General features: G+C 36.1%; 2 protein-coding genes and 2 long non-coding RNA genes across 7 annotated transcripts; 2 read left to right on the top strand and 2 right to left on the bottom strand.

Moving 5' to 3' along the window:
- Nucleotides 1–16617: 16617 nt before the first annotated feature.
- On the bottom strand, nt 16618–22159 carry ifrd1 (interferon-related developmental regulator 1). 2 transcript variants are annotated; one of them, XM_026209318.1, is made up of 12 exons: nt 21933–22159; nt 20483–20587; nt 20274–20352; nt 20028–20152; nt 19767–19924; nt 19629–19679; nt 18845–19023; nt 18594–18702; nt 17530–17664; nt 17313–17441; nt 17136–17231; nt 16618–17032 (listed from the first exon to the last, which is right to left on the bottom strand). In XM_026209318.1, exons 1-12 carry the CDS (start codon nt 21961–21963, stop codon nt 16946–16948), a joined length of 1284 nt encoding a protein of 427 aa, XP_026065103.1. In that variant the 5' UTR covers nt 21964–22159; the 3' UTR covers nt 16618–16945. The 2 variants fall into 2 exon arrangements, with proteins under 2 accessions (XP_026065103.1, XP_026065104.1); XM_026209319.1 differs by lacking the exon at nt 21933–22159 and adding an exon at nt 21725–21926.
- Nucleotides 20865–21825, bottom strand: LOC113047929 (uncharacterized). The gene is made up of 2 exons (XR_003276367.1): nt 21702–21825; nt 20865–21367 (listed from the first exon to the last, which is right to left on the bottom strand). It is a non-coding gene; the product is annotated as an uncharacterized LOC113047929 (long non-coding RNA).
- An 18419-nt stretch (nt 22160–40578) lies between the features above and the next one.
- LOC113047926 (dedicator of cytokinesis protein 4-like) lies at nt 40579–133134 on the top strand. 3 transcript variants are annotated; one of them, XM_026209315.1, is made up of 53 exons: nt 40579–40789; nt 68321–68404; nt 70347–70387; nt 70580–70635; nt 72460–72556; nt 73485–73633; nt 74702–74786; nt 77244–77395; nt 80377–80458; nt 80539–80599; nt 80692–80824; nt 82210–82298; nt 84827–84952; nt 87780–87904; nt 88164–88326; nt 89203–89309; nt 91459–91612; nt 91817–91914; nt 92004–92087; nt 92174–92274; nt 93782–93863; nt 94149–94319; nt 97218–97410; nt 97502–97629; nt 98953–99087; nt 100746–100844; nt 100930–101024; nt 101106–101181; nt 101253–101353; nt 102426–102484; nt 102576–102724; nt 102824–102909; nt 104509–104535; nt 104665–104760; nt 105454–105514; nt 105726–105819; nt 105901–106049; nt 107192–107278; nt 107480–107584; nt 107696–107837; nt 109253–109419; nt 110836–110922; nt 111869–112045; nt 114850–114933; nt 117168–117287; nt 117371–117495; nt 123548–123668; nt 124057–124138; nt 126175–126281; nt 128385–128457; nt 129112–129207; nt 130584–130645; nt 132585–133134. In XM_026209315.1, the coding sequence occupies exons 1-53, from the start codon at nt 40747–40749 to the stop codon at nt 133005–133007; spliced, it is 5889 nt and encodes a 1962-aa protein (XP_026065100.1). In that variant the 5' UTR covers nt 40579–40746; the 3' UTR covers nt 133008–133134. The 3 variants fall into 3 exon arrangements, with proteins under 3 accessions (XP_026065100.1, XP_026065102.1, XP_026065101.1); XM_026209317.1 differs by lacking the exon at nt 129112–129207; XM_026209316.1 differs by lacking the exon at nt 104509–104535 and having other exon boundaries at nt 132585–133007.
- Nucleotides 52584–54357, top strand: LOC113047927 (uncharacterized). The gene is made up of 4 exons (XR_003276366.1): nt 52584–52783; nt 53797–53858; nt 54022–54089; nt 54194–54357. It is a non-coding gene; the product is annotated as an uncharacterized LOC113047927 (long non-coding RNA).
- Nucleotides 133135–144179: the final 11045 nt, after the last annotated feature.

Raw genomic sequence — 144179 nt, 5'->3', positions numbered from 1 at the left:
CCTTTGGTGGGAAAATGAGCCATCCGACCGGGGTCCCAGGCTGAGAAAAGGCCCGAAGCCGTGGTCATCGTGCATGCTGGGGTGATATTATAGAATTGATTTATATGTTCAGAAATGTTGCACTCCTCCTAATAGAGGTTCACGACAGCATGACGGACGGCTCTCTGAATAGACTGCATTGGTGTATTTCTCCCCATTAAAAGCGCAAAATTTATAGTAGATCTGTCGTGATAAATTAAACACACGAAATCCACATCCAAAGCTTTTCACTCTAATCAACAGCATTGTAACACTGCCAGATATGTCACAGTGCCATCAAGACCTCTCTTCATTTATTGGAGGAATAATAAACACTTTCATGCTTTCCATCCCATGACATGATGGTGTATTTGTGTCTGTTAACAGATAAAGTACCTCATCGCATAGAGGAGATCCTTATTGCTCTTTGCAGTGAGAGCAATATGACATTTGAATATGAGTGAGAGGACCTAATATCTGTTATTTCGCCTGTTTCACATTTTTATTAAATTGCTTAGTCCAAACCCAAGTTCAATTCCAGCATTTTCAATCCTACAACACTGGTTGTGCTCTATGATTTTGATTAAGTAAAAAGAAGCAGTTCATAAAAGTCATATGTTTGTGAATTGTTCTACACTGGGTACACTGTATGGTTTGGACTGTATTTATATCAAACAAGGCTGGTTGCATTGTATGGTGTTGAGTCATTAAAACGAACCAGTTCATAAGATTAATTTGTTTGGGATTTGAACTAAACTGGTCATGCTGTATGTTATTGCATGTAGAAAGATGTGTTTTCTTGCCATTAGTTCACAGTAAATGCCAGTTTTATCTCATCTGTACTGTATTTCAATGGGTGGCAGTTGATACTTACTGTACACTAACCACTCTTTCTTCTTTATACGGATTTCGTTTTTTTCCCAAATGAGGATAGTCACATTCAGGAATTGAAGTATGGTATCCTCACAGTTGTAATCCATGATTCCAAGTGTGTAATCTAATCATCTGTAGCGATTTGCTGTTGCCCCATTCATGTGATTGGAGGAGCCCGTGAGTTCTCCGCAAAGTCGTCCAAAACTCACTCACCTGCTAAATGGCACAAATCTTCTCTAATCATGTAAAGTTATGGAGAGGTGTTTTTGGTGATTTGTCAAGTGGCAGGATTTGATTCAGCCATCAAAGACTGATGTGTCTTGAGCCCTGACTCTGCATAGCTGTAACATGCATGTCTAATGTTTCCATTGCGTGGTTGGTTTTTATCTAGTTTTCCTGTGTTCTGAACAGTTCATTCTATCCACCATTTTGTCTTGTTAGTTACCTTATTAGTTCCTTTGTTTGGTTACAAGTCCTCAGTTCTCCCTCAGTGTTTGTTGGTTCTTGTTTATGTTGACGTGTAATTCATTCCTGTCTCCAGTATCTTTGTTAAAGTCTATTTCCCTGTGTTTATCTTCGTCTTCATAGCTTTATTAGCACCAACCATAGCAGAAGAACCAGCCTACACAGTTTATATATTTAGCAGTGTTTTTCTTTCTTTTGTTGTATTTACTTTTTCCCCAATGGACCTACCTACTGTCCAACTCCTCTGCCTCAAGCAGGAAGATCGTCCCCTGGAGAATCACAACAGAGACTTTTTGGATTTGGATTTAGGATTTAGGAACAGTCCCCAGGAGAATTTTGCCGCTTCCATGGAGTAGGGGCTGGTGAACAACAACTCGGCTTTCGCCGTCAGCCTCGTGGAGGAGGATTTCACCAGCCCCACTCAAAATCCAGAGACCAGCCTGCCACCATCCACGAGCGACGCAACAGAGATGTTGCTTGAGCCCACCACAGACGGAGAGCCCAAGCCTGTTGTGATGCATGATCAAGTGCAAGAGAAAGCGACTGAGCTGACCAGTGCCCCTGCGTCATGATGAATCTGGCCGGCAACATCGTGGATTGTCGAGGGAGTATTGGTAGAGAATGATACCTTGGAGGAAAGCCCCACCCACACTCCTGCTGCTGTAAGGGAGTTGAGTCTGGCCTCTGGAGCTTATTATGAGGACCTTAAAGACATTTTTGATGTGGATTTAATAGACTGGTTTGGGGAGGTTATACCAAACCTGAAAGTCCTACGTCTCCTGAGTCTCTGCTGGTTTTGTCCAGCTTCCAGCTCTTCTGAATCTCCTACGTCTCCTGAGTCCCTGCTGGTTCCACCCAGATCTGCTTTGCTGCTGCAGAGAGCAAAGTACCAAGACTTGCTATTGCCAATACACCAACATGCTGCTGCACACATAACATATAACATATATATAATGTATATATATAATGTATGTTACATCCATATGTAACATACATGATATTACCCCACAGCAAATCTATACTTACGGAGCTGGGTAAGGTGGATGGTTTGTGAAGCGCACTGCTACAGCAAACACTAGCCAGGCAGGGGCGGCGCCAGGGGGGGTCTTGGGGGGTCTCAAGACCCTGCCAAAAAATGCCTTGACCCCCCATTTGACCCCCCAGCCTCTTCCTGATTAAAAAATATATATATTCGGGATAAAGATCCAAAAATCTTTCTCTTCAAACTACGCAGAACAATAATAAATAATAATTATTTCGACATTTATTCATACACTGAACCGAGAACCGTTTCTGTCGGACGCGTCCGATTCGAGAACCGATGAGCTGATGATAACTGCGCATGCGTGATTCAGCGTGAAGCAGACTGACACAGAGCGCATCTGAACCGAACTGATTCTTTTGGTGATTGATTCTGAACTGATTCTGTGCTAATGTTATAAGCGCGGGTAAACCAAAGGCTTGAATGAAGGGCAATCATCGCCAATGACGGCATTACATCGAGCGCAAAAGAACCGGTGAACCATTTTTTTTTTCAGCTGGTTTATTTGATCGAATTGTCCGAAAGAACCGGTTCACTTGAGCACCTGCTCCTTTGCCCCTTAAGTGCCCTTTTGTCAAAGCAAAATTTCCTCAATTTTTTTTTTGTAATAACATAAACTTTTGTGAATGCCTGCCCACGCCCAATCATAATATTAGTACAATTTATTAATAATAATTTAGCCGTAAATAAAATGACCAACATGATGACCGTTCACCTGACTACGACCTCATCCAACCGGGAAGATTCCTCACGCTGCACGCGCATTTTTTAATTGCTAGAGGATATTTTCAACATCGTGGCAGCTGGTAAGTGGTGTTTCATTCTCAGCGAAGTGATTTTGGTGTTTATTTACTTATTATTATTTTACAAGAACGATGTGATGTGAGAACATGCAGATACGTTGTTTATATTGCTGTGTGTAGCCTGTAGTAGTAACGCTAGCGTGCTGTTTGAGGGAGGAAAGTTTCACAGACATCGAGGGCTCTGGTCTTTTTTATGTTATTTGAATAAACTTTTACTATATTACAGTACTTATTTATTTTTAACACGTAAAAATAATTATCACAACACTGGTAAGGCTTATTCAGATTTTCTCATTCTCTGAATTATCATTATAAAAATAAAAACAATTCAGAAATGAATTAAAATATTATATTTTAAATGTGATGCAAATATTTTTTCTACAATAGCAACAGTGTTTACAACAGCAAGACCACTTTAGCCTGTAAACTCAATAATATCTATCTGGAAATAAATGTAAAAATATCAATGTCAATAAAAATGCATAATATACCTGACATGAAAGTGCAGTGTGAAGGATATTAATAACACATGTAGCCTGTCATTTGTTTACATTGCAAAGGTGTTTTTGTTGTTTAGTAGCAGAAATATGCAGTTATTAGCCATGTCCACTGTATTTTTTGTTGGTTTTCATGAGACCCCCCTTGAAAAGACCAGGACCCCCCATTGCCCCCCCAATCAAAATTGTCTGGAGCCGCCACTGTAGCCAGGTATCTGAATGTTGAGCAGCAATCTGTGTCATGGGAATAATGATATATCAGATTGATTTAGAATCTATCGGTCTATGCTATCTGGAGTTTCACGACAGAACTTTGTATATAATTTCAATTTAATATAAACAACCATTACAATAAATAAGCCATGTATCCTAATTTTTTATTTATTTAAATAAATATATATTTTTATAAATTGGGTAATATACATATTACAAATTCTGAATAAATGTGATTTTTAAAAAATTAAAATTAATTTAAAATAGTTTATAGAACTTAGAAAACATTTATAAAACATTTGTTTTAATAAGTTTTAAACCACAGAGTTTGTTTAATAGCAAAGCAACTACATTTCCTTCTGCATTATTTGAAGTAATTCTATACTTCTAGCCAAGTTTATATTTTAAATAAACGTTATAAATAAAATTTAAATACTTTATAATATAATTACTTTTACTTATAGATTACTCCAAATACATGTGAATTTTGCCAGAAATGTGACATTGTTGGAGAAGAATTGTGATTTTATTTGTCATAATTGTGGCTATTTCTCACAGCTTTTTCTCACAATTAATTTTTTTTAAGTAAAATGCAAAAAACAAACAAAAAACTATTCTTTTTTTAAAAAACATTTTTAAAATAAAAGATTTTTATTTTTGATTCTAAGACTTGCATAAACTCTTGGTGCTATGATAAGTCTGGATATCTTCTCTATGTAAATATACAGTACATTTATTCAAAACTATACTTATAGAAGAGGAGCAAAAGCAACTCATCAAAAAGCAAACAGTATTCGTAAAACACAATTGCAGGTTTATTAGAAAACTAGCTTAGCAAGCAAGCTAGTGAGATGTAGATGTTTTCTACATAGACATTTTACACATCTAAATGTAATCCACAATAATGAAATGTCTAATGCAGTCTATTTCCTGTTACACTGAGTTTTTTGTGTACTGAACACTCATTACGACCATGAAGAGTAGGACACGGGCATCTTTGGAGCGCCAGAGCTCTTGACCTTCACTGCTGTTTTACAGCAGCACCCAAATGGCTCCATTGGGTGTCATTTCTAATAACCACCCTCTCCCCTCACTTCAACACACTCTCATCCCGAAACCAGAGCTCAATGGACTCATTGAGTCAATTACACCGAGCTCAGCCGGAGTGCTCTGTGATACAGCTAAGTCAGTGTGGCTCTGTGGCCTGAAACATTTCCTGGTACAGCCAATCATATGTTCCCGCTGGAACCACTCAGCCACCCTATTATAACCACTCCGTACATAACAGTTTTGCACTGCGCAACAGTCCTTCGGGGCAGATGCTGGCCCAGTGATGTTTTGGCCGAGAGCCAGATCCCTGTGAGATACAGCAAAACTAGAAGATGACTCCATCAATTTGATAAGTGACCTTTAACCAAGATTGTTATATCGTGTTCTCCATGCCCGGGGATCGTCCATCGCGCTGAAATTATTCATTAGCTGATTAAGTGTGAGCTCCAAGGTTAAGTGTGCATGTGTCGACGGGCGCTGCATGCACATGGGGTCAACCGGGAAAACACAATCACTTCGCAAATGAAGTCCCCATGCCTCGTGGGGAACTGCAACAAAAGGCGATCGATAGGTTTTGCTCACTTCAATGGATAAGAATGAAACTCAATTTTAATATGCCGGCTGCTGTTTTTTATTAAATGAGATGGTACTGATGATGAAACATTGATGAAACTGACGTTTTTCATTTTGTATGCATAAAATATATTAAAATAATTCACATTTATTTATTTGATAAATTAACAGGGTCATATGATGATGCTAAAAAGAACATTATTTTGTGTATTTGGTGTAATGAAATGTGTTTATGTGGTTTAAAGTTAAGACATTTACTTTACTTTTTTTCACATAATGTACAATATTGTTTCTTCTCTATGCACTGCCTTTCTGAAACACATATTTTTTTAAAAAAAGCTCACTGCTCTGAAAAACTAGGTGTGCTCTGATTGGCCAGCTATCCAGTGCATTGTGATTGGCCACATGCCTCAAGTGTGTGACAGAAATGATACGCCCCTTAACATACTGTGATGCATGTCCTGGTCAGAACACTGGTGCGACAAGACAAAAACAATAAAACCCATTACAAACAAGGCATTTGTTGCACTCAGTGGGGACATAATTATGGATTATAATGATTTATACTGTCTTTTTACATCCAGGGTTGCATCACAAACAAACAACAAACACTACTCTACACTGCATGGCGCCAGCGACAACAGCTAGAATCAAAGTTACTCCTCCTTTCTTTGTGTGAACATTTGGGTGCCGTTATGCAAATCTTCCCACTTCGTGATGTAGACATGTGGGGGCGTGTTTAAACAAGGCGTTTTAGGAGGATGTGGATGAGTCTAAACTTTTATTAAGAATATCTCTTTGATTTTGAGATTCTTTGGGTCTTTTAAGGATTTTATCTATTCACAAACAGCTTGTAAAACTTGAAATCGCATCATATGACCCCTTTAATAAATTCATATCATTAAAACATCTTAATTCATTTATTTTTCTTTTCTTTAATTTTATTACAAATTTAACTTTTAATTTAATTTCAGTATTTTATATAACATTTTTATATTTCTTATTATATTTATATATACATATATATATATATATATATATATATATATATATAAAATAAACTCAATGAAATACAAAGTACATGTATATATATATATATATATATATATATATATATATATATATATATACTTTGTATTTCATTGAGTTTATTTTTTTGATGCAAAAATAAATAAATAAATATTAATACTTTAAATATATAAATATATTTAAATATGCATTGACTATGACATCAATGTAATTAACAGAATGTAGTTATTTGGAGGTCCAACCAAAATCATGATTTGGGGATGGGGCTACTTGTTTGTCCAAAACATTTTAGTCAGCGATTAAAAATTCTTATATTTGCCTGTAGCCTTCAGAGTATTTCATGTAAACAGTCCAGAAAGATTCATGAGAGGGCCTCAGACATGTGTCATGAACATGTTTTTAGGCCGTAAACAACAATGTGATACTCCATTAGGAACGTTGTCACATTGTCAGATGCGTGTTTTTGCGTGCGCCTCAGGAAGATGAATGATCAGCTCTGTGTTCAGTTTGCTAATTCAATCCACCCACCCACTTCTTCAAACCATTTGCATCTCTTATTTTCCCCCTACCCTGCGACAATCATTGTTCATTCATTCCAAGTATGAATCTCTTTGATTTCCAAGCCATGTGCGTGCATGTAAGGTTTCAGCAACCGTGTGGAGTGCTTAAAGAGCAGTGAGCTTTAAGAAATGCCATTTTTAAGTGCCGTTTCATAGAGGATCTGGAGCGTTACAGCATTAAACCCTCCTGCGGAGCCGGTGCACACAGGAAATGTCCTGGATTTAGTAATGCATTAACCCCTTAAAGCCCTCATAATGGTCCATCTACTCATATCATCCCCATTCTGTGAGTTATACATATATATTGTGAGCTATGACACATTATCCGGCTTTAAATGGCTTCTCAGGACTATCGATTTGCCTACTTGTCCGTTTTCCCCAATGTATTGTGTTTCAGATTATAGTATTTATTCGGGCTTTAGACATATAACCATTCCCAAGGTTGTTAGCAAACACGAATGCCCCTGTGTGATTTAAATCATCCCCTCCAACTGAAGCACACACGCTTGAGATCTTTGTCGTCCTGCAGGATGGGAGATGAGTTACACCCTTGAACCGTCCTGCTGTCCATGCTCATTTCATCTCTAAATTGCCTCCCAAAAGTCCTACCATGAAATAACGTTAAATCACTGAGTGAGAAAAAATGATTTTGCAGTTTTAAAAGGGCAAGACAGCTCGGCCAGTGAATTAGGGTGTGTGGGGTCCAACCAGACCTAAGAGGTCAAAGGTTAATAGATAAAGGAGCCATGTGCAATGAAAAGAGGTAAATGGAATATCAGGTATTGCTGTGAATAGCACTTTACATTGACAGACTACTGTAATAAAATCTCAGTTTGTTTAATGCATAAGGATCAAATACAATATAGTTGCACAGAAACGGTTTGCTTTACCTTATAGCAATTTAAAAAAAAAATGCTTGGGAGTATTTTTCATAAAGCATTATGTGAAAAGCGCTGATTTCAATATTTAGTTATGCTTATGTAGTGGTGCATTTATTTTCCTGGCTCAACCTTTTTCACCAAAGAAACATATAATAATATAAATATAAGCTATGTTCCAAAACCTAAGCTATTTAGAAAATAAGTGAGTTAACTAGGTTCTGAAAAACAGCCATGATGTGTTGTGATAAATGCTTGTCAACATGTAAAAAAACCCTTTTCAGGCCAGATTTGGTTAGCAGTGGTGTTAAAGATAAATTTGTAACACATCCATTCAATTTAGGAATATTCTAATGCTCATATATCAGTTGTGTAGATTCAACATCTGGATGCTGTTATGGTATTGTGGAATGCAGAAGATGTTTCTCTTCAGCCTGATTTCCATAATGAGATCATGCATTGTGATTTATGCCAGAGTCACAAAATATTGTCTATGGGGTATGATGTTCTGCTCAGGAGGGATGGCAGATAAATTAGATGCACAATGTCGCTGAATTATTCTCTGCCATCTGTAATCTGTTTGTCTGCGATAGGTGAAAAGTCAGGGTATATTTGAATATTGTGTTTTTTATGTTTTTAATGCAGAAAACCATATTGTAGATCTTATATTTTTGTGGTAGTTATTTATTTATTGCAATGTTGTTTTTTGTGCTACATTTTTGCAGAATACCATATTGTAGGCAATTATATTTTTGTGTTTATATATTATTTTATATTATATTACACTGGAAAAAGTTTTTTTTTTTTTTTATTGTGTTTTTGTTCTGCTATAATGATGACTACCATAACATAGGCTTTCATAGTTTTGTGCTTTTATGTACATATTTATTTTTCTTTATTTTTTCCATTGTGCTTTTTGCATCACATTAGTGCAGAATAACATATTGTAGAACTTTATTTTTGGGCATTACTATTTACCCAATATATTTCGAATTAGTCATTTGTCCAAAATGGGATCTACCTTGGACCAGTGGAAGATTTTTCTACAGTACCTGATCATGAAAGAGCTCAAATTAGACTCCCTGATGCTATTCTCAGAAGCTATTAGATGATAATGAGCTTCTCGTCACTCGCAAGAAAGGTCCTATAATGAAGTACTATCATCAAAATATGATGCCATCACACTCATAAATGCATGCAAACACATTGTCACGTGTATAAGGTGTAGTTTGTCATAAAAGTATTCATGCAACTTACATGCAAATCATGAAATGAAAGGGGAAAAAGGCAGAAAAAGGTAGATTAGCATTAGATTGGATGTTACATAGGTGGGGCTGATTTGATATGCATGGCCTGGCAAGATTTGACTGAAATGTGATTACCATTTTTATGTTTTCAGTGCCAGCCTTTTGCATTATCTATTAGATTTTCATTAGTTGCTTGTCCATCAAGTGTGAAGAAACACAAGTTTCCTGACACGGCCGTTGTCTTGAGCAGGTGTAACTGCTGGTCGTTGCACTGGTTTTTATTATAAATATCACAGCTCACAATTCACGTGGCATTTCCACGGATGGAATAATCAAGTTGAAAAGGTTGTTTGTGGAACGGTACATGGAAAGGAAGTGAGATGGGGAAAGATAAGGAGAGGGAAAGAGCAAGCCACAGACATGCTGAGAGAGGAAAACATGCAATAGCTGCAGTGAAGCGTACAGAGAGCTGCTAAGGACACGCTAAATGCCTGCAGCCCTTCAAACCAAGCCTCACGTTTCAACACAACATTTCCGCTGAGAGATAGTAATACAGCCAATGCTTGGATTCGATTCTTGGAGGTGTTTATTCAGGCATTTGATTATTTATTTTAATTTGATGTGTCTAAAGCTTTATGATTATGTTTAAAAAAAAAACAGAGTAAAAAATATTAATATGGGAAATTTTCATTTCTATTCGGCAATTACAGGTAAGACATTTTGAGTTTATTTACTCTAGGACGTGCATTAGCAGTCTGTTTTGTGTGTGATGAGTTCAAAATGTATGACAAATAAAAATGTTAAATTTAGTAATTTGTTTGAATATCTATCTATCTATCTATCTATCTATCTATCTATCTATCTATCTATCTATCTATCTATCTATCTATCTATCTATCTAGTGATCAGTGATACTCGCCTTTAGTCATAAAAAGATGCCGTTTAACAAATATTAAAAATATACTGTCTTTATGTTGTTTCTACATACATTTGAATATTGAATGTGAAATTATTGTAATAAAAAAGTATATTTAAAAACTTTATTAGGTGGGATGAATCACGATTCATTTCAGAAAAAGTTTTTTTTTATGATTTACAGCACTTACGATATATGATATATACACACTACAGTATATATAAATTGAAGTTAATTTAATTACATAATTAAAAATTAAAAATATATATTTTAATATTTATTTTAATCAATTTGAAATTGCATCATAACATTTTAAATATGTTAAAATAGAAAATAGGTTTTATAGGTTTTTATAGATTTAAAATTAAAATTAAGATTTATGCATTTATAAAATAATAATAATAATAATAATAATTTATAGTCTCCAAAGATGTAGATAGAAGTGTGTAATTTATAATTCATTCTATGAAGCATTTTATTGGTCAAAATAAAGAAAAATCAATCATTCTGATTGTTCAATTATTTTCATTGTTTTTAAAATAAAAAGTGAAAAGTTTCAGTCTAATTAAAATTGACAAAATGGACATAAGCCATAAAATAAGAAATAAATCACCTTCATATTTTGAATATCAGTAGCAGTTTTGTCTGCTTCACGAGCACACAAGCAACGTTCAGGCCTGATAGACAAACTCAGCCTGTCAATAAATAACACCAGCGTATTTACTACAGCTGTAAAAGGCTGACGACGGGATACTATTGAAGTGTTAGTGCATAATAAAACGGACGAAGGATGCATGAAATCATGACTGGCAGTAATTGCTGCCTTTGTTTGAGCAATCGTGTTTTTTCCGAGAGGTGTTGTAAAGAGGTTATCAGTGATATTAGAATATTTAAAGGGCGACAGAGTAGAAAATTATGCAGTGAAAATGTTAATCCAGAACGCCGGTATCTTTGACCTTCCATCATCCCTAAAGCCTTTGAAGTTCTCTCTCAATCTCAGCTCGTCCCGATCTTAAAATCATCCTCTGTCTCTGGGTTTTATACCTCTGCAAAACACAGCGTGCATTTTAAGTGGCTTCCGTCTAGTCGCCGAGACGAAGCGTCGTCTCCAAAATGATGCCACTTTGGCCTTGATGATCTCTTTGAAATGAAAGGCAACCTTCAAAAAATCAATTAACGTGGAGCATGGTTTCGATTTTTATGGATTTTTGTAAGAGTTGTAAACTAAGATGTGCTCTCAGGTCAGGATGCTTGCTGAGTTAATGTGACTAGTTTGGAAACCTCAGTCATTTGAGGGAACCAATCAGCTCGCGTTCTCCTTCAGAGCCCTGGCAACAACCCCCAGAGCACGAGCAAGTGTGCTTTAATCATCCTACTGAGCAGCCAATAGTGGGCACACACATCCATAACACACACACACACTTTTGTTTTTGTGAAAAGTGTGATCATCCCATAGGCGCACTAGTTTTTATACTGTACAAACTGTATATTCTATGGCCCTACACCAACCCTACACCTAACCCTAACCCTCACAGGAAACTTTGTGCATTTTTACTTTCTCAAAAAAACTCATTCTGTATGATTTATAAGCGTTTTGAACCTTATAAATGACCTCACAAGTCACCCTCTCCTTGTAATACCTGTGTCAGACTCATACCCATGTCATTATACAGAGTTGTGTCCTGATATGTACAAAAACAAGAGCACACACACACACACACAGGCAGTCATATAAGCATTCATGTAAACACACAGAGAGATCTCTCAGAAGCCAGCTGGGTGTCTGTGTTGAAGTTCCCGTCCTCTTCCCATAATTCCCTGTTCTATTTACTCTTGATTGCTCTTATTTAACTGACCGCGGATGAACTCAAATCTGCTCACACAGCCCCATAACCTACATTTAATTCAGCTAAATGGCTTTGTATCTGTTTGTAACAGGACTAACTAAATAAGTTCAGTCCTCTACATTTTGTTGCTTGTCTTCCCAGTTCCCACACAGATTTCCAGACTTTATGACATTGCGAAATGATGTACTGATCTGCTGACTGTATGTGGGACACTTTTTGGATAAGTCCTATGCTAATACTACAGTCGACATACTGTATACACTGCTGTTCAAAAGTATGGGAAATTTTTTATGTTTTTGAAGTCTTTTCTGCTCACTAGGGCTGCATTCATTTAATAAAAATACAGCAAAAACAGTACTATTGTGAAATATGTTAATGTAATTTAAAGTGTTATTTATTCTTGTGATACAAAGCTGAATTTTCATTATCATTAACTCAGTGTCACAATGATCCTCCAGAAATCATTTTAATATGCTGATTTGCTGCTCAAGAATTTTTACTTTTTATCACAATCAATGTTGAAAACAGTTGTCATGCTTAATATTTTTGAGGAAGCATTTAAAAAAGAAATACAGTAGCATTATTAATGTCTTTACTATGACTTTTTATCAACCAAATGCATCCTTAAAATAAAATAATTTAATAAAAAATCTTCATGTTTTTTTTATTTTTTTATCTCACATTATCATCATCACCATCAAAAATTAAGATGAATACAGGTTATTTACAAATAGTACCATGGTATGTTTCTGTACTTGTTTTTATACTTTTTGTAAGTGTGATACCATGTTGTTTTTTTTTGTTGTTTTTTGCAACATACAAGAATACAACGGTACTACCATGGTACAAAAAAACAGTAATACCAATTTCCATTACATTACATACAATTGTCTTAGTTGTATATAATTCATAGAAGCTTGTATTTATCTTTTTTAAGCATGAAATAATCCATCTCATGTCATGCAACATACAGTAAATTTGAAATATAAGCTACAGCACGCTCAGATCTATCTATAATATCTTCTAATATGCATTGCCACACTTGTAATATCCATCTTTTATGTTATCAGCGCTCTTGAATAACCTCATGTGGGTGGGTCTGTGTGAATGGAGCTCTAGCAGCGATCTAATATAGTGATCTGCGCTTGAATAGAGGAGCTAAAGTGGCAAACCCGCTGCGCACGCATTTCTGGTGCCAAGGTTCTGGCTCGTGCTGCTCGTGAACAGGTGCCTTGCAATGAACCCCAGCATTACCCAGCTTGGCACGGCCCGGTAAACAGTTGTCAGACCCTGTGAGCGTCCGAATGTGTCACTGGCCTCCATCACGAGATCGTGTGGCACCGGCTTCCACCGTGACAGTGGGTTTTTGGCCAAAATGAACCTAGCGCGTATGTGTTTTTGTTGGAGGCTGGCTGCCGACCATGGGAGTGTTTAAACGGGACTGTTCTGTGTTTATGTGTCACATGTTGGAGGAGTCACTTAACATCTGATTTTGGCTGGAAAAAAAAAACAGCATGTGATGGCACGACTGATATCCAGTTCCAAAATTACATTTAATACACAATTTATCATGATCGTGATATGAAGGCGGCACATTTAAACCTAATGTGGTGTATTTTCCAATTATGTGATTGAAAATTTAATGGTTTCTGATTTAAACCATCACAGAGGGAAAACTGCATGTGGATAAAGGTGTTGCAAACCACTTAATTAGACCACTAGAGTTCCTGATAAATATTAATAAACAGTTTTTTTTTTTTTTTTTTTTTTTGCAGTTTAGGGTTGTTTCAAACACTGGGGCCTCCTGTTTTAGTGAAATCAGTGAGGTAATGATTTAAAAAAAAAAATACTACATCATGTATTAAGTGATCTGTCTAAACGTAGAAATAATTGACACGTATTAATGGAAATAAGGTGCAGTGTGAATGTGTTTGTAGGATAATTAATGACGTAACCTCATTATAATGATGAGTTTAGGGACTTACATTCTCAACAGTGATCAGCTGCCATCTGCTGGAAGATTCAGCTCCTGCAGGTAACTGTTGAATAACAAATAGTGCGCATATTTGCTCTGTTTGCGTCTTTATAACGCACCACAAACCTTCGGTGTAAACAGTTAGTTAAATTATTATAAATGTTGACTGCTAACATAAACCGAAAACAAAGCAAAAAAATAAAACAATTCAGGATTCGGGTACATCTCACTGTAAATGTCAAAAAGGTAGATTGACCTGAATTTACCTTATACGTCATGTTAAACCTTTTAAATCTATCTATCTATCTATCTATCTATCTATCTATCTATCTATCTATCTATCTATCTATCTATCTATCTATCTATCTATCTAAGTAAACTAAGTATAAGTATTTGTTTGTATTTGTCACTGTATTTGTTTACAGTGTTATGCTAGGTTCTACTGTGCTAATGAACGTAACATTTTTGCAGATGCATAAATTGAACTAGAGGTTTCAAACATGCCTAAAAACACCTACTGCTATCTCACAATTTAATATATTTGATTAAAGCCATCTTTAGAAGCAGCGAGAGGACATTCGCCAGCTCTCACTTGAGTGTTGATGCTAAAAAAACGATGGAAGTTAAATAAATAATAATAATAATAATACATAAATAAATAAATAGCATTATGCATCCCCCAATTGTTAGTCGCTTTGGACAAAAGCATCTGCAAAATGACTAAATGTAAATGTTTTACACTACAGATTTATATTGCAAATATATCTACTTTTAGTATATCTATATAGAAATTAAGTAATACATTTATTTAATATTATTTTATAAAATTATACATTTTTAGATATTTACATATATTAATACATTATATAAACAAATGTTATTTTCATATATCTTCATATGTTATTTATATATTCAATAAATATTATACGATGTGGCATTTATTCTTATTAATATATTTTAATCTATTTATTAATCAATATATTCAGCTATAATATGTGGCCTGAGAAAGTTGTATTGGGAGTCAATTTGGAAATCTTGTATTTTGACTTATTCATGTGTATTTTGCAGGCTTAAAGTCAGACATCTAACGTTGACACATCATTGAAAAGATAATTCCGGGTTCAACAGATTCTGACACTGACCCAGAATCCAAACCTCCTGTTGGCTGCTACTCTCTGAGTTTAGTGGCCAAAGGAAGCTAATTATAACACAATGGATGACGCACATAAACAAGAGGCCACAGTTGTGCCATCAGGACATGAAATATGTGGGTCACAGTAGCTCGCCGAACCATATTTATTGTAAAATCTGGGGGGGGGAGACCAGGGAGAACCCAGAATTGACAGTTTTATGGTATTGTGGAGATCAAAGAAGGAAAGTCTGTGAAGATGCATTTTCATGTGCAGTGCAGCTCTGTGACAAAATAACTCTAATCTATACATAACATTTTTCATGTTGCTCTGTCTGAACCGTCAGGACTGTGGCAACAAGAAGCAGACTGGAGAGGAGGAGTTCTGTCAGGATACATCAGGTCTGATTTATGAAACGTCCCAGAGCTCTGCACCACCAGCTGCTTCAGAGATACTGCTGTGTGTTTACTGAACAAGATGCACTCAGACGCACAGCTTCATCTGCTGACTTAGGTAATGCTGACATGCATGACCCTGTTGAACTGAGGTGAAAATAAAAAAAACATTAACAAGCCATGATTAGAATCTTCAATCTTCTATTGAATAGTTTTGACATTGACATTGGTTAAACTACAAAATGTGTATTTAATTGTAATATTTGAATTTGAATATGAAATAATGTGTATTCACTCATTTGTGACTTCTTATGTTTATTGTGAAAAATAAACATATATATTCTGTAATATCTGAATTTTCAACCACATGACCAATTAAAAAATGTGCAGTAGCTTTCCAACGCAATGCATCTGCAAAATAAATACAGTATCCCATAATGCATTGTGCTCGCACTGACTTCCATTTTTAGACAAGCACACAAAATTGGATTTAAAATGCAAAGTAACTTAAAATTGATAACTGGATGCCACTCAGTGACACAGAAATGTCTCATTGCATAATTAATTTAATTTCAAATTAAACAAAAATGATAGTATATGGGCAGGCAGTAGACTATAAAGTGCACAGTATTCAGAAGTGTTATTTTAGCATCATTGAGAAACTATGAAGATAAAAATCTCTTGACGTGTTTTTCCCATAACGTCTTGGAAAGGATTTCATTTCGGATGCAGTGTATACTACTCTTACGGTTTAAACTCTTCTATATGCTAACGCTGTATGCTATTCCAGATTTAATTTAGATATGGTCTAATAAATCACAAAGTTATCATAACCATAGGAAAGAGTATCTGTGAGATACACAGGTGTCCTTATCTAATAATTATGCTGACATACAATTTTGTTACAAAACAGTAGATGGCTATTTCAGCTTCAGTGAATCTGTGTCCATGGCAACTGTGAAGCAAACAAGTGCACAGATTCCATGAAGTGCAGAGGAGGTTCAGGATGTCTGATGTAACCATTTCTTTGAGAGTTCATGGCCTCTCGTCTTATTAAAATGAGTCATCCATAATTATGAGAGATACTGAAGAAAACAAACCAGGACTTTTGAACAGGAGGCATCAACATTTTTTTTAATGTACAACCTAGTCACTACAGTACAGCCCATCGTGACATCACTCAAATACTGTGCAATTCATAACATTACAGGACCTACAACTACACAAACAACAGAAAACATTATCTGATGTTGACCAACCCAACACCATTTACATATAAACTCAAGTTAGAGTCAAAGAAAAATGAGTGAATTTATAGATAGCAAATATTAACATTTAACATAGATGTATATAAACAGAGACCATGTTAGGAATGCAAATAATCATAAGAGTTAAATGCAAGATGAAAAAACAAATAATGAGCTTTACAAAAATTTAAAACTCCCCAACATCCACTCTTTTGTCCCGAAACTTGCTCCTGGCCTTGGTACGAGCTTTAAACGCAGCTGCATTGTAGAGGTGCTGAACAACAGAACAATAGCATTCATTTACGCAACAATCAAAACTTTGAATTTTTTTAATATATCATAAATAAAAACGCATAGAAAATAAACTGCTTTCCTACCCTCTCCAGTCTGGAGCTCTTCATGGCTTTCAGAGCAGCAGAATCGATCAACATGGGTGGTCCCAGCTCAAACACGTCCCTTATAAACTCGTTTGACTGTGGCCAGAAAATTAAACTTCAATAAATCACTTCAAAGATCCCTTTTTTGGATCTATTCGCAACATCTGAGAGCTTTACCTGTAGATGGTAGTTCATCCCAGAGCCAACAAACTCTCTGAAGGCGTCATAAGTCCTCTTCTTCACCCAGCTGTCAATGACCATTCGCTCTGTTGCGAAGCGGATTGTCTCGCTCTGAAAATCCCCTTCCTGTTCCAGACACAGAAGAGAGGTCAGGGTCCGAACTGCAGCACTGATGAGTCTGTCAACTATGACAACTGTTTACATCCTCTCTCACCTCTACGGCCTTAAGGACATCTCTGAAGACGGATCTTTGCTTCCTCTTATCAGTCTTGGCTCTGTGTTTGTTGCAGTCAGTGGCTAAAGCATTCAGCTGCTCACACAACGGCTCCCAGCCATCATAATCAAACTCCTGTGAAGATACAAATCATATTATACTAGGAACTAAATTATTAAAATAAACATTCTAAATAAAAACTTATACAAATTACATTGTTATTTGCAAAGTAATTTACTAAGCTATTAAAACCATTTTATTGAAAGTTAAATACTTTCATGCATTTCATTACTTTATGAATTAATGCATATTATTATTGATATGGTAACACTTTAGAATAAGGTTCCATTAATGTTAGTTAACTACTTTAGTTAAAATGAACTAAGCAATAACAATCCTTCTAAAAGAATTTATTAATCCTAGTTATTGTTAATTTCAACATTTACTAATGCGTTATTCCAATTAAAGTTGTGCATGTTCACATTAGCTAATGCACTGTGAACTAAACTAACAATGAACTAACAATGAATAACTATTTAAATTTACTAACATTAACAAAGATGAATAAAGAGTAATAAATGTATTGTTCATTGTTTGTTCATGTTAATTAATACATTAATGGAACCTTATTCTACAGTTTTACCATATGCATTTAATAAATTGAATATTTAATACTTAATTAAATATTTCATAATTACATTCAACTTTAAAATATTTAGCAATTAAATCAATTTTATTAATATTATTTTGTACTATCCTATTTTTAATACATTTTAATAAAATCATTTTTTAAGTTGCATAATCACTTCATAAAATTAATTTGTATTAAATATCTAAACATTTTAATACTTTAAATAGAACACTTAAAATATTTTCAAATAAATTATTGATTAATAAAATATTAAATACATTAAAACTATTCTTTTATCAAATACACTATTTAAAAATGCATTTAAATTTAAATAATGAAATTCGTGAAATCATTGATTAAATATTTTAATAATATGATTGAATAAAACGCTAAATAAATGTGTAGAATTGTATTATAAATACTAACAACTTACAGGGTCAACATCTCTGATGAGCTCAAACAGAAGGGCGATGGTCTCCCCAGCAGCAATCCTCATGTTGACGTTGTCATTCTCCAGCAGACGTGGAAGTTTAGCGAGATGTCTGAAAACAATAGCACATCAATATTAGGATAAACCTAGGAGGAGGTTGTACCTTAGTTGTAGGTTCCAATGTCTCCTTCAAGATCAGTTCGTGAATACCATCAAGGATCTCTGGCCTAATAACAGTGTTTTCCTACACTTACTTTTGTGCAATGACTCTGATATGGCTGCCGGTGCAGATGGTAAGCAGCAGGGCCCAGGACAGGAGAGCGTTTGTGTGGAGCTGCGTGGTTTGAGGATTCACAGAAGGTCTGCTTCCATCTTCCCTGACATACGAACGAGTGAAGAGGCTCTCAAAACACTCCATAGTGGCATACACATCCTGGAGGTGACACAAACATCAGGTCTGAATCAATCCTGAAAGCCTCGGAGGCATCAACAGGTCTAAGTGCAAGGAAGAACTACTCAACGCATGCTTACGGTTAACCTGGGAACCACTTTGACTGGATCAAATTAATCAAAATCAATCAGATTTGAGAACCAGCTCAGCGGAAATTCAAAGATCTGTTTCAACTCTGATGATTTTCATGATGGTTGGTTGGTGTTTTAATGCCATGCCAGGTTCCTTGGCTATTTTCATTACAGGCAACAAGTTCAAATGCTATAAAACAGCAATACAAAAAGCTAATAAAGGGGTTTAAAAGTTTATTTTGGATAAAAACCCTTTTCCATGGATTCAAGGTGGACTCATTCAAAATGATTTGAGGAATAAACCAGCACGATTTGAATGAACGGCCATTGTGTTGACAAAATCTGCAGATATAGTCTGTTAAAAAAAAATTCCACAGAAAACAATTTTACAATATATGGGTTTGAAATTACATTGTCAATAATTTTCTCTCTTTCGTTTAGAAGTAAAACAACGGTTTAAGACTGACGTCCACTTGAAAGTTAAAAACAGTACAAAAGGTTTACAGCCAAACTTACCATGATATCATCTTCTGCTACAAGAGTGCAGAGGCCTAGACTTGTAGCACACTAGAAAAAGTCGAGATCAACAGATTGTTAAAGATTGTAAAATCATTTTAATTCTTCAAGGTGCAGTAGAGGAGCATGACCGCTTACAGCTTGTCTGGCTTGAATATTAGCTGCTCCATCGTTGAGGATGGTCTTAAATACGGGTTTAAGAGTCTTAAAAACCTCTTCGCTCTCAATCCCAGACCCCAGCTGGATGCACAGGAGACACGCTAGCGAGGCTGCAGCACACTGCTCCACTCCTTTACCTGGTTAAAAAGTGCAAACATCCAACTCAACTTTTCGCACTGATGTCATAACATCTTAAGAGAAGTTTAATTCCAACTATACAAAATCTCAAATGAAGCCAACCTTTCTTCAAGCAGCGTTCAATGCTGTCAGTGATGGTCATCCTTCTCTCGGAAATGAATTCGTAGAGGATTTTGGTTGCCATTGCAGTCTTTAGTCCATCAAGGGCACCTTGTCTGGTCTTGGCACTAGAAAGGGAGCATAATTACTTTAATATTACAGACTGCTGCAGGCTTGAGGTTTTAGCAGAAATGGATTATTCTGAACAATCAAGCACAGTTGAGGTCAGAAATCCAAATGAACACAAACCTCTTATCCACCGTGCTGTCGATGTACACCTTCAGTTTGTACTGGAAGTCCTCCTGAGCCATTTCTTCAGTTTCACCAGCTGTCAAATAGGAAGAGAGCTAATCATAAATGTTGCTTTCTTCTCAGATAAAGCTCTACACAAGAGCTCATTCATCCTTTGCATTACACTGTAGTGTAAAAAACAAAAACAAGAGCCTGTGAATACCCACCTTCCTCTGCTGCACTGGTTCTTTCACTGAGGCTGCTGCAGTGACTGAGGGTCTCAATAGATGCATCTTCATCACTGAACGGCTGGACATTCCCCGGTTGTCCCCCTGCAAAAACAGATGAACTATAAATCACTTCATAAAAACTTCACTGCAAAGCTGCATTATAGCATGAATCTGGATCGGTTAGAGTTTTCAGTGTCACTTTTTCCTTCAGAAATAATTTTCATATGCTGATTTGATGGTCGTTTCTGGAAAATAAATATATAAATAATTGTTTGCTTTGCTTAATATTTTTCTGATGAATTGTTAGTTGAAAAAAAAATAGCATTTAGTTTAAATGGTTTTTTTGGCCTTGACCATCAGTTTTGATCAATTCAGTGTATCCCTTAATTTTTTTTTTTTTTTTTAAAGTGTGTTTTCCAACTAATTTAAGGTGGTCATATGACATGGGAATGACCTTATACAACCATTGCATTCCTTAATGAGTGTACATAATGATTTAGCCTGGCGTCTGCAAAAGGTACTAAGTGTCAGAAGACAAACAAAACTGCCACTGTGTGGGATTTCTCAGACAAAAGCAAACATTTCTTGCTTTAAAATAGTACAGCAGAGTTACAATAAAACAACATGTGGGATAGTGTGAAGGACCACAGCAGGCTGCCAGTACACAAAGTCTCTTCTCCTTCTCGAAGGCCTGGGCAAATCCAGCGAGCAGATGGGATGAGAACATTTAATAACACACTACAGGCTGATTTATGCACGTCTACAGTTGAAAAAAAAAAATTGGACTTCGTGTTCCTGGTTCCTTCTTCCTATCCTCTATTTGGTCCCAAACAGGCCTGTGTTATGTAAGAAGGCTAATGTGACCACATGGCCAGAAATAACCTAAAACACACACATTGACAGCTGAAAGTTAACACAGAATATTACAGCAGCTTCCTCCTATTGACATTTCTCATAACAAATTCGATTTTATATAATATCTTAACATTTATTAATCTTAAGTCATAATATTTTAACATAAATGATCAAAGTTGATTGTTGTTTTGATATTAATCCTGTTATACTACATGATAACCATATTAGTTTATTCCATGTTAATCTTTGGTCGTTTGATAAATTTAATTAATCTGACAAACGTTTTATATTAGACCTTAGTATTTAAAACTAAACAACGGTCCATTAAAAACAAATACCACATTTAGAAACTCCAACGTACATTTTCTGCTTTCCATGACTCACATTGTGTATTATTCTTTTGTTTGGGTCAAAAGAAAGACACTCCTGGCTGTCAACCAATGCGGGTCACGTAGTGATGGGAGTTGTAGTTCTCTTCCTTCTATTTCATTACGCGGTCGATGTGTACTAAACTACAAACCCCAGAATCCCTTTTGCGGCTGAGGCCGCTAAAAAAACAACCGGTCATTTCCAGATATTCCATCCTACTTACCTCTGCCGCTCCTTTTCTTGGTCCGTGGCATTTTGCTTAAATTAGTAGTTCCGTGCCTAAAATCAACCAATACTCGACCAGTTTTTACTATAATGTCTTTTCAGTTGAGTATATTCCAGTGGCACAGTGAAAAGGAAAGAATTAAAAGCGATTCCGGTGTTAGACTTGGAGCGCGTGCGATACATTTTCCCTCTCAAACTAGGGCTGCGTCAGCGCGCTGCCGCCAAGCACTTTTATACGACCGATGGTGACGTACTTAAAAAGGCGTTACCTCACGCGGACCTGGAGACAGTAGGACCAATCACGTTTGAGGATGCGCCGACGTCATCACATATGACAGACTTCCGCCTGGTTTGTATTGCTTTTGTCACGTCCTCATGCGGGTTCTTATGTGTGCACGTTGCAAGTACAGCTCGTGTAATGCTGAGTTATTATCCTTTATATTACTATTATTATGTGTTACTTAATACTTTGCATGATTTTATCATGTGCAGTGATTTTTGTTTATTATATTTGATCTTATATATGAAGTTAACATTAAACTTTTTACCATGCATTAATCATTATAAAATACTTCAAATACTTCAAAATACTTCATTATGTTTCACAATATTTCAGAAATGCCCTTTACGCATAGTTTTTACCTTCCAGACATGAGTGGCATGCCTGTATATGGACTATTGGAGGTTTTTAATCATACAAATTTAGAAATAAACCATTGATTTTAACTGGGTTATTAACTTAAAATCCAACTGAAATCAAAAATTACCATATTTACTTTGATCGTATATTTAATTGATCGTTTTATGGTGAACATTTATCCATGCAAGTCAATAATCCACACAAAAAAATGTTTTGGCTCTTTAATCTTTAATCAAAATCTGAATCGGTTTCAAAATCGGTTTGGGTGTCTGCTTAGCATCCGTGATCAGGCCCCTCCAACTGACAGTAGACAGGCTGCCTGTGTGTTTGTGAGCACGGACAGCACGTGAAAGGAGAGATGGCGAGGAGGTGTATTTTTCGGTTGTGGCTCTCATGAAACACTTTTCCCATTCCCCTAAAATTCCCTTGTTACAGTCCCCATTCCCCTAAAATTCCCTTGTTACATTCCAGATGGCTCGAATTTGTACATTTCGAGGGAGGAGGGATAACAGAGAGGTCACAGATGTGCTCGAAGCACTTCACGCGTGAATGCTTAAAAAGTTGGACAGAACACGAAATGGGGTTTGTAAGATATCTGTCATTAACAGATTACGCGGTCCCGTCAGTGTACACCGTTGGTACCTCACAAAGTTTGGCGGTAAGTGGAACTAGCTACAACAAAACTCTTGAGACGTTGAACATCATTCAGGGCTGCCAACATAACTTTTCTAGATCCAATCAGGTGCTAGTTGGAAAATAAAGCCACGCCCAATATTTTTCATCATTTAGTATTCCGTTTCTCTTGGAAATATGTCACAACACTGGAGAAAAGTCGTTTGCAACTTCCGGTTCACGCGGACTTTAAGCTAAATTTTTACTGCGAAGTGGGCACAGAAGCTCTTCTGAAGTGGCATTTAGGTGTCTTATGCAGACTGTTTAATACTGTTCAAAGTGCATAAATGCATTGACACAGCAATTACAATTTACAAGTATTTGGTAGTAGTGGTTGGGGTGGGTCATAGGCAAAATTTAGCCTGGTTTTTATGCTGCATTGTGAGTTTACATTAAATTTTCAGCTGGTACAGAGCAGGCGTAACTCACCTTTAGAGTGTTTTTAAGAAGTTCACATGACCAAAAGGGTACATAAAAACACTTGCATATAACATTTCTTAAGTGCAAAGACTTGTTGCATAAATTCATGAAGAGAATGAATACTGGATGAAAGGCGTGCAACATCTTGCAAAGCTTGTTATAAGTGCGGCATGTGTGCTGTTTTGTTGCATATGGGTTATCAGAGCAACAGTTGACCAAAAGCATAGTCTGTGTCCAGCACGTCTATAAGCCATTTGTTGATGTAATTCAGAGGGGATTTGCACAAGTGGTGCCAAAAAAAAATAAAAAAATTAAAAATGACCTTTTATATACAGTGGGTACAGAGTATTCAGACCCCCTTAAATTCTTCACTCTTTGTTATATTGAAGCCATTTGCTAAGATAATTTAAGTTCATCCCCCCCCCCCCTCATTAATGTACACACAGCACCCCATATTGACAGACAAACACAGAATTATTTACATTTTTGCAGATTTATTAAATAAGAAAAACTGAAATATCACATGGTCCTAAATATTCAGACCCTTTGCTGTGACACTCATATATTTAACTCAGGTGCTGTCCATTTCTTCTGATCATCCTTGAGATGGTTCTACACCTTCATTCGAGTCCAGCTGTGGCTGAAAGCCACACACCTGTCTATATAAGACCTTACAGCTCACAGTTAGTGCATGTCAGAGCAAATGAGAATCATGAGGTCAAAGGAACTGCCTGAAGAGCTCAGAGACAGAGTTGTGGCAAGGCACAGATCTGGCCAAGGTTACAAAAAAATTTCTGCTGCACTTAAGGTTCCTAAGAGCACATTGGCCTCCATAATCCTAAAAGGAAGACGTTTGGTTCCTAGAGCTGGCCGTCTGGCCAGACTGAGCTATCAGGGGAGAAGAGCCTTGGTGAGAGAGGTAAAGAAGAACCCAAAGATCACTGTGGCTGAGCTTCAGAGATGCAGTCCGGAGATGGGAGAAAGTTGTAGAAAGTCAGCCATCAATGCAGCCCCCCACCAGTCGGGGCTTTATGGCAGAGTGGCCCAACGGAAGCCTCTCCTCAGTGCAAGACACATGAAAGCCCCCATGGAGTTTGCTGTATTTAGGTCAAAAGGGTGCTTCTACTTAATACTGAGCAAAGGGTCTGAATACTTAGGACCATGTGATATTTCAGTTTTTCTTTTCTAATAAATGTGCAAAAATGTCAACAATTCTGTGTTTTTCTGTCAATATGGGGTGCTGTGTGTACATTGAGGAAAAAAAATGACCTTAAATGATTTTAGCAAATGGCTGCAACAAAACCAAGAGTGTAACATTTAAAGTCCCCGTGAAACGGAAGTTGCAAACGGCTTTTCTCCAGTGTTGTGACGTATTTCCGAGAGAAACGGAATAATAAATGAGGAAAATAGTGGGCCTGGCTTATTTTCCAACTAGCACCTGATTGGATCTAGATAAGTAGGTGTGTTCAATTGCATGAGACATGGTTCATTTCAACTCACCGTCGTCAAACTTTGTGAGGTACCAACGGTGTACACTGACGGGACAGCGTTAACTGTTAATGACAGATATCTCAAAACACCATTACGTGTTCTGTCCTAATTTTGGAGTATTCGCGCGTGAAGTGCTTCGAGCACATCCGTGAACACTCTGTTATCCCTCCTTCCTCGAAATGTAATAAAATCGAGCTAGTATCTGGACCGTAACGAGGGAATTTTAGGGAAAGGGAAAAGTGTTCCTTGAGTTCCACAACCAAAAATGCACCTCCTCGCCATCTCTCCTTTCACGCGCTGTCAATGCTCGCAAACACACCAGTGTTGCCAACTTCTTTCAATAGAAAGTAGCTAAACCCTGCCTGAAAAGTCGCTAAATGACGTCATATGCTAATTAGCATATTCATGACGTAAGTGCGTCATATTATCTTGCCCTTTCTATGCTCATGTACTGCGTTTTAAAGTTTTTTGTTATTATATTTTAATCTTTCTGTTGTCCGACAACGGAATTAATATTATAATGACTGAAACGTGGTCCATTAAGAACACATAACCAGCTCTCAAAGATGTTAATCTCTGCACTAAAATCCAATTCACGACATTGTCTAATGAAATCACATACACATAAGATTAAGATAATGATTGTACTGTGATCTCGGCTATACTTTTATGTAAAATAGCGTTAGAAGCAACAGAATATATTTTTTAACTGAAAGTGCTGCTCCTCTCTGCTCGCTGAACAGATCAGATGCAGAGAGAGAGAGGCGTGTGCGCACACTGGGAGGGAGAGGGAGAGAGAGAGAGAGAGAGAGCTCGTGCGGCAGTACCGGAGAGTCTCGGAGACTAAATAAGGTCTGTCAAAAAAAGTCGCCAGATTTGTCGCTAGTCGCTTTTTTGGAAAAAAGTCGCTATGGGGGTCTGAAAAGTCGCTAAAATCTACCGACAAAGTCGCTAAGTTGGCAACACTGAAACACACAGGCAGCCTGTCTACTGTCAGTTGGAGGGGCGTGGTTACGGATTAAGCAGACGCCCAATTCCTCAAGCCTACGTCATCAGTGAAGGTCCTCCAATGCAGAGGGGAGGGGCATTTTCAGATTTTGATTAAAGATTATGAAGCCAAAAATTTTTTTTGTGTGGATTGACTCGCATGGATGAATTGTTCAGCACAAAACGGTCAATTTAGGCGAACAAAGTAAATATAGTAATTTTGATTTCATGTGTACTTTAAGCGGGGTCTGAATACTTTCCGTACCCATGGTGTATATATTATTTTGATATCAGTATAATTCTGCTATTATTAAAGCAAGTGTTTTTATGTTTATGTGCCTAAGCAAAAGCTCCCACTTTTGATGCAAGCAATACTAAAAAACCAAAATCTGCAAAACTAAATCTTATCAGGATAAAAAAAAATAAAAAATGGCACCACTTGAGGGAGCTCTTTCAAAATACTCGCTTGTCATAAACTCAAGCACCTGCCAAGTTCAGAGTATTCTGAGATTGTGGCATTATGCATAAAAAGATTATTTTGTTGATTCAAGATCAGTCTACATCTGTCACAAAAAGGTTAAAGCACTTTGTGGAATGTATACCACAGCGTTCCATCTGATCCCTCTAGTGTTTCCTAAATTAATGTCATGTTGGTAACAAAATACTTCATAATGGGTTTTCTGTGTTTCCGTCTGATCTGTTGATCATTTGAAAAAGCGCCCCCCAAAAAAGAAAATATTGCTCTTGCTTTGCTCGACCTTTAGAAATTCATGGGAATTCGATTTCATGCTATTCTCAACAGGTTGTTCAATGGGATGTGAATTTAACATCAAGAAAGCCTTTTCTGGGCTTCTGTTCACCTGATTGAGTCTTTGTGAGTTTATGTGGTTAAACTGGAAGAAGTGTTATGTATAATGTACAGAATTTGTCCAGAAGTGACGGTTTAAAGTTAAAATTCCTTTATAATGGATTTGTTTCTCACAAACACACTGCTATTTATTCTAAATGATGTTAATTGATGCACTGGAGTGGTGTGGATTATTGTGATGTTTTTATCAGCTGTTTGGAAACAAATTCCTCTACATACTGGATAGCCTGAGCATGAGTATATTCAGCAAATTTTCCTTTTTTATTCATTATGATCATCCCTATTGCTTTTCCACTCTTAATTCATCTGCTTTTAAATATGTATTCTCTCCCGCAAAACTCAAACCCAGCACAATGTGCTGACAACCTGATTGCACCTATTAAAAATACATCAAGCAAGTCATTACATGTTGGATACACTGGAGTAATGGACCCTGACTTTTGGCAAACTCTGAAAGTGTGTGGTATTTCTATTTTAAATCTGCTATTGTCATTCTAGAAATAAAATAGAGGCTAGTGAGATCTTTATCATCTTGTGCTTTATTTCATGAATAGGGGGCCATAACAAAATGATAAAGACTAGCCACTATTTATGGTGATGTCTGCATGTGAGGTGATATAGCATTAACATTGTCATCGTCTGTTTTTGTTTTGTTGATGAGAGTACAAAGTGTTGTCTTGGCAAAAGAGGAGTGTTGGCAGTGTTTTTACCACCATTTTCCAGGTTTCCATCGCACACGCTGTTTTTTTTCTGGGCAGTGATTCAGACACTTAAGATTTCAGGACGGACAACTGAATGAATTTTCATTTCCTTTACCACTTCCCTCCCCACATATTTCCCCTGCCACCTTCTTTTAGCCTTGAAGTACGTATGCTGGAAAATGTTTCCGAGTTTGTTCTCTAAATGAATTGCGACTCCTCCGGAAGAGTTTATTCAGCCTTAATGGCCATAAATGTCAAATTCTATATCAGCGAAGCAGGTTTAATGTATCAGATTTACTTGATAAGTGGGTTTTGGATGACATTATGAATTTTCCTAATAAAGTTTAAGTATGACAAAGCAAATATGTTGATCTCAGTGCCAACAGACTGACCAATGTGATGTGATCTGTTCTCTCTAAACTGCTGAAAGAATTTGTTGTGGGTAGTTGCCAGGTTGCGATGCAATTAGTTTTTATATTTTCTGTCGTCATTTAAATTTTATTGCAAGTTATAATAATATTGTTTTGTCTATGAATGTTTTATTACATTCAGTTTTAATTGTCATAGTACTTCAAAGTTAACTGACTGAAATAAAATATGTTTTAGTTTGTTTAATTTTTTTTCTAGTTAATATTTTATTCTATTTTATTTGAAGTAACAATATAAATTTCATTTTAGTTTTAGTTAGCAATAAGAAATCTGTTAACTTACGGGACCAAATGAAAAAGCCCACCTCCATGTCATATTCTGATCCCTATTAAAGAAATATTATTAGTATAATAATTATCCCAATATAAAAAAGATCCTAATATTATTTTATACTATTAATCCCAATGTTACATTATTATTTGTTTTTTAGATATTTAGTTATATATTTTTTATATTTATGTAATTGTTTTTATTTATTTTATTTCATTCACACAATATTTTATTTTTCTATTTTGTTTTTCACTTCATTTGTTGTGCCTACTGATTTTTATACAATATTTAATGTATAACAATCATGCCTTTTCATGTTAAATACTTTAAATAAGAATTGCTCTTTCATTTACCAAACGCCACTAAATAGATTGCTCATTGCTGAAACACTGAAGTTTGGTATAGATAAACTGATATACACCATTCTAGGAAATAGACATCTTGCCCTTCAATGCTTAAAATGATATGCGTGTACAACTTCATCATGCTATTATGAATTTGCTCATTCAGTCCGCTAAGTACAGCACAGTGGGCCTCTCTCTTTGCTGCGGGCCAAGGTTACTCTGACTTCTTTGGGTTGCGTGACTACCATTTTCTGATGCAGTTCATCATTTCGTGGACTTTTCTCTTTTTTTTTCTTTTTTTTTTTTTGTCGCTGCCCCTGAGATGTCTTTTTGCTGTCCCACAGAACCACGGTGCGTGAGAAAGAGAGAGAGAGACAGAAATGCAGGCTGATTGATCTTGCAGAATAACCACAAATCCCAACCCCCATTATGATCAGGTCCCCCCGAAATAAGAAAAAATAAGATCACAACAACACACGTGGCTGTAAAAACAGTGATCTTCAGTCAGAATGGACATTTTCAGTAGCGTGGAGTGCTCTGGAGATGTCAAATCTGTATGTTTCTTTCAATTTCATTGAATAAGGCATCATTTTATTACATATGACAAGACCGGCTGTTCATGTAGATTAGTGCCACCCTGAAGACCACACGATCTCTGTTCATTCAGAGCTGGTCTGTGTCATCTCCATTGACTTGATGCCCCAATACTGACAGCACAGGGCGGCCCACCACAACCTGCATCCATTTTTACATCGCTCTCCAAGACGTCCTTAAATAATATATTCTGACAGAGAAAAGCAGGCTACATTCTTTCATTCTGACTCTCTAAGTACAGCAACATGTCCGCAGAAATATGAAGGCAAATATAGTCTTAGGGAAACTGATCAAATAAAACACACCGTTAAGTTATTCTATTCATGACGATGTTTTTGTCACAGTGGTATCAATGTATCTGTCTACGAAGGGAGCTGCCTTTTAAGTCCATATTGATCATGGAACATCATTACTGACTAATTGGGACACTTAAATAATGTTAGTACATAAAACTGCAAAGAATTTCAACAGAGTTTAGCATAATTTTCAAAAGTTAAGAACATTTCTTTTTTACATAGAAAAACAAAACAAAAAATACATATCACACAGAACTATTTTTTTATTTTTTATTATTAGTTTAGGCCAAAGATGCCCAAACTAGGGCCAGAGTTGGCCTGTGATTAACTTTGATTTGGCCTGCCACAAGGAGGGAAAAAACTGGTTAAAAAAAACATGCCATTGAAAATGTATAATAAAAAAAAAATTGCTTTTGGCCCACAACACTCAGTCAAGTTAAATTTTTGGCCCTTCATACTAAAAAGTTTGGACACCACTGGATTACACTATTTTATTGCTATTCTTTTGTATAAAATTAATTATGCATGTTGGTATCATATTATATAATAATTATACTAGCTTTCTAATCTTTTTGTATTCAATCTGTTTTCTTTTCATTTATTATTAATTATTATTACAATTAACAAGGATGGGAAGGACCTCTGATGCTAGCTCTGTTCTTTCTGTTTTCTTTTATATTTATTGTATTGTTTAAGGGGCTCTTACTATGTGTTCTGCATGGAGCTGACTGGGACTTGTTGTAGCACTTGTATCTCACTGCTCTTTTGTTGGATTTGGTTGCTTCCATTGTCCTCATTTGTAAGTATTTTGGATAAAAGCATCTGCTAAATGACTACATGTAAATAAATGTAATAATCGCAGTTCTATCAACCTGTCCACCATCATGATTTTATTCACTGCGCTGCAATGCATTCTGGGATGATCTTATCTACCAACAATACATGCAGTCTCACACATCTCTGTTGCACATCTCACTTTTTAAATTTTTTATAGCATTGTGGTAAAGTAATTAATCTACTAGAAATGCCTCTGGAGATCCTTGCATCCAGTCCTGCTGTTTTCGAAAACAAGAACGAATGTGAATTAGCTCTTATAAGGCAGCACAAACACGCTGCCTCCCTCCTTTGAAAAGCCTGCTGAAGATGCCTATTAAGATGCTTATCTAGATAGGCAGCTCACTAGGTTTTGAAACAGAGCTTATGTCTTAAACACCCCAAAGAAAAATGTCTATAAAAAGATTTGTCTACTCCTCTCTGAGTCAGTATGAAAGAAATCAGTGCAAGCAGGCGGGAATCAGTGTTTACAGCATTTCCATTTGGGCTTGGAGATATGCATCTTGGAAACCAAAAAAATCATAAGAAGCTGTGAGTCGGACGGATCTGGTGCTTCTTGTTATAGTTTCTGTTCTGCTTCTCCCAGACTGTGATGTCTGGTGTCAATGGCAGCAGGGAAACAATAACTGCTAATTGATTCAGTTACTCTATAGGAATAATAGAGTATACAGCATCTTAATTCAGGAGTTCCAGTTCAATTATGTGTAATGTGAGTCACCCTTGGGAGAATATTGGTTTTCTCTGTGTTGCCTGGCAACCAGATTTTACATTTCATTTATGGGGAAAATTTACCAAGAATGACATCCATCCATTCAAATATGAGCTAATATTAGTGAGAAATGTTCGAAATCCTTCTAGATCCCATTAGCTCATATAAGTGACCTGAATACAGATTACACAGGAATAAGGAATGAACTAAGTAGCGCAGAATCATCTTGGCAATGAAATGTTATGTATATGAAGAAGTGCAAAGGACTGTAAAAACTGTAAAAAATAAATAAATAATTAAAAATACAATTCTGTTTGAATTGATACATTTGATGGTATCACTCTTCTGCTCTTGCATTAAATGTAATATCAGATAAAAAGAACACTAAAAAATTCTAATGTAGATAAATACAAAATATAAACAGCATTTAAAGTTTAGCTTTTTATTATTATTATTATTATTATTATTTCTATGGTGTTTAATTTATCATTATTTCCTTTTTAAGTTAAATAATTAAACTAATTAAACTGAAGCAGTTCTAATTGTTTATGCTTTTAGTTTTATTTTAGTTTATTTCAGCTTTATTTTAATTAAAAAACTATTTTTATAGTATTAATTTTAACAATAGCAACATTGGTTTATCCACCTAATTTTGCAATAAGTAATCTATTTTCTTGGAATGGGAAAGACATACAGTTCATTAGCTGCTACAGGTAAATAATTTATTATTGTGATAATATATCAAAATATGATAACAGAATAACAATTTGAAATACAAAAGCAGAATAACATGGTACAAATACAAGTAAACTTCCTAACAGCCACCAGAATGGGTTATTAAGGTGGATTTTTCAGCATTTTTTTATGATCGAGTCATTCATTGAGTCATTCATTCAACCAATTCATTCAAAGCCACTGATTCATTCATGAAGGAGTCATTAAACCATTCACTCAATTTTGAATTTTTAATATTACAATTAATTTGGAACAACAACATTCTTCCTCACATGAAATTGTGAATTATATGTTGTTCATGTAGCTGTATTGGTTTTATAGATGTTTTTTTTAAAAGATCCAGAGATTATTTTTTTGAAAAAGAATTCTTTGCAGATCCATCCCCGTGTGCATTCAGAAGCAGGGATCATGTGGCCCATATTTAAATGAGTTTGGCATTGAAACACACATCTCACTGTGAGTTGACATGTTTGTGTGTTCACTAGTGCTGCTCATGCATGAGGTACTATTTGTACAAAAAGATGAATTTAGAGAAAGCACAAAAGATTTTAACACAAAAGACAAGCTATACTTTTCTCATATTACTTTCAAACCGGATTCAGGTTTTTGCAGAGGAAGTCAAGTGATTCCCTTACAGAACATGAAAACAAATAAAGGAAATACTACTGGAATGGCAATTTCACTAAATATTCAGAATGTGCCCAAATGCAGAGTCATATTTTTGTGCATGCAGCCAATAATTGATCAAGTTACTCATTTGCTAAAAGCAATTTGAAAATCAACACTAAAAATACTAAAAGTCATCAATATTTATTAGGGATATCATGTACTGTGTGACATTTCTAAAAGTGGGTGGGACTATATATGGCACTTTTTTAGTGTAGGATGAACTTGAATTAGCTTGGATCTGCTCATGTGTGCATTTCCTACAGACATATTGTTTGTATTTCCCTTTTACTACCGTAATAAAACACTTGCATCCATGCACACAAAATCCTGTGTACCACATGTACAGGATTCCGGATGTCCCCTTGAAATACAGCTGTTTTTTATTTATGTGTATGAAAATCAAGCTGAAAATAGAACAAGAACCCCATTGAGCATGTGATCCGTCGCATCACCTGTGCCCGTCTCCTGGCTTCAGGACTTATAGATGTGGATCTGCTGTAGGCGTCCTGCGTCTGTGAGGCTTCCTTCTCAAAGCTCAAAGGGCCTATTTACTTTTCAAAAAGGCATAATGCTTATGGAGAGTCTTTCCTATTTGCAGGTGTGTGTGTGTGTGTGTGTGTGTGTGTGTGTGTGTGTGTGTGTGTGTGTGTGTGTGTGCAAAGGAACAAGCCAGTGATCTTTTGCCATTGATAAGCATATTTATGTGACAATAAAAGCACTTTCATAGATGTTATAAATAACATATCTGAAGTGCTCTAGTTTCAGATAAAGCCACAAAAACAAGTCAAACACCAATAAAGAAGGTGAAAAGTGAAAATAGTCTTTATAATAGTCTTGGTATTCATTTATTATCACATAAATACATTGACATTGAAATTACAAGTTACCAACCACTAGTGTGTGTGTGTGTGTGTGTGTGTGTGTAAATCACATTGATATATAATTAAGTCATTACCTGTAACTTTATGTATGTATGCATTTATATATGTATGTATTTATCACATTGATATATTGACAACAAATATTACTTAATTAAGTAATCACTTTGACATATAGACAGCCATTACTTTCTTTCTTTCTTTCTTTCTTTCTTTCTTTCTTTCTTTCTTTCTTTCTTTCTTTCTTTCTTTGATTTATTGATCTATTCATTTATTGAATGATTACTGGTGACTGTATTAATGTATTCATTTATTGTATAAGACAATATATCACTGTGTTAAACATGTTTTGGCCCCCATTGACTTACATGGACAAAACGGGTTGAAACATTCTTCAAAATATCTTCTTCTGCGTTCTAAGGCAGACAGATACTAATACAGGTTTGCAACAACACGATGGAGTATATAATGACAAGTTTTGTTTTTGTGTGAACTACTATTTGAGATTTTTTAAAAAAGGTTAAAAAAAATGACGCACTTCACCTCCAAGAAAATTTCAGTTTCAAATGCTGTTGTGACATGAAGCTACATACATCATTAACACACTCAACACACTCTACAGTCTATTAAAATCAATGGATATCCAGTAGTCAAGCTGGGTCGCTGGCAAAAATAGACACGTCAGGTGCTGGGAGCCGCGAGGATCCTGAAGGTTATGTCTCTGGAGCTGTGACGTCGGACGAGCTGCTGGTCTGTATGTGCCAGTCAGGATGTATGGTCTGCTGCCCGTCAACAGGTCCGGGCACAACACCATCAATGAGCCACAGAAATGAGAAAAATAAGTGTCATTTTTATTTATATCAGTAAGGGAAACAATTTTCCACTCCGAATAGCAAATAGAGCAACATTTTTATACACCATGAGGAAAACAAATTAAGCCAGTGGTGATTATTTATGGTCTCTTTGGCGGGGCATGTGAGCGCGGGGCCAGAAGCTGTACCTTTGTTAGAGCGAGTTTGTGAGGTCATGAGGCATGTCAGCATAAACCTCATGTACCGATGCCATTTTTGCCATCGTTGTTGTTTTTGACTCAAGAAACTTTCACCACACACCTCACCACCATATAAAAAAGTGTTTTTTTGGACATGACTGACAGTCAGACCTCTTCCTCCTGCTCAGCTTAGCCAAATCTACAGATTTTAGACATTTGTTACTTGTGCTCTTCCTACAGAATACCCATTATTTGCTTCTTTTTCACATGCATAACTTTCACAAATAACATCTATTCATTCATTCATTCATTCATCACACTGACATATTGACAATAAACACATTAATGTAGACTATGTTTTTTTTATTTATTTGAGTACACACTCATGTAATGACAATGAAATCCGTACTGGTGTTTAATTAATTAATTTGTTAGTTTATAAAATCCTGACACAATGATAATAAAGGAATTTGTGTCAACTTTAAGAATATTTATTAAATTAAATTTATGCATTTAGCAGACTCTTTTATCCAAAGTGACTTACAGTGCATTCAGGCTATCAATTTTTACATATCATGTGTTCCCGGGGAATCAAACCCCCAACCTTGTGCTTAATAACGCAGTGCTCTACCAATTGAGCTATAGGAACACTATTTACTTATTTATTTATTTCTTATCACACTAGCATATTGAAAATAAATTCATTAATGCAGACTTTATTTTATTTGTTTGTTTGTTTATAAAATCATTTTTTTTTTTGTGTGTTGACTTTAAGAATATTTATTTATTTATTTAGCTATCTATCACAATGGTATGTTTAAACTAAGGTAATTAATGTAGACATTATTTGTGTTTGTTTGTTTGTTTGTTTGTTTGTTTGTTTGTTTATAACACCCTGACATCATGTTGTCTTTAAGATTACTTATTTATTTATTACATTGGCATATTGATGATAAATTTGTCTATGGTTAATTTGTTTAAAATGTTAAAAAAGGTTGGTTCTGCATGTAGCCATCTTGGAATCAGCACATCCATCTGCAACTGGATTCTAGATTTTTTGACTAACAGACCTCATTCTGTTAAGTTAGATATGAAGAGTTCAGATGCAAAAACCTCTAAATGCCATCTGAAATTTTCATCTAAAATTAGGATTTTTATCAAGCGCCTATGCTTAGGTTGAGTCATTTTACTGTAATGGCAATGTGCAGGTCCTTTTCCAGGCTATTAAAGTGAAATAACTGAACATAAATATAGGAGCCTGAAAAAATTCCTAATTTCAGATGAAAATTTCAGATGGCATTTAGAGGCTTTTGCATCTGAATTCTTCATATCCACTCCTCCTCCATCATCACCCTGTGGTGTTCCACAGGGCTACGTACTGAGCTCTCTTCTCTACTCCTTATTCTCCCGTGTTTCTGTTTATGGCTCCCACACCATAATCAAGATGACACCACGGTGGTAGGTCTGATCAAAGATGATGATGAGTCATCCTACAGGGATGAGGTGCAGCACCTGGCTGTGTGGTGTGTCACCAACAATTTGGAACACCCTAAACACCCAGAAGACAAAGGAGATCATTGTGGACTTCAGGTAGGCTAGGATTCATGCACACACACCCATCTACATCAACGGAGCTGTAGTGGAGCATATGTTGAGTTTCAAGTTCCTTGGCATCCAAATCTTTGATGACCTCACTTGATCCCTAAACACCTCCACCCTGTTCGAAAAGGAGCAGCAGTGCCTTTTTTTTTTTCTTACGGTGCCTTAAGAAAGTTCACCTGAGTGCCAGGATCCTTGTGGAATTCTATCACTGTACTATTGAGAGCATACTCACAAACTGAATCTCAGTGTCGTACAGCAATTGCTCCGCATCTGACCGCAAAACACTAAAGCGGGTGGTGAAAACTGCTCAACGGATCACCGGCACTCAACGACCACTGAGAACATTTATCATAAGCGCTACCTGTGCAGGGGCAATGAATCAAGGATGCCTCTCACCCTAACCATGGACTTTTCACCCTCCTTCCATCCGGCAGGCGTCTCTAGGCTCAGGAAGAGCTTCTTCCCCCAAGCTGTGACACTTCTGAACTTCACACCACCAATCTAACCTGCACCTGTTTTCTTACTGCACTGGTCACAATACTTTACATACATGTATTTGCACTACACATATTTTGCACAGACTACACATTGTTCTAGCTATTACACTGTAAACTAACTAACGTTGTTACTGTACATAGCACAGTAAACTATTTCTATAAAAATATTATTGCACTACTGATTACTTTGCATAAAATACATTGTTTAAAAAATACTATTGCACACTCATCCAGCTGTATTTATTACCACTGTTCTTATGCTGCTGCTGTTCATAATGTACATATAATCCCTATATATATTCTGTATATACTTTGCTTAATACTGTATATAGCAACTCTACTCACTCTGTAAATCATAGCTTTACTTACTCTGCACTTATATGTATAAAATACTATATTCTTGCATTTATGGTGCATTTTATTAGCTCTGTACTTGTACTCTGCATAATGACAATAAAGTTGAATCTAATCAAATCTAAAAATGATTAGAGATGAGGGTGTTGGTGGGCTGTTTTTCTTTTCTGAGCATGTGCTGTGGTTTCACAGAAGCTGCAGGTGGGTGTTACACTCATTAGTGGAGTTCATAATCACCATTAAGTGAAATAGCAGCTGTTAATCATGATTCTTCTTTTGTCTTTACTCACAGATTTTGAAATGTAAAAATTTAGTCTTCTGGTTTGAGTTTTTCCAGTTTCCGATCTTTCACCAAGGTGCTCAAAATTAATAATAAAAAACACAGTAATGCTATGGTACTGTACATGCTTAAAGCCATTAAATTAAATAAAAGTGCATGCCCAAAAAACCTGGTATAACCATAGTACATGTCCAGAAACATGGAAGTTCTGTGCAACATAGTTTTATTTGAAAATAAAGCCTTTTAGATGTAAAATCAAAGTTTTTGATGATTGGAGGAAAAGTCTTTGTTCCCTCTATTGAAGGAAGAACAGATAAGACTTCACATGGTGAGCTTCAATCTGCAGCCGCTGCTCTGATGTGCTGAGGGTCGCTGGCATGTTCACCACATGTTCGTATGGACGCCTGAAAGACGGAAAGAACAAAGATAGCTGCTCCTCTCATCCTCTTTCCACGTCCTCATGCCCGCATGTGTTGTGTCTCTGAGAACCTGGAGATATGAGGATCAGATTCTTCCAGTTTACAGATCTTTCAGCTTAAAAGAAGGCTGCTAACAGCACATACCATTTTCCATCCAATTAAAATCTGCTTTATTTTCTTTATTTAATTATTTGCTTGTTCGTTTGCTTGTTTAACACTGACATTGACAAAGTATTTTATGTGACATTATTATAATTTTTTTAAGTGTTTCGTTTTTTTAATTTTTTATTTTTTAACTCACCAAATTAATTATAATTAAGTCTACAAAATTAATTAATTTGTTAGTCCTTACTTTTGTTTTAATATTTGTTTGTTTGATTAGTCATTTGTTTTTCTTTCTTTCTTTTGTTTTTTATTCTTTTATTTTTTTTATTTGCAAACTCAAATAATTACAATTAGGCTACATCATTTCTTCATTTAAAAAAATTATTATTAAATAAGGTAATTTTTTATTTAGTGTAGTTTATTCGTTTATTTAGTAATTAGTTTTATTTATTATATAAATAATTTAATTATTTGCTTGTTCGATTGCTTGTTTAACCCTGACATTGACAAAGTATTTTATGTGACATTATTATAATTTTTTTAAGTGTTTCGTTTTTTTAATTTTTAATTTTTTAACTCACCAAATTAATTATAATTAAGTCTACAAAATTAATTAATTTGTTAGTCCTTACTTTTGTTTTAATATTTGTTTGTTTGATTAGTCATTTGTTTTTCTTTCTTTCTTTTGTTTTTTATTCTTTTATTTTTTTATTTGCAAACTCAAATAATTACAATTAGGCTACATCATTTCTTCATTTAAAAAAAATATTATTAAATAAGGTAATTTTTTATTTAGTGTAGTTTATTCGTTTATTTAGTAATTAGTTTTATTTACACACAAACATTATGGCAATTAAGTAATTCTGGTGACTTTATTTGGTAAAAAATCTAATATTCATCAATTTATTTGTTTAGTGTTGAGTTATTTATTTAGAAATGTATTAACACTGCAGTATTGGCAGTTTAATCATTACAGGTGATTTCTCTGTTTATTTATTTATTCATTCATGTATTTATTCCTTTTTCTTAAGTAAGGTAATCATCCTGTCAAGCATTATTGAGCGATTCACAGAAACTGCCAGCTCCAGTGCAAGACACTTGAAATACTGCAGAGTGGAGAGAGAGAGAGAGAGAGAGAGAGAGAGAGAGAGTCATGCTGGGACAGGAGCAGACTTTAAAGCTCCAGCATGTGTTTAGTATGCATGGCTGGTTGAACCCTGCTTCTTGGATTCATCCTCTCGCACGGTGGTCTCTCCTGTGACACAGTCTCTGCTTTCAGACCAGTGGAAATTAACTTTATCATTATCCACGAATTCAATAAATGCACGCCAGGTTTCCTAGTCCAACTCTGACTGTGTATTTGAGGATTCAGAAACTAGGCTACACAACTATTATGTCACATTTGTTCTGTGGAGCACATTTATAATTTATTAAACACAGTTACTGTCCTTGAATTTGATTGGCTGAGCCAATAGCGTGTGTTTGTGTCAGTCTGTGCATTACTGATGGATTTTCATGTATTTTTTTTGCAGGTTACACTGTTATACCAGTAGATGGCAACAAGTGACCGCGTGATTCAACTGAATCATTCAAAAACAGCTTCTTTATAAATAAGTTATTGAATCATTCACTCAGTCAATTCATTCAAGACACGGATTCTTTCAGGAGCAAAACAAGTGAGCTTTTTAAAAAATGAGTTACTGAATCATTAATTCAACTGATTTGTTTAAAACACTGATTCATTCATTATGAGTGAACCGTTCACTCCACCATGGTCTTGTGGAAACATTTAGAGAAACAGTGTAAAAAAAATAAAATAATAAAAAATGGATTACTTAATAAACTAAAAATAAGATACTAAATATTTATTTTATTTTATTTGATGAACAGTACATTTAACAGTTTAGTAATATAGTTAATATAAAACCACATTAATGCAATGTAATAGAAATTAAATAATTTCACAGTAATATTAAAAAGTTATTATATAATTGTTTTATATAATTATAGAATTGTTTCTGAAATGATCAACTGGTTCATTTTCTAGATGATCTTTGTGCATAGATTTTTCAGACAGGAAATGCATGAGGAAAGGCAGGTTGCAAACTACATTGGATTAGTGCAGATTATTAGATCGGAAATTCAGATAAGATCTACACCATTATCATGTACCAGAACCCTTTGACCCTTGCTTTTTCTCTGTGATGCATTTAACATAGACAATACACTGTATGAGTGAAGGGTTATGATTGAACATGTGCATTTATTTATTTACTATGTATTGTCTAGCATTCATGAATCTGCATCATGTATGGTATGCTGGTAAATTCATCATTTATTTTTTCTTAGCCTGCAAAGGGATTTATGGATTATGCCAAAATAATGATTTCTTTAAATGTGTGTATGGTATGGTAGGATATGTTTGAAAACATGACTTGGGCAGATATTGCACATTTCAACTTTAAGTAGGCTAAATGAACTAATAAATTCAGGATAAAAACATTTAATTCAGTTAAAATAAAAAAGAACATAATGATGTAAAATTCAAAACAGTAAAAAATAAATAAAAATATAAAGTATTTCATAAAAACGGAATATCATTATTATAATTTTTTTATCTGAAAGCTCATCCTCTTGATATAACTATAGTTCCGATAAAATGTCATGGTTATAATAAAATAAATGAACAAATAAATACATATCTTGAAAAAAAGGTAATAAAAAAATCTCTATATTATTTAACCTTTCTGGGCTAATCACTATCGTTGTTGTTTTTGTTTTTTTTTTTTTTTTTTGCGCACGTCACAAAACTACATTTCCCATCATGCTGCTCAGTTGCACAGTGGCCGCGCACTGCTTCATCTAGCGCGCGCCGCCGCGTTCTCATCTCGTGCAGCGCAGTTGATCGCTCGAGCGGTCTGAACAATGAGTAACCGAGAGGATGATGTGAATCTGGACGAATGAGTGATTTAACATCAGCACTGCACATCGCACTGTTTTGTACGCTTTTCCCCCTCAGCAGACCCCATGAATATGTGGATTCCCACGGAACACGAGAAATACGGAGTCGGTAAGTTTGCAGTTTATTTCTTCAGGCGACTCTGAGCGTCTGTTACTATTGAATCAATGCTGTACCACACAACGTTACTGCTACTGCTTTCACATAGTGTTTTTTGTTTTTGTTTCTAACGCGAAACCTGCTTGCTTTGGTTATACATGTTTGGAAAAGAAACAAGTGTTTCGGGACTTTGTTTGAGTGGCTGAGTGTATGCTGTTTTACACACGGCTGTGTTATTGAGTGGAAATGAATATATTTAATCACATTCATGTCCTGTGTAGTGCATTTCCTTTACCAGGTTTCACCCTTTACTCTTGTTTTCGAGACCCCAGTTTTGTTTTACCAAGAGTGCAATACAACTGTGAGAATCAGTGCTACTTTAGTGAGTAATATAGTCGCTGCAAAACAAATGAAAAGCGGAGAACGTGTTTTGTGGGCAGAGTTGTCATTCATCCTGTGTATATGTGAAATGAATTACGTGTTATGTGTCGTATTCCAACATGCTCCGAGTTTCATGAAATATTGCTCTACTGAGATTATACCAGTATGCATGCTCATATTGGTGGCATTTGAGATTCGGTCAATTCGGAGATTTGCACCATTGTCAAATGAATATGTATGTCATATGGCTGATGATACAGGCTAGTTATGCAGTAAACAGTTAAAATGTTTAGTCTTCAATCAGATGGAAACCGGTTTTTGTGCTCTTGGACTAGAGATGATGCTTTAAAAAAATAAATAAAGATTAATAAAGGAAAATATTGAAAAATATGTTGTGTGTGTATGTGTATACACACACACATACATATATTTAATTCAGTTTGTTGTCTAAATTGATGCACATTTGTTTTCATTATTTCATTTTATTTTGTTTAGGGATATGTGTTAAATTGGTAAACTTAAATTGGTACACAGTGATAATCAAGTGTCTGCAAAAATAAATCACCTTTATTCATTTTGTGCTATTTAGATTTTCTTTTCTTTTTTTTTCTTCTGTTTTGAATTGATATGTTGGTTTGTTCCTTCAGGGAGGTTGGTTATCAAGTTTAGGTAGTCACTACTGTCTTTGTAAACTTCACATTTCCTATTGGTTCTTTGCCAGCTGGGCGAGGGAATTCATCAGTTTGATAAATGTGTTCAAAGCTCAGAGATTTTAACAATGAGACCCAAATCTCTGGGCAAAAGAATGCTTGTTAGAGTGAAACCAAATGTTTTCTCTTCAGGGATCTTGTCTTGAGTTATGGTGATTTCTCTGAGGATTTTGTCATCTTGCCACTTCTGTTACCTTAAAGTGGGACTCATAACCCAACAGGGATTTTGGGTTTCATATCCAGCGGCTCCATATTTTTGCTTTTGATCTTTTTCCAGAAACACAATCCATGTTTTAGTGTTTAATTGGAGGTCTGGCGAGCGCTGCTTGTATGTAAAGTAGTGCAGAATGTCTCTCAGCCACTGATGAAATATTAATGAACCCCCACAGTCACTGCAATAAGACACCAATTAGCCCTCAATTGGATTAATTACAGCTATTTAAATCAAGGCAATGTCTGAAAATCCAAGTTGTGTAAGAATCTCAGTGGCCCTCCTTTAAGGTTTTTGACCTGCTAACAGGAATTAAGAAGAGATGACAATTTTTGCCCTAATGTTGTTTTTGACAGCCGTGGCATTTGAGGAAACAGACTCAGACACCGAATGGGTGGAAATACCCACATTTTTGTCTGAACTTTTTTTTTGTGCATTTTTTTCCTTTACTGTGTTCATTTCGCAAGACAAATGTGATTGACTGTGAGCCTGAAATAGTCTGAGGGTGGAATATGACTAACTTTTGAAACTATTTATGCTCCTCTGGATATTTTCTATGAATCAGTCTGCCTTGTTCTTTTTAGAAATGCTAGAAAAACCCTCTGCCCCCTCATGGAGTAAAAAAAAAAACCTGTTGCTAAAGTTGATATTGTTTACTCTCAGGCATGACAGTAACAAAAGTCTAATTTAAACTTGGATTTATGTTTGAATTCTATCTATTTTAAGAATAGGAAGAACATGTGTCTCGATAACTTGTACGTCGATAACTTGTACATTTTCTGACAATAATGAAATTTGAGTAAATATTTATATACAATACATGCACATTTAAATGCAGAAATTCAGTGTGTGTATTATTTTCTGTAATGTTATTTTATATAAATATCTACATTAGCCCTCTTTAAACTTAATTGTTGCAGGGCAAAAACTAATAATGCAGTATTATTTAAATATAAATATATTGATTAATAAATTATATTATTCAGAGTATCTATACATTATGTATTTTTGTTGTGCAGAATGTAATTTATGCTGAAAAAAATAAATGTGCAGCATGAATTTTATTACTATACTTTTTTTTTCATTATAGTAAAAATAATTTTAATGGGAAAACGTCCCAAAAAATTGCTCAATTTTCTTTATCCAGTGTTTAATGTTACTTGACTTTGTCCAATAATTAAATAATAATATAAATAATAAATATGTACATTTCCCCTCTCCAAATTCTCATTACTGTAGTGTGGGAAAATTACTGTAAAGTATTAATCTAAATGTATATTATATTTTTTCAGTTTTATTAATTCTGAAAAAAAAAGTCAAGGCGTTATGATATTGATTTCTGTACTTTTTTCTTATTACAGTAATTACTGTTGGAAATTTCCTAAAAATAAGTTAATTAATATCTCAGGATTTTAGGTGAGAAATAACCCGCAAAAATTTGAGACGCACTCAACAAAAAGCAAACAGCACATCATGAATGAATTGGAACAGGGGTGCCGTCTAAAGTGCCCTTGAATGCTCAGTGAGCCCTGAAGAGTTTTGACTGGGATGTTCTAGTGTGTGTTTTCATGAATGTGTGTTTGTGTGTTCGGCCCGGGGGATAGCTGTCGTGCTGCCCTTGTTTCCTTTAGTATTCCCTCCCTCTGGGACAGTGGAGCGGGACGGGGGGGTTAACACTGTGTGGAGTGACCACCCTGTGCGAGGCCCTGTGGGAATAGCAGGTTGTTGTGGAAGTGCAGTGGGCCATTCCTTCATTATAGAAAATCTTCTGTAACGACTGGAGCTGAGGGATCTGAGGGGGCGGGGCTTCTCAACACCTCTTCATTCACAGGCCACGCCCCCAAAAGAGCTGACACAGTGATTTAGAAAGACTTGGGAGGAGATAATATCCAATTTCTATCATGACTCATCTCCAGATGGGGAAATAACATGCATATATACTACACATTATCACATGCATAACAGGCATATTAATGTGCACAGTATTATCGAGTGGAAAACCAACACTTTTACTCCAGTTTGTGTCCTTCCAATGTCCTGGCATTTTTCATGTAGGTTTTTCTGAATATATAGAGAGCAGAATATCATAGTGGTTTATTTTAATTTTCACTCTGGCCAGTAAGCAATGTCTTAACGAACACCCTAGCAATCACATAACAACACATTAGATTCAACCAATCAATGATTGAGTAAAAAAAAAAAAAAAAAAAAAAGTTTGAATATGCCATCGACCTTGCTGTATAATCCAGAAGCTTCATCAAAGCAATGTCATCAAAATACCTTACCTAAAGGTCTGTTCGCACCTATTATAACTGTAGATATGGACACACATACGTGAAACAATTAGACGGGCAAGTCTGAATAGAGAAACACAAGATCCTTTCTGAAAACCACAATCCCCCAACCCTTTGAAACCGAAGTCTGGTTCTTTGCACAAATCCCGCTATTGATCCTAAACTAGGCACACTCCCCCCGACCTCATAATCCTTCTGACCTTTGACCATCCGTTCAGGGTGCACACAAACAGGGAGATTATTAATACGCAATCGGCGGCTGGAACGTGGATTTAATTAAGTGTGCCGCTGAATGCCTCATTAATGCAGGGAAAAGGCTTCGGTGTGAATCGGGATCATGCGTGAGGGAGGCAAAGAGAAGGACGTTCGTTATCTGTTCTCTCGGCAGGACGGGGGCTGATGGTGTCTGGCTCAGACTGCAACATACCGCTTTCACAGACATCTGTTTAATGACTAGCTCTACCAAAAATGATATCATTGTCTCACCCTCATGTCTCATGTTAGTGATGTCCGTAATTATTATTATTTTTTTTAATAAATCTGTTATGAGAGAGCTCTGTAAAAGATTATATTTTAACAACAAATACAATTTTTATCATTTAGAAGTTAATAAAAAAAACTACATTATGGGCAATTTACATGGTTGCATACATTTATTTATTTTTTTAACTAGCAAGCTAGGCAATATTGCATTCATAATCGAATGCAATTCATCTGCGATTATGAACATGATATTGCCTAGCTTGTCAGTGAACTACGGCTCTGTGTAGTAAATGCTGCTACATCTGAAAGCAGGTGATGGCGATTTACTACCAATCGTGGAACCGGTATTACTGATGAGACAATCGCATGCTATTAATTGCACAGCCCTAATTTAAATCACATCTATGATTCTTTTATATTCATTTTGGAGCATTACTGTACGTCATATGCTTTCATTATATTGATAGAAGTTTTTAGGTGAACAGTTCTTTTCTGCTTGATAGGTAGTTCTTATCCAAATACACACAATCCTTGCATCCAGAACTTTGGTTGTCTTCACTCTGTCACTCTGAGAGTGTGTTTGAGGATGACCAATCCAATCCCATAGCTCCCTTTCAGCCCACAGTGGCACAATCCAAAAAAGCCAAACATGTTTATATACAGGATGCCGAGCTTTCGCCAGCTTTTCAGTGTTCAAATCCACAGAGTTGTTCCTCATTAAGCTGCTTTCCTCACTTTTGACGTCTGGAGATTGCTGAGGAGTGAGAAGTAGAAAATTTCCATAGAAGAGTCTTTTCATATAGCGTTCCATACAATCTGATAAGTATTGGTTAAAGGATATATCGCAAAGTCCGATATTTGGCATTTTATAATTACTGGAATTGGCTGAAAAGTTGTTTCTGATTGGCTGATGCATAGGACTTTTGTTACTGTGTGTGGGACTTTTATTTTGACCGCACTGAAAATGTCAGTACTTGAGCACACAGAGCTCCTATTCGCCATCATAATTACATTACTGTCTCTGTTTAACTATTCAAGTTTTGTCTAATAAATTAGTTCACACAGAAATTATTTTTGTTCGCCTTCATGTTGGTCAAAACTCATATATATTTATTTGTGAGAAGCAAAAGAAAAAAAAAAAAAGGTGAAAGTTTAAAGGGCTGCGACTAACGTTTAGTTAGCAATTTTATGGGGGAAGTTTATGGGGGAAGTCGTGGCCTAATGGTTAGAGGGTTGGACTCCCAATCAAAGGGTTGTTGGTTCTAGTCTCGGGCCGGACGGAATTGTGGGTGGGGGTAGTGCATGTACAGTTCTCTCTCCACCTTCAATACCACGACTTAGGTGCCCTTGAGCAAGGCATTGAACCCCCAACTGCTCCCCGGGCGCCGCAGCATAAATGGCTGCCCACTGCTCCGGGTGTGTGCTCACAGTGTGTGTGTGTTCACTGCTCTGTGTGTGTGCATTTCGGATGGGTTAAATGCAGAGCACAAATTCTGAGTATGGGTCACCATACTTGGCTGAATGTCACTTCACATCACATCACATCACATCAATTAGTTGGCCAATTAATTATTTTAGATTAATAGGATTAAAACCCCAATTTTTTTTTTTTACTGACAAAAGCACACTATTCCACATTCTGCCTGATGTCCTTAAAAGAAATGTGCCAACTGAATACTCTGAAAACATACAGTGCTTAACAATTTATTAGAGCAACTGTGATAAGACAAAACACAAATATTTAAGGATTCTGTCAAAAAAAAAAAAAAATTAATTCTAAAAATGTTATTGTAATTTTTGGACAAATAACAAACTGAAACAAGTAGTATTTTTTCACATAATAACAAAAATGGCCTCCTTTTGCTTTTGATAATGGCTCACATGCTTTCTGTCATTGTTTATGTACTTTTTGACTAATTGGGTATCTGAATAAAAAAAAAACACTATAAAGCACTTGTTCCTTTTTGCCCTTATAAAAGATGTCCATTATAGTCACTATAATCTATAAGCTGAGTTTTACTGAAAAAATAGCAACCTGAAAAGATAAGTGGGTCAGCAAATGATAACAAAATCTCTATTTTGGGTGAACTATCGCTTTAATGGACAGTCAGTTTTTCCTTCAAGTCCAGTTGGAACAGATTAGACATGTTTTTTTTTTTTTTTTTTTTTTCAGTCTTTTCGTTCCAGACACTTGCACACACGTACATGTCTCGACAGATTTTCTCCGCTCTGTCCATGGGGAAAACTAACTGAAAGTGGACCTGAGAGGCCATTAGCTGATATCGAAGCTGTCACGGGTACGATACGGCGTTCATATCCTCGCCTGACTGCTGCTGTCAAGGCAACCACACCAAATTCACTGCTTTAACGTGTCTCGCTAAGACTAGCTGCCATACTTTCTCATGGACTTGATGATGTGCTAGATCACTTTAAACCTAGTAAGACCAGGAATGGGTATACTTGATGAATTTCTTCATACATGTAGACGGCAGGGCTAATTAACACCCCATCGATTTATTAATACGTCTTCTACGCATCGTGTGAACCTGTATCGACCTCACTGATTTTGAGACTCTGTCCACGTGCTTTGCTTTATGGCCATTACTGAATAGGAGATAACACATGTTCGTGAATAAATGCACACAAGTTTACAAGGTTCTTGAGTTTACATTTGTTTAATGATGTGGAGGAATTAAATACAATGTCTAAATTTCCATTTTTTTTTTTAAAGCCATTTTATAAAACAGATGGTTTTGACTTTTATTTTTGTTCTGAAAATGTTTGTTTAATTATTTGTTGTGTGTGTGTGTGTGTGTGTGTGTATATATATATATATATATATATATTAGGGGTCTAACGGTTCACAAAATTCACGGTTCGGTTCGATACGATACACTGATGTCACGGTTCGGTTCGGTTCGGTTCGATACGTTTTAGATACAGCAAAATGTAAAAACATCTCAACTTTTCAGAATGCCGCAAGCGCACCGCGGGTCATGTGACAAGAACCAACCAATCAGCTTCATCCTTTCCCGTAACAACGTTGAGAGCTCAGCCAAGATGAAGGAACAGCTGATCATAGTTGTATATGGATTGCAATTTTGAAATAAATTTAGTAGCAGAGCTACTGCAAGCGATTTTTAGAGCTGCAAATCCATTTATCCTTCGCTGAAATTTCCGCGTCTCATGGAGAGAGCACGTCATTGTTGCTTAGCAAAGACAGACGCCTCATGAGCGCTTCTGCCGAGCGCTTTGGAAAGGAGGAGAAAGACGTGCTTAGCGTTTTCCACGCGTTTTTAGGAGCGATATGTGAACGGCCCCTAAGGCGCTCGCTCACTCAGCATGCGCTGAAGGCTCGTTGCAAAATGTCTAATGCATTTAACAGACCAGAAATATAAGATCCTAAAATAACCAACAGGTCTGGTGTTTGGGTTGGATTCCCTGTAAGCTATAGTGTCTAAATGCTGCAGGGATAGTTTGCTGCGTGGATGTTTCTCCTTTTTTTCGTCTTTTCCCAGATAGTACTGACGCATATATCCCAGATATTCCCGCTGGTTTTTTTTTATTTTTATTTTTTATTCCCGCTGGTGTACCCTGTCATGTTGCAGATGCGACATACCGTTGTTTTTTTATCCACCACTCTCTTGCCATCACCATTATAGCTTAAAGGGAATCCAAAGTGCACCCAAACACCAGACCTGTTGGTTATTGGAGGATCTTCTCATTTCTAGTCTGTTAAACGCATTGGCTATTTTGCAACGAGCCTTCAGCGCGACTACTGAGTGAGCGAGCGCCTGCTGAGTAGCCTAACATAAACATATAAGATGGTGTTTTTTTCTTCTTCGGGAGTGTCAGGGGCGTTGCCTGTTACGTTGTTTGGGTTATTGGGCTACCTTGTTGAACGCATATCATTATATTTCTATCTCTCTCTTTTTTTTTTTTTTTTTCAAATATAATTAATTACTCCAACGAACCGTTCGGTATACATAATGCGTACCGCGTACCGAACCGAAAGCGTCGTACCGAACGGTTCAATACGAATACGCGTATCGTTACACCCCTAATATATATATATATATATATATATATATATATATATATATATATATATATATATATATATATAAATATATATATACCCACTGGTCTCGAGTCCCACGGAGGAGATGGAAGGATATAAAACAGGAGTGACGACAGTGAAGGACGAGAGAGGACCAGGCCTGGATTTTAGCTTGTGTTTTGGTTTTGTTTGTGCGCGGCAGTTGGCCGTGAAGGGCTGCCGCGCTGTTTTGTGTTTATTTTGACTATTAAAGCTTTCATTTTGATTGTCTGCCGGTTCCCGCCTTCTCCTTCCTGTGATCACGGAGTTTGTATTGTTACAGTGTGTTTAGTGATTTTTACCATGGTTAATGGGTTTTAGAGAAAATAACGCCACATGAACACCCTTTAACGTAGTAAAACTGTAACGCGTGGCTTATTGCTGTACTATGCAACCTCTTTTTATGATGATTGATTGATTGATTATACTTAATCACTGCGAGCAAACCATATCTCTGGCATTTCCTTCCGGGATTCATTACTCTCTAAATGATTTGCTCGTTTGAAGCCCTTTGCTTACATGCAAAGAGATTCCGTTGGATTTCAAGCAGCCTAATCCAGTGAATCACTTTCATTCCCTTCTCATCATTTAAAGTTAGTTCACCCGGAGAGGCGAGTTCTCCTTTTTCCTTCTCATCATTGATTGAATGGGGTCTGCTTAACATTCAGGCGGCAGAATCCCACACAGTTTACGAGCATTCAGGGATTTCCTCGTTTGCTACAAGCCCTTTGTTTTACGTTCAGACACTTTCTTTTGCCCTTTAAACAAGTTAATTTCACAAACAAGGCCTGTCATATGAAATATGAACAGAAATGTTGTCAAAAAATGTTAGCATGACACAGATTTGACACATTCTGATGCTGGATTGCTGCAGCGGTGTGCATGTCGGACTCTTTCTTTTGGCCAGCACAGAAAGCAGCCTGGATCAGCTGGAGGACCCTGATATTTGGGGCAGATCCTCGCCCCCTGGTAGTCTTCCACCTGGCGTCCTTATTTGACTTCCCTTGGGGTGCAAATGAAGTCCTAAATGAAATGCCACTCAGCGGCGGTGACTGTTATGTATCTCCTTTGTGTGGCCGAATGGCTGAATTGGGCTCGTTTGGCCTGCTGGGAGTTTAAATGATACAGTCAGTAAATGCAGATGGCTCTTTTATAATTTTTATAAGCCTCAGGCCTAATGTTTTGTCTTCTGCTGTCTCACGCTTTCAGACATACAGGAGAGATGACAACTAGAATCGATCAAAACAGTCATAGTTTGCTTAAGTCAAAAAAGCTAATGTCACTGTTTTAAGAGTAGAACTGGATTTGAAAGAATAGTTTGCCCCCCAAAAATGTAACTTCTGTCGTCATTTACACAACCTGTTTTTGGGTGAGCTATTTAAAGTAAATCGTTATAGCGTATAACATTTCAGTATATACTACTTCATCCTTAAACTACACAGTACAAGATTACGCTTCAAAAACTTGATTAGTTCTTTAATAGATGTTTATTAAAGACGAATGGGCATTTTAGCAGGTAGAAATATGCATTTACTCAGTCTTAAATAAGAAAGAACCTCTGTCACATTAGCAGTATATGTTCTTCCTCGTACCCTGCTGGTCTGAGTTTTGTGGTTGCTAGAGCTGAGATGGGTTAGCATAATGAGCAAAGATGCTGTAAATACTAACATGTAAATGGGGCACGCTGCATCTCACACACCTTTGACATCCTCTAATAGCAGCTGGTGCTAAACCACATGACATTTTGTTTTCTGTGAAACAACTGTTAAAAGTAGATCACCACAAGTGAAAGCAATGCCTCAGTCTTGCTGCAATCTTATAGTACTTTTAAAAAAAAAATTCATAGTCACAGCCATTTTTCACAGTTTTGTATTAATGTGCATGTCAGTGAGATGAGTGAATGTGTGGGAGTCCAATATGTTTATTACGACTGGCGCTTTTAAAAATGAAATTATATATGTGTGTGCGTATGAATGTGCTGTTAAAAACTGAGCTCAGAATTGATTCCAAAGAGAATCGTGATGCGTTCTGAAAATCTCAGAATTGATCCACGAAATGCGATGCATCGATTTATTGTCGCAGCCCAAATCTTCACCTTGGAATTATAAGGTTCTATCTGCATTCTGAGTAGTTTCCAGATATTGAGCTTCAACGTTTTTGCATTTCATATACTGATATGGGGAGTAAGCTTTAATTCCCATAATGCATCAGGCCAGGAAAAGGTCAAATGTTTGCACAGATGAGGCTTTGCTGTTGTGTTTGTGCAGACCACACTCCATCTTTTCAGTAAAACTCCCAACTTTTACACCCTCCACACGTTAGCTGTCAAGTGCCACACTGTTTTCTATCAGCTTTTTTCAATCACTGATGTGTTTATAGGGTGTGAATGGCTGCTGTTGACCCACTTTGAGCCAGAAACTGGGACACATTTGTTTTTTTTTCTGGCCTTCATTTGCTCCACTTGATCAGTTCAGTAGATACAAGATGAATAAATTAGCCAAGCTAGTTGCAGAAACTGTTTAGTCAGCCTAATTATGTTGATTTGAGACCTCTTCTAGTAACATAATAATTCATAGTTTAGCATATTTAAACGTGAAGCATGCTATCCATGTGCTGAAATGTGTTAGAAGTGGTGTGCTAGCAACATAAGACACACCAGCATAATGTTAAAACATGCCAATTCATGATCGCAACACAGACCACCTGCAAAACAACCAGGCATTCGAACCTCTGAGCTTGAGTGGAATTAGAAACCACGTGCATCATTCAGAGGTCAGCTTTAACATGTGCAAATTTCTGTAGCTTGGTTTTTATCTGCTTGCACCGTAGACCCACTTTCCAGGAAAGGTTTGAAAACAAACATTGTGGGTTTCATATATGCATAATCCTGAATTAGATGGATTTGTATGGAGTGAACATGCAGGCACCGTCTTTATTGGTTGTGATGTTGTTCCTGCATCCCAGAGAGCTCAGGAATATTAGGACGGATAGGAGTCTGGAGAGGGCAGTTATTGATGCTCTTAAGCTAAAGCAGATGTTTCAGCCGCTCCTGGCATGCCAGTGGCTTAAGACTAGTTGTGGGATGAAAAATTCTCCATTAAAGGGAAAGAATGAGCGAGAGTGAAGTCCATTAGCTGTGCTTTTTGCACCACTTCACTTTACAGCTCAACTTGGAAACGAGTATGATGTTTTGACCATAAATCCCCCTCAGAAAGCTGTGCTGGATGACTCCGGCGTACCTCTCGGAATTTGTTGGAAACTTAAACCCAGTGTTACATATTTAGCCCAGATATATCAAAAAAAAAGATGCAGAACGAGTTAGCAGATTGTGATTGCTGTAGTTTTCTGTGTTTATTTCTCACTGTTTTCCTCATTTCGTGCCATTTCGAAAATATGTATAGCTACACTGTAAAATATTTCCAGACTTTCACAATATTTAACTGTGTTTTTTTACAGTAAAATACTGTTTTTATTGTTTTACTGTAATATCACAGTAATGCGGATTCGCTCACTGACTATTAACTATCTGCTGTGATATGACAGCAAAGTACTGTAAAAATACCTATTCAGCTGAGAACGAAGGCGGCATCTTCAATCTGGCTACTTTACATGTAAGTATGCTCTCTCTTCAAAAAAAATATTCTTCCAACAAAATAGTAATGTAATCGTTTAACTTATTTGAAATTATTTCATAACGTTCCAACAGCGAAAATTCCGTACTTTAATAAGTCTGACATAATATGCTCTCTTTGATCCAGCTCACAACGACACGACACGACGCAGGAATATTCTCTTGGCACTGACGATCTGACTATCTGATGTATAAAGGTAAATTATGAGGTAAATAAAAAGTGCATATAGTTAAAACAAAAATGCATCTAAGCAGTTATTTATGCGATGTTAGAGATCTGGCAGCTAGCAGTTAGCGTTTCATAGTGGTGGTTGATCCTATGTTTTGTGCAATTATTTTAAGTGAATGTAATCGAAAATTATTAAGTCTTTGCAGAGAGGTGAATAATCTTGAACAATTTTTTTGTTGAAAGAAAAAATAGGCTAGTCTCTAGTGCATGGCTAACTTTACAAAGTTTGAACTTGAAGAATGGGCGGGATGTCCCAGGGTAGCTCGCTTGACACGGTCATCCATTTTGCATTATCACTGAACTTGGAGGCACACGAGAAGTTCTGCTGAGATATTATTTGCCGTGTTGACTTTATCTTTACTTCAGTTATTGCTTCAGAGGTAAAATGTACTATTTCTGTCGTTGTACTTTTATTATTTGCATTTTAAAATTGTATTCTTTCTTGTAGACTTTCGTATCTGAGTGAAAAAAAGTGCGTCATCATCCATTTTGAATAGCTATAACGTTAGCTAATTCCTGTGAAGTTCAATTCAAAGACAACGCACGTGCCACGAAAATATAATTTTTGAGAGATTCTTGACTGTAACTTTACTTCGGTTGCACTTCATAGGTAAATAGACTAAGGGGACGTTCACATATCGCGCCTAAAAACGCGTGGAAAACGCTCGGGCAGAAGCGCTCCTGAAGCGTCTGCGTTTTCTAACGCCTGTTTCACATATAATCCGTCTGCAGTCCGTGTGCGTTACATATACATATACAGCTATGAACAGCTGTTCCTTCATCTTGGCTGAGTTTTAAACGGGAAAGGATGAAGCAACCGCGTCGCTTGCATTATGAGCGCGCATGTCGCGCTCCTACATTGGAAATAACGAACTTGGACGCGCAGAAGACGCGATATGTGAATGGCCCCTAATCCTTCTTTGTACTTTTATTATTTGTGTTTTAAGAATGTGTTTATTCTCCCCGTCGATCTTCATATAGGATATCTGGAAAAAATGGACATACTTTAAAGAACCACAAGATGCCATCGTCTCGAGGCTGACGTAAGTTTTGTTTTGCAAACACTTTTTCAATTATTGGTAAAAAGTTTTCTTTTAATGTATATTCAGTAAAGTTGTTACTGAATATAAGGTTTAAAGTCAAAGGCAGTGTACTTTGCACCCGTTGCATCTATAAAAATGTTTTCTGTATAAACTTACTTTACAGCCATCTGCCACAGCTGCCTAAGTCCAAAGGATGACCATTGCCGAGCACACCTCGCTTGATTGTCCAAGGTAATGTCTAACGTAAGGCCCTATGAAATCAGCTTTTTTTTTCCCCAAGTTAGTTTTTTTCCGTTTTAGTTTTCATTGATTCCATATTTATGGTTTAATTTCAGGTCATCCAATATTTCTGAGTTTCTTTATGCAGCGCTTTCTGCCAGGACCTTTACGTGATTTTCCCAAGCCACTGAAGTGACGTCGACGTCTGGGTTAGCAGTAGCATGAGCCGTCAGGCAAGTGTTATTTAAATAAACTACTGATGTACTTTCAAACTTTCTTTTGATGGAATGACAATCCAAAATACAAATATAAATTATCAACAAATATCAGCAAATTTTAATTTTTAAGTTAACCATTTCTTTGAGTACTGCACATTATTACAAACTGCGGTAACACTTTAGAATAAGGTTCCATTAGTTAATGTTAGTTAATGTATTAATTAACATGAACAAACAATGAATAATACATTTATTACTGTATTTATTCATCTTCGTTAATGTTAGTTAATGAATATACAGTTATTCATTGTTCATGGTAATTCACAGTGCATTAACTAATGTTAACAAGCACAACTTTTGATTTAAATAATGCATTAGTAAATGTTGAAATTAACATGAACTAAGACTTATAAATGCTGTAGAAGGATTGTTCTTGCTTAGTTCTTAACGAAAGTAGTTAACTAACATTAACTAATGGAACCTTATTCTAAAGTGTTACCCAAACTGCTCTGAAACCACTCAAACCTGGTGGATGTGCAACAGTTTTCACTTTCAAACGTGCAATTGCATGTCTTTAAACTGTCTTTTTTGAAGTTTAATAATCCCATTTCACTGTATATCGTGACTGCTGTCTTTCCGTCCATAAAATTAAGACTGTTTTTAAAACACATTGTGTAAGAGGTGCTCATTCCTATTTCTGGATATCTACCTTCCTGCAGAGTTCAGTTTGATCCAACAAAAGGTAGATATCCAGCTACAGGAATAAGCACCTCTTACCCTAAGGTGTTTAGCTTGTGCTGTTGTGGTCAGAGTTGTAGTCAAATAGGAAATTAGAAAAACTTAAAGGATTATTGAAAAATAATCAGTGTAAAATATATTCTAATGTTAGACTGTATTTTCAAATATATAACAAAAATAGGGAATCAGACTTTGAAATGTTTTTTTTTTTTTTTTTTTGTGGTCTTAGGTGCTTCCTGGGCATCAACCCTGATACAGGATCTAAGTCCAAGAAGAAGCAGGGAGGCATCAATCAGCAAGTTTGTTCTCTGCTGCGCAAACTTGTGGATTTTGAATGGATGGCAACATAATTAGATTTTGTGTTAAAGAAAAACTCCGGTCAATTTTAACATTGAGCTAATTTTTTGGTAAATTTGGAGTGCTGTCAGTACAGAGAACTACACTTGTTATCCTCTTTTTAATATTTGCGCCCTGTTGACTTCAATGGGACAATGTTTAAACCTGCTTTTAGCCTCTTAACATCCTTGATTAGCCGTGTTTCCACTATCGAGCTAAGACCGGGCGTGCTAGTGCGTGCCAGGACCAGTCGCGTTTCCACTGTCACTTCCGTGGCTCGATCGTGCCTCGCCGGGGCTTCCTCAGGGCCAACGGCCAGGGTTTTTTGGCCCGATGAAAACCTTGGGCCACTTTAGTAAATCAGTTGAGCTCAAAACTCACTTTCAGTCAGCAGCGAGTGTTTGAAATAACTTGATTGATGTTTGGTTTGTGATCGTGCATGTTCCATTGACTTATTTCTTAGTTTTCTGATAACTTCTCTTTGATGTTGAAATTTTGAGGTTGCATGACGTTGTTCTGAGAGGCGTGTAAAGGGCGTGGTTTAGTTACGTGCAGCGGTGCTTCAGGCTCCACTGTGGAAACCCTGCGCTACTCTGGCCTCGGTGCTACTGGCCCGGGGCTATGACCCCCACCCGGCCCACTTTAAGCCCTGGCTCGCACTGGCCCAACAGTGGAAATGCGGCTCTTGATGTGTCATTACAAGTGCACAGCCAATGTAAGTGATTCCTTCAGAGTGAACACGAGTGAATCTGACTGCAGTAGATGTGAAAAATGTGAATAAAAATGAAGTTTTTGTTTAGTATATGTTTAGTTACCTATGATCACGCGCGTGAACTCGACAATCGACTACTTTGGACTTAAACCGAAAACAGGATGTAAATACAGGTATGAGCGCTGGCCGAAATAACTTCATTTTAATTCAGATTTTTCACATCTACTGCAGTCAGATTCACTCGTGTTCACTCTGAAGGAATCACTCACATTGGCTGTGCACTTGAAATGACACATCAAGGATGTTAAGAGGGTAAAAGCAGGTTTAAAATATTGCCCCATTGAAGTCAACAGGGTGCAAATTTTAAAAAGAGGATAACAAGTGTAGGCAACACTGATTTTTGTCATTGTTCTCTGTACTGACAGCACTCCAAATTTACAAAAAAATTAGCTCAATGTTTAAATTGACCGGAGTTCTCCTTTAAGTAAGTACTCCAATGAAACCTGTGTGTTGGGGCTTGGGTTGCCGTGTTATTTGTTTGATGGTATTACTTTTTTCATTTGCTCTGGTCATTGTTGGCTCTCTCCGTTTTTACTTGCCATATCGCCACTGAATATGTTGGACTGCCCTTCTGGTCAAGACCTTCACTTCTACCTATTGTTTTGGTATTTACCTCTAGCTGTGTTTTTTGAATGCCATCTCGTTGCCGACTCTTGCCCGCTGTTATGCAATGACTCTTGCAACATTTGTTATGATATTGCTGTATCAATTTTATTGAAAATAAAATCAATTGTGGAAACTATTGTTTAATCTTTTTTTTTACTACTTTTATGTCATCATATTGCATTACTGTATTAAATTGTAAGTTTACAGTTAATTACTGGCTACTAATTGCATTACTTTTACAGCTGAAACACAATAAATTACTGTTCAAGTTACAACTGATAACTATATTTATACAGTTATGCACTGTGAAATTACAGTAATGATGTGAAATCAATAACTGTGAAATGACTGTACACAACTGTGATTTTACTGTAATTTACATTACATTTTTTACTGTAAATTACTGTGAAAGTAATGCAATTAGTAGCCAGTAATTTACTGTGAAATCACAGCAGAATTTTTTACAGTGTAATAATAATGAATAACTTATTTATGCTGCCATATTTATGCAATGTTAATAATAATAATAATAATAATAATAATAGTAATAGTTCATTATATAATAAATATAATATAATATATATAATAAATAATCATTATTATAAGTAGTAGTAGTACTATTGATTTATTATCATTATTAGTAGAATTATTATATTATCATGTATTAAATAGTTATTGTTATTAAAACAATTTAATAATTTATTGCTCTTATTTATACTGTTATAATTTATATCATTGTGCAATGAAAATAATAATTTATTTATGCTATTATATTTATTATTATTATTAATATATTTATACGTTTGACAGTCTGATCAATCTCATTTGTGGTCTCTAATTGTTGTGTATAAGTCTATTTTGGGTTGTGCTACAGATATAACAGTATTCATGAAACCATGTAGCTTCTTGTGCTTTTACCTTATATTATTTTTTCTGAAATGGAAAAATGCAGGTGTATTATTATTTAGCGTATGTATCTGCATGCATGCATGTCATTCTGTATTTTTGTGGTACTACTGTGTTGATTGTCAGAAACGTTCTTCAGACACTTGTGCATCTTCTCGAAAGAACAAGCATGCAATGCCAAAACAAACACATGCTGATGTGGCGTTCAGTATCGGCGGATCACATTGTGATAACAGGACAAGCTGATGTGTGACTGATGATGCTTTAAGATTTTCCTCTCTCTTGCTTCTCTTCGCTGTTGCTCATGGATGGGTAAACAGCAGCACGCGGCTGTCTGATCATCACTCTGGAACAACCTGAAGATAACACATCACAGCTGCCAGCGAACCACAAAACACTCATTCTGCCTTCCTCCCTCCCTCACAGGAGTTTATGTGTCACTGACCACAGTTACCTTTGTTACAGTAGAAAAATCACAAGGCTACATCCTTGTGCATTGGGTTTTGAAACTTTGGTATAGTGATTGCTGGTAAAGGGACCCCTGTGATTTAACCTTGGCTTGTTTTCCAGAAGTATTACTTATGGTTGATACTGATGTAATTAAGATGATTTAAGTGTTCAGTATCTGATATGCAGAACTGAAATTGTTTATAAAATCTTATAAACTTATAAAGTTTATTTTATTCTATTTATATTATTTAATTTACAACAACAACAATAATAATATTATGATAAATATCTTTCATTATTTGTTATTATTATTTGAGAATTATTATTATAATTATTATTATTGTTATAATTATGTATTTATTTAAATTTGTTTTGCAGTTTGTACATTTAGAAAATATATTCATTTTTCATGATGCACTTGTCATAAGTACTTTCAGATCTCAAATTTAGGCATTTTATTAATTAAATTAAACATTTTAAATGAATTTTTTTACATTTGTATTTTATCTATAATATTATTTTAGATTAGTTTTTTATCAGTTTTTTACATTACTTATTTAAATAAAAAATATTATTTTAAATGTAATTTAATGTAATTGTTTATATTTGTTCATTTGTTTTGTTATAATTTAATCAGTTTATTTTATTATTATTTTATTTTATTCAAGTCAATTATTATTGTATGTATCATTCAATTTAATTATTTATATTTTTATTTTATTTGGTTATTTTAATCAAAAGTCCATTTGGAAAGCATTAAGAGTCAGTGAGACTATTCGTCTATTTCTACTATTTTTATTATTGTTGTTTTAGCTATAGATTTAAACAGCTGCATGTATCACTTTAGTTGTTTTGAATGCAAATCGGTCACTCTGTTTTTCAGTGCTGTTCATGTTGACTGGGGCGGCTGTCCGGACAGTATTTGGCATTGTTGCAGTTTAAACACATGTTGCCCGTCAGCCTCCACAACAGCACACTGGCTCTTCGGTCTGTTGCTGGACATATGGATGGCCGATTGCATCACGTGACTGATGAGTTCACCTGTTAAAGCCCTGTCCAGTCCGACCCATGCGCACCATTAACTATTGCATTTTGATTAGGGCTGACCTCGTTGGCTTGTCTTCTTTCGTTGTCTGAGAGCATGGACACTTGTTTTGAATAATAATCACAGTTTCATACATTTTGGAGTCTTATTGTACTGATGATACACACTCCAGTAGGTCTCGAGACCTCCGCTGTGAAGACTTTGTGCTGTGGTCAACCATCTGGACCTTAGAGAGAGAGAGAGAGAGACATGTCCACATGCTGTTCAGCGCTGTATTACTCTCCTTGGTCTCTGTGAAGCGAGCTGTGTGTGTTTCTGAAGTGAATCCACTCATACAGCAGTCATCAGAGAGGTTTTACTTCATTTGTTTTCTTTTTCTGTCCTCCTTTTAGCTAGTGACATAGTATTCTACAGCTGATTGGATATATAGCATGCCAATCACTTAGTGTAAGCAATTTGATTGGCTGAACCAGTTCTGGGTTTGAGGGTGATCCTGATGTCATGATTGCATCACAGTATCATTACTGGATTGCGTTCAATCAGTTTTATTTTATTTAAATGTTTTATTTTATTTTTTATCAAATTTTCTAATATATTTTTTATTTATTGTTTGTTTATTTTTATATTATTTTCTATGATATTATGTTATATTTAATTAATATAAATTGTTTGTGTGTGTGTGTGTGTGTGTATATAACATCTTATTGTGATTAGATTATTGAAACCATGTTTCGAGATACTTTAGGGACAGATTCTGACCACATTCAGTCTATGAATGAAATATGCAAGAGTTGTGCATTTCATAAATTCAATTGTAGGTAAAGTTGCGAACGCACACATAAACAAAAATATAGATTCGAGGACCTCAAGTGTTGATAGAATCTAGTGAGGATAAAAAGTTGCAATATCATTATACAGCTCTAATGTTTTTTTCCCTACATTGATTTTGTTTCATACTATTTAATCAACAGAAAGTGTAAAAGTGTCATTTCTCCTGATGGACATTCATTTGTTCTTCAGCCCTTTGGGTGAGGAGAGCGTGTCGCTGATGGAGATGTTTGTAATAATAGTGGTGAGTAGATGTGATGATAATGACTGTGTATGACAGTGATGAGATATGGATTCCTTCCTCTGGTTAGTGTGTGTGTTAACAGCTCAAGGCAGTGTGGGGGATTTAATCACGTGTGTGTGTGTGTGTGAGACTGATGCGGTCTGTGTTCTCTTTCACATCTCTGTCTGGGTGTGGCCATCACTCACGGATGAATGTGTGTTAAACAGGGTCACCACATGTGGTGGAAATGTTTCTGGTCATGGTAAAACCTTTACTACGCTATAAAGACTGGTTTGACCAATACCAAAGACCACAAGAAAGGCACATGTTTAAAAGCAGGTCATGAAACGCAGCTTGATTGGGTTAAACCTTTACTTTCAGTCTTCCCTTGGTAAACAAGCTCTAAAGCAGTTATCTGGTTCACAAAGCCAGTAAATACTAGAAAGGTGATTACTGTCCAAATGAGAGTGAGTTTGTAGCCTCTCGGGTGGAGATGGTGAAGATATGGCTGCAAAATCTGTATTTCAGATCTGAGGACAACAGAGTTTCATCTGGCCAGATCAGGAGGCCAAATATCAGGAGGATAGAGAAGAGAGAAGCAAAACAGTTTGAAGGAACCATACGAAGAAAAATGGCATGAGAGGTTGATAATTTGAGCTCTCTGTCAGAACACAGTGACTAAACAACACAAGAAAAACACGCATAACAACGACAAGGGAGTCTAGATGGGCTATAGCGAATTTAGATATGAGTCAAGGAAACTCCAGTGGGAAATCAGGATGAATTATCCAGCAGTGCTTTTCCGGCTCTAAGCATTTAAAAGCTTTAATCTAACATTACAGCAACGGATCGCATCGCAATCCCATCAACACACACACACACACACACACACACACAAACACTGGGGTGAAAAAAGCAGAGAGCAGATTACGAGACTGAATGAGTTGAAGTGGACAGTTTAACCAGCCTGACCTATATTCTCATTTAATCAGAGTCATGTATGATTTACTGTGGCCTGCAGAGACACTGTATGCTCCGGCATATATATATATATATATATATATATATATATAAAATATAATTTAATAAATATAAAAAATAATTATATAGTAATTATAGAATAATTGCATTGTGGTTATGTATTAGTTTATATGAATTTATATTCAGATAAATGTATACATTTTGTTGTGTGTGTGTGTGTATATATATATATATATATATATATATATATATATATATATATATATATATATATATAATATGTATTATTAATTTAATTAATTTATTATTATTTATATAATTTATTTATGATTAATTATTATTATTTTTTTTAATTGTATATTTTAGGATAATCATAGCTACATATTTGGCATTTAAATGATATGGTTTGCTTGATTCATTTTGTCATCTTCAAGCTGCATTCATATTCATAATGGTTTGATGTTCAAATTGTTGTCTCATGCCTATATTGGAAGTCGTCTGATGCTTTCGATGGTCAACACATTCCCACACAATACACCGCTCATCTCACGCCTCACTCTGACTCCTTCAAGAAAGACGAGGCCCTGTGATTATTATAATTTAGTGTTGAAATGTATATCATAATATTGAATTATAAATGTAATTTGATAAAAAAAAAAAATGCATTGTTGTTATTAACAATTACATTTATTATTAACATTTACAGTTTAAAATATTTATATAGTTTGGTTTATGCAGATGAAGATAGTGATGATGATTATTATTATTACAATTCGGAGATGAAATGTAGATTATATTATTTTATTACATACAATTTGATGATGATGATGATAATAATAATAATAATAATAATAAAAACAACAACAACAGTAATAATAATAATATAATATTATTTACAGTTACATCTTAATTACTATTATTAAAATTTACAATTAAAGCCAATTACAATATTAATTATTTCTATAGTTTGGCTTAATAATAATAACTAATAATTAATAATAAAGTTATGCAATGTATTTTAAAGTTTTAATGTATATTATTCCGCATTATATTGGCCACCATACTGTCTAGGTACTGGCATTGCTGTTGAAAACTAGTTAGTGACTTTAAGCCTTTTAATATGTTTTTGTTCAGGGGCCAAACCTTCTGATTCTTTCTCACTCCACTCAGCAAATCTTTAGCGCTCTCTTTCTGTTTCCTGGACGGCTCAGGCAAAACCTGGAAGCACAGAGGCAGATACACATGTCACTTGGTCCGAACTTGAGCAGCGAGGGTAAATCCATCATCCTGAGCTCTGTGTCGAGCTGTAAGGAGCTTTATACTGTGCAACTGTAACATCACACTCTCTCGAACCCAAACCAGATCTGCAGTTAATCCACACAAACAGAATCTCGTGTTGAGTTCTTTATTTCTGTGTCTGAGCCCAGCCAAAGAGATGAGGCTCGCTGTCTCAGGTCTGTGTCAGCCCAGCAGGATTATGGGATGCAAGACCTGAGGTTTAGACTGTGTGTTTCTGTTTCTCTGCCATTTTCCACAATGCACATGCTGTCACAGTTACTTTGACTTTGCTGCCTACTTTTGCAACATTTGTATGACGTCATCTCCGTCAACTGTATTCAAAATTATGCAATATTACAAGTTATCTTTTTAGGACCAAATCAAAACATATATCATTTTTTTGATAAGAGTGTACCAGAATGCTTTAAAATTATTAATAAATTACAATTCTAAATTATTTATATGATTTATTATTAGCCTAATCAAGATATTTTAGTTCCATTCTGTTGTTGTCTATCTAGAGTAGCTGTAGACACCTCTTAAAAGATAGCTGACTGTGTAGATGTCAAGGCAGCTTGCTACTTTTTTTTTAGCACTTAGTGAATCCAGGACCTTGGTTAGGAATCATAATGAACATTATGAATCAATCCAAGTGAAGATAGATGAAGTGTCAAGGTCTGTTAGTTTAGGGTTAAGGTCATCTTTAGTGTAGCATAACTTCCAGTTCCTCATGATTAGTAGTGTGCAAACATAGTCAGAGATGATTCGTTCTGTTAGTTAGGGCGGGCGTACACGGTGCGAATTCGGATGGTCGGAAGATCGTATGTCCACGCACACGGCACGAGTGAGTTTATCTGAAAATCGTACGGACGAGATGATATACGACACGATTTTACAACCTGCGAATTCCAGAAGCAATCGCACGAAGTTGATAGACGCGTTCGACTTGAAGCACCGCTGCACGAACAGAAGGATCACTGTATGACATTACCGCGAGAGCGATAAGAGAGCACACATATCCAATGCAATCGAATCGCTCTCGCGGTACTTTGATGCCATACAGGTGATCATTCTGTGCAGCGCTGCTTCAAGTGGAACGCGCCTAATATAACTGCTCTCCCTCTCTCATAACTGCAAAATATTGATACGAGCCGTGACTGTTTCCTACACGTACAGGTTATTTTTCAGCAATAGGAAACCGGGACGTTTGGTTACCCTGTGTGTTCTTGTATATGGTTTATAAATATCTGAAATGGGTATTAAAATGTAAACATGGTTTATAAGGACAATTACTGTGCCCTCGTAAACCAAATGGCTTTAAAAAATACTATACGGTGTTTAGTAGAAAATTTAAACATGCATTTTCCGTGATGGATAGAGGTAGTGTATGGGGATATACAGTATAGAATACCGTTACGTTTATGGAGAGTCCCTGTAAACTACATATGTGTGTGTGAGAGAGAGAGGGAGAGAGAGAGAAGGCATTGGAATACGTTGCTAGGAACGTCATACAGCGCTCGCTCGCTGACAGACTTCAGCTGCCCTCTTCGTCTTTCTTCTTCTGTGGTTTTCGTAGTTCGTGATTGGTCAACTTCAGATAAATCAAAATCGGCTCGTTCAACCGCACAAATGGCACGAATTCAAACCGATAGCTCACAAACTTTTTAGACATGTTTAAAAATGATCGGGAGGTCGTGAAGTGCTCGTAAGCCACTCTGCTCGGCTCGTAATTCATCGCAAATGATACGAGCCGCGACCATACGAGAATACGCGATTTCCACACGATTGAAAAAAATCGCATGCGAACTCGTACGACAGCAAAAATCGCACCATGTACGCCCGCCTTTACAGATGGTTTAGAGATGACTAGCATAGATTAGGGCTAGTCCTAAAAAGGATTTTCACTGCAGAATTACTGATGTGATTGTAATTTAGTTCTGAGTAAGGGTTAATCTGTGTCTGGGAATCAGGCGCTCTACCATAAATATGTTGTGAAGTATTATATTTCATCATGTTTTTGAAAGCGAAGAAGTGTTTCTTTTTTGTTGTTTTAGTTACTATACTATGTCAGCAACGTACTGGGGATAACACTTCTTCCAATCTCATGATAATCTTGAGTACCTATAGAGGAGTATTGCATCCTTGCATTTATAAAAGACTGAACCGCTGTACTGCTTTTCTCTGGAAACCGTCGAGCTCCTGGAGGTGTGCCGTGGGCAGAGCTAAAGAGTCACAAGCACATGCAGCTTTTGCGTAGTGATCGTCTGCTAACTGTGACATCAACATAAATAAAACAGGAACAAAAACCATGATGACGTAAAGGTCTTTGGTGTTGTTGTTGACTTTGTGGTCAAAAACAAAATGACAAATCCTTCTTGAGCTATTCCTGTGCAGCTCTGGCGAGGACTTCCGCAACAGGAATGAATCATGTTGATGAGATGCTTTGGTTGATGTGCGCGCTAGAGATGCACGGATGGTGGCTTTAGACCTCCATTTTAAGGTTAAACAGTTGGATTTGACAAAGTTTGCCATCAAATCTTTAAGTCATTTTCTATCACTTGGTAGCAAATAAACTATATATTAATGAGCAGAACTGCATAGCTTTGTTTTCTGATTTATGGCTGTGACAGTTTTGCACTAAGACTAAAAATCACCTGTCTGGGTTACAGTTAATTGCAAAAAAAAGCTTAGTTTTTTTGCAGATGCCACTTTGATGAATGTTTTATAATATCATGTATTTGTCATTTAAATATTTATGTGTGTACAAATACATTTTGGTTCACTATGGTTGAGCTTTTAAAAGCAAATTTTTTTTGTGTGTATGCCATTTGAAAGTTTTATATTGGTAGTTCACCTTTTTGGAAAGGTAAGGATGTCTTTCTCCCTCTCTTTCTTGCTCTTTAGATTTCTTCAGGTAAATATAAACCACAGAAAGTATTTTTTGGTCACTGAACACTTTTGAGCCTCTCTGGCGCTGTTCCAGCTCAGTTAACAGCTACTATACAGTTACCAGGAAAGGGTTTGAGCTCTGTCAAGGACTCCACATCCAGGCTGAATAATTTGCCGCTGAATAATGTGCTGCTGCCGGAAACCTGTATAATTAATTCATTGGACCTACTTTGTTATTTTGACTTCTGAATTTTAAAGTCAAATCACACAGATAGGATGCAACTGAATCCGAAACTCAGGGACATGAAACTTTCAGTTGTGAGGCTTTTTGGATGAACAGAAATGTTTGGCGATGAGATCGTAACCGGATGAGTGTCACGCACAGATGTATTGAACCCTGGAATGGTTTGAAGTTGTCATTTTGTGAATATTTTGTGTTAGATCCAGGTTTTACAATTTTAGTGGTTCAGCTTACAGTATTTAAAGTTGATTGATGAAACATTTAATGTGAACTACAAATTTATGTTTACTGAGGAAAATACGAGTGCTTCTTGTCTGTGCAAAACGTACTTCCATAATGCACAAGTCTTCTGAGTGGATGCCAAGGCCATTTTTTGCCTTCACTAAACATTTTGATTCACAACAAACAAACAAAAAAAGATTCAATTTATAGGAGTCATTTGTTTGAGAATCAGTTGGCACTCACTAGTTGCACTGTACATTTTTGATTCACTACAAAGAATCAAGTTGGATTACACTGGTCATGTTGAATGCGTTATATTCGTTAAAAAATATCGGCCCACTAAACCAACTCATAAGATTACATTTTTTCAATTACGCTGTCATGTTAATTGTTTTTTATTTATTAAAAAGACATAAATCACTAAAAAGAACCAAGTCATTTTTTGGGGAAACACTTGGACTGCACTGATTGCATTTAATGTCATGTTTTTTGTTCACCGAACAGAATCAACTCATTGGAGTCATTCTTTTTTTAATTGTTTGGAATACACTGGTCGCACTGTATGTTTCTGATCCACTAAAAACAATCCACTCATAAGAGTCATTCATCAGGGAAACATTTGGACCATACTGATGGCACTTTTTTTGTGATTCACTTAACCGAATCGACTCAATGGAGTCATTCTTTTTGGTATCGTTGGAATAAACTGGTCTCACGGTATGTTTTTGATTCACCTAAAAAGAATCGACTCAAAGGAATCCTTCATTGGGAATTGATTGTATTATACTTATTCCACTTTGTTTTTGATTACACCAAGAATAATTGACTCATGGGAATCATTCATTTGGGAATTAATGGGACTACACTGATTGCACTGTTTCTTGATTCTCCAAGAAGAACTAATGACTCATTTGTTTGGGAATGTGTCAGTGTTTCTGGATGCTCAGTGCATCTTAAGAGGACTCTGTCATCATTTATAATCGTATAACACACACACAGAAGTTCTCAATTAGGTCAGAGCCTCTGTGTGGGTATCCCAGATTGGCCTGTGCCCCATAAAACCATGAAATCCACTGCAGAAACCATTTGTGCTTTGTGAATCTCCGGCAGGTGAGAGAACCTGATTTAACACTCTTATCCCATAATCCCTTTTGAGTGAAGTGGGCAATGATGACATCATTATAATAGATATGAGAGCTTTTATGGCGTTTGTTTTTGTGAGGAACACTTTGATTACACAATATGTGTCCTCTTTCTCTCTCTGCACTCTCTCTCTCTCTCTCTCTTTTTGTTGTCATTTTCCAGTACTCTCTCACGGGTCTCTCACTATTGTATTGCTCCCATATTTTTAATTTCTTCTCTATTCCTTTCATTTTCTTGGCTCAGGCAGCCTTGACTTCAAAGTCTTTTAGTATGCGTGCTCATCAAAGCGAGTCTCCTCAGGTGATGAGCCTTTACATGGAATGTTTAAGGAAGAGAGACATGTCACTTGTATTAAACCTTCTCACAGCGCTGAACTTCAGAGCAAATCTTCATTATGAGCAGCAGCTGAGGTCAAATTAGGCTTTGAGCATCTGATATTACTTCAGATGCCACAACACTCCAAACCAGGCAGCTTTTATATTTGTGCGCTCTTTGAATTCAGCCAAAGGGACAATCTGTGACGTTTAAAGTCTTCAGTGGGTGAAATGCAAATAGCACAAATGTTTATAAATGGAAGGGAAGGGAGTATTCTTTTATAGGTATTATATATTGGCTTGAAATGCCTTTTATGTTGTAAACACCAGTATTATTTTAGTATTTGAGATACCGTTAACACTATAATAAGGTTTCATTTTGATAACATGAGTTAACAATGAATAAAACCTATACAGCATTTATTAATCTTGGTTAATGTTAATATCAGCTTTTAACATTAGTTAATACATTATGAACTTTATGAACATTTTTATTAAATAACATTTACAGGTTAATAAATGCAAATAATTTTTTATTTTATTTTAAAGTTTTAGTAATTTTGAGTTACATGTTTTTTCAAATATATTTGTAGTTTTTTATTATAAATTTTTATTTTAGTTATTTTACTATATCAAATGAAACTAAACATGAGAAAAGTTGGTAGCACTTTATTTTACAGTCCTGTTCCTCGTGTACATACTATGTACTTATTATAGTAATTAAAATAACTATGTAACAACTAGGTACTAACCCTGAAACTACCCCTACCCCATGTAGTTACCTTGTATTACCAGAACTTTCTTAGATAAATACACTGTTAGTACACTATAAGTACATGTTAGTACACGTACTGTAAAATAAAGTGCAACCGAAAAGTTGCTTTTTCTACTAGCTAAAGTATATATATATATATATATATATATATATATATATATATATATATATATATATATATAAATATATAAATTTTTATGTTTTCTTGTAATGAAAAAGTTTTAGTTTAAACCCTGGTAAACAAGGATTTATTGATTGTGTTTTTTTTTGTGTTGCAGTGCTGGCCAGTTTTCGAGGAACGGTGCAGCATGGCTTGCCTCTGGAGATCGGTGACACGGTGCAGATCCTGGAGAAATGGGAAGGTACATAATCACTGATGTCAGCCCTGTTTTACAGTATAAACCACATTTTTGTGTTTACACCAGTTTGAACCGGCTTCGATTTCAGAATGTTTAAGATTGGCCATGCTGGTCTGTTACTCGCACAAGCAGATTATTATTGCAGGTCGACCAACTTGACCAGGATGAAAGTGCTGAAAACATGCATTATACTGGTAATCAGTGATGGTATAAGCTGACCAGCTGATTTAAACAGTCTAAGCTTATATTGGCTTTTTTTCATGTCAGCAGGGTTGCTTGAGTATAATGTTGCCAGATTGGTCTGGGAGGTTCCCTACTGAAAGACCAATGGTTGGTCAACAGCATATGTCAGTCTTCTTAACCAGCAGGACTTAATTTTTCAGTCAGCTTTACCAGGAAGTCCATGCAGGTTGAAAAGCTTCATTCTAGGGCTGGGACAATGCAAAATATGTGCGTCGATTCGTCGACCTGTTTTTATTTCTCTAAAAAACGTTTGCAAAACGTTTACCTTATGAGCGCTGAATATACGCGATGGCCGGATCAACATTCTGTCAAACGTTATATAACCAATCCAGGGGATTTTCTGCAATTTATCTTTTTTTTGGCGGCTGTCAAAGCCTTATTTGATCGATGAGTGAATGACTGCTGCGCCTGACAGGGCGCGTACGAGAGAGAGCCCCGAGAGTTTCAAGGCTTCAAGGTTTTATTGAATGCTATTTCTATACAAGTGCAAAGTAATGCATTCTTAGTCAGTCTTTTATTTTGTAATTTTAAGAGCAATAAACATATATTGCAATGTTAAGGAATTCATGTTTTTTTTTTCATTCAGATATGTAAATCAACATGTATAAATTGTTAGTAGTCAATTAATGGGGAGATAATCGAAATCGAATCGGTCTGGAAAAAAATAATCGTTAGATTAATCGATGCATCGAAAAAATTATCGCTAGATTAATCGTTTAAAAAATAATCGTTTATCCCAGCCCTACTTCATTCATTAATGTAAGGCTTCATCTAGCCGTTATTTTGATATTCGACTAATCTTACAATTATTAGAAAGCTATAAGTAGCCTAAAAAAACTAGTGTGAAAGTCATTCTGGTGTAAGATTGTCTTTCATCAGGGTAGTCTTGATCTGATAAACTGCTGACACAGAGACACCTGTACCACCGCTTGCTTATTCGTCAAGTGAGCGGGAGGATTTGAAACCAGTCTTTTTATGTGACCCACACACGACTCCTTCGTTTCCTGTTTCCACCCTTTGAAGACACACTCCTTTGTTCTTTGAGTGCACGTACTTCCTGTTTTTTTAGTAAGAGACACGGTTTCAGTTGGAGAACACCAGAAAAGTTGTGAAGGAGAACACAAATCTTACCCAGTTAATATGAAACTACATATTCATGACTGCAGGTGATAATCATCAGATAAAGTGGGTTGTGTTTCTATATTCAGCTGCTGTTATTACTCACTTTACAGTCCAGAGGATGGGCCCCTGTTTTTCACGCCTTGGCTTTTTGCCAGGAAGCACAGTTTGTGGGTTGGTTTGCATTGGGCAAGTAGGTTTATCAGTGCTGGAGATGTTCATATCTGTGGTAGTGCAGAGTCAAAATGATCCTGAGGTTGACGGTATCTTGTTGATTCATTTGGTTAGTTGGCAAGTGTCTAAGAATGAGAATGATTGAATGGGTGTCATTTGTGTAAATACACTAAAACTGTACAGTAGCTCCCACAGTAAGTGATAAAAGGTGTTTAACAAGCATTTGTGTTGTACATTGGAAATGTTTTGGGTGGACTGTCCCTTTAATTAAATAAGCATAGATTTGCCCTTTTTAGTACTAATTTAGGGACATTTCCGTCATTACTTACTGTGTTTTGTTATGAGGCTCAGTCAGGAAACATTAGGCCAATATTAAAGATGAAAGTCACAGAAATGTTGTGTGTTTCAGGTTGGTACAGAGGATTCGTCCTCAAGAACCCGAATTCTAAGGTAAGGAACGCTCTCTTCGTCTCTTATCAGTTGTGTCTGTGTGGGATGCTATTTTTAGTTCCTGAAATATCACAGCAATACCAAGCCAAAACACATGGATCAAAGCCAATTCCTAGCTTTATTTCAGTCTTTGATTATTATTAGACTTAAACATTTTGGTTTATTTATCTGTTTATCTATCTCTCTTTTTAGGGCATTTTCCCATGCAGCTACATCCATCTGAAGAATGCTCATATCAAGAATAAAGGGTGAGTTAAAGAAAAGAACCCAAACACATTTAGTAAATTTAGTACATTATAGTAAACCCCCCCCCCCCCCATTAAATTAGTAACATTTGTGTAATTTCAGATATCTGTCTTGTCTGTGTAAAGTGCAAACATGCACATTGTACACATCTGTTCACTAATTTTACTGCAATACAGCCACCTTAATTTATAGTTTGCAGTCTCTTATAAAATATTGTTAACAGTCTGATTTGTTTTGGATTTTTCAGAAAAATCATATATATATATAATATATATTAGGGGTGTAAATGTACGCAAAAATCACGGTTCGGTTCATTTTCGGTACAGTAAAGGGAAGAAATGCAAACATTAAACTGCAGGTTGTTTATTACTATAAACTTTTTTTTACAATTTTAAAAAATACTTTTTAATAATATATATATAAAATAAAAAAGAATAAGAAATAAAATACTGCTGCAAAGTTATCCACTAAATAAAATACCCTTAGTCTCAAACCAATATCATATAATAAAATATAAATAAATAACTATAATTACAGTGCAGCATAACCAATCCCAGCTTGTAGGCCTGCTCATATTTAAAAAATATATATCACTTTTCCAAAGTGTAAAGTGCAGCATCAACCATTTCAGTTTTTAGACCTGCTCAGATTTTTTTATAGCGTTGGACCGATCAGAATTAAGAGCAAAGGTCTGTTTAAATGCCAACGGGAGCTGCGTTTGAATTACAATCATTTTTTTCCTAGTTGTAGTGATGTTCACACTCTCGTGATGCCTAATTTCGTGTGAAAACCTTAGGCCGCCACTGAATATGTTCGTTTTGGAAACACGAAAATGTACCTATGTTCGGCACACAAAATATTGCATTCGGTCATTCTGTACACACGTGCACCGTACCGAAAGCCCTGTACCGAAACGGTCTGGTACGAATACACTTACCGTTACACCCCTTACATATATATATATATATATATCCTTTTCCCATATCTCACACAGTGTTGGGGACTGAATTTTGTTGATAAACATAAACATGTACAAACATTGACAAACTATTGCAGTATGGAAATTTGATCTCTTTTTTTAATTCATCTGAAAGTGAAAATGTATGCAAGTACTATTAATTGAAATAATAATAACTTTAATATTTATGCTGTTTTGTTAGAAATAAATATGTGGATTTATTAAATTTGCGATCATAATCTATAATGAAAGATATAATTATGAACCTGTATTAACAGTATTATAATAATATAATGATTACAATTACACAAACCACACAAAATAATCTATAATGCTATATGAATTCATTTTAAATAAATCATAATATAATACAATATATTTTTTCACATTCACTCATTAATGCAAAGTTGCTGATCAGATACAATATGGTGTTAAGTTGAAAAATATTAAGTTAAGACTTTTTACAAAGCAACCAAACAACCCCAAATGCAAAAATCATATATAGATATAATGAGGGTTAAAAATAACTAAAATTGTTAACTTAATCGATATAAACAGAAAAGTCGCTCAGCTGTAATTCATACATATCTGACCATGGAATTGTTTTAGCTTCTTCCATATTCTGCAGCCGTACAAAATAAGTGGTGTTCTGGATTTTATGAACTATGTTATGATATTTTGTTGGTGCACAGACATCTGCCTGAATATAATGCTAATGAATGTAGCGATGGTGAACAGAAGGAAAGCACCAGCGCTCCACTGTACATCTGCCTTCTCCTTTGATTAATGAACAGTATAGCATCGGCAGAAGCAGATGAGGTGTATCTCATATTTGTTGCCCTGTGTGCCGCCCACATTTGACCCACAGGCAGTTTGAGATGGTAGTGCCGACCGAAGACTCTGTCATTACGGAGATGACGTCCACCCTGAGGGACTGGGGTGCCATGTGGAAGCAGCTCTTTGTGGTAAATACTGTTTACTCAAACAGCAGGCCGCCCACAGCCAGACGCTGGCTTCGTGAACTCCGAATATATTATTTGTATCAAAGCTGTTGTTGTGTGGGACTGTTTTTGAGTTATTTTTACACTGTTAAGTCAAGTCACCTCTATTTATATAGCTCTTTTAACAATACAGACTGTGACAAAACAACTGAAAAGCATTAAATATGAAAATAGTGTGTCAATAAAGCAAAAAGGCAGTTCATCATTTAATTCAGTGTTGTCTTCATCCAGCTCAGTTCAGTTTAAATAGCATTTATGTAATCAAATCGACAATATCACTGGAAATTAAAGTGTCCCCAACTAAGCAAGCCAGAGGTGACGGCGGCAAGGAACCGAAACTCCATTGGTGACAGAATGGAGAAAAAACCTTGGGAGAAACTAGGTTCAGTTGGGGGGGTCAGTTCTCCTCTGACCAGATGAAACCAGCAGTTCAATTCCAGGCTGCAGGAAAGTCAGATTGTGCAGAAGAATCATCTGTTTCCTGTGGTCTTTTCCCGATTGCTGTTTAGGAGACAAGGTTTTGACTGTGGATCTGTCTCTGGGGCTCATCTAGTTGTCCTCATCTATGCTAACATTCAGGGCTGTAGAGGTCCTCTCTAGGTGCTGATCCACCATCTGATCTGGATACAAACTGGATCTGGTGGCTACGGTGATTTCGGAATAAGAGCGAAACAGACTAATATTAGCGTAAATGCCATTGTTCTAACAATGTAGTAAGTGCATTGTGTGTTATGGGAAATGTTCCCGGTTCCGGTTTTCCTAATTAATGCAGCCTAATGTAGCCTAAAAACAGATTTGAATATTAGGAATGTGTTAGCCAGGTTAAAGAGGTGGGTCTTTAATCTAGATTTAAACTGACTTTTATTTCCTGTCTTTTTGTTTATCCACAAAGAAAAATGAAGGAGATCTGTTTCACAGACTGTGGCACGTGATGAATGAGATTTTGGACCTCAGACGGCAGGTACTGGTGGGTCACCTGACCCACGACCGCATGAGGGACGTCAAACAGCACATCACGGCACGTCTGGACTGGGGCAATGAGTGAGTGTTGTATCACCTGTGTGATGTGTTAAAGCAAAACACCTGTCACAAACACATTCAGGTCATGTTTCACACAAATATGAAAGAAATGTAAGTGAAATCTCAAAGCACCAGTTCCAAATAAGAGTTTATTGAACATCAGTTAGCGTTATTTATGTGAATATGAATTGTATCGCATTCTGCATGAAGAGATTGAAGGGTAAGACGTTTGTTTTAGTTTTTTTGCGTTTGGCATTTCATTTCAAATGGGTTTTACCATAGTTCCCCAAAACAGTTTTTCCTGTAACTAAAAAATATATTATTTATGAATAAGTATAAATAAATATTAAAATCCCCTACTGTTGAAAAGACTAGGGTTTGTAAGGGTGTTTTATGTTTTTGAAAAGAAGAACAAAAAAAAGACATCTGTAATGCTCAGCAAGACTGCATTTATTTGTTTTAAAATACAGTGTCAAATAATCCTTCAGAAATCATTGCAATATGGTTCTCAAGACACATTTTTTATTATTGTCAATGTTTAAAACAGTGGCGCTGCTTAATATTTTATGGAAACATACTTTTTTTAAACAAGTAAGCATCATTATACCATATTTTGTTTGTAAATAGAAACCCCAAACTTTTGAACAATAGTGTAAAGTTAAATATTCATTTATCTTGGTATTATTTGTTGTACTGTCTATATTTTATGCTGGTTTATATAAAAGTAAATAAATTCACTCCAGTAAAGAGAATCTAATGAGAATCACCACAGAAAGTATTTCAAAATTACAAAAATACTCACTCAAGTAAAACATCTCGACATATAGGCCTACATTTTCTTCATTTCATTTATGTGAATTCTAATTTCTTGTTTAACTATTTTGATTTTCCAGCAGCCTAAATTATTAATTTCTTCCATGAGAAATTCTTGGTTTGTAATTGTTTCGTCGCCCCTGGCTCCACATTAAACACCGGTTATTTTCCTATTGGGTTTTGATTGTGAATTTAAGCAGCATTTACACTTGCATGATATGGTGAAACATGTTGGACATAGACTTGTAATGTTTGAATTATATTCATCTTTCACAGGCAGCTGGGTTTGGACCTGGTACCCAGGAGGGAGTTCAGCATGGTGGACCCAGATGAAATCAGCATCACCGAGCTCTACCGGCTGGTACGTCTGTTTTGCTGCTTAACCTCGTTCAACCAAAGATTTCTCTCTTTTCCCCACTTATCCGTTCTGTTAAATGCAAGAGGCCCGCAATGAAAGCCTCGTGTGCTCCCATCAGCTCCCGTTACAGGCCCCATGGGAAAAATTACAGCAATTCTGAACCGCACAGAGAAAATATGCCGCAGAAAATGACTGCCGTCATGGATGTGGAAGTCTGGTTGCAGGCCGGAGGGGTTGTTGACATCGGGAGTCTCTACAGTGATATAATTGAGTTATGTGGAGCATTACCTCGGCTAAATGTGACCTTAAGTGTCCCAGTACTGGCAGCCGGACTACATTACCTCACCCTGTCTGTGGTTTAAGTGGCACTTTTTGCCATCAGCTGCATATGCCATAAAACACCAGGTGGATTTTTGCAACCTGATAATTGCTGACGGCCAAAAAAAGACATTTGAATTCAAAAGTTATGACAGCTTTATTAACAGATCTTGTTTAAACTTAGAACTGGTGTTTATGATGAATGGCTATCGATGCTAATTCTTGGCAGCCATTATTGATTTGTTTGGGTTATTTTGTGCTATGATGGTCTAGTTTAGCTGTGATTGAATAGCCGGTGGTTGGGTGTGTGTTTAGACTGAGCTCATTACCTGTGACACATACCCAGAGTGCTGTGATGAATACTGTGGGAGTGAATCAGGTCACAGTCTCCCCACACACACTTTGATTAGTGCTGAGGATTCAGACAACAACACAAAAGAGTGTATGCGAAAGAAACTGGGAGACTGGAAGTGGGAATCATGGCAAAGAACTAAAAATATGTATCTGCCAAAATAATTTTTTTCTTCATCACTATGATTTAATACATTTTAGAAGCAGATATCAAGAATGTTTTCACTTTTTAGTGGCACATTTTCATTCTTGAGGTTTTCTTACTTTTTGGTTTGGTTTGGTTGATTATTTATGATAATTATTACCCCACACATGCATTATCAGAGCACAGGTGGTCTTTATTTGGAGTTCATGATGTAAAAGTAAGCAGTTAGAGTCCAGAACCGTCCAGCCTGCCAAACAGGGAAATTCCAGGACTTTATCTTTTTAGCCTATTCATTCCCATTTGAGCTTCTGTTAATGTCAGTTCTCGTGGAGGACAAATTACTGCTCTCTCTGATGGATTTTTTTTTTCTTCTATTATTAAGGCACTTCAATACCTTTTGTTTTTACTCCTACAACACCTTACAGTAAGTTGAAACCCAATTTGTGGATTCAGTTGAAGAATTAAACCTTTATTATAATTGTAAACATTTATTTTAGACCCAAAATATTTAAATTTTTTCGTAATTTTAGCAGTTGCATAAATTATACTATTACAGTAATATTATTATTATTTAAAATAATTATTTCATAATTATAACAGTTGAATGTATAAAAAATTGTTTGAAATTTACATCAAGTAAAATTTTATTTTATTTATTATATTTGATTTATATATTAATATATTTTAGATGCAATTTATTTACCTTTTTGCAGAGCGTAATTTTTTTATGTTAGCGTCTTATTAAATGCAATATCTTAGATAAATTATTATTTAATAAATAATGTTCATGCATTTAAAAAGTATTAATGTAGCTTTTTCTATAATTGCAAAAATCTGATCGCATTTAAATTTTGTACTTTTTTTTCCGCAAGGGATTATGGGTAGTAATATTAGCCCCCCAAAAAATCTACTATTAGCACACCCCTGATGTAATATTTTTTTTACATATCTTGGGGCACATTAACCCTAATGACTGTCAATTTACTAGAATAATTGCTTGCAAAACTTCCAGTGCTAATTAAGTGAGAAATACTTAAAGGCTACGTGTCATTGTTTTATTTAATTGGTTAGTATTAGAACAACTTTTAAAATTAAAGTGTGTTCATTAGTGTTTGTCTCTGTCCTCCTCATGCATACACCCAGACCCCGGTGGTCTTTTTATATTTCACATCTTGCCTGTTCAGATCTCAGTGTCCTCACACAGAGATGTGCGATCAGAATGCAGTGCGTTTCAACAACTCACACGGTCTAATAGCTAATGCTCCCATGTGAGAACACAAAATGTGTTACACACAAACCGTGTGAATGTGCACTTGTGTGCAGTGATATGCATGTGAGAGTGTGTGTGTGTGCATTTGACATTGCACTCTGTGGTGTCATTGCAAAGAAAGGAGCATATTAACTGAAATAAAATTTGGCTGTAAAGGAGTCGTGATGCGAACATGGAGGTGCTGGAATTCAGTGGAATATTCAGTGCATTCCTGATGATATTATGCACAGCTTTTCCTGCTCTTCTTGGTGTTAAAAAAGAGAAACACAATGCAAAGAATTCATATGCATTGTGTTACTGGGTCACTTTTATGTCTTGCTTTATTGAAAAAATGGATGCATCACATGTAATCACCTGTTTATCTTTGGATGGATAGATGGAGAATCGGCAACGGAAGAAGGAAACTCCGACTCCTGTCAGCACACATCACCTGTTTGTCCATCTGAAGAGTCTGATGAGCTCAAACCTGGGTGAAGAGCTGGAGGTCTTCTTCTTCATCTATGATAGTCGAGAGAACAAACCGCTCAGGTGAGCGTCTAACTAACATGCTTATAAATGTATTATAAATGTAGATCTTCACTTGTACTCAACCATTCATATGTTTGGGGTTAGACGATTCTTCTGCTCACAAAGGCTGCATTTATTTGATCAAAAATACAGTAAAAGTCTGCTTATTTGATGAAACATTTACATTTTTAAATGAAAGCTTGTTTCCACCACAGAATAAAAAAATAAAGGTAATTGAGACACTTTTTTTCTCGCGGTTGCAGTTTTCTGCATTTATATCTCAATTCTGAATTCTATAAATTCAGAATTGCAAGAAAAAATGTGTGAATTGTAAAAAATAAAAATAAAAATGTATTATAAATTATTTTTTTATCCTATGGCCTAAAGTTATAATAAAATGTTATAATGAAAATCCTTTAGTGGTAAAATATCCTATTTGAATCCATGATGTGCTCTTCAATCATAACCTCATTACATGAACTTCCTCCTGTGTTTGTTCCTGGCCGCTGCCAGACAGATGAAAAACAAATAAACAGTTTGCATCAGGGAAACACACCTGCAGTGGAAGCTGTGTGTGTGTGTGTGTGTGTGTGTGTGTACCCGTTTATCTCATCTAATGGTTAATTAGAGACCGTAACCGTCTCAGCAGCTGCTCTGTGGCATTTGCTCACATTCTCTCAATGTTTTCCCAATGTTCATTGATTGAGTTTTTTCTCCCTCAGTCCCTGTCTTTAGTCTTAAAGGAGAATATTAACGTGGCTCTGATTTCCCTACCTGGTTAGTTGGCTGGCTTCCAGTTAATTCTTCTTCTTTTTTGTTTTATATAGAATGGTGGCTCCCTTTTTTCTTTTCTTTTGCTTTCAGCCTCTGTCAGACTATCCTGCGGCTTTAAATCTGCTCAATGTCCATCCTGACAACTCCTGTGAACTTAATCACACCGCTGCCCAGATTCCCGGGAATCACTAGGGCTGGATCCCAATTTGTATATTTTACACTAAATGCATTTAATGTGCTTTTACACACATAACTGCACATTACTGATGTTAGAACGTATGCAAGAAACATCTACATTTATGCACTTAACAGATTTATCCAAAGCAGCTAACAAAAGAGCAACAACAGAAATGAAGTTATTGCTGAATTGATGAAACTAGACTAGGAAGGAAGCTAAGAGAAGAAATGCAGAAGAAGGAAGATGATTTATTTATATATTTGATTTAATATGATACTCTTTGGAGATATACAGTGTTGTATTATTTTGCTTATTTATAACATTTAAGCCAAAAGAGAGCTGTTATAAACTCATATTATTGCATTGATCTGTTATTATATTAATTTATTATATACAATTTTATTTTCTTATTATTAAATGGATTATAATAATTTCTTATAAAGTATATTTGTGTCAAATTGTTAAATTATATTTATTTTTCATTACTATTATTATTATTTATTAAAATTAATTAAATAGTTTTCTATTATACAAATTAGGTGAAAAAAAAAAAATTATTATTATTATTTTTATTTTTTTTTTTTACTTGTGAGTGGAGTGATTGAGCATCTGGTGTTAGGCAGCTCATGGTACCAGTTTCAGTTTCGGACAGCGAGTGCTGTTATAAAAAGATGAGGATGCTGTTTGTATCCATTTTTCTTTAGACAGTCTGAGCGCTGCCACCAAAAGCCCCTTGTGTCAAGTCAAGTGTTTGTGAAGAAGTCTATCTGTGTTCACTTCACTTTTGCCACAGGATGTGTTAAAAGTGTTGACTGACTGCTTTCTGGGTAACGGCTCCCCCTCTGTTCCCACGGGACCATTTTGTGGCACGGTTAATATATCCACCCAGACATACAGGGGTCACTTTTCCAGCCGTGCCGATTTATCTGGATGGAGGCGGGCGGCTCGTATCGGTGTCCCATTTGAACTTCAATCCCCGGCATCAAGGGAGGAAATATCAAATTCTGGAGTGACAGTGAAAGAAAGCCGCCTGTCTGTGTGTCATGGAAATGTTGGCATGATATCTGCCGATAGCAGTATCCCAGTGTCCACAGACGCCTCTTCAGAAAGCCGTCACAGCCTTACAGCTGCATGTCAAGGGCCAAAACAGCCTTTGTGCTCCTGCCTCTGCCGATGGGACGCTGGGATCGCAACAATGCTTAAATTACATGGTGTTTGTGCGGAGGGCCAGTTTAATACAAGTCCGTTCATGAATGTCTGTATATTCCTGAGCGGATCGGATCTGTAAGCTTTATTTGATTTCTATTGCCAGCTATTGTGCCTGCTGGGATTCATTTAAAGGGCCGCTACTCTTTTTATCTCGGAGCTGTGAAAGTCATGTAACTGGATTGTGAGGTTGGTTGGTGAAGGACACATGTGTCTGTCCCGTTCTTTCTTGTATCGACAGCTCATGCTCCAATGAACATTTCTGTATTTTGCTAGATGCATATATTCAAAAAACAGCAGCTCACAAAAAGGTCCTGTGGTACAGTGACGGTATCATCTGGAAATACCTATTTATGTTTGAAAAAAATGTGCATGGTAAAAACTTGGTATTACTGTGGTATTACTTTTTTGTGACTTTTTTTTAAATACCATTTTACGTATCCAATAAATTACCATGATGTCACCATGGTACACGTACAGAAGCATGGATATTTAATTTTGTACGTGACCAAGAAACGTATTACTTCTGTACGTCCAGAAACATGATGTTACTGTGGTGCATTAAAAAAAAATCATAGTATTACTGCAGTACGAAAAATGTATTGCTGTGTTTTGTTTTATTTTGGTTGGTTTTGTCACGTGTTTTTGTTTTGTATGAGTTTTGCTTTGTATATAATGGCAAAATGAATTTAACAGCATTGCATATGCTTTGCTAAAAATGACGCAATGCAATATTTTGTCCTCACAGACATAAAAAAAATGCAATTTTGTAATAAATAAATGCAAGAAGCTCATTGTAGAAACTGAAAGTATTTCTCCCGCTCTCTCTCTCTCTGTTTTGCAGTGAAAGGTTCTTTGTTAAACTCAATAAAAACGGTCTGCCCAAGTTTCCAGAGAAGACCGAAAGACAATGCACGCTATTTGTGGTGAGTGTTGAGCTGAAATCACTGCCAGAGTAATCATGCAGAGTAATCTGTGTTGATTAACTATTGGTTGTTTTGTTCAGGATCTGGGCAGCGGTGACCTGAGAAAAGATGTGTATATTGTCGTACACATCATTAGGATTGGTAAAAGCCGATATTTCTCCACTGAATAATTACTGAAGCCAAAGAGCCTGAGTGTGATGAGCACTGATTGTTTTGTGTGTTTGTGTGTGTAGGGAGGATGGGTGCAGGAGAGAAGAAGAACATGTGTAATGTGCAGTACAGACGTCCTTTCGGCTGTACTGTATTCAGCATCGCTGATCTTCTCACTGCTGACTCTAAAGATGACCTCCTGCTGAAGGTCTATGCGTAAGTGACCCTCCACACACACACACCGCATTACGCCTCAGGACTGTGAGATAAACGGAGTCTGACTTCCTGTTTTCAGAATTGCTCTTTCCCCTGATTGGTCAGATTGGATGAAGTTGCCTAGTCACCATCATGTTTATATTCAATAACTGTCTACAATTATGGAGAATCGGTGAATATAAGGGAATGTTTAATTGTAATGTCCAGAAAAAATTCTATTTGCCTTGAAAATATTCTTAGATGATGACATGGCATGAAACACCAAAATAAATAAATAAAAAAGTAATAAATTCCAAGCTATTTTTTATTTTATTTAATAAAGATGATCAGTTAACAACTTTATTGTGAAAACTATCTAAAGTATTTTTTTTAGTATTTTGTCAACAAGAAATCTTTTTAAAATCTTTTTTTTCAAGCTCAAGTAGACATTTATATATATAAAATGTATCAGTGACAAGAAATTATAAAAATATTTATATAAAAAATAATAATAATTAACCCAGTTGTTAAATAAAAATAATCTTAGATGATTTTAGAATTTAATTAATTTTTTTATTTTATGTTTTGTTTTGTGTGGCAAATGTCACTGGTTAATAACCTTCCCTGAGAAAAACGTTGAAAGTTGAGGAAGTTTTCTTTGTCGCATACTATTAGTTCACCCGAAAATGAAAATTAGGCTGTGTTTTACTTACGCTCGTGGCATCGTAGGTGTATATGACTTTCTTCTTTCAGACTAATCCTGTCGGAGTTATACGAAAAAGTGTCTTTGATCTTTCAAGTTATTTAATGGCACTCAGCGGGTGTTGCACTGCATCAGTTTAAAACTAGTTAAATAAAAAGCACCCTTCCATAAAAAAAAAAAGTGTCTCACACGGTTCCTGGGGGTGGACAAAGGCCTCCTGTGGTGAATCGATGCTGATGTTGTACACGGAAGCAGTTCCGGGTGGATGACGTACGAGTTCGTCTTTGCGCATGTGCTGCTCAGAAGTGACGCATAAACGGCTTGAAAGATCAAAAACCATTTTAAATATAACTCTGACTGGATTCGTCTGAAAGACGAAAGTCATATACACCTAGGATGCCTCTGGGTGAGTAAAACACAGCCTAATTTTAATTTGTGGGTGAACTAACCCTTTAAATATAATGGTTTTAATCTAAAAAGTTGGTATCTGAAATATAAATGGAAATTGGTCTCAAACATCTGTAATATTGTGGCCTACTTTGCCCTGGATGGCAGACAGATGTGTTTTGCTCTAGATCTTTGTTGGTGCACACATTATCAGCTGGCTCATGGCCAGTCCTTCAGGCTGTTAATGCGATTGTTGTTCTTTATATCTGTGTGGCTCTGTGATTGAATCCAGTCTGATTGTCCTTGTTGTTTGCAGTTGCAACACGGAAAGCGACTGGAGTCAGATACACGACAACATCATTAAGAAAGTCAACTCCAGATACAATCTCTCAGGCTCCAACACAGGTAACAAAACCATCACAAGTTACTGAAAACTATTTTCGTAAATGGCTCAGAAATTGCCATGGATATGGCATCACACAATTAATATAAGTTCGGCCATGTTTACATGTCGGCATTGATTTTAATGTCCAGCAATGTATAAGAGGTTATTTGCATGTAGTCTTAAAGGTGCAGTAACATAACAGCCTTTTTTATTCTAAAGGTCAGAAAGAGGCTGTAAATGGTAAAAAACAAAACAAAAAAACCCAATCAAGGCTATTTTGGTGCATGAAACTTTGACAAACATTATAAGTGGACTTCAGGGAAAATAAAACCTTCAAAAGTGAATTTCCACTTAAATGAAATACCCCCATTTTCTGCATAATGCTTGTGTACGTGGTTTGCCAGCGTATCTGGAGGTGGTATAAAGATGTTCGGCTCTCGCAGAAACCTCATTTGCATGATGACTAGAAGTTAATAATTTTAGATCTGAAGAAGCATGAAAGGACCCTCAGGGTGGCTTATCCAAACAGCTACACATGATAATACATTTCATTTTGGCAGGGGGAAAACCATAAAGAAGCACAAGCATCCAGATGGTAGATATACAGCTTTTTGCGATTTCTGCATTTTCTGTGAAGGGATGTTAAATGTACCCAGCACCTCCACATCCGTTAGATGTTGAATAATAACATCACAAAAGCAGGGAATACATTTAATTTTGATGACTGACTCAAAAGTCATTTTTTCACCAAACAATGAGCAGTTACAAAACCTGCCTCAAGATTTTATCGATATGAATGAAGATATGATTTCTGCTAACATATTAAATTATTCCGTGCCGGTTTGTTAAACACCCGCTCATGCAGTGGGAAATGAGTTCACATCCTTACTATGATACTCACACATCAGCCGTAATGTTTCTATTAGATTAAACTCTACTACATCAGTTACACTGAGCAGAACACAGAAACAGCTTTATCAGGACCTTATTAAACATTATGATAATGGGCTGAAAATAAATTAGCTGTAATGATAGAGCAATATTACATTACATATCACTGGATATATATAGTACTTGTCAAAAAAATGTAATGGAGTTTTGTTAATTTAGAGCCAATCCTTAAAGGGCCTGTTTAATAATAAAAAAAAAACTTCATTTAGTTTAATTTTGTAATTTATAATTATTTTAAGTTAAATTATGTAATTTACTTATTTTCTTATTTAATTTAAATGTAATCTTTTATTAATTATTTTATTTAAAATGTTGCCTTAATTGGAGCCAATCCTAAAGGGCTTTTCAATACAATACAATACAATACAGTTCAATTCAAATCAATACTTTTTTTTACTTTTAATTTAATTTAATTTGCATTGATTTTATATTTAACCTTGACATCCGTAAATGCATCTTTCTTTATATAGTGACTTGAATATCTCATGCATTCAGATGTAAATCATCTGCATAGCACATTTTATTATTTATTGTCTTCTAATTGCTGAGAAGTGAAAACATGCTACTGACGTAACATTTCTATTTGAGTAGGTGTAGTTTGGCTCAATTCCCACGTGCACGCTCTGAATCTGTCTGTGTGATTAATGGAGACATTGTGCGAGTTCAGTAATTGAATAATTCTCCACCAGCACTTCTCTGACCCTGTGCCATCAAGCAGCGATTATACAATATGAAGCCGTTGCCACTGAGTATGTGCCAGACGAGGTTTATGATCAGCCTCAGTGCTGCTTCAGAGCATCGTTAAGAGCTGCAGTAGCACAGACCCCGATGAATGTTTGCTTAATCATTTTACTGTCATGTACTGATGGGCTATTGGAAGCTTTCTAAAGCTCAGCAAAACGGGTTAAAAATAGCCAAAAATTACAGTAAAGGCAGTGCTATTTTAGTATAATTGAGACTGAATTATAATTTTTTATTTAAAATTAAAAGTTTAAGTAATATTATAGTTTTTTATGACTATATCAATTTTTTATTTCATCTTTAGACATCAATTTAAACTAAATTAAAATAAATATAATGCCTGCATTGAATAATTTTTTGCATGGATCAATTTCAGTCCATTTCATGTGGTTAGAATTTGTTACAAGAGGCAGTTCTGGACTGATGGTGTGTTTTTCTGTACATAACATCACTTTCACATTATTACTTGTGAATATTCATTACCATTGTTACAAAAGCAGTGCAGTTTACCAAAACGCAAACCACTCTGATATTGACCTGAAACACTGCCAAATCTCTTCTGGACAGAATACAATTAGGCAAAATGTATATTTATCACAACCTCTCAAAATAAGAGAGTTTAGTGTGGGAGGATTATTATATTTAGAGCTTTTCTAATGAATATTCATGTGCTCTGCAGTGAATACCTGTGAATATTCATCAGGTGCAGAGTTTTCTCAATGTCGATCTGTTGGGTAAAGGTTCATTCATTAAGTGATTGGTTCAAAGAAGCTGTAAAAAAGCATCTGTAATTAGCTCATATTATGCTGTCTTTGTTGAAAAATTAAGATGAATTCGATGTGTGTGTTCGATCCAGGTCTGGCGGTGGCGCTTCAGCTACTACACGGCGACATCGAACAGCTGCGGAGAGAATACATGGTGCTTTTTACCAGAGGAGTGTCCATCACCAAAAAACTGGGCTTCTCTGATGTCATCATGCCAGGTGAAAATCATATTTGCTTTAAGATCTACATATTTTCTACATATCATATAAACAACCAATTCAAAGTTTGGGATCAGGAAGTGTTTAAATGTTATTGGAAGTAGTCTCCTTTATGCTCACCAATGCTTCATTTAGTTAAAAAGACAGTAATATTGTGAAATATTACAATTTTAAATATTTGTTTTTGTTTGAATGTATTTTAAGATATAATTTATTTCTATGATGCAAAGCTGAATTTTCAGCATCATTCCTCCAGTCTTCAGTGTCACATGATCCTTCAGAAATCATTCTGATATGCTGCTTTGCTACTCAAGAAAAAAAAAAGTACTATTATTCATGTTGAAAACAGTTGTGGTGCTTCATATTTGTGGACATAATGAGCATCTTTGCCGAATAGAATCATTGTTGTTATTATTATTATTTTTTTTTTTATTTAAAGAAATTCTTACTGACTTTTGAATAGTGTTGTAACTTACAAACAAAACGACATATTATGGTGAGATTACATTCTCTGTAATTTTACTTGTGTGCACATTATTGTGTACATCAGAATAAAGTCTGGTCTACTAAATACATTTGTAAATGATTAGTGTTTTGGCAAGCTGATGTCGTAAACTGAATTTGTATCTTCACCATTCAACATTATTTTTAATAATCAAAAGCCTATCGCCTCCTCCATAAATCTCTAATTGTAGCCTTCTCCAAATTTACAAAATTATGGGAAAATATATGTATAAATTGTGATTTAAATTTACAGTACGTATTATATTCAGAAATATCCATTTGTGCGCAAGAAAATAAATTAGATTGCAGATTATTTTCTCAGCCATTTTTTGTGATGCTGTATATTTTAGCCTAGCTCTGCTTTGACAAACGTGACTTTTCCCATCAGACTGTTGAAATCCAGCGTGCCTTGACTCCCAGAATTTCCACAAAGACAACCAAATAGATTCGAACTGCAAAGTTTTAGAAGCTCTTGCCATATTTGTGTGTGGCATTCATCAGGCAGTCTGTGTATGTCTGAGACTATTTTCTCCCTCCGTCTTTCCGTTACTGACCCAGATGTTTCGGTTGCACAAGCAGTCTGTCTGCTGCCTCCTGGATGAATGTGCCGTCGCTGTAGTAACTGTGCCTTATGGCTGGCCGATTTATTATTAGTCTTTTGCTGTAGGCTGATCTTCTCATATTGTGTGTTCACATATAGTTTCCATCTTCCAGGAAACTCACTTCGATTTTGAATTTTTTCTTCCTGATTGTTGCTACAGCAACTGTTATATGGCCATTAGTTGGCATGACTACTGGTTTAAATTTGGGTCTTGAAATAGGACTGCACACACTTAAATGCATTACACACACTTACAGGAACCCACACTTCCTCTGCTTGTTGTCACAAGCTCTTTGTCCCCTTCGTTTGCTTCTGCGAAAAAAACAGAAATGCTTCAAAAAACTTGACCAGCAGTTCACAGTGCATTTTAAAACCATGCTGCATGGGGCAAAGCATGCAACAATGCATGCATCATCTTACTGTATATCTTTAGTTTTAAGAAATGCACCTGTGCTAGTTTCCTCCACATGAGTGAAAACTGGTACATCATATAAATGTTGCACTGAACCATTGCCTATTTTAGGCCGTAACATTAGCACCAATGTGAAAATGTGTTTGTACTATAGAGGTGTTGATGTGACGAAGCACGGATGGACCATTAAAAAATTGCAAGGTGTGGGCATGTACTGTAGATACACTTCCTGTGTGATAGAGAATGTGTTCATTTGTTAGCAGCCTTATTTGTGAGTTGCAGGATGCACCTGCTGAGGACATTTGGGAGGGATGAACCTTTCATATAATGTATGTCTGTTTGTGCTTCTCTTTTATAACTTTCCATGTTTTATCATTCGCTCATGGTGCTGCACCTGAAGTGTCTAGTATTAAACCTGCAACATTTTCAAATCATGCAGCTTGAGGAGAGATGTGAAGTGCCTTTTCATTCCAGAATAAATTCGAGTTCCATGAAACATGAGAAAAAGCTCGAGTCTTATTGGTCTGTAGGCATTTCTGCTGAGCAAACAGCATAAAAATCAATGTACATGGTAAAAAGTCGTTCGCTTTCTGTGTGAAGGCATCCATTGGGAATTGTGGTTTCATTTAAACATTGAAAATCCATGTTGAAAATGCACTCTTGGTGCAAATCTTGAGAAGAGTTCTGAATTTGTAAACAGTTGAAGGTTCGATCCCATTTGAATGTGATTTAAGACCCTCAGGGTCACTGATCAAAGCTTTTAACTAGACAAAACATGACATTTTTAAATATTTATATATATACAGTACAGACCAAAAGTTTGGACACACCTTCTCATTCAAAGAGTTTTCTTTATTTTCATGACTATGAAAATTGTAGATTCACACTGAAGTCATCAAAACTATGAATTAACACATGTGGAATTATATACATAACAAAAAAGTGTGAAACAACTGAAAATATGTCATATTGTAGGTTCTTCAAAGTAGCCACCTTTTGCTTTGATTACTGCTTTGCACACTCTTGGCATTCTCTTGATGAGCTTCAAGAGGTAGTCACCTGAAATGGTCTTCAACAGTCTTGAAGGAGTTCCCCGAGAGATGCTTAGCACTTGTTGGCCCTTTTGCCTTCTGTCTGCGGTCCAGCTCACCCCTAAACCATCTGGATTGGGTTCAGGTCCGGTGATTGTGGAGGCCAGCACCCCATCACTCTCCTTCTTGGTCAAATAGCCCTTGATGCCTTCAGTGTGACTCTAGATAAAAAAAAAAAAAGAAAAGAAAAAAAATTCCAAAAATGTTTTTTTCTTGAAGGTGAGATGAGAAATGATCTCTACATAACGTTGGAGAAGGGCGAGTTCGAGAAGGGAGGGAAGAGTGTGGCGAGGAACGTTGAAGTCACCGTCTACGCGCTGGACGCCGATGGACAGATCCTCAAGGTTTTTAGACTCATAAATGTGTCCGTCTCCCTTGATTTCCAATGAGTACAGTACACACATCCTGGAAACCAAAAAAAATACATCGCTGGTTATTTGAAATAGCATTAACGATAACTTCCTCAGTGTTGAGCTCATCTCAATCTGGTGTGTATTGTTTTCACACTCACGGCTGACAAACAGCTCTCGAGGTGGAGCGATGAGAGGTTTGTGGTTTTCCGTATCCTCTCACTCTCAGTCTCTGCTGAATGTCTCTCTGCAGGGGTTTGTGGCCGTGGGCTCAGGCGAGCCGGGCGGAGACGAGTATCACACCTTCGTGCTTTACCACAACAACAGTCCGCGGTGGGCGGAGCTAATCAAGCTGCCCATCCCTGTCGACATCTTCCGGGGCTCTCATGTCCGCTTCGAGTTCCGTCACTGTTCCAGTAAGTCCAACATTACTGCTGAGATATCCAGTGTTGTTTATGTTCCTCACTTTAGGATGCATTTCATATTCACACAAGACTGAGGCCAGACAGTATTTCCCTCACTTAGTTGATGCGGAGCTTGAGAGAAGTTAAATTGGCTGAATTTCAAATGAGTGTTGAACGTGCAGGAGATGTAGCAGTGAGTCAGAGCATCACTAATGGGCACTTAATATGGGCAAGTAGTATCATCCAGAAGAGGAGCTCGCAAAGGGAGGCTTTTTTATGCAAATACTTTCAAGTTAAGGATATGAGCTAAAGGCCGTTCTGTATTTGTCAGCTGTATGAACTTCCTTTACACCAAATCACCTTAAATCATCTGAAGACCATCATTCGCTGATCTATTGAGTATCCTTGCTGGAAGACCAGTATGCATTTTTGTGCTGATCCTAGCATAAAATAGGTTTATGCTAGTTTTATATATATATATATATATATATATATATATTTTTTTTTTTTTTATATAATTTTTATTTATTCATTTATTTTATTCATTTTTATTTATTTAATTATTATTATTATTATTTTTTTTTTTCATATAATTGTCCATTCTTTCCTTAGAATTACAAAAAGACTGGTTGATGTAATTATTAATGAATATGAATTGTTAACTTAATCATTATATATAACTGGTCTAAACGCATATTGCTTGATAACTGCTTGCATTATTAAAACCAGCATACAAAACTAGATTTTTTTTTTTCCAAGAAGAGTTACAGACATATACTGCCCTGAAGCTTTAGATTCAATTTCAGTGTTTAGCTCCAGCGTAAAAGCGGTGTTTTATTGTTAAGGACTTTTAAATGTCTTGTCATTTACATTGTTTGTGTTCTCCAGCAAAAGAGAAGGGGGAAAAGAAGCTGTTTGGCTTCTCATTCGTTCCTCTAATGCAGGAAGACGGGCGGACTCTGCCCGACGGCACCCACGAGCTCATCGTTCATAAGGTACAGCTGTCAAAATGTCTCGTTGGCTTTTGTGCAACAAATGCAATTTAAGAGCAACTGTATGTCAAATGACAAATTGTCCCTGCTGACACGTATGCCTCGAAAAGCCCTAAATTCATACATTGGCTTCTTATTAAAAAGTGTAAGAGTTAAATAACCGTGTCAGAAAACACATCCCTGAGGCACACCCAATTTAAAAGCATGCTTCGGTCACAGCTCTGGTAATTGCACACTGTGGAAGCGTTTGTGGATTTAACAGGCTCAAAAGAGGTCACAAACACATATGCACAGACACAAAGAGCTGCTGTTACTTGTGTTATGTTGTACTGTCTTCACTCACACTCCATTAGTAGTAGTTATAAACACCAGTTTATTAAAGAATCTTGTGCTGGACAAACAGCTTAGTAATGTCCATGTAGCCATTTATTTCATAATTGTCCAACCTATACAATGTAACTTAAATCGCTGGGGTATATTTTTTAGGAATATCCCCCAAAAATATTGTATGGGTAAAATTTGATTTTTGAAAAAAAAAATGATTTTTTTTAATGCCAAAAATCATTAGGATATTAAGTAAAGATCATGTTCCATGAAGATATTTTTTAAATTCCCTACCGTAAATATATCAAAACTTAATTTTTGATTAGTATTATGCATTGCTAAGAACTTCATTTGGACAGCTTCAAAGGCAGTTTTCACAGTATTTTAATTTTTTTGCACTCTCAGATTCCAGATTTTCAAATAGTTGTATCTCGTCCGAAAATTGTCCGAACCTAACAAACCATGCACCAATGGAAAGCTTATTTATTCTCAGTTTCGAAAATGTTACACTTAAGATTGGTTTTGAGGTCCAGGGTCACAAATAACTTTTATAAGTGTATGTGAATCAATATTTGTAGCCTCAGAAAGGCTTCGCCTATAAACAGGACTAGTATGAGGCTGTGACCTTCTGAAGGTGTATTTACACTTCAGCATTTAAACACAAGTCTCGACGCAGTACACACAAGATCACTGAATCCTCTAATACTGCACTGTGCTGTGTCACTAGTCATGTACGACAGCAGTTCTGCTGAGTACGTGTAGCAGTTTGAGCAAGATAAATGATGAAAAAGAAATAAGTCAGCTGTTTGCATTTCTGCTAGAGGCAACAGAACTGCTGACTGAATGTGGAGCGATTGCACGATACTAATTAAAGCAATAGTTCAGCCAGAAATAGAACTTATATGTCATCATTGTACTTACCTTTTTTACAATCCCATGTGACTGTGCCTTCTGTGGAACACAAAAGATGTTTTGCAAAATGTTAAAGCTTCCCCTGGAATAAATAAATAAATAAATACATTTTACATATTTGGCAACACATTATTACTAGGGATCAATTCTCACTATTAGCTAGTTGCCTATTAACATATTGGCTGTTCATTAGTTCTATAAAGCACATAATTTGCATGAACATATTTACATCCCTAAACCTACCCAATTCCTAACTTAGCAACTACCTTATTATTGATACACTAACTAACTATTGATAAACATTAAATTGGGAATTTGATATATATGTGTATATATATGTAGAAAGAGAGCGAGAGAGAGAGAGAGAGAGAGATGAGAAAATGTGCATATGTAGTAAACCATTATGTAAAAAAGAAAAGAAAAACGTACACCGTACAATTGTAAAATTCATAAGTAAAATAATAGTTTTTTTAAAAACTAAATGTTAAACAATAATGTTTAATATTTTAAATAAATAAGTTACGAGATATTTATATGGAGAATAATTATTATTTTACTTTTTAGCTGTGGTCAGTTCTATTGAAATATTAAAATTAGTAAATAATACAATCTAAAAATAAACAATTAAATAATATAATATAAAAACACATATATATAAATATATATAAATATATATATAAATATATATATATGTATGTATATATATATATATATATATATATATATATATATATATATATATATATTTATAATTAAAGTATATACACGTTTATAACCCCAACCATATGTTACATCCTGTATACACACACACAGACATATATAGGTTGTGTGGTGTTTTTTTTTATTAAAAATGTGTTGCCTATATTAAAACAATTTAATGAAATGATTGACAATGTTTTTCATGCGTGTTTTCCAGTGTGAAGAGAACGCTAACCTGCAAGACTGTGCTCGCTACCTCAAGCTGCCCTTCTCTAAATCAGATCTGCCTGGCAACAACCAAACTATGAAAGGCACTAAGGAATCCCTATGGATCACATCATTCCTCTGTTCTACCAAACTCACTCAGAACGGTAATGTGTGTCTCTTTGTACAGGATATGAATGGACAAAACGTCCCTAGTTGGTAGTTTTCTTGGCGTAACAGTGGATATGCAGCATGTAGCAGCACCCAGCGTGAATCATCACTGAACATGGGAACATTTGGGTAGCTGGCATGAAGTATCAGGCAGCATTTTGCATATTTTACACTGATTGCTTATTGGCTGTTTCCTGCAGGTGACATGCTGGACTTACTGAAGTGGAGAGCTCATCCGGAGAGAATCAGCGACAGCCTATCTAAACTCAAAGAGATCGATGGCTCAGAAATAGTTAAGGTCAGCTGCCCTTCACAGCTTCGATGCTGGTTAATGAACCTGTCAATCACAGTAATCTTTTACTAATAAAGTCAAATATCTTGAATCAGTTTTTACAGGATACACTGGACACGCTTTTCGGCATTTTGGACGAGAGCTCTCAGAAATATGCACTCAAGGTGTTTGATTGTCTGGTAGGTACAGACCCTCATTTTTGTGCACAAAAGAGGCCAATGAAATCGCATGTTGCTTATTATCTGGTGAATTTTTCATCATTCAGGTGCACATTATAAACTTGCTCCAGGACAGCAAGTTTCAACATTTTAAACCAGTCATGGACACCTACATTGAAAGCCACTTTGCAGGAGCTCTGTCATACAGGTACATTAAAAACCTTCAGTAGAAATGTACATTTCAAGCATCCTTTTGAGTTCTCAGCTTGTGAAGTGTGCTTGTGTTGTCTTTCTTTGGTGTTTTATGTAATGCATGATATTTGATGCACTTAATGTGGCTTAAGTGCCCAAATACTTTGTAGTGTCGGCCTCACCGTATTGTTTGTTTTTGTCCAGGACTTTTTGTTCACTGCTCTCTTGAAGCCTGACTCTCAGCTCGTATAGCACCGATTCTTCACTCAAATAGCACTTCATTTTGGATGTTCATTCATCTGGGTCAGAGATCAACCCACATTAAAGCCTGCGCAGTTGTTGAATGTGCGTTACGCAACAAAATAACTCAAAAACTGGAAAGAATCAAACAGACAGCCACAATGTGAAATTAAAAAGATTGTACAGTTTAGTTGCAAGAAGTTAATTTTGTCATATTGTTCAAATAGCATCAGATCTTATAGAAATGGGTCAAAAGCCACAATCGTCCAGTTTCATGGGGTGTTTAGACACAGCTTTTTATTTCTAGTTATTCTTGCTCACTGGTGCAAATATATTGTGTCATGCTCTTTCATTTAAAGTCTCTTCCGTTCTGTCTTTCAGTTCTCCTTTTGTTGTGATTTTTAGTCTCTTAAAAAACATGTAAACGCATGCATGCAGAGCATTAGAAGCTCAGCTCAAGAACTTTCTTTTGTACTTTTTACTATTTCGGTGCAATGGACGTCACTTTCTTTCCTTCAACTTCTCATAGCAATGCTAGGAAATCGCAGTGAAGATCGCCCGGGGATCTCACCACATGATGCTATTGCAATAATTCTTTTTATGTGCTGCAATAAACAAGCTTTTGCGATACATTGATTAAAAAGTCTCTCGTTTTCCACGGCATCACCTTAAATTGCATTTTAGACCTATAATTTTTTTTTCTATTGATTATTTGAAATTCAAAATAAGTACTTGCTTAATTAGAATTAGAATGTTTTGGGGAAAAGACACAACGAACTTGATCATTGCTTAAAGGACCCATGGCTTAGTGGTTACATTAAACTTTGGTGCACCTACAGGTAGTGCAAGTTTGAATCTGGAATGCAACATTTGCTCATTGCACCCTATCGGTTTCCAATCATTTTCTGCCTCCACTTTCTCTGTCATATCCGTAAAAATATCCATATATGTATATTTATGTGTGTGTGTGTGTGTGTGTATATATATATATATATATATGTGTGTGTGTGTGTGTGTGTGTGTGTGTGTTATCGGTTCAGTACACTGCAAACTTATTGTTAATTTGCAAGTATTCAGTCATTATTATTATCATTATTATTAATAATAAAACTACTACTACTTTTACATTGTGGGCTCAGTAACAAACAAAATGTTAAAGCAATAAATGCAACTGAGAAATGGCTTCCATTATGAATCTCCACAATAATGCATTCAGTTCTGCTAAACAAACATAATGTAAATGTAGAGTTTTCCACCGTGCTGTGTGTTTGTGTCCCTTGCAGGGATCTGATCAAGGTGCTGAAGTGGTACGTGGACCGCATTATTGAAGCGGACCGTCAGGAACACATCCAACAGGTGCTAATGGTGAGACGCTTCACACTACATGTCCTTTCTCAGTCCCTCACATCATTTTTACCCATACTGTGCTCTCCGTAATGATATTTAGAGTCTGTCATTAGTGTCTGATTTTGTGCAGCCACAAATACAATTTATATTGTAATGCACCGAATATTCAATTTCTCAGGAATGGTTTGCTCCGGGCCGTTATGACTTCCATATGGCATTAGTTCACACAGCCCATGCATTCTTAATAAGACTGCTTTTATGTTGCTTTTTGTGCTCAGATCTGCTATTCTGTTGGTTTCTTAGGCGACGGAGTATATTTTTAAATATATTATCCAGTCGCGACGGCTGTTTGCGCTCGCCACGGGCGGACAGAATGAGGAGGAGTTCCGCTGCTGCATGCACGAGCTTTTCATGTCCATCCGCTTTTTCCTCTCGCAGGAGAACAAGGGCTCACGGCCCATCACACAGACTCAGGTGAGAGACAGACAGATCTGTTTATATTGTTTCTATTATATTTAACACATGCTGTGGTGCTCATGTGGATGAAATGGGTTGAGTTTAGCTTGCAACATTTGTTTTTTTTTTCTTCCACCACCAGATTTAAATACAAATCAATTGAATAAAGTAATGATAAAACAAAAATATCTCCACCCCATCTTAAAGAGAAAGATAAAAAAGAGAACATCCAAAGAAAGAATTGCTTTGGGTTTCAATGAGAGAAAGAAACATCTTAAATGAACATGACTAATAAGGCTGAAAAGAATGTAGTAAGATAAAAAATAAAATTAAAAAGTGAGATAATGACGGCGCAACAACATTACAAGAAACTCTAGGGAGCACTTGAGATATTAGGAAAGTGAGAAAAACAAACAGAACACTCTTTGTTTCACAGCATCAGTGAAGGGACATGTGTTGCACGTTTCGATTGCAAATCCGGCCGTCTAGTTTATTTAGTCTCCAGATCATGGGTTTGTGCATCAGTTGCATTTAAGTATCAGATCGCCAGACATCAGAGTAAAGTCTGGTCCACTTGGCAGCCTACTTAGACAGGAACAGATTATTTGATAGAAGTGTAAAGAAAAAAAAAAAAAGAAAAAAAAGGTTGTTTTGTTTGTAGGCAAGGCAAGTTTATTTATATAGCACATTTCGTACACAATGGTAATTCAAAGTGCTTTACATAAAAGAAAGTAAAATAATCATGAAGAAAAATAATAACAAAAAATAAAACAAGCAATTTTAAAACTTTTAAAATGATTAAAACATTTAAAAACAGAAAATGATTTTACATAAAAAAAAATAATAATAATAATAAGACATTGAAAATATAATGCAATCAGTTCGGACATTGCACAGTGCTCATTCAATAAATGCAAAGCTAAAAAGATGCGTTTTGAGTCTAGATTTAAATGTGACTAGTGTTTTAGCACATCTGATCTCTTCTGGAAGCTGATTCCAACTGCGGGCGGCATAATAACTAAAGGCGGACTCCCCTTGTTTTGTGTGAACCCTTGGTATTTCTAACTGACTTGATCCTAGTGATCTGAGTGCTCTGTTAGGTTTATATTCAGTGAGCATATCTGCAATATATTTTGGTCCTAGGTCATTTAGTGACTTATATACGAGTAAAAGTACTTTAAAATCAATCCTAAATGTAACTGGAAGCCAGTGTAAGGACCTGGCAGCAGTGTTCTGGATGAGCTGCAGCTGTCTAATGGTCTTTTTGGGAAGGCCGGTGAGGAGCCCATTACAATAGTCCATCCTGCTGGTGATAAAGGCATGAACAAGTTTCCCAAATTCTTGACTGGAAACAAAACATCTAATTCTTGCGATGTTTTTTAAATGATAGTATGCTGATTTAGTTACTGCTTTGACATGACTACTGAAACTAAGGTCTGTCTCCAGAATCACACCAAGATTCCTGACTTGATTTTTAGTTGTTTGACCCCTAGAGTCAAAGTATGCATTCACCTTGAAAACTTCATCTTTGTTTCCAAATGCAGTGACTTCAGTTTTTTCTTTGCATATCTGAATAAAACTCTGGCACATCCAACTGTTAATTTCATCAATGCATTGGCAGAGGGAGTCAATGGGGCTGTAGTCATTTGGAGATAAGGCTAGGTAAATCTGGGTATCATCAGCATAGCTGTGATAGGCAATTTGGTTCTTTCTCATTGTTTGACTTAGTGGAAGCATATACAGGCTAAACAAGAGCGGTGCAGGAATTGACCCTTGTGGGACTCCGCATGTCATGGACGTCCACTTAGACTTATGCTCTCCTATACTCACATAATAACTTCTCCCTTCTAAGTATGATCTGAACTATTTGAGTACCATCGCAGAAAGCCCGACCCAGTTTTCCAGCCTCTCTAGTAGTATGTTATGATCGACAGTGTCAAACGCAGCACTGAGATCTAGCAATACCAGCACCGATATTTTGTCAGAGTCACAATTTAAGCGAATATCATTTATTATCTTAATGAGTGCTGTCTCTGTGCTGTGATGTGGTCGGAAACCAGATTGAAAATGGTCCAGGTATCCATTTGAGTTTAAGTATTTGTTCAGCTGATTAAAAACTACCTTTTCTATAATTTTGCCTATAAAAAGAAGATTAGATATTGGTCTAAAATTGCTCAAAGTTGTGTTATCAAGATTGGTCTTTTTCAGGAGGGGCTTTACAACTGCAACTGCAGTTTGTACATACATTTCTTCCACCACTCATTTTTAATAAAATGATAAATAAAATAAACCATTATAATTTAATTAAAATAATAAAATATTTATTACTGTAAATTTATTTTAATTTAATTAAATAATTTTTTTTTTTTGAAATATTATTTTATTTCATTTATGAGATTTAAGAGATTGTTCGACAGCTATTTAAAGCTAACAATCAAACTTTATTTCATTTTTATATACAATTTAGGGGTGGTTTTATCTGAAACGGTTCACAGTGAAAAAAAAAAGGAAGTCTCTGTTTCATTCTGCCAGGAAAAAATGGTGTGAACAGACGTTCTGTTCATCTAAAATTATTAAGTGCTGATTATTTCACACATGTAACCAAAAACCAAAGTGTAATTTACAGTTTTTCTCTGAACTGGCATCCTCCATGAAACGGTTCTCATTCGCTCTTGAATATGAATCTTCATCTGGAAGAGACGATGGGAGAATATAAATTGAAAGATGCATTTCATTTTATTTTGTTTTGTTTCATTTTTTTTTACTGTCCTCAAAAATAATAAAAAGGCATTAAACACTGGCCGATGTAAACTTCATAGGATGTACACAGTTTTCATGTAGGTTTCATTTTATTTATTTTTTTCCCTGTGTAATCACTATGTGAATGACCTGATTGTTTGTCATGTGACTTCACAGGCAGTGTTTCTGCAGTCGTTCCCGGCTGTGTACGGGGAGTTGCTGAAGCTCTTCACACTCAGGGAAGTGGCCACATTTATACGGGAGACATTGGGCAGCCTCCCCACCGCGTCCCAGGCCGACTGCCCCCTGGAGGCAGTCAAGCTGCACTGCATTGCCAAAACTGTAGAGAGCCAGCTCTACACAAACCCTGGTGAACACACACTCACTGGGGATGAAGACAAAGATTGTTATACCTAAATTTAGAGGCTGTCTGCTCAATGCTTGTGTGTGTTTTTAATCAGAGTCTAGATGTATCCTGCTCCCGGTGGTGCTGCGTCTGCTCCAGGCTCACATGCAGGATCAGCGCGATCTCGTCATGTGCGCTAACATACTCACCTGCATGGTGTCTCTCCTCAAGAAGGACGACACGGTACGATAACCCTCACACAACTATAGTACAACACTTCAAACAACAAATCTGGTCTGCTTGCAGACTTAGTCTCAGCAAATAGAGCCAATCTCAATAGAGAAATAATTCTGAACTCTCTAAATGTTTGCTGGTGTTTTCAGTGCTTTTTATGCAATGTAGAGAGAGCGTGTACATGGTTGCCAGATTGGGAGGATTAAGTAAACCACTGTTCAGAAAATCAACTTTAATTAATCTCAATTTAAATTTGAGGATTAATATTGTTGTCATTTGGCAACCACAGTCATGAAAGTTTGTGGACGCTTGTTACTAATTTAATATAATGCAAATTCCAACATTTTAATGAAATGTTTTTAGGATAAATAACTAGAGAGCAAACATTGCAGACGATTATGTATAAATCCTTATTAACATACGATATGCACATATTATATCCATTAGAAACTGAAGTGGGCATTTTTATATTTATTAACTTATTATATTAATGTGTATCATGTTTTCTAGACATCTCAATATTTTTTATGTATTTATTTAGTAAATTATAAACATTCACTAAATATATATTAAATGTATGTGCATATATGTGTATTGATATGCTTGAAGATTTGATTTTATTATTTTCTCATGAAGTCTTGTATATTTAAGGGCAGTTAAAAAAGGAGAGGGTTTTAGCATACTTATAACATAATAAAACTTTAAAACCCACTCAGAGAGGTTGGGTCTTTAAATCGAATGCCTTAAAAGCACTGCTCTTATTCCACTGCCTTCAACACAAATTTTCGAAACGGGAACCGTTAGGCTTTAAGTTTCCTGCTTTTAGCAATTCTCGGGTTATTATGTATGATCCACAGGTCTCCGATTGTTATGGTAGTTTTGTGATTATTTAGCTTATTTACTGGTCAAACTCTGCCATTGCTAAGAGTATGAAATACGTCTGTCAAAACGTGATCCTAAATCCTTCATGCAACCCAGAAGCTCTGTCGAATTAGTGTTTTTGGACATCCCTAACTTGTGTTGACTTCTGCTTTGAAGAAGACCAAAGGAAACTTGCAGTGGAAATGCTGATGCTGCTCTAAATGTAGACTTCCTGTCTGACCTTGAAGTCAAATAGCAGGTTTCACTCGCAGAGAAGGACCGATGTTTCTTCATGCGCTCGAATAAACTGAAATGACAGCTGAACTTTCATGGCTGTCTCACCCTTTCTGCCATTATCTCCCCTGTCATACAGTCTGCATAAAATCACGTTGACCTCTTGCAAGGGCAGATGTATAAATATGTGTGTGTTTGTGTGTGTGTGTGTGTGTGTGTGTGTGTGTGTGCATGCAGGAGCCAGCCGCATCTGAAGAGGTGGATCTGATCGTGCAGAGTATTTTGGGTGTGTTACTGCGGACCATATTAGAAATCGCTAACCGGCCACAACCAGCAGGGCATACGCTACGGCCGCAAGTTCAGGACGTTACGGTAAGAAATACAAATATGAAAGGCAAGAGTTGTGACGTATTCCCCAGCGCCCGAAGGTTTTTGTGAATGCAAACCTCTCCATACCTCATTTCACCGGATTTATTCATCCTTATTCAACACAGACAGAGATTTATCCAGAGTTTATGGGGTTGTTCAGTATAGGAATGAAATAGTCTACGATGACTTTTTTTGTTCCCTTGTTGAGGCAGGTTTTTGGCAAATGAGCGATGTGTAGCTCGACCTACTGTACATGAAATCTGCTACGTTTTTCATATTTTTGTGCTGACTCTGAGGAAATATATGTAGAAAGCTGCTGAATATTAAAATATATTTAATGTATATAAAAGCGTGTCTTGATGATCAAATGTTTTCAGTCAGTACTTTGTATTATTATTATTTTTATTTTATTCACTTTGTATTCATCAAGAAAAAATCGGATTTTTTTTTTTATACTGTGTCACAATAGTACTATTTTTAAAGTATTTTTGATCAAATAAATGCTGCCTTGGTAAGCATAAGTAAAAAATAAACAATTTTAATTATGAAATATCATGTAGAGCTATACCAGTGGAAGGTATGGATGAAAGGGTTCAAATTTGTCAATTATTACATTTTTACCCGTTATTTGTGCATTAATTCAAAACAAAATGCTATTAAATATAAATGTAATATATTAAATATAATGTCTCTGAGCTGTACGGAGCATGTTTAATAGAAAGTGTTCAAATAAGTGAAAAATATAGCATTTTTACCCATTATTTGTGCATTAATTCAAAACTTGATGCGGTTTATTCAAAACAAAATGCTATTAAATATAAATGTCATATATTAAATATAATGTCTCAGAGCTATATGGAGCATGTTTAATAGAAAGTGTTCAAATCAGTGAAAAATATAAAATTTGTACCCATTATTTGTGCAATTATTCGAAACATGATGCTGTTCATTAAAAACAAAATGCTATTAAATATAAATTTCATATATTAAATATAATGTCTCAGAGCTATACAGAGCATGTTTAATAGAAACGTTTAAATCAGTGAAAAATATAGAATTTTTACCCATTATTTGTGCATTTATTCGAAACATGATGCGGTTTATTCAAAACAAAATGCTATTAAATATAAATGTAATATATTAAATATAATGTCTCAGAGCTATATGGAGCATGTTTAATAGAAAGGTTTAAATCAGTGAAAAATATAGAATTTGTACCCATTATTTGTGCATTAATTCAAAACATGATGCTGTTCATTCAAAACAAAATGCAATTAAATATACATTTCATATATTAAATATGTCTCAGAGCTATAAGGAGCATGTTTAATAGAAAGTGTTCAAATCAGTGAAAAATATAGATTTTTTACCCATTATTTGTGCATTTTTTTTCTAAACATGATGCGGTTTATTCAAAACAAAATGCTATTAAATATAAATGTCATATATTAAATATAATGTCTCAGAGCTATACAGGGCATGTTTAATAGAAAGGTTTAAATCATTGAGAAGTATTACATTTGTATGCAATATTTGTGCATTTATTCAATACTTTTTCCGAATGCAGTTACATTTTTTCAAAATCGCATCAAACTGTGGATTTGTTTCTTCTGTAGAAATCCAGAAAGGGTCATACAGTATGTTGAATGTGTGTGTTCCAGGGCGAGTTTGTGTCCTGTCTCTTGGCTCTGTTGAGGCATATGAAGGACAGACACTACCAGCAGCTCCTGCAGAGCTTCACCAGTAAAGACGAGCTGCGGGTGAGGCGCTCCTCCATTTCTCACTGACATCTCTTCATCATACAGACCATGTCGAACATCCTCTCTGTCTCTCCGTCTCTCTCAGGACTTTCTCCTGCACATCTTCACTGTGTTTCGGATCCTGATAAGACCAGAGATGTTCCCCAAAGACTGGACGGTCATGCGGCTCGTCACTAACAAGTTAGATCCTTCATCCCCCTGGAGTTTTTCGTGATGTGGTTTTCAGAGTATGTGTTGTGATCTGACATGTTTGATTTACAGCATCATCATCACCACGGTGCTCTACCTGTCAGACGCTTTAAGAAAAAACTTCCTCAATGACAAGTTTGACTATAAGGTTTGTTCTCAGTCCGCTTGTGTTGTTGTTTTCTCTGTGGCGCTGCCTCTAAACTCTCTGTTTTCATGCAGGTGTGGGATTCCTACTTCTGCCTGTCTGTTATATTCATCAACCAGCCCTGCCTTCAGCTCGAGACCTTCTCTGCGTCGAAGAGGAAGAAAATACTGGAGAAGTGAGTCCTGCAAGCCCTCCGAATTCAAGCTTTCTTAACATACAGTCTGCCAAAAGCAGTGTCAAATGAAGTACCGTAAAAGTCGCATCAGTCCAAAAATACGTCATGACGAGGAAAAAAACATATATAAGACGCACTGGACTATAAGTCGCACTTATTTAGAACCAAGAACCAATAGAAAACATTACCGTCTACAGCCGCGAGAGGGCGCTCTATGTTTTCAGTGTAGACTACAGGAGCGCCCTCTTGCGGCTGGAGACAGTAATGTTTTCTATTGGTTCATTTCTCTCGGTTCATGTCAAATTAATTTTGATAAATAAGTTGCACATAACTATAAGTGACTATGTGACTATGTGACTATAAGTCACAGGACCAGCCAAACTATGAAAAAAAGTGTGACTTATAGTCCGGAAAATACGGTAGTATGTCTGAAATTATAAGACTTTTATTGTTCAGAATGTTTAATATAGTTTTTATTTGTAATAGTTTTATATAAAAAAAATTGATTATTATTTTTTTCTAGTTTTCATGTAGGTTTAGTTTTTCCCTATGTATTTGGTTGAGTGTGTGTTTTCTTTTTTATTTTATTTTATTTTTTTATTAAATTATATATTCAGTGAGGGTCAAAAGTTTGGAGTAACTGAGATGTTTTATATTTTGTGAACTCACGAAGGCTGGGATTTTTATTTATTCATTTATTATTTTTAATCAAAAACACAGTCAAAACAGTAATATTGTAATAATTTAATTTTAATTAGCTATTGTCCATCAGAATATATTTTGAAATGTAATTTATTCCTGATTCAGAGCTGAATTTTCAGCATCATTACTCCAGTCTTCAGTGTCACATGATCAGTATTGAAGAAAAAAAAAAAACGAATCAACAACAAAAACAATTATATATAATAAAAATCTTTTTTAGGTGTTTTCAACATGGATAATAATAAGAAATATTTCTATTTTGGACATCTTGAGTTTATATTCTTCAGGAGGTCAGTCTACAAATCTCTCAATCATGACTGAGCGTAGGAGGACGTGTTGTAACAGTTATTTTGCATTAATTTGTGTTCAGGTATGGAGACATGCGTGTCATGATGGGATGTGAGATCTTTAGCATGTGGCAGAATTTAGGTAAGACATTAATTACCCTAATATCTGAAAGCTTAACCCCTTCGCAAGTCTTTCTTGCGTGAGAAATGACCGTTTCCATCTCGTCATGCAGGAGAGCACAAGCTGAACTTCATCCCAGCGATGATCGGCCCGTTCCTGGAGGTGACGCTGGTGCCTCAGCCGGACCTGAGGAACGTGATGATCCCCATCTTTCACGACATGATGGACTGGGAGCAGCGCCGGAGCGGCAACTTCAAACAGGTCACATGGCGCCCCCTTCTGCTCACTAATTGAACATGCAGCTATCTGACTAAAGCACTTCTAATGCCATTTTTGACAAATTATTATTATTTGTAATAGGTGGAGGCTAAACTTATCGACAAGCTGGACAGCCTGTTGTCAGAGGGGAAAGGAGATGAAACGTACAGAGAGCTCTTCAACAGCATGTGAGTGACAGACACATGCACAAACAGATAAACTGCTATATATACACATACTGTGGGTCTTTAGTGGACTGAATTTGAGTTTAGAGAACAACGGGGGGTAGATCAGCATAAATCAGTGAGACAAATCTCACCCATCTGAGGGTCAATCTGTGATTTGTTTTTGTTTTGTGTGTGTGTGTGTGTGTGTGTGTGTGTTTGCTTCCCATCTGAATTTCAATTTCTGCACATTTTTAACATTTTATGAGATCAGATGTGATTGTGGACGCACAAGTGTTCTGCTTTTTATAATGGTGTTTAAAATTGCAATTATGCAGTCTTCCAGTCTAAGTTAAATGCATGGAAGATTTAACTTTTGGTTTTGTTTTTGTTTTTTCTTCATGAAGTGTCACTTTTATGCATATATTTAGTGTAAAAATATACAAAGAAAGCTCAAAAAAAATATTTCACCGTTTTTATACTGTGTCTGTATGTGACTTTCTCTGTATTTCTCTATATAAGTTGAATTTCAAGCTTTCAGTTTTTTTGTTTTTTTTTGTTTTTTTTCTTAGTTGTTCACAGGTTAAGGTTATATATATATATGTATATATGTATGTATGTATGTATATATATATATATATATATATATATATATATATATATATATATATATATATATATATATATATATATATAAATATGTATATATATATATATATATATATAAATATGTGTATATATATATATATATATACATATATAAATATGTATATATATATATATACATATATAAATATGTATATATATATATATATAAATATGTATATATATATATAAATATGTATATATATATATATATATATATAAATATGTATATATATATATATATAAATATATATACATATATATACATATGTATATAAATATATAAATATGTGTGTGTGTGTGTACTGTATGCATAATACAACAGTAGGCCTCAGGTGGCTTATGATTTATTGGTTTTACAGTATGTTTGAATGTTACATGCATTGTTAATAGATTTAATCATAATTATTTTTCCTGTAAGTGTTCATTAGCCTTAACTGTAGTCTTAACTGTAAGCTACATAGCAGGTTTATATACAGTATAAGCATATATAAAAATATATATTAAAGTGAATATTAATGCTATTTTAGATATTGTTAGTAAATAAATATATAGTAAATATTAATGTTGTTTCATATTTTTTGAGCGAACAAATAAATAATAAAGTAATACATAATTAGAATATATATATATATATATATATATATATATATATATATATATATATATATATATATTTATGTGTGTGTGTACTAGCTCTTTTACAGTATAGTCTGTTTCATACTTTTTTTTTGTTTCTAAAAATGTCTTTGCTGAGTCTCATTTTCATACACTCTACGGCAAGATATATAAATTAAATGTTAATTTAAACTGATGATCATTTGATTGATTTTAGGCTTTTGGCGTGGCAGCTGATTTCATTAATTAACTTGTGCATCTCTCTTCATTTCTCTGCTTTCTGTTAACCGTACTAACTGGCTGGTGTGGAGATTTAATCTATTAATATGAATGTGTTTTGTTTATGCTGCTCTGGACTAGAATTCCTCTGTTCGGTCCGTATCCTAGGTAAGATGATCACGAATCACTGTCCTGCTGGACAGGTGTGTGTGTCTGTGAGAGTGTGCAGGGCATGATGGGTAATATGGTGGGCAGCAGTATGACTCGTTCTTTGCCTTGTTGGTTTTCTCTTGTCAGTCTGTTGAAGAAGATTGAGAGAGAGACGTGGAGAGAGAGCGGGATATCTCTTATAGCCACGGTCACGCGGCTGATGGAGCGACTGCTGGACTACAGGTGAAAAATACACCTCTAGACAGATGTGCACAAAATACAAGATACTTACGAAATACTTGTTATTTTAAGTTGTAAGCTACACGTTTGAAAAACTTCTATTTATTTGGGGTCAGTGCTTTTTTTTTTTTGCTTTTTTTTTAAAGAAAATAATACTTATATTCGTAAACGACTAAAAAGGGAAAGTACCAGCATATTAGAATGATTTCTGAAGGATCATGTGACACTCAAGACTGGAGTAATGATGCTGAAAAATTCAGCTTTGCATCACAGGAATAGGAATAAATTATAGCAAATTAAAGTTGTAATAATATTTTACAATATTGCTGTTTTTAATTGCATTTTCTATCAAATAATCGCAGTCTTGCGAAGCATAAAAGATGTCTTTCAAAAACATAAAATAAATCTTACTGACCCCAAACTTTTGAACTCTTACTGCTTTAAAAATAAAAATGAAATGTATATAAATAAAATTATGTGTGATATATATATATATATATATATGTGTGTATATGTGTGTGTATATATATATATATATATATTTATGTGTGTGTGTGTGTATTTAAAAATTAAATAAAATAAAAAAAAGTTGAAGTTAACTTGGACCTAACTTAAAGTTAAAATGTATTAAGTACAATTCTGCATCATTTCATTTCTGTCCTTCTGGCTCATGGATACACTCTTTCTGTTTTACAGAGACTGTATGAAGTTGGGGGAAGTGGATGGAAAAAAGATTGGCTGTACAGTCAGTCTGCTGGTACATTGATTTCTCTTTTGTGCCATTTATTTGTCAGAATTATTTAATCTGTACTTGCCAGGAGACATTGAAGTCTTTCCATTTCTGTATTGTGGACTTCCCATTCCCATTGAATTTGTTCATAATAAAAAGGCCCACAGTGAAAGTCAGTGCTGAAAAGCACTTGGAGCACTTCATATCCACAGTCCACCACTCTGTCTCCTTTCTGCAGAACTTCTACAAAACAGAGCTGAATAAAGAGGAAATGTACATCCGCTACATTCACAAGCTGTATGACCTGCATCTGAAAGCGCAGAATTACACAGGTACTCAAGCATGACCCAAACCAGAAGTAGTTTGAAGATACGGTCCACGGATATAATTTGATGAGGTGTTTATGTGTGCAGAGGCCTCATATACACTTCTGCTGTACGACGAGCTGCTGGAATGGTCCGAGAGACCCTTGCGGGAGTTTCTGAGTTACCCGATGCAGAGCGAGTGGCAGAGGAAGGAGTATCTGCACCTCACCATCATCCAGAACTTTGACCGCGGAAAGGTCCGAGTTTTCTGACATCCTCCCTGTTTTTGTGTCACGTTGGTTCTCTTCACGTGGCGCCTCTCAGCCCGCTATTAAATTATCAGTGCATGATTGCATTTCGAGTAGCTGTCCTTCAGAACTAAATGGCATTTACATAATCAGTAATCTCAATCACTTGATGAGAATAAAATCTGTTTGTTGTCTGCTCTCTTCATGGCTGAAGCCGTCTGTTGTGCTGGTGGATTTAGGAAGCAATGGGAATGAAACGCTTCTTCAAATACAAATGCAGTGGCACGCATGTTTATAATTTCGTATTAAAATGCAAATTAAACTTCAATTATGCAGTGCAATAGTAATGTCGTCAGATAAGTCATGAAGTTACCAAAAAGGTGATTAAAGTTGCCTTAAAAACTGTGTATGTGTGTAAATATTTAGTACGAGTCAGATTTAAGAACATGTCTCTGAAATTCAACATGATTCAACCTGACAGTTCATTAGCAGAGATTTTAAGACCTGCGATGTCAAAAAAAAAAAAAAAGGAAAGGAAATCAGTAACTTTTTTTAGCTTTAAGGATTCATCTATATTTAATTTAAAAATTAGGGTTTGATAACTTGATTCAATTTTTGTATATTCCCTACTTGCTGAAGGGCACAGGAAGCTGAATATGATATTTATTATAATGGGTTTATGAGAAGATTGTTAAGTGAAGTTCACTTAAATCAGAAGTAATTTTTTTTTAAAGTCTACTAAATGTTAAAATGAATAGCTCTCAATTCTACTGTAATATTGAATGGCTATAGTCAATTGTTAAATATTAGAAAAAAAAATTCCTTTGCATCAGTAGTATTGATATCAGTGATACTCGGCTTCAGGCATTTTAAAAAAATATGCCGTCTTTGTTGTTTCTACATTTATTTGCATGAAATTATTGCAATTTAAAAGTATAAAAAAAAAGTAGCAATTAATTTTATGTGGGTCAGACATTGACGTAAGAGAAGCCAACAAATGTCCTCATACCATCTTCTGCATTTGATCCCTCCAAATCTTGCATTTTTGACTCAAGTCCTCGGTCCTCCAAGTACTGATGGTGCTCTAGTGGCTCCTGCTGGTCAGTTTTGAGACTGCATGTGAAATAAAATACCCCTCTCTACCCCTTTAGTGTTGGGAGAATGGCATCATCCTGTGCAGAGAGTTAGCGGACCAGTACGAATCCTACTATGATTACAGAAACCTCAGCAAAATGAGGGTGAGTTAAAACTCAACAGTTGTTTGCATTTAGCCAGTTCATAACAGAATCATAGCACGGAGACATAAGGAAACATAAGATTACTTAGTTACAGAACACATCAACCCCTAACTGGCAGCTTGGCTGGATTGTTGATCATTTCACATGCAAAAAAATGTTTTTTTCTGTATTTTCTGCTAATTATCTGACTGCAAATCACAGATGATGGAGGCTTCGTTTTATGATAAAATAATGGACCAACAGCGTCTGGAGCCAGAGTTCTTTAGAGTTGGCTTCTACGGCAAGAAGTTCCCCTTCTTTCTACGGGTATGTGTCATCCTGACATCCAGCAGCAGATCAGATGTCACCTCCAGTTACTCTGAAGTCCACTTGGTGTCAGTATTCACCAGAATGTTTGTTTGTGTGTGTGTCCTACAGAATAAGGAGTTTGTGTGCCGTGGTCATGACTACGAGCGTCTGGAGGCGTTCCAGCAGCGCATGCTCAATGAGTTCCCTCATGCCATCGCCATGCAACACGCCAACCAGCCTGACCAGACCATCTACCAGGCTGAAGCCCAATGTATCCTCCAGACAGCTCTTCTCTTTCCTGAAAGCACACACTTGGACACCAGAGTCTTATACTTGCACATTTCATTGTTTGAAGAGTTGATAGGTTCTTTTAACTCATGTCAGTTTGCCTTAACTACCATATTTTCCGGACTATAAGTCATACTTTTTTTTATAGTTTGGCTGGTCCTGCGACTTATAGTCATGTGCGACTTATTTATCAAAATTAATTTAACATGAACCAAGAGAAATGAGCTAAGAGACGTGAACCAAGAGAAAACATTACCGTCTATAGCCGCTAGAGGGCGCTCTATACTGCTCAGTGCTCCTGTAGTCTACACTGAGCAACGTAGAGCGCCCTCTCGTGGCTGTAGACGGTAATGTTTTCTATTGGTTCTTGGTTCTAAATAAATGTGACTTATAGTCCAGTGCGTCTTATAGATGTTTTTTTCCTCGTCATAACGTATTTTTGGACTGATGCGACTTATACTCAGGTGTGACTTATAGTCCGAAAATACGGTAACTGGTTTACTAACTTTACTATTAGCAGCACAAATGCATGCATCACTATTACTATTGCTTATAAATTTGAACTAACGGCAAACAGTATAAAGTATTAAAATTTAGTGTGCAACACAATTGTTCCTATTTCTATATTTGAGTTCCATTTTTGGTGTGGTTTAAATTAGCATTTAGATGTAAATGTGACCCCCCCCTACCTTATGTAAATTAGATTTCATAAGAAGAAAGTTTGTAATAATTCTCAATAGCACATTGCAGATAACCGTTTAATAATTTTTAAAATCAGCGTAATATCTCAGAAGCACAAAGCCAGAACTGCCCGCTTTAAATACACCTCCATGTGGCTCAAAAAAAAAAATCAATCCCTTCCCTCTCAGAACGCATATCAGGCTCTGAGACGGTGGGTCGCAGGAGAGCATTTGTTCAATTGATGAGACATGTACCTGGAGGCCAGGCGCTCGGTGAATATGTGACGTCCTCTTCAGCACAATTAGAGCAGACAGGGCCGGTCAAACTACATGAGCACAGCGTTTTGTTATCCAAGCCGGCGATTAATCATTTACCTTCTTGGACGTCTGCCTTGCTCGATTCATATTTATGTGCTGATGAGACTTCACGTCTGTGAGGCATGAGATGTTGGTTCTTTAAACATTTGCGGAGGATGATTTCCAAATGTACTGTCTGCATCTAAACTGGGAGTGAAGTAGGAGCTCCCAACGCAAAATGTGTTATCAAACACTAATTTTGTAAAGTTACTGAAAATATATAATATGATGTAGTATAATGAGTTATTTAAATACAAGTATTAATTTAACAATCAAGTCCTTACTTTTAGTTACTTATCCAAATGATTTTTTTTTTTCAAGCGACACGTATTTCATGTTCCTTGATGAATCATTCATGCAGATCTGCAGATTTATGCTGTCACACCAATCCCAGATAGCCAGGACGTCCTGCAGCGTGATGGCGTCCCCGACAACATCAAGAGCTTCTATAAGGTCAACCATATCTGGAGGTTTCGCTACGACCGCCCGTTTCACAAGGGCACCAAAGACAAAGAAAACGAGTTTAAGGTGAGCTAGTAGCCACAGTGTGTTCTCTTAAATGAGATGTTCGGCCAGAAATTGAAGTTCTGTCATCATTTATTCACCTTTATATCATTTCAAACCTGTATGACCGATTTCTGCTGTGAAACACAAAAAAAGGATGTTTTGAAGAATATGCTGGCTATTCTAAGTATGAAAATATGGAATGAATTGGTCACAGATCTATAACCACTACCTCTCTCATGAACTTTTGTTCAAAGAAAATCTTGAGATTGCATGAGAAGATATTCAGTAAATCATAACTTAAACTCAGTGTGCAACTCGAAGTGTTTCCATTCAGTAAATCAGGCAGAATCATGATGATTTAGCTGCTTAAACAAGCTATTATTGTATGATTTTTAAGGATGTGTAATTTGGTGCATGAGTCATATGAATCGCTTTTGTAGTGCCTATACGTCCATTTTGAAGCTTGAATGCTCCTAAACATGTTCATTGTAATTGAATGTGCCAAAACTGACCAGTAAATTCTTCAAAATGTGTAGATGGTAGAAAAAAAAGTAATGCGGGTGAGTAAACCATTTGAGTTTTTCGTTCTGGGATTTTTCATTCCATCTTTTAAGGCATTATTTTGATGTCATTTTTTTCTCATCACTCTTTCCTCTCTTCTCTCTTGTGTGTTCATTCCTTTACTTCCAGCGTCTGGCGGCCAGTGTGTGTGTGTGTGTGTGTGTGTGTGGAGCTCAGGTGTTCTCTCACATGCTGCATTATTCACAGTCTTGGTCCAGAGAGGCTAATTAAAGTTTTAGGGGCTGAGAGACGCGCTCCTTCCAAATATCATTTCCCTTCCCCTATCACTCAATATATCTAGCAAAGACAATCACAGCCTCTGCATGGATTCGATCCACCGCGGGGGTTAGATTTCCCCCAACCTCTGGTGGTTACCATCTTTGAAATAAACTGTTTAGCCTGCCAGATATTGTATTTTCAGAGACACCGGGGGTACTCGCCACCCCGGTCCACTTACCGCACAGTAATAATGTCTGAAAATCTCATTTAGAGGTAAACTTCGGCTGAGACGCTAGCCAGATGATACGATTATATTGGACTGAGGTGGTTTTGAATATCACAATCAAGCATCTGAAGTTCTTCCAGAGCTTCCTCCGTTATACATGCGCCAGCTCAGGTTAATTCTCAGGCTGTGCTGGATGGGAAGTGAATTTATGAATGTGAAATTTAATATGTGGAGCAGTGTGGCTTTATAAGCAGACTGTGTTGCAGAGAATGAGCTGTTTAAAGTGTAGATTAAATGATATGTATTAAACATTGTGGAGGAGGAAAGTCACTGGTTCATTGAATATGTTGTAACCGCTTTACCTTATGGGATCTCTTGGACTTTCTCTGACGGTTGATGTTGGTTAATGAGCATTTGCTTTTGAATTTCAGAGCTTGTGGGTAGAAAGAACAACTTTAACGCTTGTTCAGAGTCTCCCGGGCATCTCACGCTGGTTTGAAGTGGAGAGGAGAGAGCTGGTAAGTAGATCTCTCGTGAAGCTTTTGCTTTTGTTTGATTCCCACACCTACCACATTAAGGTCAGAATCAGAAACTCTACGCAATCACAAATGTGAATGCACCGTCAATGACTGTGAGTGTTTTGTTCTTGTAGTACATACGTATTGTGCACTTTTTTATTTATTTCTTTTTATAGAAAAACAAATGCTGATAGTTTCCCTTTATGAATATTCACAATATTTCAGCTTCATTGGTAATAAATGGAACCATTTGGTGTGTCACAAAAGAGAAACTAAATGTGTAGCAAAATAATCTTAGTCACAATAAGGAATATTATTATATTTGTTAGTATTTACTAGTGCTGTCAAAAGATTAATTGCGATTAATCGCTTTCAAAATAAAAGTTTTTGTTTACGTACTGTGTGTATAAGGTGTATATAAATTATATATAAATATAAAAATGCATGCATATATTTAAGAATTTGTTTGTTTATATATTAAATATTCTTCTATATAATTTACAATATAAGAACATAAATGTATATACATGTAAATATTTTCAAAATACATGCATATACATAATAAATATACACTGTACACATGCATGTATTATGTACTGTAATAAAAAACTTTCTTTTGCATGTGATTAATCGCGATTAATCATTTAAAAGCACCAGTATTTATATTTTATAATCCTGATAGTAAATGTTAACCTGTATTTTAATATATCGTAAAATTGTATTTATTCCAGGTTTTTTTTGTTTTTGTTTTTTGATTCTTTGACTAATAACAGTGTCTATTTTAAATAGAAATATAAAAATCTTTACTGTTTTTTTCCCATATTAATTTATTGCATCTATGGTGAAAGTGTGAATTTAGTTTAAAAAAAAATTTTTTTTTTAATGACTTCAAACTTCTGATCCATTGTTTTTGGCTTGTTGATGAACTTTTTTTTTTGGGCCTCAGGTGGAGGTGAGTCCTCTGGAGAACGCTATCGAGGTCATCGAGAACAAGAACATGCAATTGCGGACGTTGATCACGCAGTGTCAAACCCGGCAGATGCAGAACATCAACCCCTTGACCATGTGTCTCAATGGAGTCATCGACGCCGCTGTCAACGGAGGGCTCGCTCGCTATCAGGAGGTTGTATATTATATGCATTCCAAGTCCTCACTGATACAAAACCACCTCATATTTTAAAAATGTATACATACAAGGTTGTCTCCCAGTGTCTTCTGTCAGAAAACACAGAGCCTTCAGATGGCCGAGGGGAATTCTGGGATACCTTCGGAGTTCTAATGCGTGTTTAGCTTTACCGAAAGAGAATATCTTGGCCGTGACGTCCCTCTGTACTCTACTCAGTAGCATAGCAATCATTCTCCTTGTGAAACCTTGGGAAAATCCATAGTATCTCAAAGAAGTCATATTTTGAATGAATGCAACAGATCTTTTCAGATTGTATGAGTGCTTGTTGCATAGCAACCTCGCTTTAGTGTCACTGCAGTATTTACCGTGATAGACTTGGAGAGCAGCTATGAAGAGGAGAGTCGACTATATTCAGGCGATTTGTGTTTGTATGTCTTCCAGAATGTACATTTGCGTTAAATTCGCTTCATGTAGGCTACGCCTCCTGAGGCTTAGAGTCTGGGATGAGCAGCAGTTAATGTATTTGGATCGCAAACATGACAGCATTGCCAATTAGTTGTTTATTGAGCGCTCCAGCTGTTGGTCTTAGTATTTTACTTGCATTTCTGCTCTTTAAGGTCAGACTTCATGGAAATTCCACTCTGAAATTCCTCTCATTTGCAAGCCCCTTGCTTTTAATTGGCTCACCCTAATGATTTTTAGACTTTCCTGACATCTGCGTCTTCTCCAGAAGTTTAGAGAGAAATGCATTTAGTAAGTGATGCTTGTTCCATTTCTTAATTTTTTTACGAAGATGATTCACAAATGCACAAGCACATCTGTAAGTGTCACAAATGAAACATTCAAATTGCTTTCATCTATCTGCAAGCATCTCAAGAAATCTGAGAGAAAGCTAGTGGTGCTTTTAATTCCTTAAATTAATGCTCACAAACGTTTCTCAAAAGATCTTTTAGCTCAAATAGTAGCATATGGCATTACAAGGTGATCGGTTTCTTTCCCAGGCATTAAATAAATCTTTGGATAAAAGTGTCAGGTATATCATAGAGGCAATGACAAAACCATTAAGCCATTAAAACCAGACTGATTTATCTATATCATAACATCGCCCACCAAGGAGTTTGTGGAAGACAGTGTCCAGAAGCCATTTTTTGCAAATGAAACCAAAATTTGGATGTCAAAAAAAAAACAATGAAAACACAAAATAGTGCTCATCCGAGGGGACCATTTATACATCTTCAACTTAATTTCATATTGTTCCCTTCTAATCATTGGTACAAAAATCTGCTGGTAATTATTGAGAAGTTCCATCATTGAAAAGATTGTAGAATTCCCAAATTGGGAATTTTTTGTCATAATATATATTTGTTTCATGTGCGTGTACCAATTTGTACTGTGTATGAAAAATAGTGTATAGTAGTGTAGTGTATATTATAGTATATTAATTACCTTTTTGTTCTCATTGTACCAAAGCCAAAATAGAATATAAGAAGATTTGTTTTTTTTCCAAACGTATTTATATATATAAATCCAAACGTATTTGTCAACCTGTCCTCCAACCAATACGCTTGTATAGGTCGTTTGTCCAAATCCCTGAAATACGACCCATCAGAGCGTATACTACAATTGAATAAAATATGTAGGAAATATGTAGGAAATACTATGAGATCGGTGTAAAACGCCCACACATTGCATTTAAATAAACGTGCGTTTTGATTGGTAATGACGTTATACGTCAATTCATGACGACAGACGCAACGCGATACTGTCATTATTTTTACGCCCGCCCCGCTAGAGGGCGCTTAACTTTAAAACGTAAATATAGGTCGTAATAAAGTGCTTGCACAAACAACCTATATGGTCGTTTTTTGTTGGTGGACAGGCTCGTATTTGTATAATGCTTTATATAATATACATCATCCAAAGCAGTGAGTATACTAAAAGTGACACTGGCAAGGAAAAATGCACTTAACATATATATAAAAAAAAAAAAAAAATGGAAGCATGAATATTTAATAATAATAATAGTAATAAAAAAAAGCGATGACTCTTAACTAGTTGCTTATTAGCATATATATTACTAGCATACTGGCTGTGTATTAGTACTTATAAAGCACATATTCTGCATGACCATAATATAAATCCCTTAATTCTACCCTGTAATTATACTGTAGTTAATAGTTAATAGACCTTACGTTAAAGTCTAACAAAACAAGTATTGTGTATTTCTTCCCACAAATTTATATGCATTTTAAAGTTGCCAAAATCAGTGATTTCCAGACGGTTTGTCACTAAAAGTTTTCTCTCTCGTTGTGAGTCTCTTTAGTGATCTGCAGGTGTAGCGTGCAGCTGCAGTTTAAATGGGCATCTGCCAGCAGCATTCGGCTGGTGTTCAAGCCAAATGTCATACTGAAGGCAATGGAAAAATCTGTATGGTGGAATCTTTGAAGTCTGAGATTTTTGCCTCTTAAAGCTTCTGCTCTCCCACTGTTTCTTTGGAGCAACCAGCCCATCGTCCTTGGAACAGATCTGACACGGATACACCGTCTGTTCTTCCTCCTTCCCCCTGTAGCTTAGAAGATCTGAAAACATGCATGTTTTTACGCTCAGATTTTTGCACTTCATGTGGTTGCAGCGCTTCATGTCCCTTAAAACAGAAAGTTAATTACCAAACTATGCATGATATTTTTTGTTAAAGATGTCAGGGTAAATTCTAACTCGCACCACAAAATATGTGGAGGCTGGAGAGGCACAATGCATTGTGGTTAAGGAGTGTAATTTTGTGTCTCTTTTGTTTCTCGCAGGCGTTCTTCGTGAAGGACTACATCATGAATCACCCCGAGGACGGAGACAAAATCGGCCGTCTGCGAGAGCTCATGTTTGAGCAGGTTTGTCTCAAGAAACCAAATCAATTCTACACCAGATTGTACACACATTTCTGATGATTCGCACTCATCATTCACGTCTGTTTCTCCACCGCCGTTTGGGATTTAGTTCTCATGTTCTGCACAAGCTGGGTCGCTGTAGGTCTTTCCTTCATGCACGTGCTGCTTAGTAACCAGGAACTAACTCTTCAGAGCCGAGCACATGATGCTGTTGTCTAGACGGTAACCATGGACATAAGCCAGTTACAAGCATGAACTTTTAAAGACTGAAGAGGATCAATCTAATGCTGAAAATTAAATTATGAAGCGACATGAGATGAAAATAGATCCTGTTTGCTGCTTTAAAGGGGGGGTGAAATGCTCGTTTTCACTAAATATCCTGTTAATCTTGAGTACCTATAGAGTAGTACTGCATCCTTCATAACTCCAAAAAGTCTTTAGTTTTATTATATTCATAAGAGAAAGATAGTCTGTACCGATTTTTCCCCGGAAAAACACGACCCGCTGGAGGCGTGATGTGTGGGCGGAGCTAAAGAATCACGAGCGTGAATAGGCTTTTGCGTTGAGAGCATGTAGAAGCTGTGACATTACCGTGAGGGAAAACCCATCATCCAAAACAAACCATGGCTTACAGTCAGATTCAGTCGTTTATTTATGATCCAGAATCAGATCCCGAGGCTGAAACTGAATGAGAGCAGCAGCAGCAACGACTCGCTCCGAGCGGGGCTCGAACCCGGGTCTCCGGCATGGGAGGGGACGCACTAACAAGGAGGCAGAGATATTTGAAGCAGTTTTACTCACCGCCTGCGGTTCCAACACACGTTCGTGACTCTTTTTCCTTGGGATTGCATCATCCTTAAGAAATAAATTATACGCAAATCCGTCGTCAAACTGGGCCTTGTGAACAAGCATCTTCAAAATGCAGGGAACAAACACAAACACTTGCACAACTCCGTTGATGCTCTGTAAAAATAAACTCCATCCACTGGTCCCTTAATGCTGTTTTTTTTTTTTTTTGGTAATCTGTGCAGGGTTGTCTTGCCCTGGCAACCAAAAACACACTCCTTTTGTGACATTTCGCGACGCTCTTGCTCTGATCAGTGAAGTCTGTTGTGCTCTCTCTGCTCTGCTATACAGGAGCGCGCGCTCTTCCGACAGACGTGCCCTCAGGACCCATATAAGGAAATTCCGCTCCATCTAACGTCACACAGAGCCATACTCGAAAAAAACTTTCCGAAACTTGTGACAAACCGGAAGGAGTATTTTGGGAACAAAAATACTCCTTCAAACGTACAACTTAATTTTTGAAACTTTGTCCATGTTTAGCATGAGAATCCAACTCTTTAACAGTGTAAAAAAAACTCAGTATGCATGAAATAGCATTTCACCCCCCCACTTTAATAAATTATTGCTCTTGATTTGTCAGATCTCTGTTGACATAAAATTCATTTTTAATTTGTGCAATTTGGACTCTTATAATTTCCTATAATTGTAGCTTTTTTTCTGGTAATTGCAACTTTATTTTTTCACATTTGACCCTTATTTCTCTCTTTATTTAGACTTTCACAATTTGAACAATTTCTTATAATTTTAACTTTTAGTCGGATAATGACAATCTCATATTTTCGATGTAATTCTCGCTACTGATTCACAATGCAGGCTTTATTTCTTAAGTATTTCTTATGATTGAATTTGAGGTTTATTTCATGCTACTGAGACTATTTTACAATTTTGACTTCATTTTTTTAAATTGCGTTTTCTTTTTCTGATAATTGCGACTTTATTTCTCACATTTAATATTTATTTCTGGCTATGGAGGCCATTTTTCTTAATTCTTCACATTTATAAGTTATCTTACAATTGTTACTTTAGAACTTTTTAGATATGTTTTATTTTAAAGACTACACAAGTCAGTGATAAAAAAATTTCTCGCGATTGAAACTTTTTTTTACAATTCATAGTGCAGCATCCCACATTTACAGCCTTATAGTATACCATAGTTTAGAGTTTATTATTAGTTATTTTTTTTGCATTATTTTAAGAAAACTTAGTGGGTGGTGACATTTTTTTAGTCAGTAATATATAACCAACTTTTCAAAATGCATTCAAATCCCGATGGATAAAATGAAAAAAGTCCCATATTATTTAGCACTAAATATTCTGTTAATGTTCCATTGCTCAAGTTAAAATGCATTGTCATTACTGTTGCACATCCTTAAGACTGGTCTCTCCTTCAGGCTCAAATCCTGGAGTTTGGTTTGACGGTACATGAGAAGTTCGTTCCTCAGGACATGCGGCCTCTCCACAAGAAATTGGTGGATCAGTTTCATCTCATGAAATCCAGCCTCGGCATACAGGTGCATACAAGCAGTCCGATTCTTTCCGATCTCCCAAGCCACTCCTCGTGCGCTCATCTTTATGTCTCTCCCATGCACTGAAGGAGTTCCCAGCCAATGTGCGAGCCAGTCCGATCCACTTCACCAACGGAAGCCCTCGAGCCGGAAGAAACTCCGTGCCCAACATAATGAGTCCAGAGGGAGGAGCGCGCGTGGTGTCACGCCGCAGGTGAGGGTTTTTTGGTGGCTAGCACTTAAATCTAGAGAGCAGGATAGCTAATAGAAGATATAATCTTGATATGTGTGTGCACAGTAAAAACAGAAGTGTTAATTTAACTCCTAGAGAGTTGAATTTGACTCTGTTTCAGATAACATTTGGTCCCACTCGAAATAAGTGTAAAATTTACTCTTTGGTCAGTGTCAAGTTTTTAGAGTTAATTCTACTCAATATTGTGTAAAAAATAACAATGAAATGTGTAAAAGTATTTAACACTGTAGTTTAATCACACTGTTAAGAGTAATATAATTACACAGTATAGAGTTAATTTATCTACAATTTTACTTTTTAAAAAATGACACTGTAATATTTACTTTTCATTGCTCTGCAGTGTTTTAAAAAATATATATAACACATAATATGCAGTGTTACTGAATTATAGATCAACTACTATCCAAATGAAAACAAGCACAATAACACTAGATCACAGAACTCACAATTTATTGTAAAAAAAATAAAGCATTTCAATGTCATTTAATTTACATTGCAAACCCATTGCCTTGTCTCTGACAGAAACATGTATAACATAAATATGTTTACCAGAGAAAGCAATATGGCACGACATGGAGAGTTGTGTAATTCCCTCCATATGACATTTGTATGTCATATGGAGGGAATGGAGAACTGTATGACGTACCAAAGACGTAATGGGCTTCAAAGAGTTTATCAAAAGCTCCAACTGAACCTGATGCCTTGCACAGAAGTGCATGCTTGCAAGTAGGAGTGAATGGTGCTCTTTGTGGATTCTTGGGCGAGAGGGTAAGGCTGACTGCTTTTGGTGATGTTGTCTAGATGCTGCTACACACTGGTTCCAACCTACAACAAAACACATTCAACAGAATTGTTTTGGTGACTAACTTCTGACAATAGATCACCTCCAACTGTACACAATATTGAGTTGATGGAAGATGTATTTTAAACAACCGTTAAAGAATTAGTTCACTTTGAAAAATGTTTTTGCTGATAATTTACTCACCCTCATGTCATCCAAGATGTTCATGTCTTTCTTTCTTCAGTCAAAAATAAATTAAGGTTTTTGAGGAAAACATTCCAGGATTTTTCTCCTATAATGAACATCCATGGTGACCAACAGTTTGAGGGTTCAAGTGGGGGAGTCATGGCCTACTGGTTAGAGAGTCGGACTCCCAATCGAAAGGTTGTGAGTTTGAGTCTCGGGCTGGCAGGAATTGTAGGTGGGGGGAGTGCATGTACAGTTCTCTCTCCACCTTCAATACCACGACTTAGGTGCCCTTGAGCAAGGCATTGAACCCCCAACTGCTCCCCAGGCGCCACATCATAAATGGCTGCCCACTGCTCCGGGTGTGTATTCACAGTGTGTGTGTGTTCACTGCTCTGTGTGTGTGCACATCGGATGGGTTAAATGCAGAGCACAAATTTGGGTCACCATACTTGGCTGAATGTCACGTCACTTTCACTTTTCACTTTCAAATGAAGGGTCAAATGTCTGTCTCAATGTAGCTTTAAAAGACTCAAAATCCCCGCAGAGAAATAAGGGTCTTATATATAGAAACAATTGGCTGTTTTCAAAATAAAAATAATATACTTTTTAACCACAATTCGACCTTTCCGATGTCATGACGGCATATGTGGCACATCTTGAGATTCTACAACACGTGCATTTGTGGTATTTTTATTTTGAAAACTACCAATCATTTTGCTAGATAAGAACCTTATTTCTCTACTGGGATCACATCGAGACTTTGAAGCTACACAGCGACAGACTTTGAACCCTCATTTGAACCATCAAACCATTGGTCACCATTAAAGTCCATTACATGGAGAAAAATCCTAGAATGTTTCCGTCAAAAACCTTAAATTATTGTCGACTGAAGAAAGAAATACATGGACATCTTGGATGACATGGGGGTTAGTAAATAATCACCAAAACAAATATATAAGTGAACTAACCCTTCAAGCATACCTTTTGAAATCTGATGAGCTGATCAGCTTGATACGCAGAAAGCTTTCCCGGCCTCTTTCTACCTTGTGCAGATGGTGGTAGATGTAGAAACAGCAAGATGGCAGACATGTCACTGTCCAAGCCTACAAATACGTAAATAAAAACCTGGTTAACACTTCTCCAAGAATTTTTGGCCTCACCAAACAGAAATCTGAAATCTTGTTCTATCTGCAATGTAACACACAGAAGTGATGTTCTCATTCCAGCCTTTAAACTAAACAAACTAATTTGCGAATTGTCTGAATGAGTACAAAGTCCTCGATTACCCCGCATGATTCTCAGAGTTCCAGGTGACTCCTTCACTATTTCTTCATAGACCTAATGTTTGGCTGTGTGCTTTCTGTTATGTTGAATTTAAGACACGCTGTTTAAATTTATATAATTTTTTTAATTTATATAAAAACATGCATTCCCTTCTCACAAGAATTCACTAAATGATAAAAGACAAGTATCTGCAGCCAATTTTATGTAACTGAAAATATAAAGCACAACAGAAATTATTATTGACCTAGCTAGATATCATAACATAATAGTTTAATGGTATATTATTGTGTCATTGCGTGATGCATAGGCTATAGCTTTAACCTAATGTACCCACCTTCTATTAAGAAAGCATCGAATGTCAGCTCAGACAGCTTGACGTATTTCTGCTCTTCCCCAAATTGAACACGCAACAGTAACAGTATTTTGCAGCCCTGTTAACAAATAAAATACATCAACTAAGAATTACCTATCCATTTCTCTCATGCACTATGCAATGTTTAGATGTTACACTGCAATAACAAAGGGTGGCTGAATAAGACAAAGTTGTGCTGGTTGAATATAACGTTAGGCTATTTTCTGCATCAAATTAGGCTAGTTAAAGTTAAGAGGCACGGTGTCCAATCAGCTACCAAATAACTGCCAAAATTATCTAGCTCATTAGCTATTTTAGTTCGAACAGTAACCTGTTAAAATTGTTAAGCCATGTTTAACAAACACGACATGAAATCAGTGATCTAAGTTATCATTTTATAAAACCAACATTAACTATCAAGCATGCTAACACTAACGTTACCAGTATATATATATATATATATATAAAAAGCTAGATTAACCTTGCCTGTGAAGCTATGAAATATGTTAGCTAAGAATAGCTATTAACCGGATTGCTATTACTTGTAATATGACCTCAACTAATATCAGCACACATTTAGAATTATGTAAAGTTAAAAAATACAGTTTTGGTCTGGACAACACAGGATGTTACTCACCTAGCAATATCAGTGGCCTAGCATTGCTCCTTCGCAATCTTCCTTCACCGAAATGCAGCACGTTTGACAAGCACAGCAGAGTGGCAGGTTTTCATCACTGCTGTAGAGTTGAAATTGTCACTGCGTTTCTGCAGATTTTTACACTCACTTTTAACTCCACTTATAGAGCAACTTTACTCCCAAAAATGTTGAAAATACTCTATCTGGGTTAAAATAACTTTACTCTAGAATATTAACACCCCATTTTTTACTGTGTGTAAAATAAGTAGGGATGGGGAAAAATAACATGCTAATTCCTGCAGTTTATTGTGATTGAATGCAGTAATTTTTTCTCACTTCCTGTGGATATCAGTATATGCTCACATTCATCCTGCAGACTCCTTAATAATTTAATTAGGGGCCAAGCCCAGAGGGCTGTAGCCCCTATTGTATCTGTACGTTTTATTATTAGGGGCCAAGCCCAGAGGGCTGTAGCCCCTATTGTATCTGTACGTTTTATTATTATTATTATTATTCTTCTTCTTCTTCTTCTTGGCCAATGGGGGTCTATGGCAGCCCTATGAAGGAAACATGGGAAAATGATGAAATTTGGCACACTTGTAGTGATGGTCATTATTAGTGATCTGACCAACTTTGGGGTCTCTAGGACCAACTCTACAGCGCCACCACCAGTTCAAAAATTCAACATTCAAACGTTAATAACTCTTGAACCACTTATTCTATGAAAATCAAACTTAGTACATCTATTTTGTCTCTTCATGGACATTCCATTCCATACCTTACATTAAGACTCCACCCATTACAGTAGCGGCCATTTTGAAAAGTACAGTATTCAGTCTAAACACTACTCCTCCTTCAAAATTGGTCCAATTCTTCTGAAATTTGTCTCAGATGTTCTTTGGACTGAGCCGCACAGAAATGACTGAACAGATTTTTGATTTTCGTCTTTGTTCAAAAGTTATTCAATTGTGAACTTAATGAGGCTGACCTAAAATCGGTTGAGATGCTGTATCTCGGCCAAACTTTGATCAATCGATACCAAACTTGGTACACTTCATCTACACCATGATCTGGGGGTCCACGCCAAATTTGGGAACAGCGCCACCTATGGGTGTTGAGATACCAAAAATTCACTTTTTTGCTTATAACTTCTGAACAATTCATCAGAAAATTATTTTCTTGATGTCTATGGATTCTTTAGATCATTCCGAATCTGTGGATGTCAATTTTGTCAAGACCACCTGGACCACCCGTCCGCCATTTTGAATTTTGTCAAAAATTGCTATATCTTTTGATCTACTGTACATATCTTCACAAAAATCGATAGGCATCATCAACAACATGTGCCGGAGGTACCCCGGAAGTTAGAAGACAGCGCCACCTAGTGTTCAAGAGATATAACGATTCTTGCAAAACCCCTTATAACTACTGTAAATGTTGATCGATTTTTGTTATTTTTATGTCATTTGATTCCTTTGGTTATGCCGAATCTGATGATGTCTCAATTTTCATTTTCCAATATGGCGTCTGTCCGCCATATTGAATGGATTGAAATACAGTTTTTTCGCTACTCCTCCCTGAAATCTTGTTCAATTTTGTTCAAAATTTTATCAGATGAACTTCAGACCGGGCCTGACAGAAATGACTGAACAGATTTTTGATATTCACTCCCGTTCCCGACGTGTACAGCTCTGAACTTGACCGTGCCTGTGCTTGTTGATTTATGCTAGTTAGCTTAGCATGCTAATTAGCTAAAATGCTAACACGTTTCTATTGACTCTAATGGGTCTCCTGAGCTATCTGGTTAACTTTGAGCAACGTTAGCATTTTTTAGCGTAGCATGCTAATCTGGCTAAAATGCTGCTTCGGGCTTTTGAGAGTTCATTCTCACACCTTAACCTCTCTTCTGTGCCATGCAAACTGTGTGTCAACTAATGTGGCGCACTTAGCTAAGGCACTCGTCCCAAACCCGAGAGGTCGTGGGATCGAATCCGGGGTGGGTCACGTAGATCCGATGGAAGTTCCGTTTTGGCCGTTTTGCTTCGTCCCGCTCGTTGCTCTGGCTACAGCCCTTCAGGGCTTGGCCCCGGTATCGCTGCTTGCAGCTATATTTAATTTAATAATTATGTATTTATTTATGATTGAAGATGATGATGATTATTATTATAATTGTTATTATTAGTAGTAGCAGTATTACTAGAATACTGATCAATATAATATACTTTTATATAACCCATCCATTTATTTTATTTCTTATTGTCAAAATTATTTTTTAGCAATTCTCCATCCTAAATATGTTTATGTAAAGTATTTTATAATGACACAAAGATAAATAAGCTGCAATTTTTTAAAGCAGAAAATATTAATTATTCATTTAGAAGTTAGTTGATTTTGAAGTCAGCTTATGTATCGATCAATATTGATTATTGGCCAAATGCAACAGATACCAACATTTTGGCTGATTAGGAGCTAATATTCTTCTAAAATGTCAAAATGATATCTTTACTAATCTTCAAGTACATTCTACACTAATTTTCAGCAGATTTGTATGCTATTTGTCAATACAACAGAGATTAACTGATTTTTATTGACTGAATGTATTTTATAATTTTTCTTGTGTGAATTTAAATTTTTGTTAATTGTGTGACTCTTCGTTTTATACTCGTTATTTGTTATTCGCTTTATTCTCACAATAAAAATGACACAGCATTAAATAAAAATTCTACTTGTTAAAGTCTTTCTAATTGCATTTTTATTGTATGTGATTCAGTCCCCTCAGCTACCCAGCAGTCAAACGCTACTCTTCATCCTCGCTGTCGTCACAGGCCTCCAATGAAGTGAGCAACATCACGGGCCAATCAGAGAGCTCGGATGAAGTCTTCAACATGCAGGTGAGTGCATGGGCTGCCATTGGATAACTAGTCTCTCATACACACACACACACACCAGCAGACTCTCTATTCTCCCAATGTCTTTCATATTTCCTCCTAATCTCCCTCTTTCTCTCTTGTTCTTTTTCTCTCCTAATTGCCCTCTTTCTGTTTTCATCTGTCTCTCTCACATCTCCGCTTAATCTTCTCATCTCGCTCTCTCTTTTCTCTCACTGTGAGAATTGGATTTGTAGGTGTGAATTATAGACTGGACGGACAGATCATTTAGCTTTTTTCTTTTATCCCAGACTCAATGATTATTGTATAACCAGTCCATATTATAGACTGACAACAAAGTGCAGAAATCTGTGGGCTCTTTCTTATGTTTCTTTTTTTCTTTTCTTTTCAGCCAAGTCCATCTACCTCAAGTCTCAGTTCCAATCACTCCGCCTCTCCCAACGTGACCAGCTCGGCTCCGTCCAGTGCCAGAGGTGAGAAGAGTCCATCCGCTCTCAGAGCAGCCGTTCCAAACCTTTGCAGTATGTCTTTATTAAACTTTTATTTCAGTGTTCACACTGCAAAGCTACTGAGGTTTGATGCCGGCACAGTAACACTAGATATACAGTGGACTGTGTGCTTGGAATGCACCGACCAAGCTTTCAAATCTTTATTTTTAAAATTAATTTGAAGTATTTTTTGACCTTAGGGTCAGAGAGAGGTTAGTAAAACTATAACTTTTTGATGCAAGACTGAAGTTACACAAACTGTTCCACCAAAAAAATAACAAAAAGCATTTTTGATTATTTCTCATATTTGAGACATTATTTTTCATAATGCCGTATCTTTGTATCACAATTTGGACCTTATTTATCATAATTGTGACTATTTCTTTATTTCTTGTTATTGCTTCTTGTACTTAAAGCTGCAGTCGGTAACTTTTCACGCTCTAGCGGTTAATAAACAGAACTGCTTGCGTCTTGAAGAACATTGTAGCCGGATCTACTTCTCTCTGTTTATGTCTATGAAGAATCACAAAGGTACTTTAGGTTACTCCGCCGCGGTACCCCCGAAGCAATCTAAAATAGTCCGAATATAAACACTTATTATAGGTGCACCCTAGTGATTCAGGACAAGCTAAAAACATGGTTTGGAAAATGGATTCATGGTGTACTCGCTTATTATGTTAATTTTTCTACATTTTGAACACAAACAAAGTTACGGACCGCAGCTCTGATTGGTTGTTTCTTACCAGGAGCGGATTACTTTCTGCAAATGGCAATAGGACACTGGGAGGAGCCAGAGGAGCTTGATTTTTTTTTCACAGATTATCTGTCTCATATGCTACTGTCAGGACATAATGACAGGTTTAACAAATATGTAAAAAATATATTTTTACAAAAGTTACCTACTGCAGCTTTAAGTCTTCATATTCCCACATTGCAATTTTATAACACAATTTGGATATTTTCTTTTAATTACGACTTTTTTCCAGTAATTGAAAAAATAATTCTCATTATTGAGTCTTTCACAGTTTGATGAATCTCACGTCAGCGACTTAATAGCACAATTTGGATCTTATTTTTATTAATAGCGACTTCATAGTTTATCATAGTTTATTTCAAATAATTTAAACTTTCTCACTTTTGAGACTTATTTTTCACAACTGAATCTTTATATTTTTACAATGTGACAACTTATTTGTCACTTATAAATTTTTTTCGGGTAATTTAGACATAATTTGCAATAAATTATTTCTGTTTTTCTCATAATTGCATCTTTATTTTTTCTCAATTACAACTCTTTCTTAATTTAAGCTTTATCACAATTACAATTACTCTGACTCAGAATCAGTCTTCCATAATAAAACAGATTTCCGAGGTAAAAATAAAATACTACAGCGAAGCAAAGTTAATTGTCCATTTAATGCTGTTTTACTGTGGGTTACAGAAAGCTGGCGTCTTGATATATAGCAGAACTCTCCCCCGTTTCGCTGTTTCCTCCACTCTTCCTTGGCCTCTTATCTCCTTCCATCCAGCATGTGTTTACTTGCGGACACCCTTCATAAAAACAGGAATATGTATGGAGACATTTATTATCTTATAGTCTCCCCTTGGCAGCCCTACTTGCCTCCCATAGAGACCCCCATAAAGCAGCGGCGGACAGGAAGCGCTTCTGGAGAATCACAGATGGCATAAAATACAGCTTGAAGAGCTCTAGACTGATGATGACTATCACTGGGGTGCATAAGGGAGCCGTGGCCTCCTGTCCTGTGCTGGAGGAGGAAGTTAGTGTTCTGAGCAGGTCCAGGCCACTCCTCATGTCGGCTAGTCTATCTCTCCCTGCAAAATAACCATCTGTCACCCCAGCAGAACAATTCTCACCCTAGCGGGAGGGAAAGATGAGGAGGAGCCTTTATTTCATGTGCTGGCTGGTTAGAAATGAAATGAGAGCAAGATATATATGTCTTTTTTTGTCTGTGTTACTGAAATCACACCCTTGCTTAGACCAAGCTCCTCACACTTCACAGGTTCTCCACAGCTGTCAGATAAACGCAAGCTTTCCCGAGAGAACTGCCTCTCGCCGCGAGAGAGACCCTGCAGCGCCATATATCCAAACCCCCTGGATCCCGCACAGGTATGAAGATGATTAGAATATCAATGTTTTTAATATTCACCACAGTCTTACGGTCATATTGGTGTGATTTTGGAAGCTTTTTTGTTTACTCTTTGGGTTTACTTCTCTTTCACTTTTTTCTTGTAAGATTTGCATTAACCGCATCCTTAAAAATGACTAGGTGGAATTGATTTTTTTAATGTGTCTCAGGGGAATTATTAGATAAAGTATCTGTGCAGAAGACTGAGTTTCAGCTCAAATCTGATGACATATTCACAATTTTATTCTAAGAAATTAACAGAATTAAAGCAAAGAACTAGAGAATTAACAGAATTAAAGCAAAGAACTAGAGAATTAACAGAATTAAAGCACTAACTAGATTTTTCATAATTGAAACTTTATTTCTCACAACTTAGACTGTCTCAAAAATGAGGATTTATTTGTAGTAATTAAGACAATTTCTTGTAATTCAGACTTTCACATAACATAGATTATTTTTTTAATTTTGAGACTTTATTACACATAATAGAGACTACTTTTAGCAATTGAGATTTATTTCTTGTAATTGAGACTTTATTTCTTGTAATTGATTTTTTTTCATAATAGAGACAATTTTTAGCATTTGAGACCTTTTTTCTTGTAATAGAGACTTTATTTCTTGTAATTTTGACTATTTCTCGTAACTGAGACTTTATTTCTTGTAATTGAGACTTTCTCATAATAGAAACTATTTTTAGCATTTTAGACTTTATTTCTTGAAATTGAGATTTTATTTCATGTAATTTTGACTATTTCTCATAATTGAGACTTTATTTCTTGTAATTGAGAATTTATTTCTCGTAATAGAGACTTTAATTCTTGTAATTAGGACTTTCTCATAATATAAACTATTTTTAGCATTTGATACTGTGTTTCTTGTAATTGAGACTTTATTTCTGGTAATTGAGAATTTCCCATAATAGAGAATATTTTTAGCATTTTAGACTATTTCTTGTAATTGAGACTTTATTTCTCGTAATTGAGATTTTATTTATTGTATTTTAGACTTTCTCATAATATAAACTTATTTTTAGCATTTGAGACTTTATGGGCCCTATAATACACCTGGTGCAATGCGACGCAAGGCTCAGCGCAAGTGTGTTTGCTAATTGGCAAATGCATTTGCGCCCATTTGTGCGCCCATGGGCGTGCCGGTCAAAAAAAAAACCCAGACTGAAAACAGACTGCGCCATAGACCACGAGCAGCTCCGTTTCATATCTGAGACCCATTCTGTCTTTGCGCTTGACAAATTCCGCCGTGTAAATAGCAAATCCGTCATGGCACGAGCGCAACTGGCTCTTAAAGGGAATGGAAGATGAGACTCTAATTGGTTTAGTGCACATTACACCCAAAAAACACCCATTACTCATTAAGAGAATAGGGACAACCTGTTGAGACCATGCGCCCGGGCACGCCAACCATTTTTCCAGCGTTAAAATAGAAAAAGTGGATTTGGACATGCCCTGAGTGCACCTTTACACTTTGCATTTAGATCGTTAAAATAGGGCCCTATTTCTTTTAATTTGGATTTTATTTCTCATATTTGAGACTTTGTTTCTTGTAATTGAGACTTTATTTCTCACAATTAAACTTTATTTCTTAATAAACTTTATTTCTTAAACTTTGAGTCTTAATTTCTTGTAATTAGGACTTTCTTGTAAGCAAAACTTACTGAGAATTAACAGAATTCCAATTTCAAAATTGACAGCAAATTCTAATAGGAATGAAATCATTTTAACTTTTACCTCCTCACTCTATATAATGTCTTTCCTCAAAAATGAATATAACTCTATATTTCATTCAGTACTGTAAATGTAAATTATGTATAAATTCATGGATAGACACTTTTTTCACTTGTGGGTTGTAGCCAGTTCATGTTAAAATGAAGCTTGAGTCTCTTCTCTGCTATTAATTAAAATGGCAAATAAAACACAAAATATGCTTCATTATTAAAAGAAAAACGACAACAACAATAACTGTATCATGGATATTTCAAAAAGATACCTTGTAGCCTATAGTAATCTCTGTATGATGTTTCGATGAAACCCACAACTGCATTCATATGACGTGAATCTCTTTCACAGAGGCCAGTTCCACACCCAGCGGGCGACGCTTCCTTGCCTCGCAGTAACCCCAACATCTCCACCCCCGATAAAGGTGAGCATGTGCATGTGAGCGCATGAATCTTCAGTCTGCCGCCCTGCTGTGAGGAGGGTGTTCTGCAGTGACGGGGGTCTGGCGATCAGTGCACTGGATCTGATGCTTGCTGACAGCTCGCCGCTCCTTTGTGTTGTGACAGCTGTGACTGAACCACCAAAGAGGTTCACCAACAGACTCACGCTTATTCTGATTGACAGGAAGATGTTGAGTAGATTTCATCATCTTATCCAAGTTATTTAAATTAATAGTTAACTCCTAGTGGGCATATTGAATTGCAAAGAAACTGGCAACTTTTAGCGTTGCACATTTGCTTGTCCTAAAAGATGCCCAGCAGACTATTGCAATTTTTAATTGATTTAATTTTAATTTCAAGGAAAAAACATGTAAAAGGTTTTGCATATTGAATATTTTCAGGATATTTTTTTACATATAAGACATTATATAAAAAATATATGTTAGCGATCCAAAAAATAATAACAAAAATTTTTTTTTTACTAATTTTATATATTTTTTGTTTTGAGGCAGGTTTTAGCAGGGCAATGTCCGTTTTTTCAGTGTCCTAGTCCGGCCAAATCCTGATTTGCTATTGCCAGTATTATTTTGAGTAGAGTTGACTGAATGTACCTGAAATGCATGTTTTGTGTGTAAAAGTGGTGAGGCCTGCACCAAGTAGCTGGAGTCTAGACATGCCGCTCTCTGATTTTAATGGAAAGTGTCCCCCTGTCCCTCCTAGACCACTGTACTCAGGTAAAAAAAAAAAAATCCGCTCCGACCGATCCTTTAGACTCACATAGATGTTTCCCAAGCCTTTTAACTCTCAGATCTTCCACTCTTCTGCTCTAAAGTCTCCTGGTTTCTCTCTCGTCTTAACTTCTACCTCTACCTTTATCGTGAGGGATGCTGGCTCCATTTATTTAATGAGAAAAGGCATATCACCTAACAACTGGATCCTTCCAACACATTCTTTTGTTTGTAATCATTCTAGATTATTTTTTTCCTGCAGCATTTATGTCTTTATACTGTATGACATGTCTTTAAACCTCAATCTGCACTGTTGCTGCTTTATTATCTTTCAAATGTTAGTCTGCATTCTCTTTTCTGAATTTTCTTTTATTTATTTATTTTCATTTTATTATAAACTCTAATTGTTGTATTTATTATTTTATATTTGTATTATTTTCATATTAATTTTAATGAGCTCTATAACTAGTATATTTACCATTGTTTTCTTTTTTCTAATTATTTATTAGTTATAATTGTTATGATATATTATAGTTATTATTTATTGTAACTTTCTACTATGTGTTGTGTGTGTGTGTGTGTGTGTGTGTGTGTGTATATATATATATATATATATATATATATATATATATATATATATATGCATGTGTATATATATGTATATGCAAACAATGAATATAATATTCATATTTATTATTATTATTATTATGTGACTTTCAGAGCTATAAATATACAAAAGTATATTTATTATTTTGCATTTTAATGTTTTATATTATAAGAAATTTTAAAATTTTATGTTTCATTTTATGTAGCAATACATATAGCAGTAATTGTTGTTAGTGTTCCTGTGGCTCAAGTGGTAGAGCATTGCTTTAGCAGCACAAGGTTGTGGGTTCGATTCCCAGGGAGCACATGTTAGGTAAAAAATGTTAGCCTGAATGCACTGTAAGTCGCTTTGGATAAAAGCGTCTGCTAAATGCATAAATGTTAAATAAATGTTAAATGTTTACATTATTATTAAAAAAATAGTTATTATAAAATATTAAATACGTGTTATTATTATTGCAATTTCATCCAATAAGACTGAAAAATGATCATGAAAAACTAAATTATTCTAACATTATAACACTATAAGTAGACCTCAAAGAACAGATTACATTATAAAACAGATCTGATATGACCCTTTTAAGGTTCTACATCTGTGGACTCTAATTGAGCTTCCTGAAAAAGAACTGGTTCTGTACCAAATGGTTAAACTGTTTTGCATTAGCCGACTGACCTTGACAAAGCGTTTTCCTGATAAATCGACAGCCGTGACTGTGTTTACTGTCCCAGGCTCCTGAATCAAGTGAAGAAGATTGACTTTTTGTGTCCTTTAATAGGATCTCCTGCCAAGACTACACGATCACAGTCCCCCGTGATGACATTATGCTCACCGCAGAAGGTATGACCTTTTTTTTTGTTGTCTGAGGTGTTTTGTGTAGTGACCTTTGATGTATTTACTGGTGTGGATGTTTGCTGTAGCGTTTGGGGACTCGATCCAGGGCGTCTAAACCAAGTCAGATTAATATCAATCCAACTGGGCCCACAATTACAGAGGGACACAGTTTGTGTGAGTCCATGCCAGTCCTGGGCAGTTCGGTTGGCAGCGATCCACTGCAGACCCTCCCAGAAACCTTTAACCCATCTAAAAGTCTTCAATCTCAATGGAGGCAAATGCATATTACAGATATTGAACTCTGGTAACAACTATAAAGCAGAAAGCAACTATCTTTCTATTAGTATATTTTTGATTCCAACACTGTGTTTATGTACGATGACAATACAGTAAAGAAAAAATTACAGCTTTACTGAAAATGCAGGTATCAGTATTTAAGAAACCACAGTATTTTTCTTTCAAAGGGCATAATAGTCAAAAGGGGTCAAAAATCTTGAAAAAGGTTGGCGCTTCTCACAAACTCCCACTCAGCAGCACCTCGTTCAGCCCGCATCGCGTTTATAATTAATTTCGTTACTGTTTCCTTAAATTCTTGTCTCGTGCCATGTATAGATTCGTCACCTGGTATTCAGCAACACACACATGCTCACTAATCACCATATAAAACTCTATAATCCAGCCCATGTGACTGGATGGATGACTGCATAAAAAATAAAATCATTCCTCCTGGAAAACAGAAATCTGTCAAGCTACTCAAAAGGAAAAAGCAGAGGGTGAGATTTGGATGGGAAGAATCTCAGCGGGAATGCGGCTGAATTTCCTGAAGGAAGTGCGATCAGTGGATCGGAAAGGGAAAACGTAACCTGTGTACCATTGCTTTCCCCAGAAATAGTCTCATGTCTGAAGCTATACTGTGTGACATATCACACTCAAATGACTGAACACACAAATATGAATATAGATTCCTCAGTCAGTCACAGCTGGAAAAACCGACATTGACCAGCGCAAATTTCCGTTCTGGTCCAGGCTATTTTACACTATACAGTTAACATGATTTATATATGAAGTAAACCGTTTGATAATTGTGTATTTATTCATTTATAGAGATGCACCAGTATTACATTTCTTTACAATACCAATGCTAATTATTCAGGCTATGGCTGCTAACTGATAAATTGTCAGAATTCAAATTCTTTATTATTTCATTTTAAATAAATAAAGTAAAACACTAAGGTATTACATCATTATAATGTACAGTTTGAAAAATGGATAGTCAGTCTGAGAATTGCTGAAGATTATACATAGCGGTGTTATTCAGTTATTCTTAGAAAACGAGCTTGCACAACTTAATATCCTATATAACGCAACATATATACAATATCAGTTGATGCTAATAATTTCATTGTAGTCAATGACCATTATGTACCCAATACATTTTTGTGCACCTTTATAAATATATTTTTAAGCTGATATATATATATATATATATATATATATATATATATATATATATATATATATACACACACTTTACATGTAAACTCACTGTTATTGCACTGTTCAGCTGTGTGTATTTTGTTTGTAGTTGCTGCACAAAGCTGAATTATCCTAGAGGAAATGTTGTGTTTGAAGTTCTCTCCAGAGTGCAGTCAGACTAAATACGCTTTAATTAGTGAAATGAAGTCCAAGAAACAGCTGCAGTCTTAGCTGCGGATTTAATCGCCTAGAAATTATTTCCGTAATGAAAAGACACAGTATTGCCTCAAAATAATAGAGCCAAAATTGCAGAATATTATGCTTTGGCCTTCTATTGTACAGATTAGCTCTGTGAGGCGGGATGTTGTTTCTGTTGCAGCTGATGGTTTCTTTATTAAGAGGTAACTTTTCTTTTGTTAACTACATTGTGGCCCAGAGCTTCATGTTTTCTCTCCTCTTGTATTCACAGACCTCTGTGCCTCCGTTCACCCCCTCACCCACAGAGTGCCAGTCGACAGGGTTGGTGTCGAATTCCCCGGTGCTTTCTGGTAGCTACAGCAGTGGTATCTCATCTCTCAGTCGCTGCAGCGTTTCGGAGGCCTCCGGAACAGAAAACACACCTGCTGACCACGCCCTCCCAAACTCCGCCTCCAGCGGATCGGACGAGCTTATTCGGCGGGAAAACAAGACCCCGCCTCCTTACAGCATGCACGAGCGGAACAACCCGCGCAGACAGGTCCCGCTTCCACCGAGCCTTTCAATTCCTCCAAGCATCGACGCACCTCCTATTCCACCCAAACCGCACCAGATTCGAAGGCAAGACACTGAGCCACGCCGGCCTGACCAGTTTCCCAGACCCCGGCCCATTCCCAGGAAAGTCTCCCAGCTCTAACGCTGTGCCCTTCACTCCTACCCCACCATTAGCACTTTTACACTTAACCTCTCTGAGTTTACAAAAACAAACTCCCAATTTTGATTTAATGTATAAAGTAGACTGTGGAATATTTTTAATATATATATATATATATATATATATATATATATATATATATTTAGAGTGAGAGAGGGGATACAGGGGTATGACTGCATTTTATGCACTTTTTAGGTCAGAAATTAGAATTTTGCTTGTCAAATTACCCAAGCTACTGAATTAATTCTAAATGGAGCTTGGTACCATGGTATTTTCTCAGATTTTTCATCATTTATCAATGCTAATGTGTATTTATAGTGGTTGATACAAGACATGTTTGCCTTAAGAGTCTTTATATCAGTGAGAAATGCATGATTAAAAGTACTTTTTATTCGGACAAAAGGTGCTAAAAGTCATCTAAATTAATGTTAGCACAATATGTTTTGGATTGCATTTTCCTTTAGGTCTATGGCCTATTCACACTGAATGCAAGGAAAAACGTGGGGTAAAATAATTAAATATTAGCACATTCATGAGCTTGGCAAAATAATATTATTTATTAAAATAAAATAATATATATAAATATATATATATATTAGTGCTGGGCAAGTCAACACGTTATCACGTTAACGCATTAATTGATTAATGCTGACAATTATTGTATTGCGCATTAACGCGTTTTATTATTATGAAAGTCCGTTGCTCCCTGGCTCTGAATACACATACAGACAAATAATGGGTGCCAGGAGGGGATGCTGCCGATCAAATTATTTAGGCTAAGCTTCAACATTCACAAACCACTGTCCACTGTTATTTTTGACAGAAAAGAATGCAACTAGCTCGTAATTATTACAAGTTGGAAATAGGAGGTTTCCAATTGTACATGAAGACAGCAGAGAAGCACTCTCACTCAACACAGTGGAGTGAATCATTTTCTTAACTTTGTGGTTTATTATTTTGAGTCATACCTCACAATAAATTGCTTTACAGATCTATAGCTTTTGCCATTCAGAAATGTTCACGCAATCATGCAGTATGTACCATATTTTGCGGACTAGAAGTCGTACTTTTTTTCATAGTTTAGCTGGTCCTGCGACTTATTCATCAAAATTAAATTGACATGAACCAAGAGAAATGAACCAAGAGAAAACATTACCGTCTACAGCCACGAGAGGGCGCTCTATGCGGCTCAGTGTTCCTGTAGTCTACCCCTAAAAAACATAGCGCGCCCTCTCACGGCTGTAGACTGTAATGTTTTCTCTTAGTTCTTAATATATGAGACTTATAGTCCAGTGCGACTTATATATGTTTTTTTTTTCTCGTCATGACGTATTTTTGGACTGATGCGACTAGAGCTGTAGTCAAGTCCGGCTTTGTCGAGTCCAAGTCAAGTCCAAGTCCAGGACTAGTCGAGACCGAGTCAAGACCGAGTCCAAAGAGGTTCGAGTCCAAGTCAAGTCCAAGTCCAAAAGTTTCGAGTCCAAGTCCAAGACCGAGTCCAAATGAAAGAAAAAAGGGTCCTCTTCAAGACCACATACTTAACTACTGATAATGTCTGTGATGCGAGAGAAAGCATATCTCCTATTCTAAGAAAATCATTTTACATTATTATTTGTAATGATCAGAAAGCATGCGCAAAGTAACAACTCTGTAGGACAGGGGTCTCCAAACTACATCCTGGATGGCCAATGTCCTGAAAAGTTTAGCTCCAACTGGCCTTAAAACACCTGGAAGATTAGTGTTTATAGTAAGAGCTTGATTAGGTTCAAGTGTGTATAATTAAGGTTAAAGCTAACAGGGGCGTTAAACAAGATCCCGGGCCCTATGCATAGGCAGTCCTGACGGGCCCCCATGGCCCCCACCCATGAAAATATCCAGGTAAAAAATATATATTTCAGATTCATACTTTTCAAGGGCCCTCTCTTCCTTTGGGGCCCTGGTAATGAGTACTGGTTTTACCCCCAGTCCGACCCTGGGAGCTAAACTTGGATAAACAAACAAAGTTTGGAACTGTAAGGTCAAATAATTTTTATGTACTTTATTTTTTGTTGACATTATATCTGTGGTCAAAAATGTATATGACTATGCCTAATTGGCACAGTGCACAGACACACGCAAAGCTCGGGATATGACAAATGCGCGCAGCAAGGCTAGAATGGATACGTTTGGCTCTACTGGACATGCGCACATAAATACAGCGAAATTTTTGTCATACTGTGCTAGTGCTTGCATAGACTAGTCGAGCTCTGTCGGAAACAATCGACTACTCCAGCATGCATTAACCATAATGCATACAAAGTGTTTGCAAGTACGACGTGAATTTTAGAATTACAATATTGCGTGGAGCTGTTACTATATGACCTTATCTATGTTGCATGTAAAAATAAAATATGTAATGTAATAATTATGGTTGTGCCTGAAGCCGAATATGGCACGGATAATGGCTTAAAAAACGAATAACGCACAAGGAATAATTCTGCCTGAATACTCGGCTAAACCTGACACAGTCTGGTGTTTGCTAGATAACAGGTGAGCCAGGGCATCAGCGCCAGAAGTGAATGAATGTAAACTTTATGAATGAAAAGAGCGCAAATCAAACACCCCATTGTTTTGTTTACTAAATACAGTACTTCTACATTTAAAAAATAATTACTGCATGTGCTTTTTTAAAACACACACACATTTTCAAAATAAAATTTTTGTGCATCTCTCTGTGCATCTCTCAGAAATCAGAGCGTTGCAAGAGTAATTTTACCTATAATAATACATCATAGCTACACGTTATATTATTTGTATATATTTAAAAGGCAAATTTTGAAAGCTTAGGCTACCATGATACGAATGAATGGAATAAGCACAGCGCGCTCACCAATCAAACAGCCGCGCTGCGCGTCTCAGTCTCTCAAAAACCAAATCAGTTCTCTCTCAAGAGCAGGCTAATAATGAGCTTCGATACGGATACATTGTCTACTTGTCCTACATGTTTGCATATTTACCTTTTGCTGGTTTGCGCGGAACACACACATCTGTTTAGTGAAGTTCATTAACATTAAGACTCGCTCAAAGTGTTCTGCGTAATGAGAATGTGTGCATTGAATAGATTCAGTCGTGTTCAAATGATCACTATGACACGTTTGTCATGACATCTCTCTGCTTGCATGATAAATATTATTTTAGAAATTAATAATTATTTCAGTTTAACACGACATACTTGTTCAGTGATAACTACGAAAAAATATATAAAAAGTCATAACAGTCTTATCAAGTAACTGTACGATGTTGTATCCGAATGCAGATAGGAAAAATTTTGTGATTGTTACAGATACAAATACTGGCTGTTACATGAAAATGTAAATATGTAATGTCATAATTATAAAGTTTTTAAAATTTACATATGTAATTGTTGCATAAGGCTATACATTAATACGCGTTTATTGATAAAAAAGGCTATCTAGATGTAGACGTAAATAAAACACAATCTAACAGGTAGAAAATTAAATTAGAAACATCTAAACTTTTCAGGTCGTAGTAAGTGCACCACTGGTCATGCACATCCTTTCCCGGAACAATACTGAAAGCTAAGGCAAGATGGAGAAACAGATGATCATAGTTGTACAAGGATAGCCATTTTTTAAATGAATCTATTAGCAGAGCTACTGCAAGTGATTTTAAGTGCTGGAATTCCATTTATTCTTTGCTGAAACTTCTGCGTCATCATGGAGAGCGGGTCATGGTTGCCCAGCAACAGCAGACGCCACTGGAGCGCGAGCGTAGATTACAGAGTGCTTTGGAAATAATATAAGGAGAGCGGCGCGCCTAGCGTTTTCCACACGTTTTCAGTCGCGACATCATGCAAATGTGGTTTTGTTTTGAAGGAGAATTTTTTTTTTTTTTTTGCTGGACTCGGTCGAGACCAACTAGAAGACTTGGCGAGTCCATTGGCCAAGTCCGAGACAAGTCCAAGTGCAAATTCAACGAGTCCGAGACAAGTCCGAGACGACAGAAAAATGTCTCGAGTCCGGACTCGAGTCCAAGACCGGACTCGAGTACTACAGCCCTAGATGCGACTTATACTCAGGTGCGACTTATATTCCGAAAAATACGGTATCAGAAGATCTGCACTCCGGCGCGGTTAGGGCTCACACTCACTGATCTATATATATAACTGAACCACGCTCTTTCCCACCTCTTCCAACCGAGCCAGGGACTGCTGAACGGAACGATCACACTATTTAAAACAAACCAGCTTACCCTAATTATTCTCGCGCATCCTGCACACAGTCTCTACCCACACATCAAGTGTTGTCCTGCAGGTCTCTAATAAGAAGGTGTCTGTTATAGTGTTATTATTTTAATTAAAATTTTTACATTTAATTAAAATTTATTATCAAGGCTCTGGACTCTGAACATAACTTGTTTTCCTATAACAAACTATAAAATATTTTCTATAAAAACGTTAATGTCCTGGCAGTGACAAATAGCTTGTTTTATATTTAATTTAATTACATTAATAAGTTGAGATATAGGCTACAATAAATATTTTAAATGCTACTATGTAAAAGGAACATTGCTGTAAAAAGCACCTTATTTGTGATTGCAAACCAAATGTGATTATACTTGTAATAACACAAATGTTATTACACTTTTTAGGCCTGCTTTTAAATGAAAAACTTATTAACTACTTATTAATAAAAGTAGTTAAACTTATTAACTACTTTTTAATGCATTATTAGTTTTGTGCATAACAATGTGATTGATAAAAATATTTGTTTGTTAAAAATAATTGTTGCCCAGCACTAATATATATATATATATATATATATATAGTATATGCACATATTTTATTAGCAGACTTTCAAAGGAGACTGTGTTTATGTCTGTATTCCAAAGGGTTTACAAACTGGAAGTTCTTACATTTTCATGTTCAAAAATGGTTGTGCAATTCCAGTAAAGAAGTTAAAAGACTTAAATGCAACCAATGTGCTGGACTGTAAATGAAAAAAAAAGCATGTATATAAGCCAGTTATATTTGCAGTCTAAAAAAAAAAAAAAAAAAGAAGTTTGCACTCGGTGTGAATTTGTCTTTAGAAAGGTTGCTGCTTTTGTAATACCAAGCTCCCTTAGTCTCATTTCTTATTACAAAAAAACCACACACCCAGTTTTCATGGGTTCGAAGAATCAGAAAGTTACACTGTTTGAACTGGTACCTTTGCATTAACTTACTTGAAGTTGTACCTTCAGCCCGTTTATGTAATTGGAACGGAATTGTGGGAGCGTCTACTGTATATGAACTTCCGGAGCCATGCAGCATTGATAGTTTCTTTTAGATTTCTTTGGAGTGTGGGGTCTGAATGATTAAAAACCAGTTGTGGGTGAGTCTACTCGGGCTTTTTAGAGCCCTGGAGCATTGATAGTTCCTTTCGATTTCTTTGGAGTTTGGGGTCTGAATGATTGGAACCCGTGTAGGAAGTGTGGAAAAATCCCAACAAGGGTTTCCATACAGAGCGTGCGTGCCCACACGATATAAATGGAGATGGACTTTTGTGGAGTTTTGCCAAGTGTTGTGCCAAAGGAACAGGTGGGCTGTAAGGAAAATGGATGTCTTGAACCCAAAGACGCTTTATTAGGATGCAAATGGAGCGTCAGACATCCACTGTAATAGACTTCACCATATAACTCACGGTGCACCGGGCCACTTTACAGCACTGCATTACCGTACTGCTGCTGGTTGACTAAAAGACAGTGAGACAAAGTGATATTGCCTGGTAAAAGTGATTCATATGAAACACACTTGATCTATTACATTACAGAGACTCTAACTGCCATTGTGCAATAAGGGCTGCCATTCCTGTTCACACTTCTAATCTAAACTCGTGCTCCAGTCAAATCTGGATTGACACCTCTGGATTACACTTCTAAACATGCATAGATGCTTCTGTAGAAGCCAACACGGTGCACAAGCAGTGCAAAATGTCCAGAAATGTTTTTGCATTTTGCATGCACAATTTCATCTGTTGTCTGAATGTTGTCATGTTTACAATTCTCTAGGGCCCTGCAAATGAAATTCAGGCACATGTAAAGTGAAGAGACCAGCTATTGTTTTCTTTTAGTGGGAAATATGACCGTCTAACGCAGTACAGTGTCCTCGTTTGCTTTCTGTTTCTTATTAATTCTCAAATGAACTTTTGAGTATGATTTTTATTTTCTCCTTTTTACGGTCACCTTTTACGAGACTGGGATTTGTTGCGAATGCCAAAGGATGACATTCACAAAAATCGGTACATGAGAAACTGTAAATTAAATAACAAGATTGTTGTAATTATGCCAAATGCAATATCCTGTCCATTGTACATAATGTGTTTTAACAGAAGAAGTGTAGCTTTAACAAATTTACAGCTTTGAATGTTTAAACAGCAAATTAAGATGATTAAATGTCAAATATTTATGTATTTTGTGAGCGTAGGGAAATGGGGTCGAGAAAGCGCCTAACACATTTGCATTCGTAATGAATTCTTGTCTAATAAACATTTCCAGCAAAGACTTTTCGATTCACCTGCTCATTGCGTTCTTTTCTCGAAAGGTTAACGCACGTCTGTATAGATTCAGTGCAGGATAACAGGCTGAATATGCCACCGCACCAAGTCATGTACTTTATGTTCTTCAGGAGTCTTAAAATGTAAACGCAGATAATATATGTATATATAAAGTGTGTGTATTTTACAGATTAAGCTTCATGACAGCCCATTGGACCTCTAATAAGGATCGTAACAGTGGAAAAGTTGGAAGCTCATTGCTATTCCTCCAGGTGCAGCGAGCCGGTTGCATTATTCATGTATTTGTCTCTGTTCAGTAAGACCTGTATTTGCACACATAATGCAATCTTGCTGTGGTGGGACGTTTGAAGACTCCACGCTGTCATGGTAAGTTTGTTCATAGTTTGAGACGTGAAGAAGCAAGGATTTTTCCAAGGAAATTCATGGTTTACTTGAAAGGTTAAACTGTAATTGTAACTGGGAAGTCTTCCAGAACAGGAAAACCGTAATGTTTATGAAGGGCTCATGCAAGAGTGAATATTCCAAGCCTTTACCATGCTCCATCCTTTCATGTTGCCTTCAAGACTTCTGCAGACTGTTCCACCAAAGTGCACCTCATTTAGATTCTAAACACCCAGAGAATTGTAAATTTATGGGCAAAAGCTCAGGAAGAAGAAATGTGGGTCTTAATGTTGCCTTACCTTGGTTGAGCTCTTCATAGCACAAGCTCAAGGTGTTTTTCTGTTTCAACGAACTCTATAGAACATAGAGTTTCCATCTGGGGCCGAGGTTCATTGGCAGATACTGAGGTTTCAAACAGCTTTTTGATAATAGATTTCCTGTTTCATTCTTTCGATTTCCTGTATAACTGCTTTTTTGCTTTTGGCTGATTGGGATTTGCCTGTCGGCTTTACCCACCTTCTGTCTCTCCATTGATTTGTTGTCTTCTGTGTTATGACCTCATAGAAGACTCTTGCAGACGTTGAATGGGGATTTCCATAGAACATCAAACGAAGGATTGCTGTAGGTAGTGGAATTTCACACACCTTTCTCAGTGTGAGAGCGTTTGTCTTAACTGTGCATTTGAATTCTGATGCTTCGGCTGCTCTCCACATCGGTCGATGGATGATGTTGGATATAACAGTGATCTAAAATGATGTATGCTAAAAGTGTACTACAGAAATTTATGCTACATAGATGATTCTATCTACAGCAATGTTCTAATAGGAAATTCTATTAGAACCAGTGTTATATATATATAAAAAAAAAAAAACTTTAAGTTAGTTATTTTTTGCAATTATTTTTATTTGTATGTATTTAAAATGCAGGTGTTATGATTTTTTAAAAATAAGTTTTTTAGCACATCAAGTATAAAAAAAAAAAAAGACAAATGCTGAGATTATATATACAAGTTAATATTTATTTAAAGTATTGAAAATGTTTTTTTTATTATTACATTTTTGGTTAGCTATATTAAAGTTAAGCTAAAAATAATGTGTTTTTTATATATATATATATATATATATATAAATATATATATATATATATAAATGTAAATGTAAAAAAAATTGCAAGTTGTAAAAATGTGATTCCACAGATATCTATTTATTTATTTATTTTTACTGTAATAATTGTAATAACCCTAATTTGAATTATGTTTTGAGGAGCATGAATTTACCACCTCTAGATTGTTTCAAGTCAGTCACTTACCAGATTCGATGTCAGTTTGTATATTATCTATGTAGGCAGCTCATTATGCTTTGGAACATCTCCAACTGTCTTTGTGATCTTTAACAGGTGCATCCTGCTGGATTGACAGGCTCCTAAGAGAGAGAGAGAGAGAGAGAGAGAGAGAGGACACCGAGAAATCTGCTGACCAGGCCATGACATTGAAGCGGATGAGTGAACTGAGTGGAAAGCCATGGTAATGTGGCCCCTCACGGTGAGGACACTAAACTGCAGTCGATTGGGAAATCACAATAAAAGAGAGGGTAAATTGAAGCACTGGAATCATGATGCATTCTGTATGCCTTTAAACACCTAGGGGTAATAAAGAGGTCTTCTCCATCCATCCATTCATCCTTCCTTTCTTCAGTTTTGCATGTGCTTTCATTGACTTCCTCAGTTTGCCCTTAAGCTGCGTTTAAACCACAGATGTGAATTCTTCCCTCCGAGATCACCACTTCATCGTGTACTCTTATCTATCAGTCGGTGTTCTTGATCTGTACTTCACTGCGACTGGTGGGTGGTTGTGGGTTGAGAATGCTAAATGTTGAGGATATTAGCCTCAGGCGGCTCATATGCAACGGTGACGGCATATATGCACTTGTCAGCGACCCCGACTCTTAACAGCACGTCCTCCATGGTCATGCTGGCATATGATTATTATTTCAACAGCAGGATCTTTAGCTCAAGTCTTTTTTTTTTCCCCCTTCCCAGCTGGGTAGTGCAGAGAGTCTGTAATCTGCAGTCATATCTCACTTCGGGACTGTTCCATGAAAGTGTCACTTCTTCATTCTGCTGTAGCATAAATATATAAATGCAGCAGAGATTTCATATATGCGTTCCCTCGCTTCTTATCGAACGGCAGATAACACGTCACTATCTGCTGACAGCCGTTTTCTTAAAAGGTGATTGCGTATGTATGTAATGTGTACAATACAGGATGTGTTATAAAGTATAAAAACTATTACACCTATGGGGAGTCCCCACAAGGATATGTGTGTTTGTGTGTGTGAGCTTGTTTACACAACATGGATAAAAAAAAAAAAGAAATCATGAGAAAAAAAAAGGAAGAATACCAAGATATAAATTCGCAATTGTGAGAAGAATTGTTGGAATAGTAAAATAAAATAAAAAAAGTCAGAATTCTAGAATACATTTTTTTGTTTCAAAACGGAGATAAAAATTCTCCGTTTTGAATCGGAGTTGCGACATGTAAATCTGAAAAATCGGAGTGGCGACATGTAAATCTGAATTGTAAGAATTCTGATAAAATTGTAAACTTAGAATTGCAAGAAAAAACTCAGAATTGAGCGATAAAAATCTCAAAGACAATTGTGAGCTCACTGCCCTAAATGCTCTCTTCTCCTTTTCTGCCAATTGTGTCGCCCCTCTAAATAAGGTTTTTTATTTAAATTATGTACAAATTATTGTTATTATTATTACTGTAATGTAAAATAAATAAATAAATATATATATATATATATATATATATATATATATATATATATATATATATATATATATATATATATATATATATATATATACATATACATACATTTTTTTTATTTAATTCTATTTCATTGTAGCATTCTTGCACTGCCTTTAATTCACTGTTAACATTTACAATATTTTTATTCTTTATGCAATATATATATATATATATATATATATATATATATATATATATATATATATATATATATATATATATATATATATATATATATTTGTTATTATTATAACTGTAATGTAAAAGATAAATAAATATAAAATTCCTTTTTTTCTCTCTCTCTCTCTCTCTCTCTCTCTCTCTCTCTCAGGAGATTCACCCAGAGCAGTGACTGTATAATACAGACATGTTCCAGTCTGAAGGTCGGCTGACAGAGACTGTGACTCCATTGCTCTGTGGGTATTACCGCGGTACAGAGTAGCTGTGTTTGAACACCTCAGGGAGTCTTTTTTCTGCTCATGTTGTGTGGTCAGCATCATGGCACGTCAGCACCCACCACCCCCACCACCATTTTTGTCCTTGTGAGCTTTTTATCCTTGTTAATTCCATCCGGGAGCTGTGATTGCGTCTGTACCTGGGCCTTACTGTTCATTTCTTGAATTCTCTCACTAATTAGAGGATAGTCTGGTCTGTATCGAGCCGATACTGCCTCTGTTTCCCTGCACTTGAGTACTGGAGGTGTGGAAGCACTGAAGCTGACTTATAATTACACAGGCAGGCAGTGAGGAACCGCGAGCCTGTCTGTGGAAGATTCCTCTTCTTAATTAAGTGCACATCAGCCTAAATCAATCCATTCCGCTCTTCCTCTATCCCTCTTTAGCCCCCCCGATGTGACCGAAAGATCGATCCTGTATTCACACAAGGTGACTCCATCCGTCCTCTCTGTCATTTGTCTGACTGCCGAGGACAATGTCGTTTGTGTTGATATCAGTATGCCTTTGGCAGTCCTCCTAGGGCACGAGAGAGCAAACGAGACAATCTCGCCCTGAAGAGCTTTCATTAGTATGCACAACTGTAGATTTGAAATCCTTAAAAATGCCTTTTTATTTTAAAGTTAATGATGTTTCTCAGTAAATTAAACCCAAATAGCTGGCACTGTGAATTAATGAGGATGCAGCAATTTTTGCTTCGCCTCTCCACTATGATTACAATAGTAGATTTGTATTTATTTTTTCTCATTGATCGAAAAGGTTGGTGGGCACTAATGCACTCTATAAGAAATAATAGCTCTCTAGTGTCTCAATAAATGATCCTACTGAAATTTAATGTAGAGCAAATGAACACATTTGCTTAAAAGTGAGTCTTTTTTTTTTTTATATATATATATTCAACATTTACACTGAATGACAAAGTGAATTGAATACAAGCAGTTAGCTAATAGTT

Source organism: Carassius auratus, chromosome 29 (genome assembly GCF_003368295.1).
Source record: "Carassius auratus strain Wakin chromosome 29, ASM336829v1, whole genome shotgun sequence".
NCBI lineage: Eukaryota > Metazoa > Chordata > Actinopteri > Cypriniformes > Cyprinidae > Carassius > Carassius auratus.
The sequence above is the reverse complement of the archived record's forward strand: the minus strand, read 5'-3'. Positions and strand labels throughout refer to the sequence as shown.

Excerpts from the sequence above, each read along its gene's own strand:
- ifrd1 (XM_026209318.1), bottom strand. The coding sequence starts at position 21,963 with ATGCCACGGACCAAGAAAAGGAGCGGCAGAG. Across the intron at positions 20,353-20,482 it reads AACCAGTGCAGCAGAGGAAG|CTGGTGAAACTGAAGAAATG; the intron begins GTGGGTATTCAC and ends CCTATTTGACAG. Across the intron at positions 17,232-17,312 it reads GGATGAACTACCATCTACAG|TCAAACGAGTTTATAAGGGA; the intron begins GTAAAGCTCTCA and ends TTCTGGCCACAG.
- LOC113047926 (XM_026209315.1), top strand. The coding sequence starts at position 40,747 with ATGAATATGTGGATTCCCACGGAACACGAGAAATACGGAGTCG. Across the intron at positions 80,459-80,538 it reads GACAATGCACGCTATTTGTG|GATCTGGGCAGCGGTGACCT; the intron begins GTGAGTGTTGAG and ends TGTTTTGTTCAG. Across the intron at positions 104,536-104,664 it reads CTGTTCGGTCCGTATCCTAG|TCTGTTGAAGAAGATTGAGA; the intron begins GTAAGATGATCA and ends TTCTCTTGTCAG.